Source organism: Hyperolius riggenbachi, chromosome 10, assembly GCF_040937935.1.
Source record: "Hyperolius riggenbachi isolate aHypRig1 chromosome 10, aHypRig1.pri, whole genome shotgun sequence".
Taxonomy (NCBI): Eukaryota; Metazoa; Chordata; class Amphibia; order Anura; family Hyperoliidae; genus Hyperolius; species Hyperolius riggenbachi.
Window position 1 is genome coordinate 287,313,036 of NC_090655.1, and position 144,179 is coordinate 287,457,214.

The 144,179-nt window shown below is 48.3% G+C and overlaps 2 protein-coding genes across 2 annotated transcripts; both read right to left on the bottom strand.

Annotated features, from left to right (window-relative positions):
* Positions 1 to 6,622: 6,622 nt before the first annotated feature.
* Positions 6,623 to 80,522, bottom strand: LOC137535556 (zinc finger protein 268-like). Its single transcript, XM_068257387.1, has 3 exons — positions 79,411 to 80,522; positions 66,786 to 66,788; positions 6,623 to 8,115 (listed from the first exon to the last, which is right to left on the bottom strand). The coding sequence occupies exons 1-3, from the start codon at positions 80,500 to 80,502 to the stop codon at positions 6,988 to 6,990; spliced, it is 2,223 nt and encodes a 740-aa protein (XP_068113488.1). The 5' UTR covers positions 80,503 to 80,522; the 3' UTR covers positions 6,623 to 6,987.
* A 2,421-nt stretch (positions 80,523 to 82,943) lies between these two features.
* LOC137537279 (trichohyalin-like) lies at positions 82,944 to 108,398 on the bottom strand. Its single transcript, XM_068259360.1, has 7 exons — positions 108,303 to 108,398; positions 93,836 to 93,961; positions 93,627 to 93,750; positions 93,401 to 93,498; positions 92,193 to 93,287; positions 91,263 to 91,363; positions 82,944 to 83,055 (listed from the first exon to the last, which is right to left on the bottom strand). The coding sequence occupies exons 1-7, from the start codon at positions 108,396 to 108,398 to the stop codon at positions 82,944 to 82,946; spliced, it is 1,752 nt and encodes a 583-aa protein (XP_068115461.1).
* Between the last annotated feature and the right edge of the window lie 35,781 nt (positions 108,399 to 144,179).

Here is a 144,179-nt window from a genome sequence, read left to right on the forward strand (position 1 = left end):
GCCACACTTTTTTCTTCCCACAGACTTCCCACTGAGGTGCCTTGATACAGCACTCTGGGAACAGCCTATTCGTTCAGAAATTTCTTTCTATGTCTTACCCTCTTGCTTGAGGGTGTCAATGATGGCCTTCTGGACAGCAGTCAGGTCGGCAGTCTTACCCATGATTGCGGTTAATGAACCAGGCTGGGAGTTTTTAGTTTCAAAAGTTTTATTGAAAATTGCAGTGAAAATTGACAGCATTTAGATAGACCCTTATTCAGGGCCAATGTTATGTTAAATACAAAAGTCAATTATTAGCTAACAAATAGATCAGAGTATTAACAAACCAAGAAACAGACAGGTCATATGAATATTTTTGTAGCTATACATCCACAAAGTTCTTCTATAATTACAAATAGCATGTATTGGTGCTCCTAGAAGGAGAGGGCACTGGCTCGTAGGCCTAGGGCTGGTGATGCCGAGAGCCAGGGTTGCCAAGTACGTGTAAAGGATAAAGTAGTATCGTTTATTATGGCTAGGAGCCTTTCAGCTATTAAGATCTCTGTAATTATGGCATCTGTCATTTCAAATGATAGGGTCGGCTTCAGCCATTGGCGGGCAATGTGAAGTCTAGCCGCTTTGGCTATGTGTTGTGCAAGTCTGTGTTGTGGGTATTTCCACCTTAGTGGTTTATGCCCCAGGAGTAATTGAAGTGGGTCCGGTGCGAGAGAGGTTTCAATGGCCGTGCCTATAGTAGAGGCCACTTGTGCCCAGTATTTTTGAGCTATAGGGCAGAACCACCAAATATGGGCCATGTCACCCAGTTGGCCACATTGCCTAAAGCAGCGGGGGGATTTGTCTCTGGACATGGCATGAAGTTTCTGGGGGGTGAGGTATGTGCGATGGAGGATTTTGAAGTTTGTTTCGATATGCGAGAAGTAGCTGCTTCCTTTAGCCAGAGTGAGGCAGCATTTAGACCATTGTTTGAATGTAAGGGTCGTGCCTAAATCGGTTTCCCAAGCTACCATCGCTGGGATTTTTACTGTGTCTAAGGGTTGAGATATGACTGAGTAGAGATAAGAAATGAGACCGCCCTCCAGAGGTCTCTGGTCACACCAGTGCTCATAGGTGGTGCGTGGGGGAAGGGGGAGCGTAGACTGGGTTAGTGTGGTTAGGTAATGGAAGATTTGTAGGGCCCTAAAGTATTCTTTAGGTGGGAATGACGTGTGAGTACAAAAGTTTGCCCAATTTGGGAGGCGATTGTTAACCAAAAAGTTGGAGATGGTTATAAAGTTATGGTCCTTCCACCATTGAAAGGGTCGTAGCTCCCAGCCAGGGGGAAAGCCGGGGTTCCCAATGATTGACATTTGTAGGGGGATAGGAGATTGAAGTTTTTTGGCTAATCTGAGTTTGTTCCAGATAGTAAGGGAATGAGCTGACAGAGGTGATTGTGTTTTGTATTTGTTTGGAGCAAGTTGAGGGGACCACTGGAGGGCCGCCAGGTTAAGTGGAGCAAGGAGATCATTCTCTATGTCTGCCCAGAGAGGATGGTTGTTAATAGAGTGTAGTTGTGCCAGTTGGGCTATTTGAGCAGCCCTGTAGTAGCTAAATAGGTCTGGGACACCTAGCCCTCCTCTTTCTCGATTAAGGTGCATGGTGCTCTGTCTAATCCTACTTTTCTTATTATTAGCTATGAATTTAAAGATAGAGGTCTGCAGGTCTTTGAGTGAGGCTTTAGTTAGCTGGATAGGTAGTGTTCTGAAGAGGTAAAGGAGGCGCGGTAATAGGTTCATTCGGACCGAGTGGATGCGGCCCGACCATGAGATGGAGGGAGAATTCCATTTGACCAAATCGTGTTTTAGTTCAGAAATCATTGGCTTATAGTTTAATGAAGACAGGTCAGCAGGGTTCGTGGAGATCTTGATTCCTAGGTAGGTAATATATTTTGACTGATAGGATAATCCCATCTTAGTGGCTAAAGCCTCCGCATTTCGTTTAGACATGTTTGCGAACAGTATCTCAGACTTATTAATGTTTAGGGTAAGTCCAGATAGTTGTCCAAATTGCTTGACCAGTTGAAGCAGGTTAGGAATAGAGGTGTGGGGTGAAGAGAGCGTTAGTAGGAGATCGTCCGCGAATAGGCTGGCCTTGTATTCGGAATTTCTGACCTTAATGCCTTGTATGTCAGACATGGCTCGTATTTTATTAGCTAAGGGTTCTATTGTAAGGGCGAAGATGGCAGGGGAAAGAGGACAGCCCTGTCTCGTTCCTCGTTGTATGGGGATGTTTACCGGGAGGTCAGTAGGAAGTTTAAGGTGGGCTGAAGGATTGGAGTAAAGACATTTGACAGCTTGGAGAAAAGGGCCAGTAATTCCTGCATTATGGAGTGTGTCAAGCATAAAGGGCCAATCTATCGTGTCAAATGCTTTCTCCATATCTAGTGAGAGAAGTGCAGAGGGGGTTTTGTTTGATTTAACTATATGTAGCAGGTTGATGATTTTTCGGACGTTGTCTGGGGCTTGGCGGAGCGGAACAAAGCCTACTTGGTCTTTGTGAATGAGGGATCCTAGCACTTTATTTAGTCTGGCTACTAGTATGGCAGTTAAAATTTTATAATCGAGATTGAGCAATGATATGGGCCTATAGTTTTTGATATCTAGCGGGTCTCTTTTTGGTTTGGGGATAACAGCAATAATGGATTGGAGAAATTCTGGGGGAGGGGTTTTGCCGTCCAGAATAGAATTAAATAGTCTTTTGAGGTAGGGTGTGAGGATTTTTTTAAATTTTTTATAGTATATGGCCGTAAAACCGTCGGGCCCAGGTGCTTTCCCGTTCTTTAGTTTTTTAATGGCTAAAAAAATTTCGTGGTCGGAGACTGGGATGTTGAGAGCGCTGGCTTTATCTGGTAGAAGTTTGGGATGTGCTAGGCTTTGGTAGAATGGATTGTTGGATTGGCGGGTTGTAGGGGGTGTTTTGGTGGCGTATAGCGATTTGTAGTAATCCGCAAATTCCGAGTGAATTTTAAGTGGGTCAGACGTAATTGTTCCCATTTTTGTCTTAATTTGGAGGACTTTGTTGATAGAGTGAGTGTGTCTAAGTTTACGGGCTAGCCACGTATTAGGCTTGTTGTATTGTACGTAGGCTTTTGACTTGGTCCATCTAATGGCTTTTTCTGTTCGAGCTGATAGAAGTATGTCTATTTGGTGTTGAGTGTCCTGAATTTGTTTGTATAAGTATCTGGAAGGGGAGGAGGCATGGGCCGTCTGCAAATGGAATAGTTTGTGTTCTAGATTAAGTTGTTGGTTGGTTTTGGCTTTTTTCTTTTGTGCAGCAATTTTTATTAGTTGCCCCCGGATGGTAGGTTTGTGTGCCAGCCATAAAATGTCTGGTCTAATGTGGTCTATGTCATTCAATTGAAAATAGTTTGTTAGGTGTTCTTCCATTTCAAGGACCGTCTCCCCATCTGTTAAGAGGGTCTCATTAAGCCTCCAGGGGGGTCGAGCAATAGGGGTGGTGAGGGACGTGCACGCTATCCAGACTATGTCATGATCTGACCAGGTGCTAATCATGTGCCTAGCGAAGATCAGATTGGGTATTAGGGCAGAGGATAGGAGTATGGCATCTATTCTAGAGTAGGTGTGGTGTGCAGAGGAGAAAAAGGTATAGTTGCGGGAGGTTGGGTTAAATTCTCTCCATGCATCTACCATATGTGTCTCAGTGAGCGTTTTGCGTAGGGATGTGGAGAGTTGACGCTGCCTGGAGGAGGAGGGTTGCTGTGATCTATCTATGGTTGGGTTGGGAGCGATGTTAAAATCGCCCGCCCATATGGTGTGATAGGACTGGTAGTTTTCTAGATGTTTTCGGATCGCATTGATAGGGGTCAGAGGTGCTTCAGGCGGAGCGTATAGGTTAACTATGCATATTTTACGTGATTGTATTGAGCCTATCAAGATAGTATAGCAGCCTTCTTCATCGTTAATGCAGTTTTCTAGGACAAATGGCAGGGAGTTCTTGAGAAGGGTAAGTACACCTCTATGTTTAGAGGGAGCCGAGGAGACAAAGTGTCGCTGATATTGAGTGTGGAAATATTTGGGGAATGATACTTTAGTAAAGTGCGTCTCTTGAATACAAATTATATCCGGAGAACATTTCTGATAGTCTAGAAAGGCTTTTCTCCGTTTAAATGGCGAATTTAGGCCTTTGGCGTTGTGGGATATAATATTGATTTGGGCCATATTGATTAGGGTTTAGTAAGTGCTAAAATTTGTAAGCGACAGGGAACAAGCAACAGTGTGTCTCCTCCATCAACTGGAGCATCTATTTTAGAACAGTAGATTTGCATAATATCATAGACCTGTAAATAAACATAAACATACAACAATAAAGGTGGCCAACATGGCCTAACTCTAATGGTAATGTGGTTATACGATTGATTAGAGGAGAAATTCCTCATAAGAATGAGGAGGGCTGAGAGCAATAATAATGCGCCTTCGGCCCTGCTCATTAGGTGGGGGACAGCATTGGTGTCCTCAGCAAGCACCCATGGCAGGGTGAGAAAACATTAAAGTTAATGCTTGAGTTATTTTTTATGTGTGCCAACAGCACCATCTAGTGGGTGGTAGTTATAATTGAAAATAACCTTGAAAGTCAGATAGGCAGGTTTACTCAGAGAGAGCGTAGCATAGTTTCGTGTAAGGAATGAGTAATTTTCCCTGGAGTTTTGTTACAGTTGGTCATCTGCGGCGGATGAGTTGAGTTGTTGAAGCCCATTTTCAGCTCAGCATGGGGCGTGTAGGGGTAGTGTTGAGGCTGGGTCCATGGCTGTACAGGGTGTTAATTGCCCTTAACTGTGGTCCCAAATGCTATAAGATCGGGGTAATCTCACATGTCTAATAGTGATAAGTGGATAGCGGTGGGTTCCAGCTAGTTCAGTGGCAAAATGGATCGTCCGCAAGTGACGTTGAAAGGGTATGTGGGGAGTCCAGGGTAGGCTGGAAGTCTATGTTCCCTCTTAGGACAGGGGCTATATGGGTGAGATAGGATGTAATGTACTCACATGTCCCTGTAGAGAGAGATAATTCAGTTTTTCGCTTCAGATTGATTGTAGGTCTAGACTGTTTGTAGGTAGAAAAGGCTGACCGTTATAGATATAACCTTAGGTCGAGGGGTGTGCACCCGAAGGGAGCTCACACGGGTTGGGATGAGCGCTGTCTGCTCCTTCTGGAGGACCATGTCCTGGACGGGCGCGATAACCTTTGCGGCAGTGTTGTGGGAGGCATGGGTTCCATCTGTATGCCTGTTCGTTCTAGCAGTCTGCGGCCTTCCTCGAGTGTTCGGCAGGAATATACTGTGCCGTTGTGTGTGAAAGATAGAGAGAAGGGGAAGCCCCATCTATACCTCACTGCGGCCTTTTGGAGCGAGGTGGTCACAGGGCGGAGGTTTCGGCGGCGCTGTATGGTTGATGGCGCCAGGTCTGCGTACAGCTGCACCGAGCTCGGAACGCCGGGGAGAGCGGTAAGGTTTCTGGCCGCTTCTAGTACAAGGTCACGGATTTCCTCATATTGGAACTTGAGGACCACATCTCGGGGCAGGTCAGGGTTGCGGGGCTTCGCCAGTGCCCGGTGGATCCTGACTATGCGGAAAGAGCCCTGGTCTACCTGAGGAAGGAGAGCAGTGAAAAGGTTGAGGGCCGTGGGCTTCAGATCCGTGATTGACTCTGGAAGGCCTCGTATGCGGACATTCGCTCTCCTGCTGCGATTTTCGGCGTCTTCTAGCCTGAGCTCCAACATTTCAATTTTCTCGGCTTGCTGGTCTATTTGGGATTTGTCATCCTCTTGTGCCTCAGCTATGTCGTCGACCTGTGTTTCTATTGCATCTACTCGGTAGCCCAGATCTTTAATTTGGTCTGTAATGCTCTTGACTGCCTCTTTCAGTTCAAGTCTGAATACTCGCTGGATGTGTGTGAGGAGATCCTCATGAAGCGGAGGTAGTTGTGGTGTCAGGTCTAGGTCCGGGTTGAAAGCAGGGAGCATTTCTTGTTTGTCTGGAGTGGAAGGGCCGCTCCTAGATGCCTGGCTCGTCCCGTCGGCCATCTTGGATTGGGCGGGGCGGGAGGCGGCTTGAGAAGAATGCTTTGTAGAGGGCGTAGAGGTGGGATTTTTCTGCCCGTTTTTCTCCTTTCCTTTTCCCGACATGTTCGGTAGTGATATCCCCAAGATTGAGGGCTGTGGCAGTGCTGGAAGTTGTTGCTATTGCGGGTGGTAGCTTGCCAAGGAGCGGAGCGGCGAGATCTCACATGTGGTCTCGTCGGCGCCACGCATGCGCCCTAGGCTGGGAGTTTTTAAAAGCCTCAGGAATCTTTTGCAGGTGTTTAGAGTTAATTAGTTGATTCAGATGATTAGGTTAATAGCTCGTTTGGAGAACCTTTTCATGATATGCTAATTTTTTGAGATAGGAATTTTGGGTTTTCATGAGCTGTATGCCAAAATCATCAACATTAAAACAATAAAAGGCTTGAACTACTTCAGTTGTGTGTAATGAATCTAAAATATATGAAAATCTAATGTTTATCAGTACATTACAGAAAATAATGAACTTTATTCACAATATGCTAATTTTTTTGAGAAGGACCTGTTTATATATATTAATTATAGGAGACAGGCAGAGAGGGGACCGTAGTAATAGCAGTAGTAGTTGTCACTGACTGTCGTCGTCGCACAATATATTGTAGCAGAGCGTACAACCAGCCAATGCCACAACCTAGAAAATGTCAGACGTACGCTAGGGACCAACGCTTACAAACGTCTGGAATAGCAAGCAACTGCTGGAGGAATCGGAGGAGTTTTATATAGACAGCCAAAGAGCAGCAACAATCTAATGCACTGACCAGCATGAGAGTCCTCGGGAATCAGCGTAAAATGCTGCCATGTAAAAAGAAACACAAACATTACAAAAGAACATTTATGGCCAAAACACTTCCCACACTCAGTACACACATAGGGCTTCTCATCAGTGTGACATCTCATGTCTCATAAGGCTTCGTTTCTCTCCAAAACATTTCCCACACTCAGCACATGAATAGGGCTTCTCACCAGTGTGACATCTCTCATGTCTGACAAGGCTTCCTTTCCGTCCAAAACATTTCCCACACTCAGCACATGAATAGGGCTTCTCACCAGTGTGAGATCTCTCATGTCTGACAAGGCTTCCTTTCGGTCCAAAACATTTCCCACACTCTGCACATGAATAGGGCTTCTCACCAGTGTGAGTTCTCTCATGCGTGACAAGGTGTATTTTACGTCCAAAACATTTCCCACACTCAGCACATGAATAGGGCTTTACACCAGTGTGAGATCTCTCATGTTTGACAAGGTCGGATTTCAGTCCAAAACGTTTCCCACACTCTGCACATGAATAGGGTTTGACACCAGTGTGAGATCTCTCATGTACAACAAGCTCTGATTTCTGTCCAAAACATTTCCCACACTCAGCACATGAATAGGGCTTCTCACCAGTGTGAGATCTCTCATGTATGACAAGGCGTGATTTCTGTCCAAAACTTTTCCCACACTCAGCACATGAATAGAGCGTCTCACCAGTGTGAGATCTCTCATGTATGACAAGCTGTGATTTCTGTCCAAAACATTTCCCACACTCAGCACATGAAAATGGCTTTTCACCGGTGTGAGATCTCTCATGTCTGACAAGGATTGATTTCTGTACAAAACATTTCCCACACTCAGCACATGAATAAGGCTTCTCATCAGTGTGCGATTTCTCGTGACTGACAAGATATGATTTCTGCTTAAAACATTTCCCACACTCAGCACATGAATAGGGCTTCTCACCAGTGTGAGATCTCTCATGTTTGACAAGGTTTGATTTTTGTCCAAAACATTTCCCACACTCAGCACATGAATAGAGCTTCTCACCAGTGTGAGATCTCTCATGTCTGACAAGGTTTGATTTCTGTCCAAAACATTTCCCACACTCAGCACATGAAAATGGCTTTTCACCGGTGTGAGATCTCTCATGTTTGACAAGGTTTGATTTCTGTCCAAAACATTTCCCACACTCAGCACATGAATAGGGCTTCTCACCAGTGTGAGATCTCTCATGAATGACAAGGTGTGATTTCTGTCCAAAACATTTCCCACATGTGGAACAGGAATAAGACCCTCCAGCAGGGGGAGAGCTGTGCTGGGCATGAGGCCCCTCAGGGTTAGACAGGTGAGGGGAGTCTGGGGGAAAATTTGGGGTCACTAGGATATCTGCAGGAGACTCTTGTCCAGTGACATCATCATCCGTTGTACAGTCTGTGGATACAGACAGACGAGTCTCTGAGAGGTTCCTGATGCCGGGACTCCGCGCTGCAAATAGAGAAACATCATCACTTCCTGTTAGAGAATTCTGAGGGGAGGAGCAATTATCATTAGCGAGGGTCAGTGAGCTGCTGAGAATTCCAAAATGATGCAAAGATGATGCAGATTGGAAATGGGCCAGATGCAGCATCTGCATAACTCTGCATATAATTATAATATAATTTGCACCATCTCAGAGTTATGGGCATGTCACTGACCATCGCTAGTTATCAGCCTGACAGAGAACTGCAGAAGGTTGTGCTCATTACAGGCGGCCAATCACACAACCATAATTTTACGTGCAAATTTTATGTATCTTGAAATTTGGACAATGCAATACATTTCCTGGGAAATGTGATTATCTGCATACAATTTGCATTATATTTGCATACAAGTACAGAGTTACCTACATCTCTTTGACCTTCCTACACATAAAGCATTGGCCATACATGGAAAGCAGGGAATTGTAGAGCTTGATCAGAATGCACTAGTTCTTTCAGCACCGGGGACAGTGTATTCGCCATTATTTTTGTGAAGACCTTTAGATCTTTATTTAATAGAGAAATAGGTCTGTAGCTTGAGCAGGAAGCAGAATCCTTCCCTTCCTTTATAATCACTGAGATATGGGAGGCTAGCGATTCATGTCCAAATTTACCACAAATCCACCCTCTATACGTAAGGAAGTCAATGCCCTTAACCAAAAGGGTTCTAATATATCTCAGTATTTTCTATTATAGTCTAAAGAGAAGCCATCGGGTCCAGGAGCTTTCCTCCTTGACATTTGCCCCACAGCCTCAAATAATTCCTCCGCTGTAATTAATATTTCCATACTAACCTCTAAAGGGCCAAGCCTGAGGCTTCCTCCATTCCCTCCTCCTCCCCCGCTTCTCATCCCCCACCTCTTGGGACATCTTCTTCTATTTTGCATAGTTTGCTAGAGTAGGAACCGAACATCCTAGTCAGTGATTCATTTCCATGATGTTTCTGACCATGTGTGTCGCAGAGAAAAGGAACATAGTTAGATGTCTGTTGCTGTTTCAGGGTTCTGGCCAACAGCCCCCCCCCCCCTCCTTATTGCCAAATTCATAAAAGCTCCCCTTACATCTCATGGCAGCGTATTTTGCCTTTGTACAAAGGATATTATTAAGTGTTTCCCTTTTCCTTGTAAGCTCTCCCAACACCTCCTTACTCAGTGTATTTTTATGTAAGAGTTCCAATTTCTCAATTTCTGTTACACAGGTCATTACCTCTCTTTCTCGCTCCTTCTCCAGCCAACTACCTTCTCTGATCAAAGTCCCTCTTATCACCGCTTTGTGAGCTTCCCAGACCAATAAGGGGGAGTATCCTCCTTATCATTCTCTTTCGAGTATACCTTCAATTCACTTGCTATCCTCCCTGCTATCTCTTCAGTTCTCAGGAGTGAGCGGTTTAGACTCCAACTCCATGGTCCATTCCTTATTATTTTCCGTCCTATATGTAACTTGATAGATGAATGATCCGAGATCAGGGCCGTTTCTATCTTAGTTTCATCTTCTTCCGAAAGTAAATTATGAGACATCAAAAAATAATCTATGCAGGAGGAGGAGTTACGAGGGGAGGAATAGAACATATAATCTCTCATTGAGGGGTGTTGGATACGCCGAATATCGATTAGTTGTCGTTTTATGAGAGCACGTTTAACCCTTTGTATGGCTCCCTTTGTGAGAGCGGATCTCCCTGTAGAGGAATCCATAGAGGGATCCAATACTAAATTTACATCACCCGCTATCAGTATTGATCCCTCAGAGAACTCAACCAACCTAGACAGGTAGGCATAGACTACCCCCAGCGTCATCCTACGAGAATTAATAAGTCCCTTTACCAACAAATATCTTCCTTGTGTGTCTCCACTTACCTCCGCCTCTTCAAGCCTAACATTACTGGCCAGTACTATCGCTACCCCCCTACTCCTTGTGTGTCTCCACTTACCTCCGTCTCTTCAAGCCTAATATTACTGGCCAGTACTATCGCTACACCCCTACTGCTTGTGTGTCTCCACTTACCTCCGCCACTTCAAGCCTAACATTACTGGCCAGTACTATCGCTACCCCCCTACTCCTTGTGTGTCTCCACGTATCTCCGGCTCTCCAAGCCTAACATTACTGGCCAGTACTATCGCTACCCCCCTACTCCTTGGGTGTCTCCACGTACCTCCGCCTCTCCAAGCCTAACATTACTGGCCAGTACTATCGCGACCCCCCTACTCCTTGTGTGTCTCCACTTACCTCCGCCTCTCCAAGCCTAACATTACTGGCCAGTACTATCGCTACCCCCTACTCCTTGTGTGTCTCCACTTACCTCCGCCTCTCCAAGCCTAACATTACTGGCCAGTACTATCGCTACCCCCTACTCCTTGTGTGTCTCCACTTACCTCCGCCTCTTCAAGCCTAACATTACTGGCCAGTACTATCACTACCCCCCCTACTCCTTGTGTGTCTCCAGATACCTCCGCCTCTTCAAGCCTAACATTACTGGCCAGTACTATCACTACCCCCCTACTCCTTGCGTGTCTCCACGTACCTCCGCCTCTTCAAGCCTAACATTACTGGCCAGTACTATCGCTACCCCCCTACTCCTTGTGTGTCTCCACTTACCTCCGCCTCTTCAAGCCTAACATTACTGGTCAGTACTATCACTACCCCCCTACTCCTTGTGTGTCTCCACTTACCTCCGCCTCTTCAAGCCTAACATTACTGGCCAGTACTATCGCTACCCCCCTACTCCTTGTATGTCTCCACTTACCTCCGCCTCTTCAAGCCTAACATTACTGGTCAGTACTATCACTACCCCCCTACTCCTTGTGTGTCTCCACTTACCTCCGCCTCTTCAAGCCTAACATTACTGGCCAGTACTATCGCTACCCCCCTACTCCTTGTAAGTCTCCACTTACCTCCGCCTCTCCAAGCCTAACATTACTGGCCAGTACTATCGCTACCACCCTACTCCTTGTGCGTCTCCACTTACCTCCGCCTCTTCAAGCCTAACATTACTGGCCAGTACTATCGCTACCCCCCTACTCCTTGTGTGTCTCCACTTACCTCCGCCTCTTCAAGCCTAACATTACTGGCCAGTACTATCACTACCCCCCTACTCCTTGTGTGTCTCCACTTACCTCCGCCTCTCCAAGCCTAACATTACTGGCCAGTACTATCGCTACCCCCCTACTCCTTGTGTGTCTCCACTTACCTCCGCCTCTTCAAGCCTAACATTACTGGCCAGTACTATCGCTACCCCCCTACTCCTTGTGTGTCTCCACGTACCTCCGCCTCTTCAAGCCTAACATTACTGGCCAGTACTATCGCTACCCCCCTACTCCTTGTGTGTCTCCACTTACCTCCGCCTCTTCAAGCCTAACATTACTGGCCAGTACTATAGCTACCCCCCTACTCCTTGTGTGTCTCCACTTACCTCCGCCTCTTCAAGCCTAACATTACTGGCCAGTACTATCGCTACTCCCCTACTCCTTGTGTGTCTCCACGTACCTCCGCCTCTCCAAGCCTAACATTACTGGCCAGTACTATCGCTACCCCCCTACTCCTTGTGTGTCTCCACTTACCTCCGCCTCTTCAAGCCTAACATTAGTGGCTAGTACTATCGCTACCCCCCTACTCCTTGCGTGTCTCCACGTACCTCCGCCTCTTCAAGCCTAACATTACTGGCCAGTACTATCGCTACTCCCCTACTCCTTGTGTGTCTCCACGTACCTCCGCCTCTTCAAGCCTAACATTACTGGCCAGTACCATCGCTACCCCCATACTCCTTGTGTGTCTCCACTTACCTCCGCCTCTTCAAGCCTAACATTACTGGCCAGTACTATCGCTACCCCCCTACTCCTTGTATGTCTCCGCTTACCTCCGCCTCTTCAAGCCTAATATTACTGGCCAGTACTATCGCTACCTCCTACTCCTTGTGTGTCTCCACTTACCTCCGCCTCTTCAAGCCTAACATTACTGGCCAGTACTATCGCTACCCCCCTACTCCTTGTGTGTCTCCACTTACCTCCGCCTCTTCAAGCCTAACATTACTGGCCAGTACTATCGCTACCTCCCTACTCCTTGTGTGTCTCCACTTACCTCTGCCTCTTCAAGCCTAACATTAGTGGCTAGTACTATCGCTACCCCCCTACTCCTTGTGTGTCTCCACTTACCTCCGCCTCTCCAAGCCTAACATTACTGGCCAGTACTATCGCTACCCCCCTACTCCTTGTGTGTCTCCACTTACCTCCGCCTCTCCAAGCCTAACATTACTGGCCAGTACTATCGCTACCCCCCTACTCCTTGTGTGTCTCCACTTACCTCCGCCTCTCCAAGCCTAACATTACTGGCCAGTACTATCGCTACCCCCTACTCCTTGTGTGTCTCCACTTACCTCCGCCTCTTCAAGCCTAACATTACTGGCCAGTACTATCACTACCCCCCCTACTCCTTGTGTGTCTCCAGATACCTCCGCCTCTTCAAGCCTAACATTACTGGCCAGTACTATCACTACCCCCCTACTCCTTGCGTGTCTCCACGTACCTCCGCCTCTTCAAGCCTAACATTACTGGCCAGTACTATCGCTACCCCCCTACTCCTTGTGTGTCTCCACTTACCTCCGCCTCTTCAAGCCTAACATTACTGGTCAGTACTATCACTACCCCCCTACTCCTTGTGTGTCTCCACTTACCTCCGCCTCTTCAAGCCTAACATTACTGGCCAGTACTATCGCTACCCCCCTACTCCTTGTATGTCTCCACTTACCTCCGCCTCTCCAAGCCTAACATTACTGGCCAGTACTATCGCTACCACCCTACTCCTTGTGCTTCTCCACTTACCTCCGCCTCTTCAAGCCTAACATTACTGGAAAGTACTATCACTACCCCCCTACTCCTTGTGTGTCTCCACTTACCTCCGCCTCTCCAAGCCTAACATTACTGGCCAGTACTATCGCTACCCCCCTACTCCTTGTGTGTCTCCACTTACCTCCGCCTCTTCAAGCCTAACATTACTGGCCAGTACTAACGCTACCCCCCTACTCCTTGTGTGTCTCCACGTACCTCCGCCTCTTCAAGCCTAACATTACTGGCCAGTACTATCGCTACCCCCCTACTCCTTGTGTGTCTCCACTTACCTCCGCCTCTTCAAGCCTAACATTACTGGCCAGTACTATCGCTACCCCCCTACTCCTTGTGTGTCTCCACTTACCTCCGTCTCTTCAAGCCTAACATTACTGGCCAGTACTATCGCTACCCCCCTACTCCTTGTGTGTCTCCACTTACCTCCGTCTCTTCAAGCCTAATATTACTGGCCAGTACTATCGCTACACCCCTACTGCTTGTGTGTCTCCACTTACCTCCGCCACTTCAAGCCTAACATTACTGGCCAGTACTATCGCTACCCCCCTACTCCTTGTGTGTCTCCACGTATCTCCGGCTCTCCAAGCCTAACATTACTGGCCAGTACTATCGCTACCCCCCTACTCCTTGTGTGTCTCCACGTACCTCCGCCTCTCCAAGCCTAACATTACTGGCCAGTACTATCGCTACCCCCCTACTCCTTGTGTGTCTCCACTTACCTCCGCCTCTTCAAGCCTAACATTACTGGCCAGTACTATCGCTACCCCCCTACTCCTTGTGTGTCTCCACGTACCTCCGCCTCTTCAAGCCTAACATTACTGGCCAGTACTATCGCTACCCCCCTACTCCTTGTGTGTCTCCACTTACCTCCGCCTCTTCAAGCCTAACATTACTGGCCAGTACTATAGCTACCCCCCTACTCCTTGTGTGTCTCCACTTACCTCCGCCTCTTCAAGCCTAACATTACTGGCCAGTACTATCGCTACCCCCCTACTCCTTGTGTGTCTCCACGTACCTCCGCCTCTCCAAGCCTAACATTACTGGCCAGTACTATCGCTACCCCCCTACTCCTTGTGTGTCTCCACTTACCTCCGCCTCTTCAAGCCTAACATTAGTGGCTAGTACTATCGCTACCCCCCTACTCCTTGCGTGTCTCCACGTACCTCCGCCTCTTCAAGCCTAACATTACTGGCCAGTACTATCGCTACTCCCCTACTCCTTGTGTGTCTCCACGTACCTCCGCCTCTTCAAGCCTAACATTACTGGCCAGTACCATCGCTACCCCCATACTCCTTGTGTGTCTCCACTTACCTCCGCCTCTTCAAGCCTAACATTACTGGCCAGTACTATCGCTACCCCCCTACTCCTTGTATGTCTCCGCTTACCTCCGCCTCTTCAAGCCTAATATTACTGGCCAGTACTATCGCTACCTCCTACTCCTTGTGTGTCTCCACTTACCTCCGCCTCTTCAAGCCTAACATTACTGGCCAGTACTATCGCTACCCCCCTACTCCTTGTGTGTCTCCACTTACCTCCGCCTCTTCAAGCCTAACATTACTGGCCAGTACTATCGCTACCCCCCTACTCCTTGTGTGTCTCCACTTACCTCTGCCTCTTCAAGCCTAACATTAGTGGCTAGTACTATCGCTACCCCCCTACTCCTTGTGTGTCTCCACTTACCTCCGCCTCTCCAAGCCTAACATTACTGGCCAGTACTATCGCTACCCCCCTACTCCTTGTGTGTCTCCACTTACCTCCGCCTCTCCAAGCCTAACATTACTGGCCAGTACTATCGCTACCCCCCTACTCCTTGTGTGTCTCCACTTACCTCCGCCTCTCCAAGCCTAACATTACTGGCCAGTACTATCGCTACCCCCTACTCCTTGTGTGTCTCCACTTACCTCCGCCTCTTCAAGCCTAACATTACTGGCCAGTACTATCACTACCCCCCCTACTCCTTGTGTGTCTCCAGATACCTCCGCCTCTTCAAGCCTAACATTACTGGCCAGTACTATCACTACCCCCCTACTCCTTGCGTGTCTCCACGTACCTCCGCCTCTTCAAGCCTAACATTACTGGCCAGTACTATCGCTACCCCCCTACTCCTTGTGTGTCTCCACTTACCTCCGCCTCTTCAAGCCTAACATTACTGGTCAGTACTATCACTACCCCCCTACTCCTTGTGTGTCTCCACTTACCTCCGCCTCTTCAAGCCTAACATTACTGGCCAGTACTATCGCTACCCCCCTACTCCTTGTATGTCTCCACTTACCTCCGCCTCTCCAAGCCTAACATTACTGGCCAGTACTATCGCTACCACCCTACTCCTTGTGCTTCTCCACTTACCTCCGCCTCTTCAAGCCTAACATTACTGGCCAGTACTATCGCTACCCCCCTACTCCTTGTGTGTCTCCACTTACCTCCGCCTCTTCAAGCCTAACATTACTGGAAAGTACTATCACTACCCCCCTACTCCTTGTGTGTCTCCACTTACCTCCGCCTCTCCAAGCCTAACATTACTGGCCAGTACTATCGCTACCCCCCTACTCCTTGTGTGTCTCCACTTACCTCCGCCTCTTCAAGCCTAACATTACTGGCCAGTACTATCGCTAACCCCTACTCCTTGTGTGTCTCCACGTACCTCCGCCTCTTCAAGCCTAACATTACTGGCCAGTACTATCGCTACCCCCCTACTCCTTGTGTGTCTCCACTTACCTCCGCCTCTTCAAGCCTAACATTACTGGCCAGTACTATAGCTACCCCCCTACTCCTTGTGTGTCTCCACTTACCTCCGCCTCTTCAAGCCTAACATTACTGGCCAGTACTATCGCTACCCCCCTACTCCTTGTGTGTCTCCACGTACCTCCGCCTCTCCAAGCCTAACATTACTGGCCAGTACTATCGCTACCCCCCTACTCCTTGTGTGTCTCCACTTACCTCCGCCTCTCCAAGCCTAACATTACTGGCCAGTACTATCGCTACCCCCCTACTCCTTGTGTGTCTCCACTTACCTCCGCCTCTTCAAGCCTAACATTACTGGCCAGTACTATCGCTACCCCCCTACTTCTTGTGTGTCTCCACTTACCTCCGCCTCTTCAAGCCTAACATTACTGGCCAGTACTATCGCTACCCCCCTACTCCTTGTGTGTCTCCACTTACCTCCGCCTCTTCAAGCCTAACATTAGTGGCTAGTACTATCGCTACCCCCCTACTCCTTGCGTGTCTCCACGTACCTCCGCCTCTTCAAGCCTAACATTACTGGCCAGTACTATCGCTACTCCCCTACTCCTTGTGTGTCTCCACGTACCTCCGCCTCTTCAAGCCTAACATTACTGGCCAGTACCATCGCTACCCCCATACTCCTTGTGTGTCTCCACTTACCTCCGCCTCTTCAAGCCTAACATTACTGGCCAGTACTATCGCTACCCCCCTACTCCTTGTATGTCTCCGCTTACCTCCGCCTCTTCAAGCCTAACATTACTGGCCAGTACTATCGCTACCTCCTACTCCTTGTGTGTCTCCACTTACCTCCGCCTCTTCAAGCCTAACATTACTGGCCAGTACTATCGCTACCCCCCTACTCCTTGTGTGTCTCCACTTACCTCCGCCTCTTCAAGCCTAACATTACTTGCCAGTACTATCGCTACCTCCCTACTCCTTGTGTGTCTCCACTTACCTTCGCCTCTTCAAGCCTAACATTAGTGGCTAGTACTATCGCTACCCCCCTACTCCTTGTGTGTCTCCACTTACCTCCGCCTCTCCAAGCCTAACATTACTGGCCAGTACTATCGCTACCCCCCTACTCCTTGTGTGTCTCCACTTACCTCCGCCTCTCCAAGCCTAACATTACTGGCCAGTACTATCGCTACCCCCCTACTCCTTGTGTGTCTCCACTTACCTCCGCCTCTCCAAGCCTAACATTACTGGCCAGTACTATCGCTACCCCCTACTCCTTGTGTGTCTCCACTTACCTCCGCCTCTTCAAGCCTAACATTACTGGCCAGTACTATCACTACCCCCCCTACTCCTTGTGTGTCTCCAGATACCTCCGCCTCTTCAAGCCTAACATTACTGGCCAGTACTATCACTACCCCCCTACTCCTTGTGTGTCTCCACTTACCTCCGCCTCTCCAAGCCTAACATTACTGGCCAGTACTATCGCTACCCCCCTACTCCTTGTGTGTCTCCACTTACCTCCGCCTCTTCAAGCCTAACATTACTGGCCAGTACTATCGCTACCCCCATACTCCTTGTGTGTCTCCACTTACCTCCGCCTCTTCAAGCCTAACATTACTGGTCAGTACTATCACTACCCCCCTACTCCTTGTGTGTCTCCACTTACCTCCGCCTCTTCAAGCCTAACATTACTGGCCAGTACTATCGCTACCCCCCTACTCCTTGTATGTCTCCACTTACCTCCGCCTCTCCAAGCCTAACATTACTGGCCAGTACTATCGCTACCACCCTACTTCTTGTGCGTCTCCACTTACCTCCGCCTCTTCAAGCCTAACATTACTGGCCAGTACTATCGCTACCCCCCTACTCCTTGTGTGTCTCCACTTACCTCCGCCTCTTCAAGCCTAACATTACTGGCCAGTACTATCGCTACCCCCCTACTCCTTGTGTGTCTCCACTTACCTCCGCCTCTCCAAGCCTAACATTACTGGAAAGTACTATCACTACCCCCCTACTCCTTGTGTGTCTCCACTTACCTCCGCCTCTCCAAGCCTAACATTACTGGCCAGTACTATCGCTACCCCCCTACTCCTTGTGTGTCTCCACTTACCTCCGCCTCTTCAAGCCTAACATTACTGGCCAGTACTATCGCTACCCCCCTACTCCTTGTGTGTCTCCACGTACCTCCGCCTCTTCAAGCCTAACATTACTGGCCAGTACTATAGCTACCCCCCTACTCCTTGTGTGTCTCCACTTACCTCCGCCTCTTCAAGCCTAACATTACTGGCCAGTACTATCGCTACCCCCCTACTCCTTGTGTGTCTCCACGTACCTCCGCCTCTCCAAGCCTAACATTACTGGCCAGTACTATCGCTACCCCCCTACTCCTTGTGTGTCTCCACTTACCTCCGCCTCTCCAAGCCTAACATTACTGGCCAGTACTATCGCTACCCCCCTACTCCTTGTGTGTCTCCACTTACCTCCGCCTCTTCAAGCCTAACATTACTGGCCAGTACTATCGCTACCCCCCTACTCCTTGTGTGTCTCCACTTACCTCCGCCTCTTCAAGCCTAACATTACTGGCCAGTACTATCGCTACCCCCCTACTCCTTGTGTGTCTCCACTTACCTCCGCCTCTTCAAGCCTAACATTAGTGGCTAGTACTATCGCTACCCCCCTACTCCTTGCGTGTCTCCACGTACCTCCGCCTCTTCAAGCCTAACATTACTGGCCAGTACTATCGCTACTCCCCTACTCCTTGTGTGTCTCCACGTACCTCCGCCTCTTCAAGCCTAACATTACTGGCCAGTACCATCGCTACCCCCCTACTCCTTGTGTGTCTCCACTTACCTCCGCCTCTTCAAGCCTAACATTACTGGCCAGTACTATCGCTACCCCCCTACTCCTTGTATGTCTCCGCTTACCTCCGCCTCTTCAAGCCTAACATTACTGGCCAGTACTATCGCTACCTCCTACTCCTTGTGTGTCTCCACTTACCTCCGCCTCTTCAAGCCTAACATTACTGGCCAGTACTATCGCTACCCCCCTACTCCTTGTGTGTCTCCACTTACCTCCGCCTCTTCAAGCCTAACATTACTGGCCAGTACTATCGCTACCTCCCTACTCCTTGTGTGTCTCCACTTACCTCCGCCTCTTCAAGCCTAACATTAGTGGCTAGTACTATCGCTACCCCCCTACTCCTTGTGTGTCTCCACTTACCTCCGCCTCTCCAAGCCTAACATTACTGGCCAGTACTATCGCTACCCCCCTACTCCTTGTGTGTCTCCGCTTACCTCCGCCTCTTCAAGCCTAACATTACTGGCCAGTACTATCACTACCCCCCGACTCCTTGTGTGTCTCCACTTACCTCCGCCTCTTCAAGCCTAACATTACTGGCCAGTACTATCGCTACCCCCCTACTCCTTGTGTGTCTCCACTTACCTCCGCCTCTCCAAGCCTAACATTACTGGCCAGTACTATCGCTACCCCCCTACTCCTTGTGTGTCTCCGCTTACCTCCGCCTCTTCAAGCCTAACATTACTGGCCAGTACTATCGCTACCCCCCTACTCCTTGTGTGTCTCCACTTACCTCCGCCTCTCCAAGCCTAACATTAGTGGCCAGTACTATCGCTACCCCCTACTCCTTGTGTGTCTCCACTTACCTCCGCCTCTTCAAGCCTAACATTACTGGCCAGCACTATCGCTACCCCCCTACTCCTTGTGTGTCTCCACTTACCTCCGCCTCTTCAAGCCTAACATTACTGGCCAGTACTATCGCTACCCCCCGACTCCTTGTGCGTCTCCACTTACCTCCGCCTCTTCAAGCCTAACATTACTGGCCAGTACTATCGCTACCCCCCTACTCCTTGTGTGTCTCCACTTACCTCCGCCTCTCCAAGCCTAACATTAGTGGCCAGTACTATCGCTACCCCCTACTCCTTGTGTGTCTCCACTTACCTCCGCCTCTTCAAGCCTAACATTACTGGCCAGTACTATCGCTACCCCCTACTCCTTGTGTGTCTCCACTTACCTCCGCCTCTTCAAGCCTAACATTACTGGCCAGCACTATCGCTACCCCCCTATTCCTTGTGTGTCTCCACTTACCTCCGCCTCTTCAAGCCTAACATTACTGGCCAGTACTATCGCTACCCCCTTACTCCTTGTGTGTCTCCACTTACCTCCGCCTCTTCAAGCCTAACATTAGGGGCCAGTACTATCGCTACCCCCCTACTCCTTGTGTGTCTCCACTTACCTCCGCCTCTTCAAGCCTAACATTAGTGGCCAGTACTATCGCTACCCCCCTACTCCTTGTGTGTCTCCGCTTACCTCCGCCTCTTCAAGCCTAACATTAGTGGCCAGTACTATCGCTACCCCCCTACTCCTTGTGTGTCTCCGCTTACCTCCGCCTCTTCAAGCCTAACATTAGTGGCCAGTACTATCGCTACCCCCCTACTCCTTGTGTGTCTCCGCTTACCTCCGCCTCTTCAAGCCTAACATTAGTGGCCAGTACTATCACTACCCCCCTACTGCTTGTGTGTCTCCACGTACCTCCGCCTCTTCAAGCCTAACATTACTGGCCAGTACTATCGCTACCCCCCAACTCCTTGTGTGTCTCCACTTACCTCCGCCTCTTCAAGCCTAACATTACTGGCCAGAACTATTGCTACCCCCCTACTCCTTGTGTGTCTCCACTTACCTCCGCCTCTCCAAGCCTAACATTACTGGCCAGTACTATCGCTACCCCCCTACTCCTTGTGCGTCTCCACTTGCCTCCGCCTCTCCAAGCCTAACATTACTGGCCAGTACTATCGCTACCCCCCTACTCCTTGTGTGTCTCCACTTACCTCCGCCTCTCCAAGCCTAACATTACTGGCCAGTACTATCGCTACCCCCCTACTCCTTGTGTGTCTCCGCTTACCTCCGCCTCTTCAAGCCTAACATTAGGGGCCAGTACTATCGCTACCCCCGTACTCCTTGTGTGTCTCCACTTACCTCCGCCTCTCCAAGTCTAACATTACTGGCCAGTACTATCGCTACCCCCCTACTCCTTGTGTGTCTCCACTTACCTCCGCCTCTTCAAGCCTAACATTACTGGCCAGTACTATCGCTACCCCCCTACTCCTTGTGTGTCTCCACTTACCTCCGCCTCTTCAAGCCTAACATTACTGGCCAGAACTATTGCTACCCCCCTACTCCTTGTGTGTCTCCACTTACCTCCGCCTCTCCAAGCCTAACATTAGTGGCCAGTACTATCGCTACCCCCTACTCCTTGTGTGTCTCCACTTACCTCCGCCTCTTCAAGCCTAACATTACTGGCCAGTACTATCGCTACCCCCTTACTCCTTGTGTGTCTCCACTTACCTCCGCCTCTCCAAGCCTAACATTACTGGCCAGTACCATCGCTACCCCCCTACTCCTTGTGTGCCTCCACTTACCTCCGCCTCTCCAAGCCTAACATTACTGGCCAGTACCATCGCTACCCCCCTACTCCTTGTGTGCCTCCACTTACCTCCGCCTCTCCAAGCCTAACATTACTGGCCAATACTATAACTACCCCCCTACTCCTTGTGTGTCTCCACTTACCTCCGCCTCTTCAAGCCTAACATTACTGGCCAGTACTATAGCTACCCCCCTACTCCTTGTGTGTCTCCACTTACCTCCGCCTCTTCAAGCCTAACATTACTGGCCAGTACTATCGCTACCCCCCGACTCCTTGTGCGTCTCCACTTACCACCGCCTCTTCAAGCCTAACATTACTAACCAGTACTATCGCTACCCCCCTACTCCTTGTGCGTCTCCACTTACCTCCGCCTCTCCAAGCCTAACATTACTGGCCAGTACTATCACTACCCCCCTACTCCTTGTGTGTCCCCACGTACCTCCGCCTCTTCAAGCCTAACATTACTGGCCAGTACTATCACTACCCCCCTACTCCTTGTGTGTTTCCACTTACCTCCACCTCTTCAAGCCTAACATTACTGGCCAGTACTATCGCTACCCCCCCTACTCCTTGTGTGTCTCCACGTACCTCCGCCTCTTCAAGCCTAACATTACTGGCCAGTACTATCGCTACCCCCCTACTCCTTGCGTCTGGGGTATTGCTATAAAAGGCAGAAGGGAATTTCCTGATGGTAATCATTGGCTGCTGGTCCCCCTGAAATGAGTCTCCTGGAGGAATGCTATCTGGATCTTATCTCTATATAAACACCGTAATAGTGTAGATTGTTTTCTGGGACATTAAGACCATGGACATTAAGGGAAAATACTATATAATATTCTAATCTATACTTACTTTACATTTTGATGCCATCTACTTATCCTTTCTAATTTTACGGGCATGAGAGAATCGGTCAAGGAAAAATAAAATAAGAAAAAAGAATTAGAATAAGAAACATGAAAAGGCAGAATGACCCATCCTATATGTTGTAGTGGATGTCGGCCACTTACCCCTGTACTGGGATATTGGAGCATGCTTCTCCTGTGCAGAGGGTCTATACCTCTCCATCTGAGGGCTTTCTGCCCCACTGGAGGTTGAGGTTGAGTCATCACAATGGAGTCTGCTCCGCACCCCCTCACGGGACTGGTCCTCTCTATCCTTCCTCTCCATCTTTCCTCTCTCTCTCCACTGCCTCCCCCCACAGATTATCCCTCCTTGAAGAAACAAGACAATCCTTTCTAGAATTCTCTCCTTTACTTCTTCCTGGGCCTCTGAATTACCTTCATCAGGTCCAGGGAAATGGGCCAGGCGTTTCCTCTTACAATAACACAGCAGGCACAGATATAATACCGTTTTATTCACATCAAAGCCTTTAAGGCAAATTATTTCTTTCCTCAGTTGCTATCCCCCCCCCCTATACTCACACCCTTATTATCTAACTTACCAGCAATTCCCACCCCTCCCTCCTGATCTCGGGGCAGTGATCTGCCCTCATTGTAATCCCTCACTTACCCTCCTATTCCCTGCATTCACAAACTTACTATTTACATGCTAATCTCCCCAGGGGGCAATGAAGCGCCCCACACCCACCCGCCTCCCCCCATGTCCCCCTCGTGGGTCTCTTTTCCTTTGGTTTGTAGGTCGAGGGAGGAACTAAGTGCACCCCCGAGTCATGACTAGACACCCTCCCTCCTCTACCCCCCTCACCCCCGAGTGTACATCTATTCTGAAAATCACCCGGCACTTCCTGTCTCACATTTTTGCGTCTTTCTCCACGTGAAAACCATCGACAGATTTAACCCTTTACATTTCCTCTTTTTCCCCCTCTTTACATCTCTTCCAATACTTCCAATCTCTGGTGAGTATAACAGGTGAATATTGCAATCAGTGCCGTGCTATTTAAACCCTTAGAATTTTTTATTCCAACAACCTTTATTTTCCCCTCTTTGCCCGGGCACCGGGGTGGGGGGCGCCAATCGCCCGCCCCCGATGCCCGGCCAAACCACCCCTCTCCCCCCACTCTCCCCCTGAGGAGTCAGGCAGTGGGCGCAGGGTAGTAAAGCAAGCCTGCCATACCTAGGTGATGGGAGGAGTCAGGCAGTGGGTGCAGGGTAGTAAAGCAAGCCTGTCATACTGAGGTGATGGGAGGAGACAGGCAGTGGGTGCAGGGCACTAAAGCAAGCCTGACATACTGAGGTGATGGGAGGAGTCAGGCAGTGGGTGCAGGGTAGTAAAGCAAGCCTGACATACTGAGGTGATGGGAGGAGTCAGGCAGTGGGAGCAGGGTAGTAAAGCAATCCTGACATACTGAGGTGATGGGAAGAGTCAGGCAGTGGGTGCAGGGTAGTAAAGCAAGCCTGACATACTGAGGTGATGGGAGGAGTCAGGCAGTGGGAGCAGGGTAGTAAAGCAATCCTGACATAATGAGGTGATGGGAGGAGTCAGGCAGTGGGAGCAGGGCAATAAAGCAATCCTGACATACTGAGGTGATGGGAGGAGTCAGGCAGTGGGCGGGCACTAAAGCAAGCCTGACATACTGAGGTGATGGGAGGAGTCCGGCAGTGGGTGCAGGGCAGTAAAGCAAGCCTGACATACTGAGGTGATGGTAGGAGTCAGGCAGTGGGTACAGGGTAGTAAAGCAAGCCTGACATACTGAGGTGATGGGAGGAGTCAGGCAGTGGGTGCGGGGTAGTAAAGCAAGCCTTACATACAGAGGTGATGGGAGGAGTCAGGCAGTGGGTGCAGGGTAGTAAAGCAAGCCTGACATACTGAGGTGATGGGAGGAGTCAGGCAGTGGGGGCAGGGTAGTAAAGCAAGCCTGACATACTGAGGTGATAGGAGGAGTCAGGCAGTGGGTGCAGGGTAGTAAAGCAAGCCTGACATACTGAGGTGATGGGAGGAGCCAGGCAGTGGGTGCAGGGCACAAAAGGAAGCCTGACATACTGAGGTGATGGGAGGAGTCAGGCAGTGGGGGCAGTGTAGTAAAGCAAGCCTGACATACTGAGGTGATGGGAGGAGTCAGGCAGTGGGTGCAGGGTAGTAAAGCAAGCCTGACATACTGAGGTGATGGGAGGAGTCAGGCAGCGGGGGCAGGGCACTAAAGCAAGCCTGACATACTGAGGTGATGGGAGGAGTCAGGCAGCGGGTGCAGGGTAGTAAAGCAAGCCTGACATACTGAGGTGATGGGAGGAGTCAGGCAGTGGGTGCAGGGTAGTAAAGCAAGCCTGACATACTGAGGTGATGGGAGGAGTCAGGCAGTGGGGGCAGGGTAGTAAAGCAAGCCTGACATACTGAGGTGATGGGAGGAGTCAGGCAGTGGGTGCAGGGTAGTAAAGCAAGCCTGACATACTGAGGTGGTGGGAGGAGTCAGGCAGTGGGTGCAGGGTAGTAAAGCAAGCCTGACATACTGAGGTGATGGGAGGAGTCAGGCAGTGGGTGCAGGGTAGTAAAGCAAGCCTGACATACTGAGGTGATGGGAGGAGTCAGGCAGTGGGTGGAGGGTACTAAAGCAAGCCTGATATACTTAGATGATGGGAGGAGTCAGAAATTGGGTGCAGGGTAGTAAAGCAAGCCTGACATACTGAGGTGATGGGAGGAGTCAGGCAGTGGGTGCAGGGTAGTAAAGCAAGCCTGACATACTGAGGTGATGGGAGGAGTCAGGCAGTGGGTGCAGGGTAGTAAAGTAAGCCTGACATGCTGAGGTGATGGGAGGAGTCAGGCAGGGGTGCAGGGTAGTAAAGCAAGTCTGACATACTGAGGTGATGGGAGGAGTCAGGCAGTGGGTGCAGGGCACTAAAGCAAGCCTGACATACTGAGGTGATGGGAGGAGTCAGGCAGTGGGTGCAGGGTAGTAAAGCAAGCCTGATATACTGAGGTGATGGGAGGAGACAGGCAGTGGGTGCAGGGTAGTAAAGTGAGCCTGACATACTGAGGTGATGGGAGGAGCCAGGCAGTGGGTGCAGGGTAGTAAAGTGAGCCTGACATACTGAGGTGATGGGAGGAGTCAGACAGTGGGTGCAGGGTAGTAAAACAAGCCTGACATACTGAGGTGATGGGAGGAGTCAGGCAGTGGGTGTAGGGCAGTAAAGCAAGCCTGACATACTGAGGTGATGGGAGGAGTCAGACAGTGGGTGCAGGGTAGTAAAGCAAGCCTGACATACTGAGATGATGGGAGGAGTCAGACAGTGGGTGCAGGGTAGTAAAGCAAGCCTGACATACTGAGGTGATGGGAGGAGTCAGGCAGTGGGTGCAGGGTAGTAAAGCAAGCCTGACATACTGAGGAGATGGGAGGAGTCAGACAGTGGGTGCAGGGTAGTAAAGCAAGCCTGACATACTGAGGAGATGGGAGGAGTCAGGCAGTGGGTGCAGGGTAGTAAAGCAAGCCTGACATACTGAGATGATGGGAGGAGTCAGGCAGTGGGTGCAGGGCAGAAAAGCAAGCCTGACATACTGAGATGATGGGAGGAGTAAGGCAGTGGGTGCAGGGCAGAAAAGCAAGCCTGACATACTGAGGTGATGGGAGGAGTCAGGCAGTGGGTGCAGGGTAGTAAAGCAAGCCTGACATACTGAGGTGATGGAAGGAGTCAGGCAGTGGGTGCAGGGCACTAAAGCAAGCCTGTCATACTGAGGTGATGGGAGGAGTCAGGCAGTGGGTGTAGGGCAGTAAAGCAAGCCTGGCATACTGAGGTGATGGGAGGAGTCAGGCAGTGGGTGCAGGGTAGTAAAGCAAGCCTGACATTCTGAGGTGATGGGAGGAGTTAGGCAGTGGGTGCAGGGTAGTAAAGCAAGCCTGGCATACTGAGGTGATGGGAGGAGTCAGGCAGTGGGTGTAGGGCAGTAAAGCAAGCCTGGCATACTGAGGTGATGGGAGGAGTCAGGCAGTGGGTGCAGGGCAGTAAAGCAAGCCTGTCATACTGAGGTGATAGGAGGAGTCAGGCAGTGGGTGCAGGGTAGTAAAGTGAGCCTGACATACTGAGGTGATGGGAGGAGTCAGGCAGTGGGTGCAGGGCACTAAAGCAAGCCTGACATACTGAGGTGATGGGAGGAGTCAGGCAGTGGGTGTAGGGTAGTAAACCAAGCCTGTCATACTGAGGTGATGGGAGGAGTCAGGCAGTGGGTGCAGGGTAGTAAAGCAAGTCTGACATACTGAGGTGATGGGAGGAGTCAGGCAGTGGGTGCAGGGTAGTAAAGTGAGCCTGACATACTGAGGTGATGGGAGGAGTCAGGCAGTGGGTGCAGGGCACTAAAGCAAGCCTGACATACTGAGGTGATGGGAGGAGTCAGGCAGTGGGTGTAGGGCAGTAAAGGAAGCCTGACATACTGAGGTGAAGGGAGGAGTCAGGCAGTGGGTGCAGGGTAGTAAACCAAGCCTGTCATACTGAGGTGATGGGAGGAGTCAGGCAGTGGGTGCAGGGTAGTAAAGCAAGCCTGACATACTGAGGTGATGGGAGGAGTCAGGCAGTGGGTGTAGGGTAGTAAAGCAAGCCTGACATACTGAGGTGATGGGAGGAGTCAGGCAGTGGGTGCAGGGTAGTAAAGCAAGCCTGACATACTGAGGTGATGGGAGGAGTCAGGCAGTGGGTGTAGGGCAGTACAGCAAGCCTGACATACTGAGGTGATGGAAGGAGTCAGGCAGTGGGTGCAGGGTAGTAAAGCAAGCCTGACATACTGAGATGATGGGAGGAGTCAGGCAGTGGGTGCAGGGCAGTAAAGCAAGCCTGACATACTGAGGTGATGGGAGGAGTCAGGCAGTGGGTGCAGGGTAGTAAAGCAAGCCTGACATACTGAGGTGATGGGAGGAGTCAGGCAGTGGGTGCAGGGTAGTAAAGTGAGCCTGACATACTGAGGTGATGGGAGGAGTCAGGCAGTGGGTGCAGGGCACTAAAGCAAGCCTGTCATACTGAGGTGATGGGAGGAGTCAGGCAGTGGGTGTAGGGCAGTAAAGCAAGCCTGGCATACTGAGGTGATGGGAGGAGTCAGGCAGTGGGTGCAGGGTACTAAAGCAAGCCTGGCATACTGAGGTGATGGGAGGAGTCAGGCAGTGGGTGTAGGGCAGTAAAGCAAGCCTGGCATACTGAGGTGATGGGAGGAGTCAGGCAGTGGGTGCAGGGCAGTAAAGCAAGCCTGTCATACTGAGGTGATAGGAGGAGTCAGGCAGTGGGTGCAGGGTAGTAAAGTGAGCCTGACATACTGAGGTGATGGGAGGAGTCAGGCAGTGGGTGCAGGGCACTAAAGCAAGCCTGACATACTGAGGTGATGGGAGGAGTCAGGCAGTGGGTGTAGGGTAGTAAACCAAGCCTGTCATACTGAGGTGATGGGAGGAGTCAGGCAGTGGGTGCAGGGTAGTAAAGCAAGCCTGACATACTGAGGTGATGGGAGGAGTCAGGCAGTGGGTGCAGGGTAGTAAAGTGAGCCTGACATACTGAGGTGATGGGAGGAGTCAGGCAGTGGGTGCAGGGCACTAAAGCAAGCCTGACATACTGAGGTGATGGGAGGAGTCAGGCAGTGGGTGTAGGGCAGTAAAGCAAGCCTGGCATACTGAGGTGATGGGAGGAGTCAGGCAGTGGGTGCAGGGTAGTAAAGCAAGCCTGACATACTGAGGTGATGGGAGGAGTCAGGCAGTGGGTGCAGGGCACTAAAGCAAGCCTGACATACCGAGGTGATGGAAGGAGTCAGGCAGTGAGTGCAGGGCAGTAAAGCAAGCCTGACATACCGAGGTGATGGGAGGAGTCAGGCAGTGGATGCAGGGTAGTTAAGCAATCCTGACATACTGAGGTGATGGGAGGAGTCAGCCAGTGGGTGCAGGGTAGTAAAGCAAGCCTGACATACTGAGGTGATGGGAGGAGTCAGGCAGTGGGTGCAGGGCACTAAAGCAAGCCTGACATACTGAGGTGATGGGAGGAGTCAGGCATTGGGTGCAGGGCACTAAAGCAAGCCTGACATAGTGAGGTGATGGGAGGAGTCAGGCAGTGGGTGCAGGACACTAAAGCAAGCCTGACATACTGAGGTGATGGGAGGAGTCAGGCAGTGGGGGCAGGGTAGTAAAGCAAGTCTGACCTACTGAGGTGATGGGAGGAGTCAGGCAGTGGGTGCAGGGCACTAAAGCAAGCCTGACATACTGACGTGATGGGAGGAGTCAGGCAGTGGGTGCAGGGTAGTAAAGCAAGCCTGATATACTGAGGTGATGGGAGGAGTCAGGCAGTGGGTGCAGGGCACTAAAGCAAGCCTGACATACTGAGGTGATGGGAGGAGTCAGGCATTGGGTGCAGGGTAGTAAAGCAAGCCTGACATACTGAGATGATGGGAGGAGTAAGGCAGTGGGGGCAGGGTAGTAAAGCAAGCCTGACATACTGAGGTGATGGGAGGAGTCAGGCATTGGGTGCAGGGCACTAAAGCAAGCCTGACATAGTGAGGTGATGGGAGGAGTCAGGCAGTGGGCACAGGGCAGTAAAGCAAGCCTGTCATACTGAGGTGATGGGAGGAGTCAGGCAGTGGGTGCAGGACACTAAAGCAAGCCTGACATACTAAGGTGATGGGAGGAGTCAGGCAGTGGGTGCAGGGTAGTAAAGCAAGCCTGACATACTGAGGTGATGGGAGGAGTCAGGCAGTGGGTGTGGGGTAGTAAAGCAAGCCTGACATACTGAGGTGATGGGAGGAGTCAGGCAGTGAGTGCAGGGTAGTAAAGCAAGCCTGACATACTGAGGTGATGGGAGGAGTCAGGCAGTGGGGGCAGGGCAGTAAAGCAAGCCTAACATACTGAGGTGATGGGAGGAGTCCGGCAGTGGGTGCAGGGTAGTAAAACAAGCCTGACATACTGAGGTGATGGGAGGAGTCAGGCAGTGGGTGCAGGGTAGTAAAGCAAGCCTGACATACTGAGGTGATGGGAGGAGTCAGGCAGTGGGGGCAGGGTAGTAAAGCAAGCCTGACATACTGAGGTGATGGGAGGAGTCTGACAGTGGGTGCAGGGTAGTAAAGCAAGCCTGACATACTGAGGTGATGGGAGGAGTCAGGCAGTGGGGGCAGGGTAGTAAAGCAAGCCTGACATACTGAGGTGATGGGAGGAGTCTGACAGTGGGTGCAGGGTAGTAAAGCAAGCCTGACATACTGAGGTGATGGGAGGAGTCAGGCAGTGGGTGCAGGGTAGTAAAGCAAGTCTGACATACTGAGGTGATGGGAGGAGTCAGGCAGTGGGTGCAGGGTAGTAAAGCAAGCCTGACATACTGAGGTGATGGGAGGAGTCAGGCAGTGGGTGCAGGGCACTAAAGCAAGCCTGACATACTGAGGTGATGGGAGGAGTCAGGCATTGGGTGCAGGGCACTAAAGCAAGCCTGACATAGTGAGGTGATGGGAGGAGTCAGGCAGTGGGTGCAGGACACTAAAGCAAGCCTGACATACTGAGGTGATGGGAGGAGTCAGGCAGTGGGGGCAGGGTAGTAAAGCAAGTCTGACCTACTGAGGTGATGGGAGGAGTCAGGCAGTGGGTGCAGGGCACTAAAGCAAGCCTGACATACTGACGTGATGGGAGGAGTCAGGCAGTGGGTGCAGGGTAGTAAAGCAAGCCTGATATACTGAGGTGATGGGAGGAGTCAGGCAGTGGGTGCAGGGCACTAAAGCAAGCCTGACATACTGAGGTGATGGGAGGAGTCAGGCATTGGGTGCAGGGTAGTAAAGCAAGCCTGACATACTGAGATGATGGGAGGAGTAAGGCAGTGGGGGCAGGGTAGTAAAGCAAGCCTGACATACTGAGGTGATGGGAGGAGTCAGGCATTGGGTGCAGGGCACTAAAGCAAGCCTGACATAGTGAGGTGATGGGAGGAGTCAGGCAGTGGGCACAGGGCAGTAAAGCAAGCCTGTCATACTGAGGTGATGGGAGGAGTCAGGCAGTGGGTGCAGGACACTAAAGCAAGCCTGACATACTGAGGTGATGGGAGGAGTCAGGCAGTGGGTGCAGGGTAGTAAAGCAAGCCTGACATACTGAGGTGATGGGAGGAGTCAGGCAGTGGGTGTGGGGTAGTAAAGCAAGCCTGACATACTGAGGTGATGGGAGGAGTCAGGCAGTGAGTGCAGGGTAGTAAAGCAAGCCTGACATACTGAGGTGATGGGAGGAGTCAGGCAGTGGGGGCAGGGCAGTAAAGCAAGCCTAACATACTGAGGTGATGGGAGGAGTCCGGCAGTGGGTGCAGGGTAGTAAAACAAGCCTGACATACTGAGGTGATGGGAGGAGTCAGGCAGTGGGTGCAGGGTAGTAAAGCAAGCCTGACATACTGAGGTGATGGGAGGAGTCAGGCAGTGGGGGCAGGGTAGTAAAGCAAGCCTGACATACTGAGGTGATGGGAGGAGTCTGACAGTGGGTGCAGGGTAGTAAAGCAAGCCTGACATACTGAGGTGATGGGAGGAGTCAGGCAGTGGGGGCAGGGTAGTAAAGCAAGCCTGACATACTGAGGTGATGGGAGGAGTCTGACAGTGGGTGCAGGGTAGTAAAGCAAGCCTGACATACTGAGGTGATGGGAGGAGTCAGGCAGTGGGTGCAGGGTAGTAAAGCAAGTCTGACATACTGAGGTGATGGGAGGAGTCAGGCAGTGGGTGCAGGGTAGTAAAGCAACCCTGACATACTGAGGTGATGGGAGGAGTCAGGCAGTGGGTGCAGGGTAGTAAAGCAAGCCTGACATACTGAGGTGATGGGAGGAGTCAGGCAGTGGGGGCAGGGTAGTAAAGCAACCCTGACATACTGAGGAGATGGGAGGAGTCTGACAGTGGGTGTGGGGTAGTAAAGCAAGCCTGACATACTGAGGTGATGGGAGGAGTCAGGCAGTGGGTGCAGGGCACTAAAGCAAGCCTGACATACTGAGGTGATAGGAGGAGTCAGGCAGTGGGTGCAGGGTAGTAAAGTGAGCCTGACATACTGAGGTGATGGGAGGAGTCAGGCAGTGGGTGCAGGGTAGTAAAGCAAGCCTGACATACTGAGGTGATGGGAGGAGTCAGGCAGTGGGTGCAGGGTAGTAAAGCAAGCCTGACATACTGAGGTGATGGGAGGAGTCAGGCAGTCGGTGCAGGGTAGTAAAGTGAGCCTGACATACTGAGGTGATGGGAGGAGTCAGGCAGTGGGTGCAGGGTAGTAAAGCAAGCCTGACATACTGAGGTGATGGGAGGAGTCAGGCAGTGGGGGCAGGGTAGTAAAGCAAGCCTGACATACTGAGGTGATGGGAGGAGTCTGACAGTGGGTGCAGGGTAGTAAAGCAAGCCTGACATACTGAGGTGATGGGAGGAGTCAGGCAGTGGGTGCAGGGTAGTAAAGTGAGCCTGACATACTGAGGTGATGGGAGGAGTCAGGCAGTGGGTGCAGGGTAGTAAAGCAAGCCTGACATACTGAGGTGATGGGAGGAGTCAGGCAGTGGGTGCAGGGTAGTATAGCAAGCCTGACATACTGAGGTGATGGGAGGAGTCAGGCAGTGGGTGCAGGGTAGTATAGCAAGCCTGACATACTGAGGTGATGGGAGGAGTCAGGCAGTGGGTGCAGGGTAGTAAAGCAAGCCTGACATACTGAGGTGATGGGAGGAGTCAGGCAGTGGGTGCAGGGTAGTAAAGCAAGCCTGACATACTGAGGTGATGGGAGGAGTCAGGCAGTGGGGGCAGGGTAGTAAAGGAAGCCTGGCATACTGAGGTGATGGGAGGAGTCTGGCAGTGCGTGCAGGGTAGTAAAGCAAGCCTGTCATACTGAGGTGATGGGAGGAGTCAGGCAGTGGGTGCAGGGCACTAAAGCAAGCCTGTCATACTGAGGTGATAGGAGTGTAAGAAATGGACGGTTTGAAAATCCATTCTTAGAGCACATGTTTCAGACAAAGGACGTCACTTCCTGCTTAACTGACCGAAGGCGGGGATAAAGTTTGAATCTCCTGAGGGGCATCCTTTCAGCCAATGACAGTGCGCCTCACTGAGCCGGAAGTGATGTGTGGTGAAGGGGTGGAGTCGAGCAGGATAAAGGCTTTGACCATGTGCTGTGAGGGGGGCTTTTGCTGGAATCTGCGGGGGTGAGAAGTGGCTTCTTGGATCTGCTGAGAGGCTGTGGTAAGATGTAAATGGGTCTGTGTAATGTGGGCTGTAAGGAGGAGATTTAGAGGGAAGCTGCACTAATGTTATATATTAATGTATAAATTGTGGGCATTGTTTCCTAAGCTTTATGTGTTCATATGGTTGGATTTCTCTGTACATGCTGTTTTCTGTAGTTCATCAGTATCTGTACCTGTATCGCAAATACCACTTGCAATATAAACTTTATTTATACTGTTGTTGATGTGTATTTCTTTGCCAAACGACCACCTAGAACTTACGAGAAATCGGTATTGTTGTCTTTATTAATATCCCATTGTTGAGGCAATATTTTCAGCAATATCGTATTTCTTACATAAATGGTGAGCCAGGCAGGAGGTGTGTTATGATTTGGCAGGAAGGCATATTAATAACTGTATAATGTTGCATGTTGGATTTGTGAGATAGGTCTGATGTTGAGCTTATACTGCAGAAAGGTTTTGTGAGAAATTGTGGTAAGCAGCCACATGGTTTCAGTGTAAACTCTGCCTATTGTTGTGTGCAGAGATCACAGTGTTTGCATTGAATAGACTGTCCATTGTTGTTGTTTAGGGGTAAACAAAATGGAGACCTCTGTGCAACTGACTAAATTGAAAAACCAGGAAAGTATTGTGAATATATTGCAGAGCTCTGTAGATCCGTGGAAGCATGCCCAGATGTATGTGTATGATTTGATCAATAATAAGAAGTTGAAGAAAAAGGAGGCCAAAGCTAAGCTTATCTTTGCAGCACAGTGGATAGCAGAGCGATACAGGGGTGTTGTTGAACAAAAATCAAACCTAGAACATGAGGTTCAGAGGCTGAAGGACAATGTAAAAGACTTACAAAGTGCAGTCTCCATTTTAACAATTGCTGCTGAAGAGGCCAATGTGGTTGCCATTACCCAGCAACTAATTATTGAGGAAAATAAAAGATTGCTTTGTCAGAATGCAGGTCTGACTGAGCAGTTGAAGGATGCACAATGCAAGTTGGAAACATTGTCTGTGTCCTCCAGTAGTGAAGCAGTTAATCAGTGTCCAAGTGAAAGTGATGCTGGTTATAGTAGTTCTTCTGAATGCAGTGGTTGTTCAGTTATTGAGTTGCCAGAGAGTAAGCAGGAGGCGCATTCTCTGGAAAGGCCCATTCAGGGGAACAGGACTTTAGAGAGAGAGGATTTGAAAAGGAACCCTTTCAAATCGTCAGTGCAGCACAAGAGAAATTTCAATAAGGTGTTTGCTGTGCAGCCCGTAAGGGACAGCGCTGTACATATAGTTAATAAGCCCCAGAGAAGGCATGAGACCCGGTGGTGCTTCCAATGTGGGGAGCAGGGCCACATAAAACAGTTTTGTCCATCTCTTGGAGGAGACAGGAATAATGTTATGAGAAATAATAGCTACCGTACCATGAGGAGAGAAACGGAGGTGTACTCTCCTAGGTGGGGGAACAGGCAGAGGAGCCAGGATAGGGCCTGGATTCCTTACAAAGTTCTCAGATCACAGACTGAGCAATTAAAAGCTGAGGTAAGTTGGCTTCGAGGGAAATTTGCTCAGGAGGTTAGTGAAATAAAGCAGGAGATACTGGAATATAGGAAAATTAGGAACATTCCACAACACCGTTTGTGCAGGGATCTTGTTAGAGGTTAATAATGGTTTTCCAGTTTCTGTTCCATAGGAAACCGAGGAACAAAAGAAGATCCCAGCTGTGTTTTGTTGTCTGTCTGTCTATGTATGCGTTTATGTATAAAGAGGATCCTAACATATTTTTTTAGAGTTTGGAATAAGCCTCTTTATTTAATTGATCATTTTATCTACAGTCAGAAAAGTTAAATTCTAAATTACTGTTGTAGCTTCAGGTGCTGACTGTAGCTATGTAAATCTGAATGGGTTGCCTTTGTTACTTTACTATAGTAGAGGGTTTTGTGAATGGCCTGAAGGCATGGCAGGTGAGATTGAATTTTTGTTTTCTCACCTCTTGTAAGGATCCATGCACAAAGTTGCGGGCCATTGAAATGTTTTTGAATATAGCGTTTTACAAAGGCAACAATTTATTTCGGGAAAACCAGATTTAAAATGCCTTAAAATTTGTAATGTGAGGTCATTTATGTTAATGAACAAATGGTAAGGCATTGTTCAATCTGGAGTTTTTGTTTCTGGTTATGAGCTTTGTTTCAGGTACTTTGCATATACTTGAGAATTGCAAAGCACACAACAACAGTTTTTGCTTTCAATCCTTTTACTGGGTTGGGGGTTTTATAGATAGTCAAGTGGGGGATGTTTGCTCTAGTACAGATATTTTTGTTACAGAAAGCACAATGGAAATTGTTCCTATTGTTAATGTGAATACTCAAATAATTAAATGTACAGCTACCATATGCAGACCATATCTAAGCTAAGATTTAGCCAGAATTGTTGGTCAGATAAGATTCAGCAAATGTTGAAAGCCCCATGTGTTCTCATTATGAGTGCCTTCACCATTGAGAGTTTTTTAGTAAATGCAGTCAAAGGTCCACAAGATTGTATAACTGTGTATTGGGATTGAACTGTGTATGTCTACATCTAACAGAAATTGTTTTCCAGAGTTTTGTAACAGCATTGCAATTAGAGTGTTACAGTCCAGATATCAGAGTCTGTTATGTTTTTATAATGTTTCTATGTGTTGCAAGTTTACAGAGTCACAATTGGAGATGATGCTGATGTACAGAGACATGGGAGACCCTAGTGATTGGTTCAGTTTGCAGTACTATTGTACTTAGTAGGTAATATAGTTCACGCATATGCTTTTGAAGCTATGAAATCATAATGAGGTTCCATTGCTGTGCTTTGTCTGCTAACCTGTCTGTTTCAGAATCACGGAGTGGAGAGCTCTTTGGCTAATTTCCCAGCTGTGGCATGTGAGGTGCCGTGTGCCACACGACTGAGTGTGGGAGCCTCATGAGTCCATCCTGGCTTGGTAAGTGGCATGCTTGAGTGCTGCCAGAGTGACGTGGTACTGTCAGTGCGGGCTGAGTAAGTGGAGAGGCAGGTGTAACTTGCCATGGATGTCTAAGTTCAAATCTCAGCAACCGCGCAAAACCACTGTGTACCAGTATGAGCTGGGAAAGGGACTCGGCAGTGGAAGCCACACAGAGCTGGAGTGTGACCACCCAGAGTGGTGAGTGATCAGAGAGCTGAGACTGTGAGCTGGGCAGATAATTGCAGATGTGTACATTATAGGCGTGGCCTGATCTTGGAGTAGTAGTGGGCAGAGCATGTGCTAGTCTCTAAATTGATAATCTTGGAAAATTTGTATGGGTCCCATGCAGTGTCTTGATATATCATTGTCATTTTCAATCAGAAGTCCTATCAAAGCTGCTTAAAGTAATTAATGGGGTAGGACTTGTGAGTCTGTGAACTGTGTTGTTTTGTGTTATGCTATTTTGCGCAAATGTAGGTTATCCAAGAATCCAGTGTGCTGGAACCCTGAGCCGAATGTGCTATCTGCACACGTCTTGATAACTTCTGGGACTGTGCAAGAGACTGAATGCATCGCCACTGGAGTCGTTATGAACTTTTAAATCTGCAATTTGGAAAATATTTATATAAAAGGAGAACTTTAAGGACTGTTTTTGTGGGAAACTTACATTGATGGACTCTTTATATGGACATTGGAATCCAATCTAATCCCATTCATGGATCTATGGACTGTTACATTTGGTGAAGGTTCTCTCATAAATTTCGATCACCTTCAAGTGGGGGATTGTAAGAAATGGACGGTTTGAAAATCCATTCTTAGAGCACATGTTTCAGACAAAGGACGTCACTTCCTGCTTAACTGACCGAAGGCGGGGATAAAGTTTGAATCTCCTGAGGGGCATCCTTTCAGCCAATGACAGTGCGCCTCACTGAGCCGGAAGTGATGTGTGGTGAAGGGGTGGAGTCGAGCAGGATAAAGGCTTTGACCATGTGCTGTGAGGGGGGCTTTTGCTGGAATCTGCGGGGGTGAGAAGTGGCTTCTTGGATCTGCTGAGAGGCTGTGGTAAGATGTAAATGGGTCTGTGTAATGTGGGCTGTAAGGAGGAGATTTAGAGGGAAGCTGCACTAATGTTATATATTAATGTATAAATTGTGGGCATTGTTTCCTAAGCTTTATGTGTTCATATGGTTGGATTTCTCTGTACATGCTGTTTTCTGTAGTTCATCAGTATCTGTACCTGTATCGCAAATACCACTTGCAATATAAACTTTATTTATACTGTTGTTGATGTGTATTTCTTTGCCAAACGACCACCTAGAACTTACGAGAAATCGGTATTGTTGTCTTTATTAATATCCCATTGTTGAGGCAATATTTTCAGCAATATCGTATTTCTTACAGGAGGAGACAGGCAGTGGGTGCAGGGTAGTAAAGCAAGCCTGTCATACTGAGGTGATGGGAGGAGTCAGGCAGTGGGTGCAGGGTAGTAAAGCAAGCCTGTCATACTGAGGTGATGGGAGGAGTCAGGCAGTGGGTGCAGGGTAGTAAAGTGAGCCTGTGAGCCATTTCACACTGGTGGCAGCATTGCTTTATACCCATGCTTGTGGGTGTTTAAACCCAGCGCTGCATACTCACATAGAGATGATGTCACCATACTCCGCCTCTGGGTCTAAGGCTGTACGCCTCAGCGCACATCCTGACGAAGCTCACAAGGGGGCGGGCAGAACACATCAATGGGCGGGTTCAAATCCCACAGCCAGTGTGGCGGCAGCAGAAGCAGCGTTTGTAGGTGGTAAGAGCGTCTCCCCCTTAACGAGCACGGCAGTGCAGGACGGGTAGCGCTGATACGCTGACCATCAGAAAAGCCAGCGATACCATTACACATAAGTTGATGTGTGTGATCCTGGAGGAGGCGGAATCAGGAGGTATACCAGACGGAAGCCACAGGAGTTCCACAGGATTGGTGAGACTTATACATGCCGGCATATGCTGCTTTACGCTTGCAAGCTGAAGACCTCATCATTTTTCACTGAACCTGCACTAGCTCTCTCCACCTCTCTGAAGATTGGATGAATTGGTACTACCCGAAGGGGTGTATGAGTGCAGAATGTGTGGTGGTGCACCACCATATTATGGGTGTCAGGTCCGAGCATTGCTAGATGAGCAGTTTCCTGGAAAGTGGATTGGTCGTCGTGGGCCAGAGGAATGGCCCATAAGGTCTCCCGATCTGACCCCCTCAGTCTTTTATCTTTGGGGTCATCGGAAGGCAATTGTCTATGCTGTGAAGATACCTGAAACTACGGATACTGGAAGCCTGTGCTAGCATTTCTCCTGCGGTGTTGCTGTCAGTGTGTGAGGAGTGGGAGAAGAGGGTACGGATACTGGAAGCCTGTGCTGGCATTTCTCCTGCAGTGTTGCTATCAGTGTGTGAGGAGTGGGAGAAGAGGGTACGGATACTGGAAGCCTGTGCTGGCATTTCTCCTGTGGTGTTGCTGTCAGTGTGTGAAGAGTGGGAGAAGAGGGTACGGATACTGGAAGCCTGTGCTGGCATTTCTTTCGCGGTGTTGCTATCAGTGTGTGAGGAGTGGGAGGAGAGGGTACGGATACTGGAAGCCTGTGCTGGCATTTCTCCTGTGGTGTTGCTGTCAGTGTGTGAAGAGTGGGAGAAGAGGGTACGGATACTGGAAGCCTGTGCAGGGATTTCTTCTGCGGTGTTGCTATCAGTGTGTGAAGAGTGGGAGAAGAGGGTACGGATACTGGAAGCCTGTGCTAGCATTTCTCCTGCGGTGTTGCTATCAGTGTGTGAAGAGTGGGAGAAGAGGGTACAGATACTGGAAGCCTGTGCTGGCATTTCTCCTGCGGTGTTGCTATCAGTGTGTGAGGAGTGGGAGGAGAGGGTACGGATACTGGAAGCCTGTGCTAGCATTTCTCCTGCGGTGTTGCTATCAGTGTGTGAAGAGTGGGAGAAGAGGGTACGGATACTGGAAGCCTGTGCTGGCATTTCTCCTGCGGTGCTGATATCAGTGTGTGAAGAGTGGAAGAAGAGGGTACAGATACTGGAAGCTTGTGCTAGCATTTCTCCTGCAGTGTTGCTATCAGTGTGTGAAGAGTGGGAGGAGAGGGTACGGATACTGGAAGCCTGTGCTAGCATTTCTCCTGCGGTGTTGCTATCAGTGTGTGAGGAGTGGGAGAAGAGGGTACAGATACTGGAAGCCTGTGCTAGCATTTCTCCTGCAGTGTTGCTATCAGTGTGTGACGAGTGGGAGAAGAGGGTACAGATACTGGAAGCCTGTGCAGGGATTTCTCCTGCAGTGTTGCTATCAGTGTGTGAAGAGTGGGAGGAGAGGGTACGGATACTGGAAGCCTGTGCTAGCATTTCTCCTGCGGTGCTGCTAGCAGTGTGTGACGAGTGGGAGAAGAGGGTACAGATACTGGAAGCCTGTGCAGGGATTTCTCCTGCGGTGTTGCTATCAGTGTGTGAAGAGTGGGAGAAGAGGGTACGGATACTGGAAGCCAGTGCTAGCATTTCTCCTGCGGTGTTGATATCAGTGTGTGAGGAGTGGGAGAAGAGGGTACAGATACTGGAAGCCTGTGCTAGCATTTCTACTGCAGTGTTGCTATCAGTGTGTGAAGAGTGGGAAAAGAGGGTACGGATACTGGAAGCCTGTGCTGGCATTTCTCCTGCAGTGTTGCTATCAGTGTGTGAAGAGTGGGAGAAGAGGGTACAGATACTGGAAGCCTATGCTAGCATTTCTCCTGCAGTGTTGCTATCAGTGTGTGAAGAGTGGGAGAAGAGGGTACGGATACTGGAAGCCTGTGCTAGCATTTCTCCTGCAGTGTTGCTATCAGTGTGTGAAGAGTGGGAGAAGAGGGTACGGATACTGGAAGCCTGTGCTAGCATTTCTCCTGCAGTGTTGCTATCAGTGTGTGAGGAGTGGGAGAAGAGGGTACGGATACTGGAAGCCTGTGCTAGCATTTCTCCTGCAGTGTTGCTATCAGTGGGTGAAGAGTGGGAGAAGAGGGTACGGATACTGGAAGCCTGTGCTAGCATTTCTCCTGCGGTGTTGCTATCAGTGGGTGAGGAGTGGGAGAAGAGGGTACGGATACTGGAAGCCTGTGCTAGCATTTCTCCTGCAGTGTTGCTATCAGTGTGTGAGGAGTGGGAGAAGAGGGTACGGATACTGGAAGCCTGTGCTGGCATTTCTCCTGCAGTGTTGCTATCAGTGTGTGAGGAGTAGGAGAAGAGGGTACAGATACTGGAAGCCTGTGCAGGGATTTCTCCTGCGGTGCTGCTATCAGTGTGTGAAGAGTGGGAGAAGAGGGTACGGATACTGGAAGCCTGTGCTGGCATTTCTCCTGCGGTGCTGCTATCAGTGTGTGAAGAGTGGGAGAAGAGGGTACAGATACTGGAAGCCTGTGCAGGGATTTCTCCTGCGGTGCTGCTATCAGTGTGTGAAGAGTGGGAGAAGAGGGTACGGATACTGGAAGCCTGTGCTGGCATTTCTCCTGCAGTGTTGCTATCAGTGTGTGAAGAGTGGGAGAAGAGGGTTGCATTGACAATCCAACACAATGGGCAGCACATTGAACACATTTTATAAGTGGTCAGAAACTTGTAAATAACTCATGAAAGAATAAAGTTACGGTAAAACCAAGCACACCATTGTTTTTCTTGTGAAATTCCCAATAAGTTTGATGTGTCACATGACCCTCTTCCTATTGAAAAAACAAAAGTTGGATTCAAAATAGCCGCCATGGTCACCACCCATCTTGAAAAGTTTTCCCCTCACATATACTAATGTGCCACAAACAGGAAGTTATTATCACCAACCATTCCCATTTTATTACGGTGTATCCATATAAATGGCCCATCCTGTATATATTACATATGGTCACTCCCCCTGTACTGAGGTGTGGGTATTACTAATTATTAAGGTGGTGGTGTCAGAGTCAGGCAGTATATTTAATTTTTGTATGTGCGCCTCAGCTGTGTCAGACACAGGAAGAGCTGAGACGCAGGCAATTCCCCATAGATCTAAGCAACCAGAGATCACACTAAGGTGGCTGAACAATGACATAAGGGCATCAGCGCTGGAAGTAAATTAGCAGAAATGTAACACTATTAGGTAATCAGTGCTGCTGACACCAGCAAGCGGCCCCTGCTAAAGTGTCAGAGGAAAGGAGGGCAGCCCAGTGTGAGAGAATAAAGAGACCTTTCCCTTCCCCAGGGTGTCTGTACTGCTATTGTTAGTAAGCGGTCACCCAATACTGTCATGAATGATAGTTATAGATGGCAAAAATCTAACATGAGCACATAGCATAACCCCTAATATGGCCAGGCTATGAGCAGCGACATAACAGCAATACAGATACACATTTATTCTATATACACTGCTGATTACTCACCTGTTCTGCGCTCTGTAACATTGTCCTCCTCTTTACTTGTCCTCATCATGTCACCCTTCTCCATAGACTGCTGATCACTCCTCACATACGTCTCTTCTTCTTCCTCTTTACTTGTCCTCATCATGTCACCCTCCTCCATAGACTGCTGATCACTCCTCACATATTTCTCTTCTTCCTCTTTACTTGTCCTCATAATGTCACCCTCCTCCATAGACTGCTGATCACTCCTCACATACATCTCTTCTTCTTCCTCTTTACTTGTCCTCATCATGTCACCCTCCTCCATAGACTGCTGATCACTCCTCACATACGTCTCTTCTTCTTCCTCTTTACTTGTCCTCATCATGTCACCCTCCACTATAGACTGCTGATCACTCCTCATATATGTCTCTTCTTCTTCCTCTTTACTTGTCCTCATCATATCACCCTCCTCCATAGACTGCTGATCACTCCTCACATACGTCTCTTCTTCTTCCTCTTTACTTGTTCTCATCATGTCTGCCTCCTCCAAAGACTGCTGATCACTCCTCACATATGTTTCTTCTTCTTCCTCTTTACATGTCCTCATCATGTCACCCTCCTCCATAGACTGCTGATCACTCCTCACATATGTCTCTTCTTCTTCCTCTTTACTTGTCCTCATCATGTCACCCTCCTCTATAGACTGCTGATCACTCCTCACATATGTTTCTTCTTCCTCTTTACTTGTCCTCATCATGTCACCCTCCTCTATAGACTGCTGATCACTCCTCACATGCGTCTCTTCTTCCTCTTTACTTGTCCTCATCATGTCACCCTCCTCCATAGACTGCTGATCACTCCTCACATACGTCTCTTCTTCTTCCTCTTTACTTGTCCTCATCATGTCACCCTCCTCCATAGACTGCTGATCACTCTTCACATACGTCTCTTTTTCTTCCTCTTTACTTGTCCTCATCATGTCACCCTCCTCTATAGAATGCTGATCAATCCTCATATACGTCTCTTCTTCTTCCTCTTTAATTGTCCTCATCATGTCACCCTCCTCCATAGACTGCTGCTCACTCCTTACATACGTCTCTTCTTCTTCCTCTTTACTTGTCCTCATCATGTCACCCTCCTCCATAGACTGCTGATCACTCCTCACATAAGTCTCTTCTTCCTCTTTACTTGTCCTCATCATGTCACCCTCCTCCATAGACTGCTGATCACTCCTCACATAAGTCTCTTCTTCTTCCTCTTTACTTGTCCTCATCATGTCTCTCCCCTCCATAGACTGCTGATCACTCCTCACATACGTCTCTTCTTCCTCCTCTTTACTTGTCCTCATCATGTCGCCCTCCTCCATACACTGCTGATCACTCCTCACATACGTCTCTTCTTCTTCCTCTTTACTTGTCCTCATCATGTCTCTCCTCTCCATAGACTGCTGATCACTCCTCAGATACGTCTCTTCTTCTTCCTCTTTACATGTCCTCATCATGTCACCCTCCTCCATAGACTGCTGATCACTCCTCATATACGTCTCTTCTTCTTCCTCTTTACTTGTCCTCATCATGTCACCCTCCTCCATAGACTGCTGCTCACTCCTTACATACGTCTCTTCTTCTTCCTCTTTACTTGTCCTCATCATGTCACCCTCCTCCATAGACTGCTGATCACTCCTCACATAAGTATCTTCTTCTTCCTCTTTACTTGTCCTCATCATGTCACCCTCCTCCATAGACTGCTGATCACTCCTCACATACGTCTCTTCTTCTTCCTCTTTACTTGTCCTCATCATGTCACCCTCCTCCATAGACTGCTGATCACTCTTCACATACGTCTCTTTTTCTTCCTCTTTACTTGTCCTCATCATGTCACCCTCCTCTATAGAATGCTGATCAATCCTCATATACGTCTCTTCTTCTTCCTCTTTAATTGTCCTCATCATGTCACCCTCCTCCATAGACTGCTGCTCACTCCTTACATACGTCTCTTCTTCTTCCTCTTTACTTGTCCTCATCATGTCACCCTCCTCCATAGACTGCTGATCACTCCTCACATAAGTCTCTTCTTCCTCTTTACTTGTCCTCATCATGTCACCCTCCTCCATAGACTGCTGATCACTCCTCACATAAGTCTCTTCTTCTTCCTCTTTACTTGTCCTCATCATGTCTCTCCCCTCCATAGACTGCTGATCACTCCTCACATACGTCTCTTCTTCCTCCTCTTTACTTGTCCTCATCATGTCGCCCTCCTCCATACACTGCTGATCACTCCTCACATACGTCTCTTCTTCTTCCTCTTTACTTGTCCTCATCATGTCTCTCCTCTCCATAGACTGCTGATCACTCCTCAGATACGTCTCTTCTTCTTCCTCTTTACATGTCCTCATCATGTCACCCTCCTCCATAGACTGCTGATCACTCCTCATATACGTCTCTTCTTCTTCCTCTTTACTTGTCCTCATCATGTCACCCTCCTCCATAGACTGCTGCTCACTCCTTACATACGTCTCTTCTTCTTCCTCTTTACTTGTCCTCATCATGTCACCCTCCTCCATAGACTGCTGATCACTCCTCACATAAGTATCTTCTTCTTCCTCTTTACATGTCCTCATCATGTCACCCTCCTCCATAGACTGCTGATCACTCCTCACATAGGTCTCTTCTTCCTCCTCTTTACTTGTCCTCATCATGTCACCCTCCTCCATAGACTGCTGATCACTCCTCACATATGTCTCTTCTTCTTCCTCTTTCACCACATCATTTCCTTGTATAAGTTCTCCATCCTAAGTGCACAAAGTGAGAGATAATGTAAAAAGTAAAACACAGATAACAGCATACTCAGGAGAAAAGAATGTATCATGGTTTGGAGTCTCTGGTGACCCTCAGCCCCACCTACCTGATAATGCCGGGGGATGGTGGGATCTTCCTGTAGACACTGCAGGGAACAAAGAGGACCTGTACATCTCTCTGGTGGGGTTCTGTTACTGGATACATCTGTAGGAAACACACACACTGACTGAATACATTGTCTCTATGTGTTTATCAGATGATGGGGGGGGGGGGGGGGGAAGGGTCTGCACTCTTCTTTACAAAACATGAAAGTCTCCTCTTACCGGTTGATGTGAAGGGAGGCATATTCTCCATCATGGTGTCCTTGTAGAGGTCCTGGTGTCCTTCTATATACTGGCATCCCTCCATGGAGGAACAGACAGCGACATCCTGACACCTTTCAGGAACCTGACACATACAATAATACAGTCACCACCCAGACACACCCCTTGCTGTTACTGCATAATATCCCATAATTCCCAGCACCGCTCACCTCTCCCATCAGCAGCTCCATCATCTTCCTGGTGATTTCCAGAATCTTCTCCTTATTGTGTCTCCCAGAGTGAGGTGGGGGCACAGTGATGGTCACATGATCACCAGACTTCACTGGAGGAAAACTCTGTATAGAAAGACCAACAATAACGTCACATGATCTCCCAGAATCCTCCTCACCTCACCAGTCAGCTGTGTAAGGGCCGGGAAAAGGTTTCCCAGCACTAGAGGTGGAGAGTTCAAAGTGCCCCCCTCCGGTTGTGTAGTCCCCCCTCCCCCCAGTGTAGGCAGCAGATGGAGCCCCAGTATTACAGGAAAACTCATTTATAAAAATATTTACATCAAACCTCTGAGGGATGTTCATAAATGATTTCTCCTTTATGGGTGGGGAGTGGCAGCATTAAAGTTACTTAGAGGAAGACAGCAGCGCTAAACCTGCACATTAATCAAAAAATCCAATTTAGTGGCCATGCTGTGGGTTTTCAGCAGTACCGATATATAAGGCAGCATGGTGGCGTAGTGGTTAGCTGTCTCGCCTTGCATCACTGGGTCCCCAATCACAGCCAAGGCACTATCTGCATGGAGTTTGTATGTGCTCCCCATACATAGACTACAGACATATGTCTCTGGTAGGGATTAGATAGTGAGCACTTCTGAGGGACAAGACAATATATACTCTGTACAGCGCTGCGGAACATGTCGGCGCTATATAAATACTAAATAAGAAGAAGAAGACAGAATGTAGTGGTGGGTTTAGTGAATGCAGCACCGTTCAATATCCGTGCTGTGTACCTGCAATAAACAGGCTCAAGATAGCGCATTTACATGGAACTTAATTGCCACCTCCAACCACCGTGTCTTTCAATATTACAAAACCTTGCTGAGCTCTGTGATTGTGAGCAAACCTTGCACCCCCCTTATACACAATGCTCAGCAGATATACAGCCAGTCAGGTGTTACAGCATCTACTTGTACCCAAACTGGACTGCAGGCCAGTGAAGATCAGCTCAAAAAATCAGAGACACACTCAGGAGCATCTAGAGTTTGCCAGCATGTATAAGTATGTGTGGTCATCAGACCTGGTCTCCTGCAGCGCCATACATTACTCTGCAGTATGTGTGGTCATCAGACCTAGTCTCCTATAGCGTCATACATTACCCTGCAGTATGTGTGGTCATCAGGCCTGGTCTCCTGCAGCGTCATATATTACCCTGCAATATGTGTGGTCATCAGGCCTGGTCTCCTGCAGTATGTGTGGTCTTCAGGCCTGGTCTCCTGCAGTATGTGTGGTCATCAGGCCTGGTCTCCTGCAGTGTGTGTGGTCATCAGGCCTGGTCTCCTGCAGCATCATACATTACCCTGCAGTATGTGTGGCCATCAGGCCTGGTCTCCTGCAGCGTAGTACATTCACCTGCAGCATGTGTGGTCATCAGACCTGGACTCCTGCAGTATGTGTAGTCATCAGGCCTGGTCTCCTGCAGTGTGTGTGGTCATCAGGCCTGGTCTCCTGCAGCTTCATACATTACCCTGCAGTATGTGTGGTCATCAGGCCTGGTCTCCTGCAGTGTGTGTGGTCATCAGGCCTGGTCTCCTGCAGCTTCATACATTACCCTGCAGTATGTGTGGCCATCAGGCCTGGTCTCCTGCAGCGTAGTACATTCACCTGCAGCATGTGTGGTCATCAGACCTGGACTCCTGCAGTATGTGTAGTCATCAGGCCTGGTCTCTTGCAGCGCCATACATTACCCTGCAGTATGTGTGGTTATCAGGCCTGGTCTTCTGTAGCGTCATACATTACCCTGCAGTATGTGTGGTCATCAGGCCTGGTCTCCTGCAGTATGTGTGGTCATCAGGCCTGGTCTCTTGCAGCGCCATACATTACCCTGCAGTATGTGTGGTCATCAGGCCTGGTCTCCTGCAGCATCATACATTACCCTGCAGTACGTGTGGTCATCAGGCCTGGTCTCCTGCAGTACGTGTGGTCATCAGGCCTGGTCTCTTGCAGCGCCATACATTACCCTGCAATATGTGTGGTCATCAGGCCTGGTCTCCTGCAGTATGTGTGGTCATCAGGCCTGGTCTCTGCGGCATCATATATTACCCTGCAGTATGTGTGGTCATCAGGCCTGGTCTCCTGCAGTATGTGTGGCCATCAGGCCTGGTCTCATGCAGCATCATACATTAACCTGCAGTATGTGTGGTCATCAGGCCTGGTCTCCTGCAGCGTCATACATTACCCTGCAGTATGTGTGGTCATCAGGCCTGGTCTCCTGCAGCATCATACATTACCCTGCAGTATGTAAGGTAATCAAGCCTGGTCTCCTGCATCGTCATACGTTACCCTGCAGTATGTGTGGTCATCAGGCCTGGTCTCTTGCAGCGTCATACATTACCCTGCAGTATATGTGGCCATCAGGCCTGGTCTCCTGCAGCGTCATACATTACCCGGCAGTATGTGTGGTCATCAGCTCCTCCCCCACCATGTAAAACCATGCTCTGATCTATCCAGATCAGCCCCCAGGTATCAGGCAGCCCCCTCCCCAAGTTACATAGCCAGATCAGCCCCCAGGTATCAGGCAGCCTCCTCCCCAAGTTACATAGCCAGATCTGCCCACAGGCATCAAGCAGGCTCTCCCCAAGTTACATAGCCAGATCTGACCCCAAGTATCAGGCAGCCCCTCCCCAAGTTACATAGCCAGATCTATCCCCCAAGTATCAGGCAGCCCCTCCCCAAGTTACATAGCCAAATCTGCCCCAGGTATCAGACAGCCCCTCCCCAAGTTACATAGCCAGATCAGCCCCCAAGTGTCAGGCAGCCCCTCTCCAAGTTACATAGCCAGATCAGCCCCCAAGTATCAGGCAGCCCCTCCCCAAGTTACATAGCCAGATCAGCCCCCAAGTGTCAGGCAGCCCCTCTCCAAGTTACATAGCCAGATCAGCACCAAGTATCAGACAGCCCCTTCCCCAAGTTACATAGCCAGATCTGCCCCCAAGTGTCAGGCAGCCCCTCTCCAAGTTACATAGCCAGATCAGCACCAAGTATCAGACAGCCCCTTCCCCAAGTTACATAGCCAGATCTGCCCCCAAGTATCAGGCAGCCCCTCCCCAAGTTACATAGCCAGATCTGCCCCCTCCCCAAGCTACATAGCCAGATCTATTCCCCAACTATCAGGAAGCCCCTCCCCAAGTTAAATATCCTTCCCTTTTTAGGTAGCCCCCTCTTCAAGTTAATTAAGCCAAATGAGACCTCAGTATTAGACAACCTTCCTTCTCAGTTTAGATAGCCAGATCAGCCCCAATATAAGCAATAGTGATGTCGCAAACATCAAATTTTCAGTTTGCGGACGCAGATTTACCGCAAACATTCATGAACCAGTGAACTGCGCGAACTGCCATAGACTTAAATTGGCAGGTGAATTCTAAAACCTACAGGGACTGTTTCTGACCACAAAAGTGAAGGAAAAGTTGTTTCATGGGGCCTTACACCTGGAGGGTGGCATGCCGGAGGGGGATCCATGGCAAAAGTCCCACCAAACATTACTTAGTTGACGCAGAGTCGTGCTTTAATCTCTAAAGGGCAGAAATCACATTACATTCTTAAATGTATGGAATAAAGTGCTTTAAAATGTTGGGCATGTGTACACATCGATCAGGTGGTGTAAGGGTTAGGCCCGCGTCACACTGACAGACGAAACGTTGTGTTTTCAGCACCGCAAACAACCGCAGAGAGCACTAGTGATAACCTCAGGTGAGCCAATCATGTTTTTACTAGTTGTCACCCTCAGGACATAAATGTTAGTCTTCTCTGTGGTAATATTTGTGTGGTGGTGTGTAGTGGTCGCCGTGCTTGTGCGCACGTTCATGGGAGTGCAGGCGATGGCGGTTATCCAGCCCCTATATGCAGGTCAGGTGACAGATGGGTTAATAGTATCTGCAATAACCACTTTATAGATATAGGCCCTGCCTGTGAGGCCTTATACGGGGCAGTAGTGGATACTAGATGCCAGTAGTGCTTCTGGACTCTCAGCTGTTTTATTTGTTTGGAAACTGAGTGTCACTTCATGCAGGTCAGGTGACTGATGGGTTTATACTATCTACAACTATCACGTCACAATATAGGCCCTATAGGGGAGGCAGTAGTGGATACTAGAGGATAGTGGTGGAGAAGGATTATTGGGTTATCTATTATTATTATGTATTTATATAGTGCCGACATCTTCTGCAGCGCTGTACAGAGTATATTGTCTTGTCACTAGCTGTCCCTCGGAGGAGCTCACAATCTAATCCTACCATAGGCATATGTCTATGTATGTATCATCTAGTGCATGTATCATAGCCTCAGACCATTATTTTAGGGGGAAGCCAATTCACTTATCTTTATGTTTTTGGGATGTGAGAGGAAACCGGAGTGCCTGGAGGAAACCCACACAGACACAGGGAGAACATACAAACTCCTTCAGATGTTGACCTGACTGGGATTCAACTGGGGACCCAGCGCTGCAAGGTGAGAGTGCTAACCACTACGCCATTAGTAGTCGGTGCACTACTAGGACCAGCAGGCCGGTTTCCAATGGCCAACGTGTGCACTGGACACAGGGACTGCAATATAACAATAGCAATACAAACAATAAAACAGCAATTATCAGGGCTATTATGCAAGGTACTGTACCACCAGCAGCAGTGTGCACACCTGTGCCCAACAGCTAAAGTCAGTGCACTGGACAGTCAGACACACAGAACTGCAATATAACAATAGCAAGAAAACCAATGTATCAGCCTTTATAAGGGCTGTTGGGTGTTCAGGATGCTGTACTAGCAGCAAGAAACTCCACTGGGGACACAGAACAGAGGCCTAACTAACGCTTTCCCTATTAGCAGCACAGCTCTCTCCCTACACTCCTTCACAGCAGCCAAAGACAGAGAATAAAATGGCTGCCGTGCTGGCGTTATTACAGAGGGGGTGGTCCAGGAGAGAGTGATAGCTGATTGGCTGCCATGTGCCTGCTGACTCTGGGGTGAGGGGTCAGATTGTGACTCCATGATGATGTATAGGGGGCGGGTCAAACGCGTTGTTCACCAGGAACTGTTCACAGGTGAACAGTATGGGCCATCTCTATTAGGAAGACCACTCCCCAAGTTAGACAGCCAAATGAACCCTCCCCCCAGTATATGGCAACCCCATCCTCAGTTTAGCTAGCCAAATGTCCCCCAGTATTAAGCAGCTCCCTCCCCCAAGTTAGATGATCAGATCAACCCCCAGTATTAGGTAGCCCCACTCTCCAGTATAGATAGTCAGATATGCCCCCAGTATATTTCAGCCCCACCCCAGTTTAGATAGCCAGATGTGTCCCCAGTATTAGGTAGCCCCCCTCCCCAGGATAAAAAGCCAGATAAGCCCGCAGTATTAAGCAGCCCCAACCCATGATAGATAACTAGATGAGCCCCCACTATTAAGCAGCCCCTTCCCAATGTTAGCTAGCCAGATCAGCCCCCAGTATTAGGTAGCCCCCCACCCAGCTTAGATAGCCAGCCACTTCCAGTCTCAGGGCAGAGTGCTCATCTTTGGAGACCTCAGGGCCAGAACAGGCACAGAGAAGGACTATCTGACCTCTGAGGGAAACACATACATACTTGGAGGAGAGAGCTACTACCAGGAACCAATGCAGACAGCAAGAAACAGCTATGGCAAGACAGTAAATAAAAGTGGGAAAGCTCTGTTGAGCCTGTGCCTGAGCCTCGGCCTATACATAATGAATGGGAGAACCTGGGGTGACTCTCTTGGGAGATTTACTATGAAATCCCACAAGGGAAGCAGTGTGGTGGACTATGTCATCCCAGACACACAACCCATAAACATCAATGCCCTCATAGTCACCCCTGAAACACACCTGTCAGACCACAACCCATTACTGCTGTACCTGAAATCCACCGATAAATCAACCACACAGCAGCCTTACCAGACCGGTCTCTACAAGCTGCCACCACCCTTCAAATGGCCCAAACAGTCTGCCACCGAATACACCAACATGACAAACACTGCCAAAATCCAACCTTCATACCAACCTATATGAACCAAACCAACAAGGTGTCAGCCAAGCAGTGAAGGACTTCAGTAACATCTTATATACCATGGCAGTACTCACTGGCCTCAAGCAGACCAACATCCAAGATCCACAAATAAACAGTCCCAAAAATGTTGTGACAGTGAATGCAAGACTCTATGTAACTCTCTAAGGGCAGCCTCTAACCAAAAGCACCGAGACCCCGACAACCGGGACCTAAGGGAAGCCCACAACCACCTACAGAGGCAATACAAAGACACCCTCAGAGGCAAAAATCAGAGCCACATCTCCCACAAACTCCCACAGCTGGAGGACTCCCCCCTCCAGGACAACTCATTCTGGGAGACCTGGAACCATATTGGCAAAAAGCCCCAGAATAGTCCTCTTCATATCCAAAATGGCCACATCTGGCTCCACTACTTCAGGGACCTCTACAAAGACATCCCAGGAAATGCCCAAACCCCGGAACAGAAACAAACAGCTGCAGAACTGAAGGACATGGAGGAGACAATCAGGGACTTCCAAACCCTCTGGATGCACCAATCACGGTGCAGGAAATAAGAGAAAGGATAAAGATGATAAAATGTTTGGCTGTGGTCACACTAGGGACGGTGCTGTCCGCTTTGCACAGCACATTGCTCTGTGCGCTTTGCTAGGTACAGCCTTTTCCATTGTTTCTAATGTAACAAGTTCACATCTATGCGCTTTGTTACTGTCTGAGAAACGTAGCATTGCTTGCATTTCTGTGCATTGTGCTGTAAAGCGCAGAGCGACGCAAGTGAATGGGTGCGCTATTTAAGCACATATAAGCGTATGCAGTTTCACCCCTAATTAAAAAAAAAATTGAAAAGAAAACAAATCCTTATTGACAACCGCTACATCAAATAAGCACACATGCTGAAAAAAGTAGCCCTGCACTTACTCACCTCCCCGAAATCCAGCGCTGCAATTCCCCCTCCGTCCACCGGGGTGGCGCTGAAACCAGCACTGCACACCCGCTTACCAAATTACTGATGGTTTCACCGTGCCTCACCAACCACACCACTGCTGATCTTCGCTGGCTGCTCCACTGCTGAACTCCCCACCAACTGAATCATCGCCGACCTCCAGACAAGTTACGTCGTTACCAACCAGACACCCCATCTACCAATCACACACAGCTGGATTTTTTTTTTTTTTTTTTTTTCCATCATTGATGTTCTGCCAACTTCACTGCTGATCTCCTGTGGACTGCTCCTTACCAGATTGATTATTGATGCAACTTTGCTGAACCCCTTCAGCCACATCATTGGTGACATTTATCTCATCTTGGTCTAACTGCTGTCCTTCTGTCTATGCTTCCACTCTCCACACCCCATCCTACCTTATCCCTTCAGTGCAAAAATGTACCCCTTCCCTCCTATTAACTCCCTGACCCCTCCACCATTTCCCAGCTATCTCCCTCCCCATCTTGCTATCCCCCATCACCACATGCTCTACCTCCACCTCCTTCTACACCTTGTCCCCCTTCTGTTTCCCCGCACCCTCTCCCCTTCTGTCTTTAGACTCCCTTTTGGCCCTCAACCCCCATGCGCCTCCCTTCCCTCCCCCCCACACTCTACCCACACACCCCTTCGGCATAACCTTATTCCTATCCATCCTACCCCTAGGCATTCGCTCCCTGTTTCCTGTGGCCTCTGGAATGCCAGGTCCACCCGCAATAAGCTGCTCTCTGGAACTCGCTCCCTCCAGCCACCAGACTCGCCCCCACCTTTAATACCTTCACACAAGCTCTCAAGACTCACCCTTTCATGCTCGCATACCCCCCTACACCAGCACCATAATATGTTCTTTTAGACACCCTCTCAACAGATACACCTATTGTCTCCACCCCCACCCTTTAGATTGTAAGCCTCTGGCAGGGCCCTCTCCCTTAGTGTTTCCAGCTTGATTATGCAATCTTACTGACAATCACCCCTTTTGTGGACTGGAACAATCTCTATTTTGACCTATGACACTATTATCAAATCATTTGCATGATCTTGTTTTGTTGTGAGTTTCCTGTATGTCCTATCTTGTATGTTAACCCTTTTATCTATTGTGCAGCGCTGCGTAATATGTTGGCGCTTTATAAATACAATAAATAATAATAATAATAATAACCCTGTAGTGAGATTGCCATCTGTTGTCATGACAATGACCTACGATCTCACCAGAGGGATGCAGAGCCTCCAAGGACAGGAAGGAGAGTGGCTCCCGGCATCTGGATCCCGGAGGAGGTGAGTTGAAATGCCCGCTGCATGCAATACTCTGCACAGAGCTCCCGGCAGCTACCACAAGACAGGCTCGGGGTTACCAATCTGAGCTGTGGTTTTCCACCCAAAGCCTGACTCGGGGTTACCGCTAAGGAGGTTATACCTCATCCTGAGTTCAAAGCCCTCATAACAACCATCCACAAGAATAGGGACCAATATGATCCAGCTAACTACAGAGGAATCTGTGTCAGGAGCACACTGGGGAAATTCTTCAACAGCCTCATCAATAAAAGGATCCTCTCCTTCCTCACACAGCAGGACGTACTCTGCAAAAGCCAAGCCGGGTTCATGCCAAACCACCGCACAACCGACCACATCTACACACTGCACAGCCTCATCAAGACCCATGTCCACAGCTCACGTGGCAAATACACCACACCACCGACCACATCTACACACTGGATGAGGCCCACTTCCTGCTACACTGCAGCAAATACCCACCTGTGAGGACCGCCCACTTCTAGAGACTCTCCGCTCACATCCTGATTTTACCTCCACAGATGAGGAGAGGAAACTCTATATCCTACTGGGAAAGAGGTAACAACCATGCAAATAGCTGCCCCATGTGTCACTACCTGCCACCAACTGAGAGCAATATGATACCCCAATGACTGTACACCCCTTATACTGCTCCCTATACCCTCCTCACCCCTATGGACTATATACCCCAGCCACCTATACTGTCCCTTATATTCTCCACACCCTTATGGACTGTATACCCCAATCCCCTATACCATTCCCTTAATACCACAACCACTCTCCCCCCATGGTAATGCTATTGTTTTGCTTTAGCATTGCTAAGTGTATTTGGTATTTGGTCCTACCAATAAAGCATATTTGGACTTGGAATACCAGATCAGCCCCCAGTATTAGGTACCCCCCTCCCCAAGTTAGATACCCAGATCAGCCCCCAGTATTAGGTAGCCTCCTCCTCAAGTTAGCCAGAGGAGCCCCCCCTCTTCCCAACATATGGCAGGGCCCCTCCTCAATTTAGCCGGCCTGACGAGCCCCCAGTATAAGGCAACCCCTCCCCATGTTAGATAATCAGATCACCTGATGGGAGCAGCAGCAAGGGGGGGGGCCCTTTTCTAGTGAGACATTCCTCGGGGTATCAGAGAATATTTACACATTGGAGATTAATACCTCCCATTACCCCTTTCCAGGACTTAAATGCACCCAAGCAGCATTCTAGTGTCCCCATACTGTGCCCCAGTCTCCTAATAGTGTGCCCCAGCTTCCTATTGTCCCCCATACTGTGTCCCAGCTTCCTAATAGTGTGTCCCAGCTTCATATTGTCCCCCATAGTGTGTCCCAGCTTCCCAGCACCCCTCATAGTGTGTCCCACCTTCCTAGTGTCCCCCATAGTGTGCCCCAGCTTCCCAGCACCCCTCATAGTGTGTCCCAGCTTCCTAGTGTCCCCATACTGTGCCCCAGCCTCCTAATAGTGTGCCTCCGCTTCCTATTGTCCCCCATACTGTGTCGCAGCTTCCTAGTGTCCACCATAGTGTGTCCCAGCTTCCTAGTGTCCCCCATAGTGTCCCAGCCTCCTAGTGTCCCCATAGTGTGTCCCAGCGTCCCAGCACCCCTCATAGTGTGTCCCAGCTTCCCAGCGCCCCTCATAGTGTGTCTCAGCTTCCCAGTGTCCCTCATAGTGTGTCCCAGCTTCCCAGTGTCCCCCATAGTGTGCCCCAGCTTCCCTGCACCCCTCATAGTGTGTCCCAGCTTCCCAGCACCCCTCATAGTGTGTCCCAGCTTCCCAGCACCCCTCATAGTGTGTCCCAGCATCCCAATAGTGTCTTAGCTTCACAGTGTCCTCAATCCAATCTCCCCAGCGCCCCTCACAGTATGTTCCACCTTCCAGTGCCCCTCATAGTGTGCCCCAGCTTCATATTGTCCCCCATAGTGTGTCCCAGCCCCCCAGTATCCCCCATAGTGTGTCCCAGCCCCCCAGTATCCCCCATAGTGTGTCCCAGCCCCCCAGTGTCCCCCATAGTGTGTCCCAGCTTCCCAGTGCCCCTCATAGTATCTCCAAGCTTCCCAGCCTCCTTATAGTGTGTCCCAGCTTCCCAGTGTCCCCACAGTGTGTCCCAGCTTTTTAGTGTCCCCTAAACTGTCCCCGGGGTTAGGGAACCCCCCTCTCCAGTTTAGGGAGACAGAGAGAAGTTGCTGCAAGCCTGTGACGTGGCCAAGTTCCCGATGTTATGAGGAGCAATACTACAAACTCTGCTCGCGACTCTGTATCGGCCAGGCCAGGGGGGCACTCATAGGGAGGGAGCATGGCTGCGCCCTCAGGGGCTAGTGCCTTCCCCACCTCAGCCCAGAACTGGTTGTGTACTTTATTACTAAAGATAAGAGACACCCAGAATCCTCCTCACCTCTCCAGTCAGCTGTGTTATATTACTAGAGATAAGAATGATGTCATGTGACCTCCCAGAATCCCCCTCACCTCTCCAGTCACCTGTGTGTTATATTACTAGAGATAAGAATGATGTCATGTGACCTCCCAGAATCCCCCTCACCTCTCCAGTCAGCAGGCAGATGATCTCCAGGGTGAGGTTGAATATCCTCTCAGTCATGTGACTCTGGTCCTCCTCCATCCTCAGTAAGGTGGTCATGTGATCCATACAGAATGCTGCTGCTTTTTGATAGATAAAAAAGGGAAGATAATTTAGACTGTAAAGTTGTCAGTGGTGAAACGACTAATACAGGATCCAACTCCCCATTGCTGTCACTTGTGGGTGGTGGGGCAATGAAGAGTATTGCAGGAAAGCATAATAAGCTGGTTTATAGCTACCTGTGCACTATACTCACAGCATGCTGCAGTCCTGTCCTCCCTCTGCCTCCTCTCCAGCTGGCCTTCTCTCCTCACCTCCCACCGTTACCATTCCTGTGATGTTACAGCAGTGCTGGTAGTGGTAGATGGATGAGGATACGAGGAGAGGCAGAGACTGAGGCTAATAGGAGCAGAGGACTGGAGCACACTGTGACAGCTAGCTATAAACCAATGTAAATCCTTCATCTTACTGCTCTGCATGGAGGTGGGGGGAAGGAGCAATACTGTGGGTGAGCATGGCTATACTGGGGTGGGGGGATATTACATACTGGAGGATAATGGCAATGCTGGGGGACACAGGGGGAAATGGCTATATTGGGGGAGAAATGGCATTACTGGGGTGGGGGACATTACATACTGGGGATAATGGCAATGCTGGGGGACACAGGGAGGACATGGCTATACTGGGGGAGAAATAGCATTTCTGGGGTGGGGGACATTACATACTGGAGGATAATGGCAATGCTGAGGGACACAGAGGGGACATGGCTATGCTGGGGAGAAATGGCATTACTGGGGTGGGGGACATGACATACTGGGGATAATGGCAATGCTGGGGGACACAGAGGGACATGGCTATACTGGGGGAGAAATAGCATTACTGGGGTGGGGGACATTACATACTGGAGGATAATGGCAATGCTGAGGGGCACAGAGGGGACATGTCTATACTGGGGAGAAATGGCTATACTGGGGAGGGGGGCATTACATACTGGGGATAATGGCAATGCTGGGGGAAACGGAAGACATGGCTATACTGGGGGAGAAATGGCATTACTAGGGATGGGAACATTACATACTGGAGGATAATGGCAATGCTGGAGGACACAGGGGGACATGGCTATACTGGGGGAGAAATGGCTATACTGGGGAGGGGGGCATGACATACTGGGGATAATGGCAATGCTGGGGGAAACGGAAGACATGGCTATACTGGGGGAGAAATGGCATTACTAGGGATGGGAACATTACATACTGGAGGATAATGGCAATGCTGGGGGACACAGGGGGACATGGCTATACTGGGGGAGAAATGGCTATACTGGGGAGGGGGGCATGACATACTGGGGATAATGGCAATGCTGGGGGAAACGGAAGACATGGCTATACTGGGGGAGAAATGGCATTACTAGGGATGGGAACATTACATACTGGAGGATAATGGCAATGCTGAGGGAAACAGTGGGACATGGCTATACTGGGGGAAAAATGGCATTACTGGGGATGAGAACATTACATACTGGAGGATAATGGCAATGCTGGGGGACACAGGGGGGACATGGCTATACTGGGATAGAAATGGCATTACTGGGGAGGGGAACATTACATACTGGAGGATAATGGCAATGCTGGGGGACACAGGGGAACAGTTCTTTAAGCACCCTCTACAGCATAAGCTTTGGGATTGGTGGAATAGTGTGGATGCAGCTTACTACAATCTATCTGAAATCAAGCAGTTTGAGAAGGTTCCATCCACCCAATCCTGTTAGCAGAATATCGCTATGAGGTTTCCTGCTGAGTCCTGTAAAGTAGACTAGCACTGAGATGCCAATAATCCATGGCACATGTAGGGGGACCACAGGTTACAGCAGTTACAGTGGGTTGCAAAAGTATTCGGCCCCCTTGAAGTTTTCCACATTTTGTCACATTACTGCCACAAACATGAATCAATTTTATTGGAATTCCATGTGAACGACCAATACAAAGTGGTGTACACGTGAGAAGTGGAAAGAAAATCATACATGATTCCAAACATTTTTTACAAATAAATAACTGCAAAGTGGGGTGTGTGTAATTATTCGGCCCCCTGAGTCAATCATTTGTAGAACCACCTTTTGCTGCAGTTACAGCTGCCAGTCTTTTAGGGTATGTCTCTACCAGCTTTGCACATCTAGAGACTGAACTCCTTGCCCATTCTTCTTTGTAAAACAGCTCCAGCTCAGTCAGATTAGATGGACAGCGTTTGTGAACAGCAGTTTTCAGATCTTGCCACAGATTCTCAATTGGATTTAGATCTGGACTTTGACTGGGCCATTCTAACACATAGATATGTTTTGTTTTAAACCATTCCATTGTTGCCCTGGCTTTATGTTTAGGGTCATTGTCCTTCTGGAAGGTGAACCTACGCCCCAGTCTCAAGTCTTTAGCAGACTCCAAGCGGTTTTCTTCCACGATTGCCCTGTATTTGGCTCCATCCATCTTCCCATCAACTCTGACCAGCTTCCCTGTCTCTGCTGAAGAAAAGCACCCCAGAGCATGATGCTGCCACCACCATATCTGACAGTGGGGATGGTGTGTTCAGAGTGATGTGCAGTGTTAATTTTAAGCCACACATAGCGTTTTGCATTTTGGCCAAAAAGTTCCATTTTGGTCTCATCTGACTAGAGCACCTTCTTCCACATGGTTGCTGTGTCCCCCACATGGCTTGTGGCAAACTGCAACCGGGACTTCTTATGCTTTTCTGTTAACAATGGCTTTCTTCTTGCCACACTTCCATAAAGGCCAACTTTGTGCAGTGCACGAATAATAGTTGTCCAATGGACAGATTCCCCCACCTGAGCTGTAGATCTCTGCAGCTCGTCCAGAGTCACCATGGGCCTCTTGACTGCATTTCTGATCAGCGCTCTCCTTGTTTGGCCTGTGAGTTTAGGTGGACGACCTTGTCTTGGTAAGTTTACAGTTGTGCCATACTCCTTACATTGCTGAATGATCGCTTGAACAGTGCTCCGTGGGATGTTCAAGGCTTTGGAAATCTTTTTGTAGCCTAAGCCTGCTTTAAATTTCTCAATAACTTTTTACCTGACCTGTCTGGTGCGTTCTTTGGACTTCATGGTGTTGTTGCTCCCAATATTCTCTTAGACAACCTCTGAGGCCGTCACAGAGCAGCTGTATTTGTACTGACATTAGATTACACACAGGTGCACTCTATTTAGTCATTAGCACTCATCAGGCAATGCCTATGGGCAACTGACTGCACTCAGACCAAAGGGGGCTGAATAATTACGCACACGCCACTTTGCAGTTATTTAGTTGTAAAAAATGTTTGGAATCATGTACGATTTTCGTTCCACTTCTCACGTGTACATCACTTTGTATTGGTCTTTCACGTGGAATTTCAATACAATTGATTCATGTTTGTGGCAGTAATGTGACAAAATGTGGAAAACTTCAAAGGGGCTGAATACTTTTGCAAGCCACTGTATATAAGTCTCTTGTATGGCAATTACTGCAAGGGTGATGATCAGGATAGTGACAGGTGTACTATGACCTCCTCTGTAACAAAGTATGTCCACCCCGACCTCTGCCCTGCCCAATATATAACAAGTATGTCCACCCCGACCTCTGCTCTGCCCAATATATAACAAGTATGACCACCCCGACCTCTGCTCTGCCCAATATATAAAAAGTATGACCACCCCGACCTCTGCCCTGCCCAATATATAACAAGTATGACCACCCCAACCTCTGCTCTGCCCAATATATAACAAGTATGTCCACCCCGACCTCTGCTCCGCCCAATATATAACAAGTATGTCCACCCCGACCTCTGCTCCGCCCAATATATAACAAGTATGTCCACCCCGACCTCTGCCCTGCCCAATATATAATAAGTATGACCACCCCGACCTCTGCTCTACCCAATATATAACAAGGATGTCCACCCCGACCTCTGCTCCGCCCAATATATAACAAGTATGTCCTCCCCGACCTCTGCTCCGCCCAATATATAACAAGTATGGCCACCCCGACCTCTGCTATGCCCAATACATAACAAGTATGTCCACCCCGACCTCTGCTCTGCCCAATATATAACAAGTATGTCCACCCCGACCTCTGCTCTGCCCAATATATAACAAGTATGGCCACCCCGACCTCTGCTATGCCCAATACATAACAAGTATGACCACCCCGACCTCTGCACTGCCCAATATATAACAAGTATGACCACCCCGACCTCTGCACTGCCCAATATATAACAAGTATGTACACCCCGACCTCTGCTCTGCCCAATATATAACAAGTATGCCCCCCCGACCTCTGCTCTGCCCAATATATAACAAGTATGGCCACCCCGACCTCTGCTATGCCCAATACATAACAAGTATGACCACCCCGACCTCTGCACTGCCCAATATATAACAAGTATGACCACCCCGACCTCTGCACTGCCCAATATATAACAAGTATGACCACCCCGACATCTGCTCTGCCCAATATATAACAAGTATGTCCACCCCGACCTCTGCTCTGCCCAATATATAACAAGTATGTCCACCCCGACCTCTGCTCTGTCCAATATATAACAAGTATGACCACCCCGACCTCTGCTCTGTCCAATATATAACAAGTATGTCCACCCCGACCTCTGCTCTGCCCAATATATAACAAGTATGCCCACCCCGACCTCTGCTCTGCCCAATATATAACAAGTATGACCACCCCGACCTCTGCTCTGCCCAATATATAACAAGTATGTCCACCCCGACCTCTGCTCTGCCCAATATATAACAAGTATGTCCACCCCGACCTCTGCTCTGCCCAATATATAACAAGTATGTCCACCCCGACCTCTGCTCTGCCCAATATATAACAAGTATGTCCACCCCGACCTCTGCTCTGCCCAATATATAACAAGTATGTCCACCCCGACCTCTGCTCTGCTGCCCAACATATAACAAGTATGTCCACCCCGACCTCTGCTCTGCCCAATATATAAGAAGGATGTCCACCCCGACCTCTGCTCCGCCCAATATATAACAAGTATGTCCACCCCGACCTCTGCTCTGCCCAATATATAACAAGTATGTCCACCCCGACCTCTGCTCTGCCCAATATATAACAAGTATGGCCACCCCGACCTCTGCTCTGCCCGATATATAACAAGTATGCCCACCCCGACCTCTGTTCTGCCCAATATCTAACAAGTATTTCCACCCCGACCTCTGCCCTGCCTAATATATAACAAGTATGTCCACCCCGACCTCTGCTCTGCCCAATATATAACAAGTATGTCCACCCCGACCTCTGCCCTGCCCAATATATAACAAGTATGACCACCCCAACCTCTGCCCTGCCCAATATATAACAAGTATGCCCTCCCCGACCTCTGCTCTGCCCAATATATAACAAGTATGTCCACCCCGACCTCTGCTCTGCCCAATATATAACAAGTATGTCCACCCCGACCTCTGTTCTGCCCAATATCTAACAAGTATGTCCACCCCGACCTCTGCTCTGCTCAATATATAACAAGTATGCCCACCCCGACCTCTGCACTGCCCAATATATAACAATAATCACACAATTACCTCTTACAGCCGTGTGTCTCAAACTCCTACAATTCCTCTTGCTGTTACATCACATCCTCTCTGTGGCTTCATTACTTCCTTTCTGTGCGTTCCACCTTGGAGGTGAGAGTTCGCCATCTTGTGGTGAATAGGCTAACTGCAGCCTCTTGTTGTGGAACTGCATGCACTGACTCATCTGGAAATAGCTGTACGCTTATACTACCTGAGAGATTTCATACATACAGGGTGCATTTCTCTATGATCTCCTGTCCTGTGTAAGAGTCCAGGCACACTGTAATAGGAAGCTGTGAGATGTGACTGTGCCCCTGTACCCCACACCTCACCTCCGGAGGGGAAGCCTCTGGGTCCTAAAGAGTATTCCCCGTCCTGCACTGACCGGATCCAGCACTGAGATCCGCAGGCCGCCTGCACAGTCAGTAGAACGTGCTATAACCACCACAACATGTAAAAAGTTAAACCAGGCCTCACTTGTCAGTATCAAAAATTACTTTATTGTGAACGAATAATCAAAAAGTGTGTATCAAAACACTATATAAAACCATTAGAACACCATAGGAGCCTCAAAAATGTCTCAGCATGCCCACACTCTCAAACCCACTTCATGCATCCATGCACGCCATTCATTCCATAGGAAAGCAAACTAGCGCTCTGTGGCAGTTTAAACAGAGCTCTGCATCCAAGTGCAACTATTGATTGTTTTGCTATTGCTTAAGGCATATAGAGCTTAAGTGATCAGAAAGAGAGGACACTGTCTCTGAGTTTAAGTTGATTTAGACTGATTGTGTCAGCATCTCCAGTTCATTAGGATAGCACTGTGCATACATCAAGTCCAACTTCAAAATACCAGGCCAATTCAGTCTTAAATTGCATAGCTCATTGTGCTTGGTTAGTAAGCCTTGTATGTTAGCAGTAATTAATAGCTTCAGCAAAGCATTCAATGCATCAAGTTCCACATATACAGAGCGTCAGGTCCGCTGTAGTTTCCAACCTTAGGGGATCATCGTTTCCACATTCCCTATCACTCCTCCAGGGGTGTGCGGTACCTCTGTTTTGAATGTTGCTCACAAGGGCTGCGCAGTCCTACCAGCGGCGGCTGTTGCTTATAGATCTACCCGCACGCGCTCGTGTGTCAGCGCTCCGGCGGGGATCAAGCCTGGGGCAACGTGGAGTTGAAGCAGTGGGCGAGGCCGGCCTCATGTAGCTCCTCCCACAGACATGTTTCACCCAATGGGCTTCTTCGGGGTGTGGCTTAAGGTAGGGAGGGGTGGTCATCTGCCTTTATATCTCAGCTGCGGTCACCTGACCTCTCCACAGGCGCCATCTTTTTTACTGGAAAGTTTGCCCAGACTTCACGAGATGCAGCAATATTCACAAATATCTCAAACCTTTCTGATGGAATTGTTTCAGAGTCATAGCGTTGCCACAATTAGATCACTTCTCAACTCTTAGAGGGGACCAGGGCGACAAAGTTTAATATATATATATATATATATATATATATATATATACCCTCTCCCACACATCAGCATTCATACACAGGGTCGTTTGCTGTCCCCAGTATTTACCCAGAGTCATACATAGACCCCATGGACAGTGCACAGCGATCAGGGAGCGACCTTCATATTTCACATATGTATTGTATAACAAACAGGAAAAAGTCTATACAATGCTAGACTCAAACTAAAATTTGAATTCTAAGATTTGCCTGCAGGTGTCACTCATGTCACAATGTGCACTATCCATATGGATCCAAATACACTGAAAAATCAATCTCAGAGTTGAGGCCATGTGGTGATAGTGTCCCCAATTTATAAATCCACATGGTCTCCAGCCGCAAAAGTTCTTTCTCTATATTAACCTTTCTAGCTCCCTTTGTTACTGAAGATAGGACTTTGACCAAACTACCTCTAAATTTTCCTCCATGACATTCTCGATAGTGTTCTCTCAAGGGACCTTTACAGTCCTCATTTTTATTACCCACATTAGATATGTGTTCAAGGATTCTAGTTTTAAACATCCTGGTTGTCATGCCAATATAGTGTAGGCCACAGGGGCAGGTCACCATGTACACTGCCCCCGTGGTCTCACAATTCATAAAAGCTCCAATTCTATATTCTTTCTCCTGTTTGGCGTCCCAGAATGTTTTAGTTTTATGCACAAAAGGACACACCTTGCACCTCCCACAACTGTGCATACCCTTTGGAGGTGGAGTAGCTGCCAGCCAAGTCTTTCTCTCTTCACTTTGTTTTGTGCTTTTAAGTTCAGAGGACACAAGTTGATCTTTTAAGCTCCTTGCTCTTCTAGCCATCATCATAGGGGTAGGTCCTACAATCTCTGTGATATCAGGGGATGCCATAAGGATAGGCCAAGCTTTTGATAAGGAAGTTCGAACTGCCTCCCAATGGGACCCATACTGAGTAACAATCCTCTCTCTGTTTGGAGTGTTCGATCCCTCCCTTCTACCAGATACGAGAAGGGTTTCCCGATCTCTTTCTCTAGCTTTTTTCAAGCTTTTTCTGAGCACCCTATGGGGGTATCCTCTTTCTCTTAGGCGCTAATAAAGTTCACGGGATTCTTTGTTAAATTCTTCCTCACACGAACAGTTCCTCCTTAAACGGAGGAACTGTCCGTAGGGAATATTCCTCACCAGGTGGCTGAGGTGATGGCTGGTAGCGTGGAGGATCGTATTTCCTGCAGTTGGTTTCCTATATGTTGAGCTAGTGAGAACCCCATTTCCGACCGCAATTTTCAGGTCCAGAAAGGGGATCTCATGCTCATCACACACATAGGTCAGCCTAATGTTTCTATCATTGGCATTGAGTGTTTTTACAAAAACATCCAACTCATCCCTATTACCTCTCCACACCACCAGCACATCATCAATAAATCTTATCCAAAGAGCGACGTGTCACCAGAAGGTCTCAAGCACATATACGTCTCGCCTCTCCCATAATCCTAGATGGAGACATGCGTAAGCCGGCGCACACGCCGCTCCCATCGCTGTCCCAGCCACCTGGTGATAAAACCTACCCCCAAACAAAAAATAGTTCTCAGTCAGCACCAGCCGCGACATATCCACTACAAAGCAATTATGGTCGACCATGCTCGGGTAAGTTTATTCGAGGTAAAATGATGCAGCCTCTAGCCCCACCCGGTGGGGAATTGACGTATAGAGCGATTCTACATCAATCCCCACCAGGAGTGCCCCCTGAGGCATCTGAACACCAGAGATTACCTTCAGGACAGTCAGTAGAACGTAGCTGATCAAGCTAAGGGTATTATATATTACCCAGTAACAAAGCTGGCCCTAGACTATGATGGGCATATGCCTGCGGTAGGGATTAGATTGTGAGCTCCTCTGAGGGACTATTAGTGACAAGACGATATAAATACTAAATAATATTAATAATTTAAAAAGAGGAGGATATGAACTTGTCTCCTCTCAAGTATCAAGGAAGACAATTTAGAGTGAGAGATAAAATAAAAACTCTCACAGGGGTTGAAGCAACAAAGGTCGATAATATTGCACACCACGTGGCAATGTGACCAGCCTGTACCAAACCTAGTAACGCTTGTTGTGCAGATAGCATTACCATAGCAATGCACATAAACAGTGTACACACTGCACGGCAGTAGTATAGTACGTTACCCCTGGACGACGTTCACACGGTTTACGCGCACTGCTATGGTAAAACTCTCGCGCTATCGGCACAAAGAGCATTATTATGTTCAGTACAGGTTGGTTACATTGGTGTGCAGTGTGGAATGTTATCAGCCTTTTCTGCATCAGCTCTAGAGAATGCAACACGTTTCTCAGGACTAGGTTCCAGCTTCATCAGGCAAATATCCAGAGCAAAATCTCTAAAAATGCCATAAGAAAGCCCAGCATCTCAGTGACAGCTGTTTTGTAGGACGTTTCAGTCTACCTGAGCAGAGGGAAGCTGGTTTATACAGAGGCTTCCCTTGTCCCTCTCCTCCGACAAGAGCCTTGTCAGCAGGTCACACATACGCAGTAGCGCCGTCATGGTCGGTCTCTGGCAGGAAAAGCCGAGCCTGATTGGGTCCATGCTACTGAGCAGGCGTGAGCTGTCTGCACTTGTGCAGTAGCATGGAGCCGACTATTTCTGCTACCAGGGCCCGGCATCAGGCCCGGCTATTTCTGCTACCAGGGTCAGACTTGTACCCTTCACCGCCCAAGGCCCACTGTCACCCACCACCCCCTCCAGGTCTCCTACCTGCTATATAGTGGTCCCCAAAAGTCCTACAAAAGTTTCCGGTAGCGTGTGATTTGCCTGTCCAGCTGGTGCTCTCCTCCATTAGTCCATGCCTTCCCATCTTCATCCTCGCTGGCTGCATCTTCTCAGTGACCCGGCAGCATGTATAATGTGATAACATGCACCAGATCACAGAGGAGAAGTGGGGCATGGGGAGAACAAAGTCAGCATTAATATCACTTACTAGAGGGGGTGTCAGTGGGGGGGGGGGGGGCAGGGTAATTGGCTAATTTTGCCTGGGGCCCTGTAGTGAAGGGGGGTCTCAGGGAAGTTTTGATGAGTAGTTTTTCTTACCTCCCGGCTGTCAGCAGCAGCTGCTCTCACACCACCGATCACACCAGGGCCTGCATTGCTGGGCCCCCCTGACATGTGTGGCATTACTGGAGGAGGCTTTATTACTGGTATTAGGAGATCTCGCTCTGCGCCTGCACCCTGGGGTATCTTGTCCTGTCCATCAGCCCCAGCGGCACAGCGAGACCTCCCCTTGCTTTGTCCTCCTGGCTGGCCCTGCAATGTCCCGCCCCTCTCCTCTGCTCATTGGTTGGAGGCTGTGGAGGAGGGTGCAGATGGTTGCCTCAGTCACAGTGCACACATGGATTGCCGGACACATAGGACCCGCCGGTCAGGCCAGGGAAAGGGACAGGACAGCAGGCCAGGTTAGGTAAGAGAGAAGGTCATGCAGTGCCCAGCCCATCCCTTCCTCTGTGACCACTGACAGCAGCAGCACATAGTGTCAGTGTGCAGAGCAAAGCAGGGCGGCCGGGGCTGTGGAACAGGAGAGATCTGATCCTGAGTCCTGCCAGCTGCTGCCCCTCAGCTTTTAGGCCTCGTCCTTCCCACAATTCACAATTACAATCAGTGATAGTATTGAAAAATAACAGAGCCTCAGTTCCTGTAAGACCTGCTACCTGAGCTGTGTATACAAACTCTCACCCAATCACTTCCAAGCCTGTGCTCTTATGGCAGCTGACACGCCCCCTACTGGCCAGCCTGCTTCATGCCTCAGTTCCTGTAAGACCTGCTACCTGAGCTGTGGGGTGTATACAAATTCTCACCCAATCACTTCCATGCCTGTGGTCTTGTGTCAGCTGACACACCCCCTACTGGCCAGCCTGCTTCATGCCTCAGTTCCTGTAAGACCTGCTACCTGAGCTGTGGGGTGCATACAAATTCTCACCCAATCACTTCCAAGCCTGTGCTCATATGGCAGCTGTGACACGCCCCCTACTGGCCAGCCTGCTTCAAGCCTCCCAATCTAATCGGGCACACAGACCAGCCAATCCCATGGATACAATCGATGTGTCGGAGTGCTGGAATTGGGCTTACAGACAGACCAGGAGAGGATGTGTACACACATACAACTGCTACATGCAACTAAATAGTAAAAAAACTGCCACCACCTCTTCTATTCTGGAAAGAGGGACTCACTAATCTGAGGTGGGAAAGACAGGGATAATACAACCTAATCTTTCTAAATAATACAGATCTCTGGGTAACGGTCTCTTCAGAAGCAGCTTCATCCTGTGATACTCACAACAGGTCATAGCCAAACAATGACTCTGCCATTTATTATAAAGTGTAAATAGATTATTACAGACAAATGTTCTGTGTAACAAAATGCACAATGTAGCAAACAGCATAAACATAAAAGAGGAGAACAATGAGGAGAAGGAATACATAAAGTATGAAGATGTCAGTCCTCTGTGGAAGTACAAGTGGAGGTCCATGCCTTTATTAGCCCAGCCTGAAGAGTCCTCTGCTGGCTCCAGATGTTCCTGGCTTGTTGGAAAATTGAGGCCTGATGCCGCTAGGCAGGATTCTCTTCTGAGGAATCTGCTTTGGGAGGCGGGTTTACAAGTCCCGCCCCCTGCGTTAGGCTGAACCTCCTCATGCATATCAGAGGGAAAATGTTCATATCTTAATATGTCATATTTTGTGCATCGCTCATCACACATGCACAATAGTAGCAGATTCCTGACCCACTAAACATACATCATTATCAGATCACACTTGGCTTTCCTAGCCTGTCCCCTTACAAAGAGATGAAATAATGTGGTTTCTGGCTGTGATATGTACACAATAATGATATGCACAGGTCCGGCTTGCTGCCAGCAATTCAGTGATATATTTTCAGGTGATCAGAAGCATGACGCCTCCAAAATCCACCTGATGTCTTTTAAAGTTTGGATAAGTCTGCAATAGTAGTAAAAATGTTTCTGTACCTTGTAAGCCAAACAAATTATGTAGGTAGAAAAACACAAAGTCTTGTAAATGTAATACCTTTTCATGGCTAACTGATAAAGGTAAATGATGCAAGCTTTCTGGGATCTAGTTCCTAGATCTAAAACTAGATCTAGTTTTACTTCAGCTATGATCTGGAAATATGCCTGAAGAAGGGGACTAGATCCCAGAAAGCTTGTATCATTTACCTTTATCAGTTAGCCGTGAAAAGGTATTACTTTTACAAGACTTGGTTTTTTTCTACCTACATGATAAGTCTACAATTTTGAAATTTAGAATGTGTGACAGGGAATGGACATTGTGCGGGCACAGATTAACCAGGATGGCCTTGGTGGTGATCCTTGGATTCTTTAACACCTCTCTCACTATCCTTCTGGCCAGCACAGGTTTCACTTTTATAGCGCTTTTCTCCTGTCTGACTCAAAGTGCTCAAGAGCTGCAGCCACTGGGACGTGCTCAAGAGGCCACCCTGCAGTGTTAGGGAGTCTTGCCTTGAACTCCTTACTGAATAGGTATTGACCCTACCCAGGATTCAAACCCTGGTCTCCCATGTCAAAGGCGGTGCCCTTAACCAGTACACTTTCCAGCTACTGACTTTTGGCTTCCGATCACGTCCTCTGAGATTTTCCATAGTGCGGAACAGTAGTGTGTATTTTTGAATATTACTTTGCACTGTAGCCACTAGAACTGGAAAACATTTAGAATTGCCCTTGTAGCCCTTTCCTGACTTGTGAGCAGCCACAATGCACAGCCGCAGGTCCTCACTGAGCTCCTTTGTCTTAGCCATGACTGTCCACAAACCAACTGCTGTTTTTCACCTGTTGAATTGATTAAAACAGCTGTTCCCAATTAATAAGGGTAATTAGGATGCGTTAGAACAGCTTAGACTATTTGGAAGGGTATAGTCCCACAGACTGTGTAAGTTTGTGAAGGGTATGAATAATTATGGACAGGACACTTTTTGATCAAATTTAAATAAAATCTGAGAAATGTTTTTTTTCCACGATAATGCCTTTTGTACAACATCTTATCTTTTGGGAGCCACCTATGTCATTTCCCATCTAAAAATTACTTGCTGAATAAAAGTAACTTTTACCAAAATTTGCCAGGGGTATGAATAATTATGGGCAGCACTGTGTATGTATACACGATACAATTTTTTTGCTATTCGATCGCGATTCTATTTTCGATCCGATTAAATCTGACATGTCTAATCGGGATTTGATTTGATCAGTAGTGTAATCGATTTGCCATTGTTTTGCAACAAAATCGAATCCCGATCGGACATGTCGGTTTTAATCAGATTGAAACTCGAAACGCGATTGAATTGCACAAAAATTGTATCGTGTAGATGGGGCTTTAAGGTTTAAACAAAACTTAAGATTTGTCCTAGGCTGTATAAACATCTTAGAGATTATATGATCCTGTAACGATCGGTGTAACACAGAGAGGGTCTGATTACCGGTGATCTGCAGTATCACCGAGAATGCAGATATATACCCGGTTATTGATGATCTGCAGTATCACCGATAATCAGATATATCTCTAACCTCTGGACACCTGAGTAGTAAGAGTGTTTGGTGCAACAGTAATACTTTGAGGACTGCTCCTAGAGAGCAGGTACAGAGCAGTAAGGAATACTGCACAGAAGTACGTTCCTTCCGTTAGCCTAGACTCTCCCGGGGGAGGAGTCAGGCTGAGAGTAGGAAGGACAGAATGTGAGTGACACCAATGAGGGAGTGTCACTAACAGATCTGGGAACTGCCTCTAACAGCAAGGCCAGTTCTCGAGGTCGGGCAAGCCAGGTCGTTAACACACAGACAGATAAGGTACAGATTCAGGAGACAGATGCGGAGTCCTATGGACGAGCAGAGTTCGGCAACAGAGTATTAGAATGACAAAGGTACAGAATCAGAGATCAGAAGAATGGTCAGGCAAGCAGAAGGTCATAACAGATAATAACAATTCCTAGGCTAAGGTGTGAGCTCCTTGATCATCAACACCTTTGGAAACTGATCTAGATAATAATACAGATAATAACAGAATTCCTAGACTAAGGTGTGAGCTCCTTGATCATCAACACCTTTGGAAACTGATCTAGAACACAGATACTGACAAGGTCTGAGTGCTACCACGTAGTGATCGCAACGCCAGACACCAGAGAAATGACCAGCACCCAGTATATATACCATAGCGCTTCCCAAGTGCTGGACCAATGAGAACTGGTAAAGTTGTCAGCTGACCGGCTTGGTCAGCTAACCCTCCTCTGACTGTCATATAAGCTCTGCCTCTCAGCGCGCGCGCGCGCGCGTCCTTCTGAACCTGTGTGGACTATCAGTCCCAGCCACACCAGACATGTTTTGCAATGTATCCGCTGGTTTGGGCGCGGGGCCCACCGCACCGCTTTCCGAGCAAGCGGCGGCTTCCCCGCGTCTAACCACACTGTCAGTAGCATTCTCATGCGCGCAATCTGCCGCATCCAACGCGGATTCCACCGCTCTGCCCATGCGGCGGTTTCTCCGCGTTGCGCCGCCATGTTGGACGCGGAATCAGCCGCCTCACTCTGAGTACTTGCGGCCGCTTTTCCTCACAGATCCCAAGTGTTTCCTGAGTCCAAAGTTTGGAAACAGCTTAGAGATGATCTGATCCCTGTGAGTGTTTCCTGAGCCCAGAGTGTAGAAACAGCTTAGAGATGATCTGATCCCTGTGAGTGTTTCCTGAGCCCAAAGTGTAGAAACAGCTTAGAGATGATCTGATCCCTGTAAGTGTTTCCTGAGCCCAGAGTGTAGAAACAGCTTAGAGATGATCTGATCCCTGTGAGTGTTTCCTGAGCCCAGAGTGTAGAAACAGCTTAGAGATGATCTGATCCCTGTGAGTGTTTCCTGAGCCCAGAGTGTAGAAACAGCTTAGAGATGATCTGATCCCTGTGAGTGTTTCCTGAGCCCAGAGTGTAGAAACAGCTTAGAGATGATCTGATCCCTGTGAGTGTTTCCTGAGCCCAGAGTGTAGAAACAGCTTAGAGATGATCTGATCCCTGTGAGTGTTTCCTGAGCCCAGAGTGTAGAAACAGCTTAGAGATGATCTGATCCCTGTGAGTGTTTCCTGAGCCCAGAGTGTAGAAACAGCTTAGAATGTGAATAGAGAGGATATGAGACATTTCCTGTGTGACTATTCTCATTATTAGGAATGCTATCATACATAGTGCGTCTCACATATAATGTTAGGAATAGACATTATTTCACACTTTCTTTTATATAGATGGATAGATATAAAGTGGAATTGATCCATATATACCATATATTTAAGCATAGGAAGGAGTCTGAAGCTTTCTGCGGACAGAGCCCACATTGTAAATGATGAGCTTTATTATTGCTGACCAGACACAGGTGAGGACAGCTATATTTACTCACATGACCAGTCTTGGATGGTTAATGTTGTTCACAAACACATTTTATGTACTGAAGAGTAGAAGGGATTGTAAAGCATTGTTCCAATCTGGAGAAATGTCAACAGTAATGTTTAACTAGATTCAGAAGGTTAAAGGTCATTGGGTTATATTTGAATATTTTCAGAGAGCGATACTTAAAGCAATAGAGCCATCTGCTGGGAGATATCATGATATGTAAGGCAATAGTGCCACCTGCTGGGAGATATCATGATATGTAAGGCAATAGTGCCACCTGCTGGGAGATATCATGATATGTAAGGCAATAGTGCCATCTGCTGGGAGATATCATGATATGTAAGGCAATAGTGCCACCTGCTGGGAGATATCATGATATGTAAGGCAATAGTGCCACCTGCTGGGAGATATGATATGTAAGGCAATAGTGCCACCTGCTGGGAGATATCATGATATGTAAGGCAATAGTGCCACCTGCTGGGAGATATCATGATATGTAAGGCAATAGTGCCACCTGCTGGGAGATATCATGATATGTAAGGCAATAGTGCCACCTGCTGGGAGATATCATGATATGTAAGGCAATAGTGCCACCTGCTGGGAGATATCATGATATGTAAGGCAATAGTGCCACCTGCTGGGAGATATCATGATATGTAAGGCAATAGTGCCACCTGCTGGGAGATATCATGATATGTAAGGCAATAGTGCCACCTGCTGGGAGATATCATGATATGTAAGGCAATAGTGCCACCTGCTGGGAGATATCATGATATGTAAGGCAATAGTGCCACCCACAGGTAGTGGAGAACATCCCACATCCAGATAGAAAATAATTAAAGGAATGATTTATATGAGCCAGTTATAGCAACAGAAGAAAACCCCCTCCAATACCAGCTGGATAGAAGTTAGTCCCCGGGGTTGAGTCTTAGATAGAAATAAGGGATACATTGAGAGGACACAAAACAACAAGGGACACTCAGAAACAACTAAGACACACTGTCACACCCTACAAGCATCGGCAGGACACACTCACACCTAAGAAGGCTCCACAGAGGGGCAGATCGGGGTGACACCTTAGTTTTTTCTCTCAATTTTTTATTAACCTCTTCAGGACCCAAGGCTTACACCCCCCTAGTGACCAGGCTATTTCTTACAATTCAGGTCACTGCAGCTTTCAGGACTCGCTGCAAGGCCATACACCTCAGCACACAAGTGATTCCGCTCCCTTTTCTGTCCACACACAGAGCTTTCTGTTGTTGGGCTCTGATCCCTCCTGCAATGTTTATTTTATTTGTGTTTTTTTTTTAAATAAATTACCCTATTTTTTAAAATTATTGTTCTTCCCCTGCCAGCCAATGACTGCGATCGTCTCTTATAGGCATCAGCGTATGAGAGCTGATCGTTCCTGGGCCTTTGTAGGGGACAGCCATGTGACTCGGCTGTCCCCTAGAGAGGCTCATCCCCCCCCCCCCCCCCCGCCAGCCAATGTTTTCAGCTAGGTTTTGCTTTATGGTTAAGGCCTCTTTGACATCAGGGCCATTTCTGTGCACTTTTTACAGCACATTGCCCTGTGTGTTCTGCAAGGTATTGATTTTCCCATGTAAATTATGTGCCTCATTCCCATCTATGTGCTGCGCTGAGCTGCGTTACAAAATCGTAGTGTTGCTGCATTTCTGTGCATTGAGCTATAAAGCGCACATCAATGCAAGTGAATGGGTGAGCTTTTATAGTGCATAGAAGCGCATGTATTTTTTTTCCCCAAAATAAAAAAAACAAAACATTTTCATATGAAAACAAACAAAGCTTTATTGACAACTGCTACAATATGCAAAATATGCTTAAAAAATAGCGCACTGCAATGCATTGAAACGTGCAGGGCAGGACGAGCCGTCCTTCCTGTGTCTGTGCCCCATTCACCAGCCTGGCTGTCTCCCTGAGAGGAAGGGGGCGGGGTCCCTGGGGATAGGGGCGGGACGAGCCGTCTTTCCTGTGTCTGCCCCATTCACCAGCCTGGCTGTCTACCTAATAGGGAGGGGGCGTGGTCCCCGGGGATAGGGGCGGGGCGAGCCATCCTTCCTGTGTCTGTGCCCCATTCACTGGCCTGGCTGTCTACCTAAGAGGGAGGGGGCAGGGTCCCTGGGGATAGGGGTGGGACGAGTCGTCTTTCCTGTGTCTGCCCCATTCACCTGCCTGGCTGTCTACCTGAAAGGGAGGGGGCGTGGTCCCCGGGATAGGGACGGAACTAGTCATCCTTCCTGTTACTGTGCCCCATTCACCGGCCTGGCTGTCTCCCTGAGAGGGAGGGGGCGGGGTCCCCAGGGAAAGGGGCGGGATGAGCCGTCCTTCCTGTGTCTGTGCCCCATTCACCAGCCTGACTGTCTCCCTGAGAGGGAGGGGGCGGGGTCCCCAGGGATAGGGGCGGAACGAGCCATCCTTCCTGTGTCTGTGCCCTATTCACCGGCCTGGCTGTCTCCCTGAGAGGGAGGGGGTGGGGTCCCGGGGATAGGGGCGGGATGAGCCGTCCTTCCTGTGTCTGTGCCCCATTTACCAGCCTGGCAGTCTCCCTGAGAGGGAGGAGGCGGGGTCCCCAGGGATAGGGGCGGGATGAGCCGTCCTTCCTCTGTCTGTGCCCCATTCACCAGCCTGGCTGTCACTCTGAGAGGGAGGGGGCGGGGTCCCCGGGGATAGGGGCGGGACGAGCCATCCTTCCTGTGTCTGTGCCCCATGTGAATACATTTTTGTGCTGATTAACCAGTTCCCCACGCCCGGGACGAGTAACTACGTCCCTGCAAACTGCCATAACTTTGTGCAGGGACGTAGCTACTACGTCCCTGCCGCCGCGCCCCCACGCTCGCCCCCCCGCGCTCGGTACCACCGCTCATTACCGCCGATCGCCTGCCGCTAGATCAATGAATGGGAAAACAAATCCCATTCATTGATCTAATTCCCCGTGTGAATGGCTGCAGCCGTCTATACAGACGGCTCGGCCATTCATTCATTCCGTATGCGTAGTGCTTCCGTTTCCGTACAAACAGTACGGAGCTGAAGTCACTACTGAGGACATCTTGTGGCCAAATTGTAATATTACATCCCCTTTTTTTTCAGTTTATTATTCCTAGTTACCTTTTTTATTATTATTATTAACCCCTGACCTCCCACACTCCCCTAAAGTTACCATTTTTTTTAATTTATTTTTTTTAATAAAATCCTTAGGGACTGAACTTTTTTAATATGTATACAAAAACTGTATACTACAATTACTTTATAAATTATGGGCCTGTAATTGGGGATAGACGCAAAACTTAAAAAATGCACCTTTATTTCCAAATGAAATATTGGCACCATACATTGTACTAGGGAAAAATTTTAAACGTTGCAATAACCGATACAGATGGGACAATAAAATGTGTGGGTTTTAATTATGGTAGCATGTTTTATTTTGAAAATATAATGGCTGAAAACTGAGAAATAATGTTTTTTTTTTAATTGTTTTCTTATTATTCTTATTAAAACTGAGTTAGAAGAAAATAATTCTTAGTAAAAAGTACCCCCCCAAAGAAAGCCTATACAGTGGCAAAAAAAACAAGATATAGATTGTTTCGCTGTAAGAAGTAGTAATAAAGTTATAGGTAAATGAATGGAAGGAGCGCTGACAGGTGAAAACTGCTCTGGTTTTTTGAGAGGAAAAACCGTTTGAGGTGAAGAGGTTAATCGACAGCTTTGGTGTCTGTTTGGGGATGGTGCGTCCACCACTGCCTCTCTAACGTTGTAACATTTTTAGCATATTTTATCCTTTTGGTGCCTCTGTTCTCCTATTATACACAACTGAGGAAGAGAGACCCGGGAGCAGAGCAGGTACCAGCGGCAGTGAAAACCACCACATAACTGCAGCTTTGATGATCTGAAGATCGTCCTACCCCTGATCACGATTTTCAGTTTAAAACCAAAAATCATTCAGCCTTAGATTGCAACACCCACAAATAAAATATTCCCAAAAGATGCCGCCCCAAATTTACATGTAACACCCTTGTTTTCTAAAATTAACCTCTACACCCCCCCCCCCCCCCCCCTTTTTTTTCCCCTAAACATGTTTATTTGGGATTTTAAACATACAGTAAGCATGAAAAATAGAAACCAGGAAGCATTTGAAGCTTGTCATTAGACAGAACAAAATGATTACATAATGCAGATTAAACTGAATAACCAATTCCTAGGTGTCAGGAATATATTGTGGTGCTTATGATGTAAGGATAATATTTTCATTTTCCTGTCTGCTATGTACTTCAGATGCGTATGTATGGGTAGTCATCTGGCTTTGGGGAAGCTGTACTTGTCTGTATGACAGTGTGGAATACAATTACCCTCAGTTCCTCTGGGGGCAGGGAGCTAATTAGAAGCCCCATTGTCCCATTATACAAATCCGGACAGAGTCAGGGAACTTCAAAGGCTAACAAAAAACTCTAGAATTTACATCTGGCAAGCCTGCTGGAAGGTGGAGGAAGACCTTTTTGATGGTCTGAAAACTGAGACAAGGAAGGGTTTGAAGTGGCATATCACAGGAAAGGATATGACGCGCGTTATGTATGGACTAGACCTGTGGAAATTGAATTATGTCTGAATAGTGGGCTGGAAAAGGAATTGCTTTGAAATCTGTAAGTGTCAACAGGATACTTGTTGTTCTCAAGATTATGACAAGCGTTCGGTGATGTCACAAACAGGGAAATTGCAGTAGTTCCTGGGGGCTGGACATTAAATGCCCCAGGGGACACTTCAGAGTATAAAAAGCAGAGGCAGATACCTAGTGATCATCTTCTCTCGGAGGTAGCGAATAGCTAGGGATGATCGCGACTCCTGGTCGAAACGGCGTCCTCCTGTCAAACAACGTTCTAACCTAAGCTGGTAACATTCTTTTTTCCCCCGTTTATGTTTACGCAAATATCCGTGTGTGTTATCTTTGTAACTCTTACTTTTGTAACTTTTTTTTACTTTGTTTTTTTGTAATCTTGTGTATATATTCTGTTCTGCATTGTTCCATGTTTTTCTGGAATATTAAATTATTATTTAATTAAAAAAATAAAAAAAAATAAAGAAAGAACGTTACCAGCTTAGGTTAACGTTGTTTGACGGGAGGACGCCGTTTCGACTAGGACTGCACTTTTTTGGTATGTTGTAGGGTAAGCTTTGACTTGTTCAAGGATGGTGAGTAGTTTCCTGATATTGGAAACTGCTGATCGCTCGTGTGTGAAACCAACTTGGTTGGGGTGAATGAGTTTGGGCATATATGGGGCTAGTCTGTTAGCCATTAGCTTTGTTAGGAGTTTAAGGTCCTGGTTTATAAGGGATACAGGGCGGTAGGATTCGGCTTTGGTGGGGTCCTTGTTGTTCTTGAAGATCAGTTTGATATAAGTTTCATTGGCTGAAGATAGAAATTGGCTTTCTCTTAGGATCTTCTCATATACGTCCACTAGGGTAGGGGATATGTCTTTAAGGAGGATTTTATAGCATACAGAGGATAGGCCATCAGGTCCTGGCGCTTTGTTATTTGATAAGTTGTTAATGACAGAAGTGATCTCTGAGGCTGTGACCGGGGCGGTGAGATCTTCTAGCTCATCTTGGCTAAGAGTCTTCAGTGGGACTCTTTCTAACCATGATAAACTGTTGTTTTCATCACAGGGGGTAGGAGAAGACTAAATCTCCCCGAAGAATTTAGAGAAAATGTCATTTATATCTTTGGGATGATGTAGAAGTTCCCCACGGTCATTCTGAAGCATTGAGATAGGAGGGGGGGGGGGGGGGGGTGAATCTACCTTTTGCTAGAGTAGCCAGAAGTTTCCCGGCTTTGTTACCAAATGTGAAAAATTGAAGGGCCTGATCTGGTTTGGTGAAAGCTTCTCTCATTTTCATCCACTTATCTGTGAAAGATTTAGCTTTCAGCCATTGGGATCTAAGATGAGAGGAGGGGGGTTGTTTGTATTGTGTGTAAGCCTTTCTAGTGAGTTGTAATTGCTGGTTATATTTATGAAACATTAAGCGTTCCTTAGAGCTGGTGTGGGCTAATATCTGGCCTCTGAGCACAGCCTTGCCAGTGTCCCAGAACAGATGGGGGTCTTTCTGATGTGGAGAGTTATTTTCTTTGTATTCAAACCACCATGATTGGAGTAGGGAATGAAATGCTTCATCGCTGTATAAATGAGAGGGGAATCGCCTGACATAGTCAGATCCTCTGGGTGTCTGGTCTAAAAGGTTTATGGATATAGGGGAGTGGTCGGATATGACAAGATCCAGGATTTCAGCCGACTCCAATCTGGAGCATAGTGAAGCAGTTAGAAGAAGATAGTCTATCCTAGAGAATGATTCATGTGGGGAGGAGTAGAAGAAATACTCTCTATCATAAGGATGAAGAGATCTCCAAGTGTCTTGTAAGGATAAAGAGGTAGCAAATTCAGACAAAGCAGGGGGCTTAACCGAGTCTGCAGCGATTTTGGAGGTATTAAACTTCCTATCCTCAAGTATGTGCACAACATCATTAAACTCTCCCCCTACTAACAGTTGTTGAGGATTGATAGATAGCATATGAGAAGGGATATGTTTGAAATCATTATTTTTCCCTTCATGGGGACCATATAGGTTAAATATTGTTAAAGGGTGATCAGGCAAGTTGGTTCTGATCGCCACACATCTACCCTCATTGTCATTGAAGATGTGATACACCGTAGCATTCATTTTTTTTGCTGATTAGAATGAGAACTCCAGCTTTTTTATTGATCGCTGGAGAGCCAATGCATTTAGAAAACCCATTTTTTGTTCATAAATTGCATTTCTTGAGCCCCTAGGTGTGTCTCCTGTAAAAGAGCAATATCAGCATTGATATGCTTAAGATGTCTTAAAACTTGTGCTCGTTTTACCGGAGACCTCAGACCTTTAACATTCCATGAAGCCACTTTCATAATACAGGTACTTCAAGGAAGGAGTGTATGGTGGCGAGCAGTGCCAAAACCTGAAGAAACAGAGAGATATGTATAACAAATGGCATTATTATACATGCATTGAGAACGATAGACCCCAGAGAGAGCAATCAAAAAACAAAAGTAGGAGAACCAGAAAAAACGTATGCTCCAACAGTTTGGTAGTGATCCATTCCAGAAAAGGAAGGCGCTAAGTGACGGAGATCGGTGGGGTATAGTTGGGGGGAGCAAATCCAACTTCCCAAAATAAAAAAAAAACAAACTATGAAAAAACAAAGAAGCATGGACTTCACTTCTTCCCTGTAGCTCCAAAGCATCTTTGCATCCGAAGCCAGAAAAGACACAGACCGCAGCAGGAGGATTAGACCAACATATGTGAAAAGAGTCACGCAGGATCATCTCTTGAAGATGGAGCGGGAGAGGCAGCTTTGCGGTTGGGAGAGGAGAATGGAGCCAGGAGGTAGGTATCAGCTTCCTTGGGGTTTTTGAAGATGCAAAATTTCTCATCATCCTCCATTATTTTAAGAGTGGCAGGATATAGGAAAGAAAGGCTTTAGTGAAGGCTTTAGTGAAGGCCTGGCGTCTCTGGGATACTTCATAAGAATAATCACTGAACAACCTGATAGGTTTATCTTGGTGGAGGAGTGGTTGATTCAGAGATTGGAAAGCTCTGAGGATCTTGGCTGTGTTATAGTCCAAGTAGTGCACCATGACAAGCCGTGGAGTGGCTTTGGGGGATTCCGGCTTAGGTGGGCCTGCTCTATGGGCTCTTTCCACTTTAAAGTCCCGCTCCAAAGATAATAGCTGGGGAGAGTAGACTCACAGAGCTCAGGAAGCGTGTCAGGGCGGATGTTCTCTGGCAGGCCCACTACGAGGAGATTATTACGCCTTGATCTATTCTCCAAGTCCTCAATGCGATCATGAGAAATAGCATTTTGTTTCATAGGATAGTCTATTTTATTGAATGCTTTATCCAAGTCTCCTTCGCATTGTTCAATGCGGTGACCTGCGTCATCTAGTCTAGCGGAGTGTTTCTGCAACTCTTTAGTGATGGACGTTAGAGACTTAGAGACGGACTTCCCCACCATAGCTTCTAGATCTGGGGCCAGAAGTTTCATCATTTCTTTGGCCAGGGCTTTGTAGTATAAGGGTGGTGGGGCTCTCTTACCGTCCCCCGAGGGTGTATCAGAGTCCTCTCCCCAGTCAGGTTGTGAGGCCTGGGAGTCAGAACGGGAGCCGCACTTTCCTGTACCAGGCGCCATCTTGCCTCGTGGTGTCTGCTGCGCTGTGTCACCTCGTGTGTTGGCAGAGCGGGTGAGGTAACGGTCCATGAGTGATGTCTCCGTGAGCAGGAGACTGTAGGCCACCCGGGGATATAATCCTCACATGTGTGGATGGGTTATTGCACCGCCGCGGGCTGGCTGGCTTAATGGAGCTCCACTACTTGCTTCCTCCCATACAGGCGCCAGAACCGGAAGTCCGTCCCCCATTTTTATATTTGTACCTGGTTTCTACTTCCTGTAAAACATCACTTCCTGTAATATAAGCGTCATTTCCTGTAATATAAGCGTCACTTCCTGTAATATAAGCGTCACTTCCTGGTTCCTTTGGCTTTCTGTCAAAACGTCTGTTAAACGCTGAGTAAACTCTCAACAAACGCACAATATATGGTAGCAGAGCGTATAACCAGCCAACGCCACAACCTGGAAAATGCCCGACGTACGCTAGGGACCAACGCTTACAAACGCCTGCAACTGCTGGAGGAACTGAAGGAGTTTAATATAGACAGTCAAAGTGCAGAAACTATCCAATGTACTGAGCAGCATGAAAGAGTCCTCGGATTCAGTGTAAGAATGCTGCCATATGCGATTTGCAAGAAGTAAAACAAACATTGGAAAACAACACTTATGGCCAAAACATTTCCAGCACTCAATACACAAATATGGCTTCTCACCTGTGTGACTTCTCATGTCTCATAAGGCTTCCTTTCACTCCAAAACATTTCCCACACAAAGCACATGAATATGGCTTCTCACCAGTGTGAGATCTCTCATGACTGACAAGGTCTGATTTCTGTCCAAAACATTTCCCACACTCAGCACATGAATAGGGCTTCTCACCAGTGTGATATCTCTCATGTGTGACAAGGTTTCCTTTATGTCCAAAACATTTCCCACACTCGGCACATGAATAGGGCTTCTCACCAGTGTGAGATCTCTCATGTATGACAAGATGTGATTTCCATACAAAACATTTCCCACACTCAGCACATGAATAGGGCTTCTCACCAGTGTGAGATCTCTCATGACTGACAAGGTCTGATTTCTGTCCAAAACATTTCCCACACAAAGCACATGAATAGGGCTTCTCACCAGTGTGAGATCTCTCATGTGTTCCAAGGTTTCCTTTATGTCCAAAACATTTCCCACACTCGGCACATGAATAAGGCTTCTCACCAGTGTGAGATCTCTCATGTGTGACAAGGTATGATTTCTGTCCAAAACATTTCCCACACACAGCACATGAATAGGGCTTCTCTCCAGTGTGATATCTCTCATGTCTGACAAAGTTTGATTTATGTCCAAAACATTTCCCACACTCAGCACATGAATAGGGCTTCTCACCAGTGTGAGATCTCTCATGACTGTCAAGTTTTGATTTATGTCCAAAACATTTCCCACACTCAGCACATGAATAGGGCTTCTCACCAGTGTGAGATCTCTCATGTCTGACACAGTTTGATTTATCTCCGAAACATTTCCCACACTCAGCACATGAATAGGGCTTCTCACCAGTGTGAGATCTTTCATGACTAACAAGGTTTGATTTCTGTCCAAAACATTTCCCACACTCAGCACATGAATAGCGCTTCACACCCGTGTGAGATCTCTCATGTTTGACAAGGTTTGATTTCTGTCCAAAACATTCCCCACATGTGGAACAGGAATAAGACCCTCCAGCAGGGTGAGAGCTGTGCTGGGTATGAGGCCCCTCAGGGTTAGACAGGTGAAGGGAGTCTGGGGGAATATTTGGGGTCACCAGGATATCTGCAGGAGACTCTTGTCCAGTGACATCATCATCCATTGTACAGTCTGTGGATACAGAGAGACGAGTCTCTGAGAGGTTCCTGATGCTGGGACTCCGTGCTGCAAATAGAGAAACATCATCACTTCCTGTTAGAGAATTTTGAGTGGAGGAGCAATTATCATTAGGGAGGGTCAGTGAGCTGCTGATAATTCCACGTTGATGCAAAGATGATGCAGAATGGAAATGGGCCAGATGCAGTATCTGCATAACTCTGTATATAATTATAATATAATTTGCACCATCTCAGAGTTATGGGCATGTCACTGACCATCGCTAGTTATCAGCCTGACAGAGAACTGCAGAAGGTTGTGCTCATTACAGGCGGCCAATCACATGACAATAACTTTGCGTGCACATTTTCTGTATCTTGAAATTTGAACAATAAAATACATTTCCTGAGAAATGTGATTATCTGCATACAATTTGCATTATACTTGCATACAACTACAGAGTTAAATACATCTCATTGACCTCCCTACACATAAAGCATTGGCCATACATGGAAAGCAATTTATTGCAGAGCTTGATGAGACAATGGCAGCAATGTGTTACTCCTGTGACAACAGACCTATATGTACTTATAGCAAGAGATCTGTGTTATGTTTGTAGAGCAATGTGGTGTCACTTACACATTCTTATTACCATTGTATCCTCGTGTCATTCATATGCCCCTTGTAATGTCCCTTTATCTCTCTCTTGTCCCCAATTGTGCAAATAAAGATATTGTGACGTTACACAACACTAAATTATAGGAGCTGCGAGGAATTCTCCATTTATGTCATGGAGATCCCAAACCACTAATACTTCTGTAGCTGGATATACTGTACATACATATATACTCCTATATATACAGTATTGCCGCATTCCTCCTCCCATCCTTCTGTCTAATAAGAAACCAAGCAGCTGAACACTGCAGCTCCTATTGGACAGGAGATCAAAGGAGGCGGGGAATGGGTTTGGCTAGAAATCACTGTGCCCCCCTGTAAAACCTGGGAAACCCCTCCAGCTTTTTAACAAACCGGACATGACCCAATTTTTATTTTATTAATTAATTAGTTATGTCCATGAAGTTCCTCTTCCAGCCCCTCCTCTGCCTCTCCTGTGTGTCCCTCCTCAGTGCCTCCTCTGCCTCTCCTGTGTGTCTCCCCTCACTGCCTCCTCTGCCTCTCCTGTGTGTCCCCCCTCACTGCCTCCTCTGCCTCTTCTGTGTGTCCCCCTCAGTGCCTCCTCTGCCTCTCCTGTGTGTCCCCCTCACTGCCTCCTCTGCCTCTCCTGTGTATCCCCCCCTCAGTGCCTCCTCTGCCTCTCCTGTGTGTCCCCTTCAGTGCCTCCACTGCCTCTCCTGTGTGTCCCCTTCACTGCCTCCTCTGCCTCTCCTGTGTGTCCCCTTCACTGCCTCCTCTGCCTCTCCTGTGTGTCCCCTTCACTGCCTCCTCTGCCTCTCCTGTGTGTCCCCTCACTGCCTCCTCTGCCTCTCCTGTGTGTCCCCTTCACTGCCTTCTCTGCCTCTCCTGTGTGTCCCCTTCACTGCCTCCTCTGCCTCTCCTGTGTGTCCCCTTCACTGCCTCTTCTGCCTCTCCTGTGTGTCCCCTTCACTGCCTCCTCTGCCTCTCCTGTGTGTCCCCTTCACTGCCTCCTCTGCCTCTCCTGTGTGTCCCCTTCACTGCCTTATCTGCCTCTCCTGTGTGTCCCCTTCACTGCCTCCTCTGCCTCTCCTGTGTGTCCCCTTCACTGCCTCCTCTGCCTCTCCTGTGTGTTCCCTTCACTGCCTCCTCTGCCTCGCCTGTGTGTCCCCTTCACTGCCTACTCTGCCTCTCCTGTGTGCCCCCTTCACTGCCTCCTCTGCCTCTCCTGTGTGCCCCCTTCACTGCCTCCTCTGCCTCTCCTGTGTGTCTTCTTCACTGCATCTCCTGTGTGTCCCCCTCAGTGCCTCCTCTGCCTTTCCTGTGTGTCCCCCCTCACTGCTTCCTCTGCCTCTCCTGTGTGTCCCCTTCGGTGCCTCCTCTGTCTCTCCTGTGTGTCCCCTCCAGTGCCTCCTCTGCCTCTCCTGTGTGTCCCCTTCACTGCCTCCTCTGCCTCTCCTGTGTGTCCCCTCCGGTTCCTCTGCCTCTCCTGTGTGTCCCCTCCAGTTCCTCCTCTATCTCCACCCCCCCACACACACACAGTTATTTCTGTGCCTGTGTGAGAGCCCCCTTCAGGACCTCCTGTGTGAATAGCAGGCATTCTACCCCCTGTAAGTCATTATCACCCAGGTTCTGCCATGAGAAGCTCTCAGGCTCGGTCACATTTGAGCTGGAACATAAATTTGCCTTCCCAAAACAGAAGGTATTTGTGATTATTCAGGTTGGAGTGAGCAAATGATGTCTCCCACAATGCATCACTGCAGAATATGCAAATCATCCCTTTGCTGTCCCTGAAAGCTAAAACAAGCTGACACATCATTGCATTCCAGCGGATCTGCGGGTGTGTTCAGCTTTCAGGGTCAACATACGGATGATTAGCATATTCAGCAGTGGTGCATTGTGGGACATCTCAAATGCTCTCTCCAACCTGAATAAGCACAAATACTTTCTGTGTTAAATGAACATTATCGAAGTTTACGTTTTTTCCAGACGCCCCTCAGGAGTTAGAAGGGACTTAGTAATGGTAGATAATGGTAGAAAAAAAAAAAGACATCCATCAGCTTATCAGACCTTGCATAGTGCTAGGACAGTGCAGTGGTGTCGGGTTCCCCTATACAGCTTATCAGACCTTGCATAGTGCTAGGACAGTGCAGTGGTGTCACGTTCCTCTATTCAGCTTATCAGACCTTGCATAGTGCTAGGACAGCGCAGTGGTGTCAGGTTCCTCTATTCAGCTTATCAGACCTTGCATAGTGCTAGGACAGTGCAGTGGTGACGGGTTCCTCTATTCAGCTCATCAGACCTTGTATAGTGCTAGGACAGTGCAGTGGTGACGGGTTCCTCTGTTCAGCTTATCAGACCTTGCATAGTGCTAGGACAGTGCAGTGGTGTCGGGTTCCTCTATTCAGCTTATCAGACCTTGCATAGTGCTAGGACAGTGCAGTGGTGTCGGGTTCCCCTATTCAGCTTATCAGACCTTGCATAGTGGTAGGACAGTGCAGTGGTGTCGGGTTCCTCTATTCAGCTTATCAGACCTTGCATAGTGCTAGGACAGTGCAGTGGTGTCGGGTTCCTCTATTCAGCTTATCAGACCTTGCATAGTGCTAGGACAGTGCAGTCGTGTCTGGTTCCTCTATTCAGCTTATCAGACCTTGCATAGTGCTAGGACAGTGCAGTGGTGACGGGTTCCTCTATTCAGCTTATCAGACCTCGCATAGTGCTGGGACAGTGCAGTGGTGTCGGGTTCCTCTAATCAGCTTATCAGGTGTTGCATAGTGCTAGGACTGTGCAGTGGTGTCGGGTTCCTCTATACAGCTTATCAGACCACTGCACTGTCCTAGCAATATGCAAGGTCTGATAAGCTGAATTTTCTTTTACTACCACTATCTGCCATTACTAGGTCCATTTTAACTCCTAAAGGGCTTCAGAAAAAAACGTAAACTTTGATAGTATTCCTTTAACCCTCTGGGCGATACAATTATATCGGCCAGGAGGTGGCGCAGCACTATTTTTTAAAATTTTTTATTTTTTAAATCATGTAGCGAGCCCAGGGCTCGCTACATGATAGCCACAGCGCAGCGGCATCCCCCCACCCACTCCGATCGCCTTCGGCGATCAGAGTAAGCAGGAAATCCCGTTCAGAACGGGATTTCCTGCTGGGCTTCCCCGGTCGCCATGGCGACGGGGCGGGATGACGTCACCGACGTCATGGACGACGTGACGTCGGAGGGAGTCCCGATCCACCCCTCAGCGCTGCCTGGCACTGATTGGCCAGGCTGCGCAAGGGGTCGGGGAGGGGGGGGGGGCTGCACGGCACGGCGAGCGGCGGCGGATCGGCAGCGATCAGAAGTTACACGCAGCTAGCAAAGTGCTAGCTGCGTGTAACAAAAAAAAATTATGCAAATCGGCCCACCAGGGCCTGAGAAATCCTCCTGCGCGATATACCCCGAGCTCAGCTCGGGATTATCGCTCAGGAGGTTAAGGAGCAACATTTTTGTCTTGCATAGCATTCTAGTAAGAGGGCTTGTTGGTCCTTTGTAGCCCCTTACACACTCCTGGGAGTTCTGGTTCCCCATGAGCTTGCTGGGCAATCTGTAAATGTGAGTTGGAGTAACAGGAGGACAGCGGATGTGATGTAACATGTGCTGTGACTTTCTGTCCTTGTCATGGCTATCCATGCCACGTGTGATTTCTGTCACTGCGATGGGCACAGCATACATCTCCACACTACTGATGGACGAACATCGCGAATTAATGTTCACGGACTATTCACAGACTTTTATGCAAATGTTTCCCAACAGAACGTTCGCGGAGACTCCATTGCCTTTCACACTATCCAAAAACCAGGGCAGCTGCATGGCGGAGGGGGAAAAATTGCAAAATTTACCTCCAAAATATGTATTTTACACAAAGGCTTTATTTAGAGGCAGAGGCTATAAACAGAACCAGAGACGAAGAAGAATTAGACTTATACATACCTGAGGCTTCCTCCAGCACCATAAGCCTGGATCGCTCCCACGCCGCCATCCTCCGCTGCCTCTGTCCACCGGTACCGGGTCCGTACTTTCAACCAGTCGAGCCAGACGACACAAGTGCAGTGCGCTCCCTCCGTACTGCTCAGGCGCATGCGTACAAAGCCGGAGGGAGCCCCTGCGCATGCGTACAACTGGTCACGTCCGATGGAAGTGACAGGACCCGGTACCGGCGATAGAGGCAGCGGAGGATGGTGGAGCAATCCAGGTTTATTGAGCTAGAGGAAGCCCAAAATATGTACAACACCTTTTTCCATTTTCAGGTATGCTTCGTCTCTGGTTCCCTTTAAATATTTGGCTTATACCTGCCTAATTTTTTTTAAGTACACAGCAATCACAAAATATGCTGCTTGTGCAGTGTGGGCCTAACACTGCACTACAAGCTCAACAGTGATGTGAAAGGCTTTGTGTGAGACAATGTCAGGTGACAATATTGTTACAGTACAATACGGTCACTCAACCACTATTTTTGCACAGTGACAGGCTGTAACAGCCACACACTACACTACACTATACTAAACAGGTGATGTAAATAAGCTGCACACCACAAACAACAACAAAATAACAGCAGGATCAGTCCTCAAAAGGACATTTGGGGTCCCTAGTTGGTGAACTGCAAAAAGCGGAACACCTATGGAAACGGCTACACAGCACTGAATAACACAGAACACTCTCAGCAAGCTATCTCTCTGTCCCCCAATCAGTAGCACAGCTCTCCGTACACTGACTGAAGGCACACAGCTACACAGCACTGAATAACACAGAACACTGTCAGCAAGCTATCTCTCTGTCCCTCACTCAGCAGCACAGCTCTCCCTACACTGACTGAAGGCACACAGCTACACAGCACTGAATAACACAGAACACTGTCAGCAAGCTATCTCTCTGTCCCTCAATCAGCAGCACAGCTCTCCCTACACTGACTCCAGGCACACAGCTACACAGCACTGAATAACACAGAACACTGTCAGCAAGCTATCTCTCTGTCCCTCAATCAGCAGCACAGCTCTCCCTACACTGACTGAAGGCACACAGCTACACAGCACTGGATTACACAGAACAATGTCAGCAAGCTATCTCTCTATCCCTCAATCAGCAGCACAGCTCTCCCTACACTGACTGAAGGCACACAGCTACACAGCACTGGATTACACAGAACAATGTCAGCAAGCTATCTCTCTGTCCCCCAATCAGCAGCACAGCTCTCCCTACACTGACTGAAGGCACACAGCTACACAGCACTGAATAACACAGAACACTGTCAGCAAGCTATATCTCTGTCCCTCAATCAGCAGCACAGCTCTCCCTACACTGACTGAAGGCACACAGCTACACAGCACTGAATAAAACAGAACAATGTTAGCAAGCTATCTCTCTGTCCCTCACTCAGCAGCACAGCTCTCCCTACACTGACTGAAGGCACACAGCTACACAGCACTGAATAACACAGAACACTGTCAGCAACCTATCTCTCTGTCCCTCACTCAGCAGCACAGCTCTCCCTACACTGACTCCAGGCACACAGCTACACAGCACTGAATAACACAGAGCACTGTCAGCAAGCTATCTCTCTGTCCCTCAATCAGCAGCACAGCTCTCCCTACACTGACTGAAGGCACACAGCTACACAGCACTGAATAACACAGAACACTGTCAGCAAGCTATCTCTCTGTTCCTCACTCAGCAGCACAGCTCTCCCTACACTGACTGAAGGCACACAGCTACACAGCACTGAATAACACAGAACACTGTCAGCAAGCTATCCCTCTGTCCCTCAATCAGCAGCACAGCTCTCGCTACACGGACTCCAGGCACACAGCTACACAGCACTGAATAACACAGAACACTGTCAGCAACCTATCTCTCTGTCCCTCACTCAGCAGCACAGCTCTCCCTACACTGACTCCAGGCACACAGCTACACAGCACTGAATAACACAGAGCACTGTCAGCAAGATATCTCTCTGTCCCTCAATCAGCAGCACAGCTCTCCCTACACTGACTCCAGGCACACAGCTACACTGCACTGAATAACACAGAGCACTGTCAGCAAGCTATCTCTCTGTCCCTCAATCAGCAGCACAGCTCTCCCTACACTGACTGAAGGCACACAGCTACACAGCACTGAATAAAACAGAACAATGTTAGCAAGCTATCTCTCTGTCCCTCACTCAGCAGCACAGCTCTCCCTACACTGACTGAAGGCACACAGCTACACAGCACTGAATAACACAGAACACTGTCAGCAAGCTATCCCTCTGTCCCTCAATCAGCAGCACAGCTCTCCCTACATGGACTCCAGGCACACAGCTACACAGCACTGAATAACACAGAACACTGTCAGCAACCTATCTCTCTGTCCCTCACTCAGCAGCACAGCTCTCCCTACACTGACTCCAGGCACACAGCTACACAGCACTGAATAACACAGAGCACTGTCAGCAAGCTATCTCTCTGTCCCTCAATCAGCAGCACAGCTCTCCCTACACTGACTCCAGGCACACAGCTACACTGCACTGAATAACACAGAGCACTGTCAGCAAGCTATCTCTCTGCCCCTCACTCAGCAGCACAGCTCTCCCTACACTGACTCCAGTCTGACTGTAAAATAGCTGCTGCCAGGTTCCTTTCTTTTACAGGCGTGTAGCCCATATGGTAAAAATGGTTAATTGGCTGTCCTGACTTGAAGTAGAAATAAAGGATGCAGGAGCCCTTTTGAAAAAAACAGCACTACAATTCTATCGGGCATCAAAATTTTACATTCTTGCCACTAATCAGGCTTCTTGAGGAGCAAAAATGTACCTTTTTTCTTGCTTTTCCTGGCTGTGTGGCTAAAGGGGGGAGGGAGGTTACTGATTAGGGGAAATTTAGGGTTAGGCACCACCTGGGGAGGGATCTGTGTGAGAGAAGGCCTGGTTTAGCCATAGTGAATATTACAGTACAGTAAATACTACAGATAGTTTACTATAAAAATCCAGTAGTAGAATATGGCTTATTTTAGCGATATTCTACTAGCAGCAATTCCCTGCGCCCTTTTTCCAGGCGTCTTTTTTCATGTATACAATCTCTCCCACCAGACCTGAGGTTGAAGGGTCAAAATATGGCACCATGTTAAAGTATGGGGCGAACGTGAACTTAGCATAAGGTTTGTGGTAAATACCAACGGCTAATGTTTGCTGTGAGCTGTCCACTGATGTGAACTGCAGAATATCACTAGTCAGAATATGCTTAGCACAGGATCCATTGACATGTCCATTTGCCGGTTGAAGGCTTAGTGAGAACAGAGCCTTATACACTCAGGAGATGGGAGGAGTCAGGCAGTGGGTGCAGGGTAGTAAAGCAAGCCTGACATACTGAGGTGATGGGAGGAGTCAGGCAGTGGGTGCAGGGCACTAAAGCAAGCCTGACATACTGAGGTGATGGGAGGAGTCAGGCAGTGGGTGCAGGGTAGTAAAGCAAGCCTGACATACGGAGGTGATGGGAGGAGTCGGGCAGTGAGTGCAGGGTAGTAAAGCAAGCCTGACATACTGAGGTGATGGGAGGAGTCAGGCAGTGGGTGCAGGGCACAAAAGGAAGCCTGACATACTGAGGTGATGGGAGGAGTCAGGCAGTAGGTGCAGGGCACTAAAGCAAGCCTGTCATACTGAGGTGATAGGAGGAGTCAGGCAGTGGGTGCAGGGTAGTAAAGCAAGCCTGACTTACTGAGTTGATGGGAGGAGTCAGGCAGTGGGTGCAGGGTAGTACAGCAAGCCTGACATACTGAGGTGATGGGAGGAGTCAGGCAGTGGGGGCAGGGTAGTAAAGCAAGCCTGACTTACTGAATTGATGGGAGGAGTCAGGCAGTGAGTGCAGGGTAGTAAAGCAAGCCTGACATACTGAGGTGATGGGAGGAGTCAGGCAGTGGGGGCAGGGTAGTAAAGCAAGCCTGACATACCGAGATGATGGAAGGAGTCAGGCAGTGGGGGCAGGGTAGTAAAGCAAGCCTGACTTACTGAGATGATGGGAGGAGTCAGGCAGTGGTTGCAGGGTAGTAAAGCAAGCCTGACATACTGAGGTGATGGGAGGAGTCAGGCAGTGGGGGCAGGGTAGTAAAGCAAGCCAGAAATACTGAGGTGATGGGAGGAGTCAGGCAGTGAGTGCAGGGTAGGAAAGCAAGCCTGACATACTGAGATGATGGAAGGAGTCAGGCAGTGGGTGCAGGGTAGTAAAGCAAGCCTGACTTACTGAGTTGATGGGAGGAGTCAGGGAGTGGGTGCAGGGTAGGAAAGCAAGCCTGACTTACTGAGTTGATGGGAGGAGTCAGGCAGTGAGTGCAGGGTAGGAAAGCAAGCCTGACACACTGAGGTGATGGGAGGAGTCAGGCAGTGGGTGCAGGGTAGTAAAGCAATCCTGATATACTGAGGTGATGGGAGGAGTCTGGCAGTGGGTGCAGGGTAGTAAAGCAAGCCTGATATACTGAGGTGATGGGAGGAGTCAGGCAGTGGGTGCAGGGTAGTAAAGCAAGCCTAGCATACTGAGGTGATGGGAGGAGTCAGGCAGTGGGGGCAGGGTACTAGAGCAAGCCTGACATATTGAGGTAATGGGAGGAGTCAGGCAGTGGGTGCAGGGCACTAAAGCAAGCCTGGCATACTGAGGTGATGGGAGGAGTCAGGCAGTGGGTGCAGGGTAGTAAAGCAAGCCTGACATACTGAGGTGATGGGAGGTGTCAGGCAGTGGGTGCAGGGTAGTAAAGCAAGCCTGACATACTGAGGTGATGGGAGGAGTCAGGCAGTGGGTACAGGGCAGTAAAGCAAGCCTGACATACTGAGGTGATGGGAGGAGTCAGGCAGTGGGTGCAGGGTAGTAAAGCAAGCCTGACATACTGAGGTGATGGGAGGAGTCAGGCAGTGGGTGCAGGGTAGTAAAGCAAGCCTGACATACCAAGGTGATGGGAGGAGTCAGGCAGTGGGTGCAGGGTAGTAAAGCAAGCCTAGCATACTGAGGTGATGGGAGGAGTCAGGCAGTGGGTGCAGGGTAGTAAAGCAAGCCTGACATACTGAGGTGATGGGAGGAGTCAGGCAGTGGGGGCAGGGTAGTAAAGCAAGCCTGACATACCAAGGTGATGGGAGGAGTCAGGCAGTGGGTGCAGGGTAGTAAAGCAAGCCTAGCATACTGAGGTGATGGGAGGAGTCAGGCAGTGGGTGCAGGGTAGTAAAGCAAGCCTGACATGCTGAGGTGATGGGAGAGTCAGGCAGTGGGGGCAGGGTACTAGAGCAAGCCTGACATATTGAGGTGATGGGAGGAGTCAGGCAGTGGGTGCAGGGCACTAAAGCAAGCCAGACATACTGAGATGATGGGAGGAGTCAGGCAGTGGGCGGGCACTAAAGCAAGCCTGACATACTGAGGTGATGGGAGGAGTCAGGCAGTGGGGGCAGGGTACTAGAGCAAGCCTGACATATTGAGGTAATGGGAGGAGTCAGGCAGTGGGTGCAGGGCAGTAAAGCAAGCCTGACATACCGAGGTGATGGGAGGAGTCAGGCAGTGGGGGCAGGGTAGTAAAGCAAGCCTGACATACTGAGGTGATGGGAGGAGTCAGGCAGTGGGTGCAGGGTAGTAAAGCAAGCCTGACATACAGAGGTGATGGGAGGAGTCAGGCAGTGGGTGCAGGGCAGTAAAGCAAGCCTGACATACCGAGGTGATGGGAGGAGTCAGGCAGTGGGTGCAGGGTAGTAAAGCAAGCCTGACATACTGAGGTGATGGGAGGAGTCAGGCAGTGGGGGCAGGGTAGTAAAGCAAGCCTGACATACTGAGGTGATGGGAGGAGTCAGGCAGTGGGTGCATGGTAGTAAAGCAAGCCTGACATACAGAGGTGATGGGAGGAGTCAGGCAGTGGGTGCGGGGCAGTAAAGCAAGCCTGACATACCGAGGTGATGGGAGGAGTCAGGCAGTGGGAGCAGGGCACTAAAGCAAGCCTGACATACTGAGGTGATGGGAGGAGTCAGGCAATGGGTGCAGGGTAGTAAAGCAAGCCTGTCAGCCATTTCACACTGGTGGCTGCTTCTTCCGAGGCTGCATTGCTTTATAGCCATACTTGTGGGTGTGTAAACCCAGCGCTGCATACTCACCTACAGATGATGTCAGCATACTCCGCCTCTGGGTGTAAGGCTGTGCGCCTCAGTTGTGTCAGACACAGGAAGAGCTGAGACGCAGGCAATTCTCCATAGATCTAAGCAACCAGAGATCACACTAAGGTGGCTGAACAATGACATAAGGGCATCAGCACTGGAACTAAATTAGCAGAAATGTAACATTATTAGGTTATTCAGTGCTGCTGACACCAGCAAGCGGCCCTTGCTACAGTGTCAGAGGAAAGGAGGGCAGCCCAGTGTGAGAGAATAAAGAGACCTTTCCCTTCCCCAGGGTGTCTGTACTGCTATTGTTAGTAAGCTATCACCCAACACGGTCATGTATGGTAGTTATAGATGGCAAAAATCTAACATGAGCACATAGCATAACCCCTAATATGGCCAGTCTGTGATCAGCGACATAACAGCAATACAGATACACATTTATTCTATATACACTGCTGATTACTCACCTGTTCTGCCCTCTGTAACATTGTCCTCCTCTTTACTTGTCCTCATCATGTCACCCTCCTCCATAGACTGCTGATCACTCCTCACATACGTCTCTTCTTCCTCCTCTTTACTTGTCCTCATCATGTCACCCTCCTGCATAGACTGCCGATCACTCCTCACATACGTCTCTTCTTCCTCTTTACTTGTCCTCATCATGTCACCCTCCTCCATAGACTGCTGATCACTCCTCACATACGTCTCTTCTTCTTCCTCTTTACATGTCCTCATCATGTCACCCTCCTCCATAGACTGCTGATCACTCCTCACATATGTCTCTTCTTCTTCCTCTTTACTTGTCCTCATCATGTCACCCTCCTCCATAGACTGCTGATCACTCCTCACATACGTCTCTTCTTCTTCCTCTTTACATGTCCTCATCATGTCACCCTCCTCCATAGACTGCTGATCACTCCTCACATATGTCTCTTCTTCTTCCTCTTTACTTGTCCTCATCATGTCACCCTTCTCCATAGACTGCTGATCACTCCTCACATACATCTCTTCTTCTTCCTCTTTACTTGTCCTCATCATGTCACCCGCCTCCATAGACAGCTGATCACTCCTCACATATGTCTCTTCATCTTCCTCTTTACTTGTCCTCATCATGTCACCCTCCTCCATAGACTGCTGATCACTCCTCACATATGTCTCTTCATCTTCCTCTTTACTTGTCCTCATCATGTCACCCTCCTCCACAGACTGCTGATCACTCCTCACATATGTTTCTTCTTCCTCTTTACATGTCCTCATCATGTCACCCTCCTCCATAGACTGCTGATCACTCCTCACATATGTCTCTTCTTCTTCCTCTTTACTTGTCCTCATCATGTCACCCTCCTCCATAGACTGCTGATCACTCCTCACATATGTCTCTTCTTCCTCTTTACTTGTCCTCATGTCACCCTCCACCATAGACTGCTGATCACTCCTCACATATGTTTCTTCTTCCTCTTTACATGTCCTCATCATGTCACCCTCCTCCACAGATTTCTGATCACTCCTCACATAAGTCTCTTCTTCTTCCTCTTTACTTGTCCTCATCATGTCACCCTCCTCCCTAGACTGCTGATCACTCCTCACATACATCTCTTCTTCTTCCTCTTTACATGTCCTCATCAGGTCACCCTCCTCCATAAACTGCTGATCACTCCTCACATATGTCTCTTCTTCTTCCTCTTTAATTGTCCTCATCATGTCACCCTCCTCCATAGACTGCTGATCACTCCTCACATACGTCTCCTCTTCTTCCTCTTTACTTGTCCTCATCATGTCACCCTCCTCCACAGACTGCTGATCACTCCTCACATATGTTTCTTCTTCTTCCTCTTTAATTGTCCTCATCATGTCACCCTCCTCCATAGACTGCTGATCACTTCTCACATACGTCTCCTCTTCTTCCTCTTTACTTGTCCTCATCATGTCACCCTCCTCCATAGACTGCTGATCACTCCTCACATATGTCTCTTCTTCTTCCTCTTTAATCACATCATTTCCTTGTATAAGTTCTCCATCCTAAGTGCACAAAGTGAGAGATAATGTAAAATGTAAAACACAGATAACAGCATACTCAGGAGAAAAGAATGTATCATGGTTTGGAGTCTCTGGGGAACCTCAGCCCCACCTACCTGATAATGGTGGGGGATGGTGTGATCTTCCTGTAGACAATCCTGGGAATAAAGAGGACCTGTACATCTCTCTGGTGGGTCTCTGTTACTGGATACATCTGTAGGAAACGCACACACTGACTGAATACATTGTCTCTATGTGTTTATTAGATGATATTTGTGAGTGGGGGGGGGGGGGGATCTTGGTCTGCACTCTTCTTTACAAAACATGAAAGTCTCCTCTTACCGGTTGATGTGAAGGGAGACATATTCTCCATCATGGTGTCCTTGTAGAGGTCCTTGTGTCCTTCTATATACTGGCACCCCTCAATGGAGGAACAGAAAGCGACATCCTGACACCCTTCAGGAACCTGACACATACAATGATACAGTCACCACCCAGACACACCCCTTGCTTTTACTGCATAATATCCCATAATTCCCAGCACCGCTCACCTCTCCTATCAGCAGCTCCATCATCTTCCTGGTGACTTCCAGAATCTTCTCCTTATTGCGTCTTCCAGAGTGAGGTGGGGGCACTGTGATGGTCACGTGATCACCAGACTTTACTGGAGGAAAACTCTGTATAGAAAGACCAACAATAATGTCACATGATCTCCCAGAATCCTCCTCACCTCCCCAGTCAGCTGTGTAAGGGCCGGGAAAAGGTTTCCCAGCACTAGAGGTGGAGAGTTCAAAGTGCCCCCCTCCGGTTGTGTAGTCCCCCCTCCCCCCAGTGTAGGTAGCAGATGGAGCCCCAGTATTACAGGAAAACTCATTTATAAAAATATTTAAATCAAACCTCTGAGGGATGTTCATAAATGATTTCTCCTATGTGGGTGGGGAGTGGCAGCATTAAAGTTACTTAGAAGAAGACAGCAGCGCTAAACCTGCACATTAACCTCCCCAGCGGTATGGACAGAAATGTCCATCCATAAAAACATGTTATGAACAGTATAAACGTGCATACACATCAAAACTCTCCTGCACTGTATACTAGACCCTTGCTTGACACATTTTGGCAAGTTACAGGAAAAAAAAAAAGTTTTAAAAATACATTTTATCACTTTTTGCAAAGAAATCCTGGGAAAATTGAACGCCGGGGAGGTTAATCAAAAAATCCAATTTAGTGGCCATGCTGTGGGTTTTCAGCAGTACCGATATATAAGGCAGCATGGTGGCGTAGTAGTTAGCTGTCTCGCCTTGCATCACTGGGTCCCCAATCACAGCCAAGGCACTATCTGCATGGAGTTTGTATGTGCTCCCCATGTCTGTGTGGGTTTCCTCCATGCACTCCGGTTTCCTCCCTCATGCCAAAAACAACAATTCAACTGTCTCCCCCCTAAATTGCCCCCAGACTATGATACATACATAGACTACAGACATATGTCTCTGGTAGGGATTAGATAGTAAGCACCTCTGAGGGACATGACAATATGTACTCTGTACAGCGCTGCGGAAAATGTCGGCACTATATAAATAGTAAATAATAATAAGACAGCTCAAATGTAGTGGTGGGTTTAGTAAATGCAGCACCGTTCAATATCCGTCCAGTGTACCTGCAATAAACAGGCTCAAGATAGCGCATTTACATGGAACTTAATTGCCACCTCCAACCACCGTGTCTTTCAATATTACAAAACCTTGCTGAGCTCTGTGATTGTGAGCAAACCTTGCACCCCCCTTATACACAATGCTCAGCAGATATACAGCCAGTCAGGTGTTACAGCATCTACTTGTACCCAAACTGGACTGCAGGCTGGTGAAGATCACCTCAGAAAATCAGAGACACACTCAGAAGCATCCAGAGTTTGCCAGCATGTAAAAGTATGTATGGTCATCAGGCCTGGTCTCCTGCAGTATGTGTGGTCATCAGGCATGGTCTCCAGCAGTATGTGTGGTCATCAGGCCTGGTCTCCTGCAGCATCATACATTACCCTGCAGTGTGTGTGGCCATCAGGTCTGGTCTCCTGCAGTATGTGTGGTCATCAGGCCTGGTCTCCTGCAGTATGTGTGGTCATCAAGCCTGGTCTCCTGCAGTATGTGTGGTCATCAAGCCTGGTCTCCTGCAGTGTGTGTGGTCATCAGGCCTGGTCTCCTGCAGCACCATACATTACCCTGCAGCATGTGTGGTCATCAGGCCCGGTCTCCTGCAGTATGTGTGGTCATCAGGCCTGGTCTCCTGCAGCATCATACATTGCCCTGCAGCATGTGTGGTCATCAGGCCTTGTCTCCTGCAGCATCATACATTACCCTGCAGAATGTGTGGTCATCAGTCCTGGTCTCCTGCAGCATCATACATTACCCTGCAGTATGTGTGGTCATCAGGCTCGGTCTCCTGCAGTATGTGTGGTCATCAGGCCTGGTCTCCTGCAGCATCATACCTTACCCTGCAGTATGTGTGGTCATCAGGCCTGGTCTCTTGCAGCGCCATACCTTACCCTGCAGAACGTGTGATCATCAGGCCCGGTCTCCTGCAGTATGTGTGGTCATCAGGCCTTGTCTCTGCAGCGTCATATATTACCCTGCAGTATGTGAGGTCATCAGAACTGGTCTCCTGCAGTATGTGTGGTAATCAGGCCTGGTCTCTTGCAGCATCATACATTACCCTGCAGTATGTGTGGTCATCAGGCCTGGTCTCTTGCAGCATCATACATTACCCTGCAGTATGTAAGGTCATCAGGCCTGGTCTCTTGCAGCGTCATACATTACCCAGCAGTATATGTGGCCATCAGGCCTGGTCTCTGCAGCGTCATACATTACCCAGCAGTGTATGCGGCCATTAGGCCTGGTCTCTGCAGCATCATACATTACCCTGCAGTATGTGTGGTCATCAGGCCTGGTCTCCTGCAGCATTCCACATTAACCTGCAGAATATGTGGCCATCAGGCCTGGTCTCCTGCAGTATGTGTGGTATTCAGGCCTGGTCTCCTGCAGTATGTGCGGTCATCAGGCCTGACCTCCTGCAGCATCATACATTAACCTGCAGTATGTGTGGTCATCAGGCCTGGTCTCCTGCAGCATCATACATTACCCTGCAGTATGTGTGGTCATCAGGCCTGGTCTCCTGCAGCATCATATATTACCCTGCAGTATGTGTGGTCATCAGGCCTGGTCTCCTGCAGCGTCATATATTACCCTGCAGTATGTGAGGTCATCAGGCCTGGTCTCCTGCATCGTCATACGTGGTCATCAGGCCTGGTCTCTGCGGCGTCATATATTACCCTGCAGTATGTGTGGTCATCAGGCCTGGTCTCCTGCAGTATATGTGGTCATCAGGCCTGGTCTCCTGCAGTATGTGTGGCCATCAGGCCTGGTCTCCTGCAGCATCATACATTAACCTGCAGTATGTGTGGTCATCAGGCCTGGTCTCCTGCAGCGTCATATTACCCTGCAGTATGTGAGGTCATCAGGCCTGGTCTCCCGCATCGTCATACGTTACCCAGCAGTATATATGGCCATCAGGCCTGGTCTCCTGCAGCGTCATACATTAACCTGCAGTATGTGTGGTCATCAGGCCTGGTCTCTGCAGCATCATATATTACCCTGCAGTATGTGTGGTCATCAGGCCTGGTCGTGTTTTAACCTGTAAAGGGCAGATATCACACTACATTCTTAAATGTATGGAATAAAGCACTTTAAAATGTCCGGCGTGTGTACACATCGATCAGGTAATGTAAGGGTTAGGCCCGCGTCACACTGACAGACGAAACGTTGTGTTTTCAGCACTGCAAACAACTGCAAAGAGCATTAGTAATAACCTCAGGGGAGCCAATCATTGTTTTTACTAGTTGTCACCCTCAAGACATAAATGTTAGTCTTCTCTGTGGTAATATTTGTGTGGTGGTGTGTAGTGGTCGCCGTGCTTGTGCGCACGTTCACGGGAGTGCAGGCGATGGCGGTTATCCAGCCCCTATACGCAGGTCAGGTGGCAGATGGGTTAATAGTATCTGCAATAACCACTTTATAAATATAGGCCCTGCCTGTGAGGCCTTATACGGGGCAGTAGTGGATACTAGATGCCAGTAGTGCTTCTGGACTCTCAGCTGTTTTATTTGTTTGGAAACTGAGTGTCACTTCATGCAGGTCAGGTGACTGATGGGTTTATACTATCTACAACTATCACGTCACAATATAGGCCCTATAGGGGGGGCAGTAGTGGATACTAGAGGATAGTGGTGGTGAAGGATTATTGGGTTATCTATTATTATTATTTATATAGTGCCGACATCTTCTGCAGCGCTGTACAGAGTATATTGCCTTGTCACTAACTGTCCCTCGGAGGAGCTCTCAATCTAATCCTACCATAGTCATATGTCTATGTATGTATCATCTAGTGCATGTATCATAGCCTAGGGACATTTTTTTAGGGGGAAGCCAATTAACGTATCTTTATGTTTTTGGGATGTGAGAGGAAACCGGAGTGCCTGGAGGAAACCCACACAGACACAGGGAGAACATATAAACTCCTTGCAGATGTTGACCTGACTGGGATTCAAACTAGGGACCCAGCACTGCAAGGTGAGAGTGCTAACCACTACGCCACGGTGCTGGTAGTCGGTGCACTACTAGGACCAGCAGACCGGTTTCCAATGGCCAACGTGTGCACTGGACACAGGGACTGCAATATAACAATAGCAATAAAACCAATAAAACAGCACTTATGAGGGCTATTATGCAAGGTACTGTACCACCAGCAGCAGTGTGCACACCTGTGCCCAACAGCTAAAGTCACTGCACTGGACAGTCAGACACACAGAACTGCAATATAACAATAGCAAGAAAACCAATGTATCAGCCTTTATAAGGGCTGTTGGGTGTTCAGGACGCTGTACTAGCAGCAAGAAACTCCACTGGGGACACAGAACAGAGGACTATCTGACCTCTGAGGGAAACACATGCATACTTGGAGGAGAGAGCTACTACCAGGAACCAATGCAGACAGCAAGAAACAGCTATGGCAAGACAGTAAATAAAAGTGGGAAAGCCCTGTTGAGCCTGTGCCGGAGCCTCGGCCTATACATAATGAATGAGAGAACCAGGGGTGACTCTCTTGGGAGATTTACTATGAAATCCCACACGGGAAGCATTGTGGTGGACTATGTCATCCCAGACACAGACCCCATAAACATCATAGTCACCCCTGAAACACACCTGTCAGACCACATCCCATTACTGCTGTACCTGAAATCCACCGATAAACCAACCACACAGCAGCCTCACTAGACCGGTCTCTACAAGCTGCCACCACCCTTCAAATGGCCCAAACAGTCTGCCACCGAATACACCAACATGACCAACACTGCCAAAATCCAAGAACTGCTGACAAACTTTCATACCAACCTATATGACCCAAACCAACAGGGTGTCAGCCAAGCAGTGAAGGACTTCAGTAACATCTTATATACCATGGCAGTACTCACTGGCCTCAAGCAGACCAACATCCAAGATCCACAAATAAACAGTCCCAAAAATGTTGTGACAGTGAATGCAAGACTCTCTGTAACTCTCTAAGGACAGCCTCTAACCAAAAGCACCGAGACCCCGACAACCGGGACCTAAGGGAAGCCCACAACCACCTACAGAGGCAATACAAAGACACCCTCAGAGGCAAAAATCAGAGCCACATCTCCCACAAACTCCAACAGCTGGAGGACTCCCCCCTCCAGGACAACTCATTCTGGGAGACCTGGAACCATATTGGCAAAAAGCCCCAGAATAGTCCTCTTCATATCCAAAATGGCCACATCTGGCTCCACTACTTCAGGGACCTCTACAGAGACATCCCAGGAAATGCCCAAACCCCGGAACAGAAACAGCTGCAGAACTGAAGGACATGGAGGAGACAATCAAGGACTTCCAAACCCTCTGGATGCACCAATCACGGTGCAGGAAATAAGAGAAAGGATAAAGATGATAAAATGTTTGGCTGTGGTCACACTAGGGACGGTGCTGTCCGCTTTGCACAGCACATTGCTCTGTGCGCTTTGCTAGGTACAGCCTTTTCCATTGTTTCTAATGTAACAAGTTCACATCTATGCGCTTTGCTACTGTCTGAGAAACGTAGCATTGCTTGCATTTCTGTGCATTGTGCTGTAAAGCGCAGAGCGAGGCAAGTGAATGGGTGCGCTATTTAAGCGCATATAAGCGTATGCAGTTTCACCCCTAATTAAAAAAAAAAATTGAAAAGAAAACAAATCTTTATTGACAACCGCTACATCAAATAAGCACACATGCTGAAAAAAGTAGCCCTGCACTTACTCACCTCCCCGGAATCCAGCGCTGCAATTTTCCCTCCGTTCACCAGGGTGGCGCTGAAACCCTGTAGTGAGATTGCCATCTGTCGTCATGACAATGACCTACGATCTCACCAGAGGGATGCCTCCAAGGTCAGGAAGGAGAGTGGCTCCCGGCATCTGGATCCCGGAGGAGGTGAGTTGAAATGCCTGCTGCATGCAATACTCTGCACAGAGCTCCCGGCAGCTACCACAAGACAGGCTCGGGGTTACCAATCTGAGCTGTGGTTTTCCACCCAAAGCCTGACTCAGGGTTACCGCTAAGGAGGTTATACCTCATCCTAAGTGCAAAGCCCTCATAACAACCATCCACAAGAATAGGGACCAATATGATCCAGCTAACTACAGAGGAATCCGTGTCAGGAGCACACTGGGGAAACTGTTCAACAGCCTCATCAATAAAAGGCTCCTCTCCTTCCTCACACAGCAGGACGTACTCAGCAAAAGCCAAGCCGGGTTCATGCCAAACCACCGCACCACCGACCACATCCACACACTGCCCAGCCTCATCAAGACCCATGTCCACTGCTCACACGGCAAATACACCACACCACCGACCACATCTACACACTGCCCAGCCTCATCAAGACCCATGTCCACAGCTCACACGGCAAATACACCGCACCACCGACCACCTCTACACACTGCACTGCCTCATCATACCCATGTCCACAGCTCACACGGCAAATACACCGCACCACCGACCACATCTACACACTGCCCAGCCTCATCATACCCATGTCCACTGCTCACACGGCAAATACACCACACCACCGACCACATCTACACACTGCCCAGCACCATCATACCCATGTCCACAGCTCACACGGCAAATACACCACACCACCGACCACATCTACACACTGCACAGCCCCATCAAGACCCATGTCCACTGCTCACACGGCAAATACACTGCGCCACCGACCACATCTACACACTGCACAGCCTCATCATACCCATGTCCACTGCTCACACGGCAAATACACCACACCACCGACCACATCTACACACTGCACAGCCCCATCAAGACCCATGTCCACAGCTCACACGGCAAATACACCGCACCACCGACCACATCTCCACACTGTACAGCCTCATCAAGACCCATGTCCACTGCTCACACGGCAAATACACCGCACCACCGACCACATCTCCACACTGTACAGCCTCATCAAGACCCATGTCCACTGCTCACACGGCAAATACACTGCACCACCGACCACATCTCCACACTGCACAGCCTCATCATATCCATGTCCACTGCTCACATGGCAAATACAGCGCACCACCGACCTCATCTCCACACTGTACAGCACCATCAACACCCATGTCCACAGCTTACACAGCAAAATATATGCTTGCTTTGTGGATTTAAAAATGGCATTTGACTATGTGTGGCACCCAGGCCTTTTCCTAAAACTCCTAGAGAGTGGAAAAGGAGGAAAACCTATGATGTCATTAAGAGTTTAGAAACCAGAAATCAATGCAGTGTGAAAATGGACGGGAAGAGAAGCGCGTTCTTCAAGCAGCATGAAGGAGTCAGGCAGGGCTGCAGTCTAAGCCCAACACTCATATACATTAACTGGCTGTAGATCTGGAGTCCTCCCAGCTCTAGGCCTCCTCCTGCATGACCGTGAGGTGAAGTTCCTGCTGTATGCAGATGACCTCCTGCTGCTCTCCCCAACAGAGAGGGGCCTACAGGATAGCCTGGCAGTACTGGAGAGTTTCTGCACCACATGGACACTGTCCATCAACCCGAAGAAGACAAAAGTGATGGTGTTCCAGAGGAAAAATGTAAATAAAACGTCCACCTCCTCATTTATATTAAATGGCTGCCCACTGGTGACCACCAACAGCTACACCTACCTGGGGCTGTAGATTTACCAATCAGGGAGCTTTAAACCAGCAGTAGAGGACCTGAAGGAAAAAGCCTGCAGAGCGTTTTATGCCATCAGAAGGCAACTGTACCACCTAAAACCACCGGTGAGAGTCTGGGTGAAGATATTCAACAGCCTCATTACCCCAATCCTGCTCTATAGCAGTGAGGTACCCTGACCAATCAAAATGGGACTCCAGCCCAACAGAAATCTTCCATCTAGAGTTCTGCAAGTATCTTCTCCAAGTCCATCGCAGCACTTCAAACTCAGCCCGGGCAGAGTAAGGCAGAATGCCACTATGGCTGACTATCCAGCAGAGGGGGCTCTCATACTGGCCGTGCATATACAGAGCAGCAGCTCCAGCACTTACTATCGTAAAGCCTCACTGAGCCAGGGAGCCGAGGCCATACCACTATGGCTGACTATCCAGCAGAGGGCACTCTCATACTGGGCACACCTACCACCAGCACCTTCCACCATAAAGCCTCACTGAGCCCGGGAGCCGAGGCCATACCACTATGGCTGACTATCCAGCAGAGGGCACTCTCATACTGGGCACAAATACCACCAGCACCTTCCACCATAAAGCCTCACTGAGCCAGGGAGCCGAGGCCATACCACTATGGCTGACTATCCAGCAGAGGGCGCTCTCATACTGGGCAAATATACCACCGGCACTTTCCACCATAAAGCCTCACTGAACCAGGGAGCCGAGGCCATACCACTATGGCTGACTATCCAGCAGAGGGCACTCTCATACTGGGCACAAATACCACCAGCACCTTCCACCATAAAGCCTCACTGAGCCAGGGAGCCAAGGCCATACCACTATGCTGGCTATCCAGCAGAGGGCGCTCTCATACTGGGCACACATACCACCAGCACCTTCCACCATAAAGCCTCACTGAGCCAGGGAGCCGAGGCCATACCACTATGGCTGACTATCCAGCAGAGGGCACTCTCATACTGAGCACACATACCACCAGCACCTTCCACCATAAAGCCTCACTGAGCCAGGGAGCCAAGGCCATACCACTATGGTTGAGTATCCAGCAGAGAGCACTCTCATACAGGGCACACATACCACCAGCACCTTCCACCATAAAGCCTTACTGAGCCAGGGAGCCGAGGCCATACCACTATGGCTGACTATCCAGCAGAGGGCGCTCTCATACTGGGCACACATACCACCAGCACCTTCCAACATAAAGCCTTACTGAGCCAGGGAGCCAAGGCCATACCACTATGGCTGACTATCCAGCAGAGGGCGCTCTCATACTGGGCACACATACCACCAGCACCTTCCACCATAAAGCCTCACTGAGCCAGGGAGCCGAGGCCATACCACTATGGCTGACTATCCAGCAGAGGGCACTCTCATACTGAGCACACATACCACCAGCACCTTCCACCATAAAGCCTCACTGAGCCAGGGAGCCAAGGCCATACCACTATGGTTGAGTATCCAGCAGAGAGCACTCTCATACAGGGCACACATACCACCAGCACCTTCCACCATAAAGCCTTACTGAGCCAGGGAGCCGAGGCCATACCACTATGGCTGACTATCCAGCAGAGGGCGCTCTCATACTGGGCACACATACCACCAGCACCTTCCAACATAAAGCCTTACTGAGCCAGGGAGCCAAGGCCATACCACTATGGCTGACTATCCAGCAGAGGGCGCTCTCATACTGGGCACACATACCACCAGCACCTTCCACCATAAAGCCTCACTGAGCCAGGGAGCCGAGGCCATACCACTATGGCTGACTATCCAGCAGAGGGCGCTCTCATACTGGGCACATATACCACCAGCACCTTCCACCACAAAGCTTAACTGAGCCTGGGAGCCGAGGCCATACCACTATGCTGACTATCCAACAGAGGGCACTCTCATACTGGGCACACATACCACCAGCACCTTCCACCATAAAGCCTCACTGAGCCAGGGAGCCGAGACCATACCACTATGGCTGACTATCCAACAGAGGGCACTCTCATACTGGGCACACATACCACCAGCACCTTCCACCATAAAGCCTTACTGAGCCAGGGAGCCAAGACCATACCACTATGCTGACTATCCAGCAGAGGGCACTCTCATACTGGGCACACATACCACCAGCACTTTCCACCATAAAGCCTCACTGAGCCAGGGAGCCGAGGCCATACCACTGTGCTGATTATCCAGCAGATGGCACTCTCATACTGGGCACACATACCACCAGCACCTTCCACCATAAAGCCTCGCTGAGCCAGGGAGCCAAGGCCCTACCACTATGGCTGACTATCCAGCAGAGGGCACTCTCATACTGGGCACACATACCACCAGCACCTTCCACCATAAAGCCTTACTGAGCCAGGGAGCCAAGGCCCTACCACTATGGCTGACTATCCAGCAGAGGGCACTCTCATACTGGGCACACATACCACCAGCACCTTCCACCATAAAGCCTTACTGAGCCAGGGAGCCAAGGCCATACCACTATGGCTGACTATCCAGCAGAGGGCACTCTCATACTGGGCACACCTACCACCAGCACCTTCCACCATAAAGCCTTACTGAGCCAGGGAGCCGAGGCCATACCACTATGGCTGACTATCCAACAGAGGGCACTCTCATACTGGACACACATACCACCAGCACCTTCCACTATAAAGCCTTACTGAGCCAGGGAGCCAAGGCCATACCACTATGGCTGACTATCCAGCAGAGGGCACTCTCATACTGGGCACACATACCACCAGCACCTTCCACCATAAAGCCTCACTGAGCCAGGGAGCCGAGGCCATACCACTATGGCTGACTATCCAGCAGATGGCACTCTCATACTGGGCACACATACCACCAGCACCTTCCACCATAAAGCCTCACTGAGCCAGGGAGCCGAGGCCATACCACTATGGCTGACTATCCAACAGAGGGCACTCTCATACTGGGCACACATACCACCAGCACTTTACACCATAAAGCCTCACTGAGCCAGGGAGCCGAGGCCATACCACTGTGCTGATTATCCAGCAGAGGGCGCTCTCATACTGGGCACACCTACCACCAGCACCTTCCACCATAAAGCCTTACTGAGCCAGGGAGCCGAGGCCATACCACTATGCTGACTATCCAGCAGAGGGCACTCTCATACTGGGCACACATACCACCATAAAGCCTCACTGAGCCAGGGAGCCGAGGCCATACCACTATGCTGACTATCCAGCAGAGGGCACTCTCATACTGGGCACACATACCACCAGCACCTTCCACCATAAAGCCTTACTGAGCCAGGGAGCCAAGACCATACCACTATGGCTGACTATCCAGCAGAGGGCACTCTCATACTGGGCACACCTACCACCAGCACCTTCCAACATAAAGCCTCACTGAGGCGTACATTTGAATTCGGCGCTGGTAGACTTGGGCGCAGGATCCAGCTGTTATATGGCTGGTCCTGCTTCTGCACAAGTCCGGGCCGTTTTAATTACTATTCCCCCTCCAGGCCGCCATGGATAGTGGGGGGATGAAATAATTCGGCTTCCAGCGATTGCTGGAGGCCGAATTATTGTGTTTTTTAAGCAACTTCGGCTCTGTCTTCGACCTTCCTCACTGAGCGCCGCTATAGACTGATTCCCATTATAGTCTATGGCGGCGCTGGCTGCGCCCAAAGCTAGCAGCGCTGAAACGCACTGCTCCGTCACTGAGCCAGGGAGCCGAGGCCATATCACTATGCTGACTATCCAGCAGAGGGCGCTTTCATACTGGGCACATATAATGAGCAGCAGCTCCAGCACTTACCACCATAAAGCCTCACTGAGCCAGGGGGCGAGGCCATACTATGCGCTCTGAAACAAAGCGTCAGCAGCCAGCCCAGCCAAGACCACCAACACAGCCTAACAAAAGCACAAATAAAAGGGACTATAAAAAGCTGTAAGGAACGATATATAGAGGAATGGAGAAGTGACATAAAGAACTCCCATAAACTCACCATCTACCAATTACTGCAGAGGGAGAACACAATGGCCCTGTATCAGGGAAGGCTACACCCCAAAGACAGACAGACCCCGAGTCGAGTCTGTACCGTCTGAGTGCCCACAGCCTGGAGATAGAGACAGGGCGGCACACAGACATAGAAGCCCCGGGAGGAGAGACAGTGCAGACAATGTGACCAGGGGGTCCTGGAGGATGAGGCCCACTTCCTGCTACACTGCAGCAAATATACACCTGTGAGGACCGCCCACTTCCAGAGACTCTCCGCCCACATCCTGATTTTACCTCCACAGATGAGGAGAGGAAACGCTACATCCTACTGGGAAAGAGGCAACAACCATGCAAATAGCTGCCCCACCTGCCACCAACTGAGAGCAATATGATACCCTAATAACTGTACACCCCTTATACTGCCCCCTATACCCTCCTCGCCCCTATGGACTATATACCCCAGCCACCTATACTGTCCCTTATATTCTCCACACACTTATGGACTGTATACCCCAACCCCCTATACCCTTCCCTTAATACCACAACCACTCTCCCCCCATGCTAATGCTATTGTTTTGCTTTAGCATTGCTAAGTGTATTTGGTATTTGGTCCTACCAATAAAGCATATTTGGACTTGGAATACCAGATCAGCCCCCAGTATTAGGTACCCCCCTCCCCAAGTTAGATACCCAGATCAGCCCCCAGTATTAGGTAGCCTCCTCCTCAAGTTAGCCAGAGGAGTCCCCTCCCCCCCCCTTCCCAGCATATGGCAGTGACTCTCCTCAGTTTAGCTGGCCTGATGAGCCCCCAGTATAAGGCAACCCCTCCCCATGTTAGATAATCAGATCACCTGATGGGAGCAGCAGCAAGGGGGGGGGGGGGGGCTTTTCTAGTGAGACATTCCTCGGGGTATCAGAGAACATTTACACATTGGAGATTAATACACCTCATTACCCCTTTCCAGGACTTAAATGCACCCAAGCAGCATTCTAGTGTCCCCATACTGTGCCCCCGTCTCCTAATAGTGTGCCCCAGCTTCATATTGTCTCCCATACTGTGCCCCAGCTTCCTATTGTCCCCCATACTGTGTCCCAGCTTCATATAGTCCCCCATAGTGTGTCCCAGCCTCCTAGTGTCCCCCATAGTGTGCCCCAGCTTCTCAGCACCCCTCGTAGTGTGTCCCAGCTTCCCAGCACCCCTCATAGTGTGTCCCAGCTTCCTAGTGTCCCCATACTGTGCCCCAGCCTCCTAATAGTGTGCCTCCGCTTCCTATTGTCCCCCATACTGTGTCGCAGCTTCCTAGTGTCCCCCATAGTGTGCCCCAGCCTTCTAGTGTCCACCATAGTGTGTCCCAGCTTCCTAGTGTCCCCCATAGTGTCCCAGCCTCCTAGTGTCCCCATAGTGTGTCCCAGCTTCCCAGCACCCCTCATAGTGTGTCCCAGCTTCCTAGTGTCCCCCATAGTGTGCCCCAGCTTTCCAGTGCCCCTCAGTGTGTCCCAGCTCCCCAGTGTCTCCCATAGTGTGCCCCAGCTTCCCAGCACCCCTCATAGTGGGTCCCAGCTTCCCAGCGCCCCTCATAGTGTGTCTCAGCTTCCCAGTGTCCCTCATAGTGTGTCCCAGCTTCCCAGTGTCCCCCATAGTGTGCCCCAGCTTCCCAGCACCCCTCATAGTGTGTCCCAGCTTCCCAGCACCCCTCATAGTGTGTCCCAGCTTCCCAGCACCCCTCATAGTGTGTCCCAGCTTCCCAGCACCCCTCATAGTGTGTCCCAGCATCCCAATAGTGTCTTAGCTTCACAGTGTCCCCAATCCAATCTCCCCAGTGCCCCTCACAGTATGTTCCACCTTCCAGTGCCCCTCATAGTGTGCCCCAGCTTCATATTGTCCCCCATATTGTGTCCCAGCTTCCCTGTATCCCCCATAGTGTGTCCAAGCCCCCCAGTATCCCCCATAGTGTGTCCCAGCTTCCCAGTGTCCCCCATAGCATGTCCCAGCTTCCTAGTGTCCTCCATAGTGTGTCCCAGCTTCCCAGTGTCCTCCATAGTGTGTCCCAGCTTCCCAGTGCCCCTCATAGTGTCTCCAAGCTTCCCAGCCTCCTTATAGTGTGTCCCAGCTTCCCAGTGTCCCCCAGCTTTTTAGTGTCCCCTAAACTGTCCCCAGGGTTAGGGAACACCCCTCCCCAGTTTAGGGAGACAGAGAGAAGTTGCTGCAAGCCTGTGACGTGGCCGAGTTCCCGATGTTATGAGGAGCAATACTACAAACTCTGCTCGCGACTCTGTATCGGCCAGGCCAGGGGGGAACTCATAGGGAGGGAGCATGGGTGCGCCCTCAGGGGCTAGTGCCTTCCCCACCTCAGCCCAGAACTGGTTGTGTACTTTATTACTAAAGATAAGAGACACCCAGAATCCTCCTCACCTCTCCAGTCAGCTGTGTTATATTACTAGAGATAAGAATGATGTCATGTGACCTCCCAGAATCCCCCTCACCTCTCCAGTCACCTGTGTGTTATATTACTAGAGATAAGAATGATGTCATGTGACCTCTCAGAATCCTCCTCACCTCTTCAGTCACCCGTGTGTTAAAATACTAGAGATAAGAATGATGTCATGTGACCTCCCAGAATCCCCCTCACCTCTCCAGTCACCTGTGTGTTATTATACTAGAGATAAGAGTGATGTCATGTGACCTCCCAGAATCCTCCTCACCTCTCCAGTCAGCTGTGTTATATTACTAGAGATAAGAGTGATGTCATGTGACCTCCCAGAATCCCCCTCACCTCTCCAGTCAGCAGGCAGATGATCTCCAGGGTGAGGTTGAATATCCTCTCAGTCATGTGACTCTGGCCCTCCTCCATCCTCAGTAAGGTGGTCATGTGATCCATACAGAATGCTGCTGCCTTTTGATAGATAAAAAAGGGAAGATAATTTAGGCTGTAAAGTTGTCAGCGGTGAAACGACTAATACAGGATCCAAATCCCCATTGCTGTCACTTGTGGGTGGTGGGGTAATGAAGAGTATTGCAGGAAAGCATAATAAGCTGGTTTATAGCTACCTGTGCACTATACTCACAGCGTGCTGCAGTCCTGTCCTCCCTCTGCCTCCTCTCCAGCTGGCCTTCTCTCCTCACCTCCCCCTCCCACTGTTACCATTCCTGTGATGTTACAGCAGTGCTGGTAGTGGTAGATGGATGAGGATATGAGGAGAGGCAGAGACTGAGGCTAATGGGAGCAGAGGACTGGAGCACACTGTGACAGCTAGCTATAAACCAACGTAAATCCTTCATCTTACTGCTCTGCGTGGAGGTGGGGGAAGGAGCAATACTGTGGGTGAGCATGGCTATACTGGGGTGGGGGGATATTACATACTGGAGGATAATGGCAATGCTGGGGGACACAGGAGAACATGGCTATACTGGGGGAGAAATGGCATTACTGGGGTGGGGGACATTACATACTGGGGATAATGGCAATGCTGGGGGACACAGGAGAACATGGCTATACTGGGGGAGAAATGGCATTATTGGGGTGGGGGACATTACATACTGGAGGATAATGGCAATGCTGGGGGACACAGGAGAACATGGCTATACTGGGGGAGAAATGGCATTACTGGGGTGGGGGACATTACATACTGGAGGATAATGGCAATGCTGAGGGGCACAGAGGGGACATGGCTATACTGGGGAGAAATGGCTATACTGGGGAGGGGGACATTACATACTGGAGGATAATGGCAATGCTGAGGGGCACAGAGGGGACATGGCTATACTGGGGAGAAATGGCTATACTGGGGAGGGGGACATGACATACTGGGGATAATGGCAATGCTGGGGGACAAAGGGGGGACATGTCTATACTGGGGAGAAATGGCATTACTGGGGAGGGGGACATTACATAATGGAAGATAATGGCAATGCTGGGGGACACAGGGGGGACATGGCTATACTGGGGGAGAAATGGCATTACTGGGGAGGGGAACATTACATAATGGAGGATAATGGCAATGCTGGGGGACACAGGGGGACATGGCTATACTGGGGAGAAATGGCATTACTGGGGTGGGGGACAGTACATACTGGAGGATAATGGCAATGCTGGGGGACACAGGGGGGACATAGCTATACTGGCGGAGAAATGGCATTACTGGGATAGGGGACATTACATACTGGAGGATAATGGCAATGCTGAGGGGCACAGAGGGGACATGGCTATACTGGGGAGAAATGGCATTACTGGGTAGGGGGACATTACATACTGGAGGATAATGGCAATGCTGGGGGACACAGAGGGACATGGCTATACTGGGAAAGAAATGGCATTACTGGGATAGGGGACATTACATACTGGAGGATAATGGCAATGCTGGGGGACACAGGGGAACAGTTCTTAAGCACCCTCTACAGCAGTAAGCTTTGGGATTGGCTGAATAGTGTGGGTGCAGCTTACTACAATCTATCTGAAATCTAGCAGTTGGAGAAGGTTCCGTCCACCCAATCCTGTTAGCAGAATTTCCCTATGAGGTTTCCTGCTGAGTCCTCTAAAGTAGACTAGCACTGAGATGCCAATAATCCATGGCACATGTAGGGGGACCACACGTTACAGCAGTTACAGTGGCTTGCAAAAGTATTCGGCCCCCTTGAAGTTTTCCACATTTTGTCACGTTACTGACACAAACAGGAATCAATGTTATTGGAATTCCACATGAAAGACCAATACAAAGTGGTGTACACGTGAGAAGTGGAAAGAAAATCATACATGATTCCAAACATTTTTTACAAATAAATAACTGCAAAGTGGGGTGTGCGTAATTATTCAGCCCCCTGAGTCAATACTTTGTAGAACCACCTTTTGCTGCAATTACAGCTGCCAGTCTTTTAGGGTATGTCTCTACCAGCTTTGTACATCTAGAGACTGAAATCCTTGCCCATTCTTCTTTGTAAAACAGCTCCAGCTCAGTCAGATTAGATGGACAGCGTTTGTGAACTGCAGTTTTCAGATCTTGCCACAGATTCTCGAATGGATTTTGATCTGGACTTTGACTGGGCCATTCTAACACATAGATATGTTTTGTTTTAAACCATTCCATTGTTGCCCTGGCTTTATGTTTAGGGTCGTTGTCCTGCTGGAAGGTGAACCTCCGCCCCAGTCTCAAGTCTTTTGCAGACTCCAAGAGGTTTTCTTCCAAGTTTGCCCTGTATTTGGCTCCATCCATCTTCCCATTAATTCTGACCAGTTTCCCTGTCCCTGCTGAAGAGATGCACCCCCCAGAGCATGATGCTGCCACCACCATATTGGACAGTAGGGATGGTGTGTTCAGAGTAATGTGCAGTGTCAATTTTAAGCCACACATAGCGTTTTTCATTTTGGCCAAAAAGTTCCATTTTGGTCTCATCTGACCAGAGCACCTTCTTCCACATGGTTGCTGTGTCCCCCACATAGCTTGTGGCAAACCGCAACCGGGACTTCTTATGCTTTTCTGTTAACAATGCCTTTCTTCTTGCCACACTTCCATAAAGGCCAACTTTGTACAGTGCATGACTAATAGTTGTCCTATGGACAGAGTCTCCCACCTGAGCTGTAGATCTCTGCAGCTCGTCCAGAGTCACCATGGGCCTCTTGACTGCATTTCTGATCAGCGCTCTCCTTGTTCGGCCTGTGAGTTTAGGTGGATGGCCTTGTCTTGATAGGTTTACAGTTTTGCCATACTCCTTCCATTGCTGAATGATCGCTTGAACAGTGCTCCATGGGATGTTCAAGGCTTTGGAAATCTTTTTGTAGCCTAAGCCTGCTTTAAATTTCTCAATAACTTTTACCTGACCTGTCTGGTGTCTTCTTTGGACTTCATGGTGTTGTTGCTCCCAATATTCTCTTAGACAACCTCTGAGGCCGTCACAGAGCAGCTGTATTTGTACTGACATTAGATTACACACAGGTGCACTCTATTTAGTCATTAGCACTCATCAGGCAATGCCTATGGGCAACTGACTGCACTCAGACCAAAGGGGGCTGAATAATTACGCACACGCCACTTTTCAGTTATTTAGTTGTAAAAAATGTTTGTAATCATGTACGATTTTCGTTCCACTTCTCACATGTACACCACTTTGTATTGGTCTTTCACGTGGAATTTGAATACAATTGATTCATGTTTGTGGCAGTAATGTGACAAAATGTGGAAAACTTCAAGGGGGCCGAATACTTTTGCAAGCCACTGTATATAAGTCTCTTGTATGGCAATTACTGCAAGGGTGATGATCAGGATAGTGACAGGTGTACTATGACCTCCTCTGTAACAAAGTATGTCCACCCTGACCTCCGCCCTGCCCAATATATAACAAGTATGTCCACCCCGACCTCTGCTGTGCCCAATATATAACAAGTATGTCCACCCCGACCTCTGCTCTGCCCAATTTATAACAAGTATGACCACCCCGACGTCTGCCCTGCCCAATATATAACAAGTATGTCCACCACGACCTCTGCTGTGCCCAATATATAACAAGTATGTCCACCCCGACCTCTGCTCTGCCCAATTTATAACAAGTATGACCACCCCGACGTCTGCCCTGCCCAATATATAACAAGTATGTCCACCACGACCTCTGCTCTGCCCAATATATAACAAGTATGTCCACCCCGACCTCTGCTCTGCCCAATATATAACAAGTATGTCCACCCCGACCTCTGCTCTGCCCAATATATAACAAGTATGCCCACCCCAACCTCTGCTCTGCCCAATATATAACAAGTATGTCCACCCCGACCTCTGCTCTGCCCAATATATAACAAGTATGTCCATCCCGACCTCTGCCCTGCCCAATATATAACAAGTATGTCCCCCGACCTCTGCCCTGCCCAATATATAACAAGTATGTCCACCCCGACCTCTGCCCTGCCCAATATATAACAAGTATGTCCACCCCGACCTCTGCTCTCCCCAATATATAACAAGTATGCCCACCCCGACCTCTGCTCTCCCCAATATATAACAAGTATGTCCACCCCGACCTCTGCTCTGCCCAATATATAACATGTATGTCCACCCCGACCTCTGCCCAATATATAACAAGTATGCCCACCCTGACCTCTGCTCTGCCCAATATATAACAAGTATGTCCACCCCGAACTCTGCTCTGCCCAATATATAACAAGTATGTCCACCCCGACCTCTGCTCTGCTCAATATATAACAAGTATGCCCACCCTGACCTCTGTTCTGCCCAATATATAACAAGTATGTCCACCCCGAACTCTGCTCTGCCCAATATATAACAAGTCTGTGCACCAGAGCAGACGTGTGTTGGGGAGCTCCTGTTGAGATCCAGAGAGCAGCATAACCGGCTTATACCTAGCCCAGTTCTGTGCTTGGTTTTGGGCTTGGAGACTCCTGAGGTCCCTGCTTAGGCCTTGGCCTGCAATGGAGCAGCTGGCTCATGCCCCCCCTGACCTGTCGTACCTAGGGGCAGGGGGGAATATCCGTGAAGCGGTTTACAGAGATGTTGTGGCGGATGTGGTGGCCTGGAATAAGGCAATGTGCTATCATTCACATTTGTGTGACCAACTGGAAATGCAGCTAAAGGAACGGATCAGTCGATTTGGAGTGAGATGGAGACCGGAGTTCCTTCAAACAGATCCGGTGACTGCAGAACTGCAAAGAAAGGTGAACGAACAGCAAAAAGTGGTGGTGGAGCTGGAGGAGAAAGGTGGACCCTTTCGGGAGACCTACCGAAATGCTACCCGGTTCCGTCAGCAAGCAACAAAACAGGCTATGGAGAGAGCAATCCCTGCACCTGATGTGAGAGCTGAGGCATCCCAAAAACTCCAAACCGTGAGTCCTGCGGAAAGGGTGGAGGGTAATCCCTGTGAAAACCCGTGTGGGCCGGTGGAGGAGATGGAGGTGACCCTGAAAAGTGCGGAGGGAGCTGGGGCCAGTGAAGTGCAGCAGAATGATCCAGCTGTGTCTGAAAACCCCATCGCTCAACCCCCTGGTGTGGTGCCTACTGCTGTGAAAGCTGATGGAGATGGAGGTGTTCCTGCTGTGTGCAAAGTCCAGGATGCTGATGTTACCCAAATGAAAGATGTGGGGGAGAAGCCTGTGCAGTCTGATGTGCTTACTGTGGATGGAAGGAGCGCTGACAGTGAAAGCTGTGATGTCCCTGTATGTCCAGATGTGCCCCCAGCAGCCCCTGCAGAACTACAGCCCTGTACAGATAATATGGGTGAAGTGCCTGTATGTCCAGATGTGCCCCCAGCAGCCCCTACAGAACTACAGCCCTGTACAGAGAGTATGGGGGAAGTGCCTGGCGCTGAGGAGGAAACAAAGGAGGAGATCCGTGCATCGCTCCCTAGAGCAGCAAAGAAAAGGAGATGGGGGTACAAACTTACAGTACAGAAGAAACATGGCGCCCGCAAGCAGCCCTGCGCTCCACAACCGTCTACTGTGGAGAGCACGAGGGCTGGACCAGCAGGGAAGCGCCTGGCAAAAACCGGAAGTGACGTCACCGGAAGTTGTAAAACCGGAAGTGACGTCACCGGAAGTAAGGTACTGTGCGTCCCTGCTGCCATGAATGCTGGAACTAGCAGCAGCAGCAGCAATGTCACTGGAGCTGGCAGCAGTGGGGGAGGTGATGTACTGAAGGAATCATGTGAGCCTGGCAGCGGAGGTAAGAGGCAGTGTGCTGCAGGTCACATGGATTCACCTGTAAAGGGGAATGATAGCGCTGTGCTGCCCCCTACTGGTGACAAAACTGAAATAGCTGTGCAAATTGAAAAACAGTCCATTTCCAGGGACAAAAATGTAGATAATACATGTAATGTTACTGATGTGGAAAGCGATATTCTGGTAGATAAGAATAATGAATGTGGTGATCCTCTTGTGGAGTCTGGTGGGAGTCGGGGGTCAGGATTGGCCACAGCTGCTGTCAACCTTGAATTTACCACTGTGGACACCATTTTTGGTGACGTACAGACTGTAGCTGTAAAAAGGTCGGTGCTGATTCCTGACTCTACTGGCACAGATGTTTCTCTTGTGGTACCTGATTCACCCGGCAAAGCACTATCATCTCAGCATGAAAGGAAAAATGATTTTTTGCACGAAAAAGTAATTGGTGATTTCATAGCTGGCAGCAGGCGGTATGTTTTTGAACCAGAGGTGTTGTATGTACTAGAAGCTAAAACCTGCAAAACTGTTGATTTTTTTTCTTTACCAGATAATGTTGACCTAAGCAAAATTACCTCAGTAGGACTGGGTGACTCTAGTTTAGGCATCCAGGCAGATTTCAAAACAACCGATCTCAGATTTTTAATCAGAAATGAAGTTCTTTTCTGTTATGACATCAATGGTAATGAAATCCTTATGGAGATTATTAATGGGGTAGGGGAATGTCATCCGTCTATAAAGCAAGCAGCTTCCTCTTCCATCCCTAGTGTAGCCTCCATTACGAGAGGTGGGAAAGCTACGGTACCTGTCGTGGTACCTAAGTTACCGGTCAACAAACCCGTCTCGTATGCCCGGGTGGCGGGGGGTGGGGTGGGAGGTGGTGTTGCAGGTGGTAAGAGAGTGCCCGCTCCCTTGGAACAGGGGGAGGATGCATCCGTGTTGGGGGGAAGGAGGAATGTGGTCCGTTTGAAATGGATTGGGGAGTCCCGGATCCCGGGAAAGCAGGACTTCGTCCGCCTTCTCCTTGACACGGGTGTAAAGGCCCAGGACATTTATGCGATCATTGCACCTGGTGACCCCCCTGAGTACTACGACGTTAGCTTTCTGACTTCAGGGGGGCAAGAGTTTTTCATGGAAGAGAAGGATAGAAGGAGAGCAGAGTGGAAAAATTTTGTTGCATCGTATGTGTCTCGGCAACCCCTGGAGAGGAAAGCTACCGTCGTAGTGTACAATGAGTCCATCCCAGTACAAGACGTTATCCTCTGGCTCTCTCACTATGTAGATGTGGTGTCCCGTCCCCAGAGGATCCTGGATGACCTGGGTATCTGGTGGGGCGGTTATGAGATCCCGATAAAAATGAGATATAAAAATGGAGTATATTGTCACGTGCCCAGATGTGCTCTGATCGGGAGAGACAAGATCTCAGTTTTCTACCCGGGTCAGCCTAGGGTCTGCAACCGTTGTGGGGGGAGGGGACACTACAGCTATGGCTGTAAGCAGCCCCGGTGTGGACTTTGCCAGGAGTTTGGGCATGACGCGAAGGATTGTAAAAACATTAAATGTAATTTGTGCCACAGCTTTGGCCATCCATACAGTGTGTGCCCAAACTCCTGGGAAAACCTGCCTGCCGCAGTGAAGGAGGCCTTGTTGGTAAAGATGGAAGAGGAGGGAGTACAGTCGTATGCCCTTAACCTTCCCATTGTGCAGTCCTCTCAGTCTGTCTCCCCTGTCACCCTTCCCGATGTGTCAAATCCTGTGTCTGAACCTATTGTAAACCCAACGACTGTGCTCCCCCCTGAAACGGCGTCTGCTGATGGGGCCTCCGAGGAACTGTGGCATACGGTGAAGAGGGCCAGGGGGAGAGGTCGTGCTGGGAATGTGAGGAGGGGAGCGGGCACTCTCTCCCAGAATTTGTCCGAGGCTGAAGGCCCAAAAAGGAAAGCCACTGATATCCCTCATCCTGGGTCTCACATGGGTCCCAGGGAAAAGGGACCTAAGAAAAATTCATCTCACAGAGATGGTGAGGGGCCATTGCCCCAATCAACTCCGAAACTTGGGCCTAGTTCCAAAACTTCTTCCCCTTCTTCAACTGATCCCCCTGAAACCTCTCCCTTACCTCCCCCTCCTGTTAAACCTTCCCCTCCTGTTCCACCCCCTGTCCCTCCTGATGAACTTTCCGTCCCCGGTCCTTTGTCAGATCCCCCTGGTCCAATATCACCTTCTGAAACATCTGCGGTTCCTCCCTCAACAGAGAGAGAGCCGTTGATGTCTGTCGAGTGGGAAGATTTACCAGCAGATGAACTATTATATTTGGAAAACAGACTTAAGTATGTAAAAAAGCATAAACCGAAAACCTTGAAGGAAAGACGGTTGCAAAAACAGTATGAGACCGCTGTTAAAAGACAAGGCATTCATTTGTCTAACAGATTCAATGCTTTGAATAGTGAACAAGCAGATCCGCCCTCTGAGGAGGGTATGGACACATCAGATTCTGGGCAGAAGAATACATCCTAATGTTGTCTCTGTCTTGTGTTTTTCTATTTTTTTTTGTCCTTAGTGAAGTAAGTTGGAGGGATTCTACCTTAAACACTCAAATGGCTGTTTCCCCACCATTGAAACTGGCAACCATTAATGTTTCCAGTATAAAATCAGTAAGAGCTCGTAAACTAGCCTTATTTTTTCTCAGTGAGTTTGATGCTGACATGTTGTTTTTGCAGGAGACTAGGCTCACCTCTTTGGCCGATATCCATCTGGCCAAGAGGGACTGGAGGTCCGGTCCGAGTTTTTGGTCTCTTGCGGCTGAGCCTTACAGTGGTGTGGCGGTGCTTTTTACTGGTATGGTAACTTGCCGGCGAGTGGTTGAGGTGGAGATGGGGAGATGTCTGGTCCTAGACGTCGCTGTGAGGGGGCAAGACCTCAGATTAATTAATATCTATGCACCCCAGTCGGCCTGGGAGAGGAAGTGCCTCTTTACAGCGATCAGGCCTTTCCTTTTTACGACCCAGCCGGTAGTGTTTGGTGGTGATTTCAACACCATTGTTAGGGTTATGGACAGGAGTGGTACCAACACTCAGCTGGGTTCTGACAGCAAATTTCTTAATAGGATAGTTAGTGAGGCTGGTCTGGTGGATGTTCACGTTCGACATTCACCAGGCCTCACTGGGTACACCTTTCGTAGATTAGATAGTCAGAGTAGGATAGACAGGTTTTTTGTTACAGAGCGTTTCACTGCCACGGCCCCTAGGGTACAGGCAGTGGAATTCTCGGATCACTGTATTCTATCGGTGGACCTGAATGTTTCAGATGCTGCTCCCAGAGGTAGGGGTATCTGGAGACTAAATTCGTCTATGCTACTGGAAGAGAGTGTAAGACAATCTGTTGAGGAATTTTTTCAGGCACAGATTACCATACTGGACTGCTTTGACAACAGGTCGGAGTGGTGGGAGGTAGTCAAAAGACGTGTTGTTGCTCTTTTCAAGAACCTAGCCAGGAAAAGACAAATTGGTAAATATGTTGCTTACCAACGATTGAGGAAAAGACTTGAAGTTCTTGTTTCGGAAGGCGGAGATCATGGGGAAATCTCTGAGGTCAAGGCTCAACTTAGGCAGCAACAGTATGACCGTCTGTCCTCTCTGTGTTTGGAGAGGGATTATGGCAAATACCACTCGCCTGATCCCTATCTGAATTGCAGACAAGGTGCAGCCCTTAAAACGGTCAGTGGTCTCAGGGATGGATCGGGTTCAGTGGCAAAGTCCAGGCTTGGAATCCTATCCGTCGCTAGAAGTTTTTATGTTGATCTGCTTGGGGAAAAGCCAATTGACCAAGCAAAGATGGAAAGCTTTTTGGTCTCAACTCCAGGTCTGGGTGATGCAGATGCTTCTGACATATGTCTGACAGAAGAGATCACCACTGAAGAAGTAGTGAGAGCTATTGATAGTCTCACACCCAAAAAGACACCTGGTCCAGATGGGTTGACGGCCGAGTTTTACGGGGCTTTCAAGTCATTTCTGGCACCACAATTGGCAGAGCTCTTTAATCAATGTCTTGCTGAGGGTGAGTTACCACCATCCATGAGACAGTCAGCGGTGATCCTTTTGTCAAAAGGCAAAGATCCTGAGATAATTGAGAACTGGCGCCCCATCAGTCTTCTCAACATCGACAGGAAGATTCTGGCAAAAATTTTGTTCTGGCGATTGTCTTAGGCGACATGTGTGCTTTCTCGCCACCAGCACTGCTCGATTTCAGGAAAAAGTACTTTCTCAGCACTTTTGGCTGTCCGGGAAGTCCTGGAACGTTGCAGGGCTGAGGGCTGGGGAAAGTATTTGCTGGCACTGGATCAGTCTAAAGCCTTTGATCGGGTCAACCATAAGTACCTATGGAGGCTACTTTGTGTGTACGGCCTACAGGGAGGTTTTGTTGATTGGATTCGTACTTTGTACAAAGGGGCAGAGAGTTTCATGCTTATTAATGGCTGGGTTGGTGAACCTTTTGAAGTAAGTTCTGGTGTGCGTCAGGGTTGTCCGCTGAGCTCCCTCCTGTACGTATTTGCTATCGATCCTTTCGTGAGAAGGTTGGAGGGCGGTGCGCTCAGTGGAGTTCCTGTGGGCATCCCTGGTGTCTCACCCTTCAGGGTTGTGGCCTATGCTGATGATGTGACTGTGGTGATCTCTAAGGCAGAGGAAGCAGAGGTGGTAGTCTCGGAGATTGCCGAGTACTCAGAAGCATCAGGCTCACAAGTCAATCCAGACAAGTGTGAAATTTTCTGGATGGGGAATGATGGAGAGAGCTTTGTACTTCCTGGCTCCTTTCCCGTGCCCCAGCCGAAAATCAAGATTCTTGGCATCGAATTTGGACCTGGTGACTATGGTCATCAAAATTGGGTTAGTAGGCTGAATGATGTCAGCACCAAAGTAGCACGATGGAAAGGTTGGAAATTGACCTTTAGGGAAAGGGTGGACCTGATCAAGAGCCATCTGGTTCCAATCCTCTTATATGTCAGCTATGTTGCAGTTTTGCCTCAATCTCTGTATGCAAGGATCTGTGATCTGTTTTTCCAGATGCTCTGGGGAAATAGATTAAACATCATGCGTAGAAGCATCACCTACAGAGCCAGGCGGGAGGGTGGCATAGACATGGTCAACCCAATTGTTTTCTTTACTCTGATTTTTATTAAACACAATCTTGGTAATATGTTTGCAGAGAACCCACCTGACTGGGTAGGCATCTTTCGGACCTGGTTTGGGACTTACCTCAAGAGTTGGGAAAGTGGTGGTTCAGTGAAGAGACTGGCGTCACGTCGTGACTATCTTCCGACCTATGTTGTTATGTGCTTGAGAAAATTAAGGCAGTGGGGATTGACTGTGGAGGATATCAAATCGGTCGAGAGGCGTGTCCTTACGATCCGGGTGGTAGACTCATACTTTCATGAGCCACTGTACCTGAGAGATTGCCCAAGCGTAAAATTGGAGGAGGGTTTGCGACTTCTTAATTCACCGCGGATTCCAAATAAATTGTGGGATATTGCTTGGCTCTCTTTTCATGGCAAGCTTTACGTTAGAAGTAATGTTAAGTGCTTGAAGGTGGAAGCACGTGGATGTCCTCGTGAGGAGTGTGGTGGTGTTGAGGAATCCATGGACCACTTTCTACTTCATTGTCCTTTTAACGTTGAAGTGTATAAACAGGTGGGAGGAAGCCTAGGTATTCCCTTTCTGGAGCGTCTAAGTTACGCAGAGTGGGCGTATGGAGCATTCAGACACCACCAGGGTTTTGATTTATGCACCTTATACTTAGTCAGCTTAGTTGTTAGGCAGCACACATGGTTGGCACGGTGTCAGGTACCACTTAGGCATAAAACCATTCCTGTTCAGGTGGTGGTAGGCAATATTCTGGGTGAGGTATCTAGGATCCGGGACTTGGAGAGGCGTAGTTTGGGCAGAGGTGCCTGGGTCCTTGCGTGGCAGAACATCAGGCCTCCTTAGCCTATCTCCGTCTCTTATGGGTGAGCTTTCTGTTTCTTATCACCCTTTTCAGTTTTTTGGGGGTTTTTTTTCATACATTTTTTGATGATTGGCCGCAGACATAATTAGTGGAGTTATCCCTCCAACTAACTTATGGGTGTCTTTGTTTGTCCTGTGTTGATTTTGATATGTTTGTCTTTGTTTACCCCTCCTGCATAAATGGCAGAATGAGTGGTTGTTGTTTCTGGTGATTGTCACTTGTTGGGTGTAGGTGATGGATTCATGTTTCCTGTTGTCCTGCCTGGTTTTGAATGTAGATTGAATGAGTATTCTTCTGCTCAGGGAGTTTGTGATGTGGATAATTCATCAGCTTGTGTAAATAGTATTGTTGCTAATACATTATGTATAGGATATACAATGTATATATCGATTATGTATGTTTTGCTTTTGTGATCCTTGATCACGAATATCATTATTATTTATTGTATTGTATATTTTGTATATATTTTTTCAATAAAAATCAATATATAACAAGTATGTCCGCCCCGACCTCTGCTCTGCCCAATATATAACATGTATGTCCACCCCGACCTCTGCTCTGCCCGATATATAACAAGTATGTCCACCCCGACCTCTGCTCTGCCCAATATATAGCAAGTATGTCCACCCCGACCTCTGCTCTGCCCAATATATAACAAGTATGACCACCCCGACCTCTGCTCTGCCCAATATATAACAAGTATGTCCACCCCGACCTCTGCTCTGCCCAATATATAACAAGTATGTCCACCCCGACCTCTGCTCTGCCCAATATATAACAAGTATGTCCACCCCAACCTCTGCTCTGCCCAATATATAACAAGTATGTCCACCCCGACCTCTGCTCTGCCCAATATATAACAAGTATGACCACCCCGACCTCTGCTCTGCCCAATATATAACAAGTATGTCCACCCCGACCTCTGCTCTGCCCAATATATAACAAGTATGACCACCCCGACCTCTGCTCTGCCCAATATATAACAAGTATATCCACCCCGACCTCTGCTCTGCCCAATATATAACAAGTATGTCCACCCCGACCTCTGATCTGCCCAATATATAACAAGTATGTCCACCCCGACCTCTGCACTGCCCAATATATAACAAGTATGTCCACCCCGACCTCTGCACTGCCCAATATATAACAAGTATGTCCACCCCGACCTCTGCACTGCCCAATATATAACAAGTATGTCCACCCCGACCTCTGCTCTGCCCAATATATAACAAGTATGCCCACCCCGACCTCTGCTCTGCCCAATATATAACAAGTATGTCCACCCCGACCTCTGCTCTGTCCAATATATAACAAGTATGTCCACCCCGACCTCTGATCTGCCCAATATATAACAAGTATGTCCACCCCGACCTCTGCTCTGCCCAATATATAACAAGTATTTCCACCCCGACCTCTGCTCTGCCCAATATATAACAAGTATGTCCACCCCGACCTCTGCTCTGACCAATATATAACAAGTATGTCACCCCGACCTCTGCTCTGCCCAATATATAACAAGTATATCCACCCCGACCTCTGCTCTGCCCAATATATAACAAGTATGACCACCCCGACCTCTGCTCTGCACAATATATAACAAGTATGTCCACCCTGACCTCTGCCCTGCCCAATATATAACAAGTATGGCCACCCCGACCTCTGCTCTGCCCAATATATAACAAGTATGGCCACCCTGACCTCTGCTCTGCCCAATATATAACAAGTATGTCCACCCCGACCTCTGATCTGCCCAATATATAACAAGTATGTCCACCCCGACCTCTGCACTGCCCAATATATAACAAGTATGTCCACCCCGACCTCTGCACTGCCCAATATATAACAAGTATGTCCACCCCGACCTCTGCTCTGCCCAATATATAACAAGTATGTCCACCCCGACCTCTGCACTGCCCAATATATAACAAGTATGTCCACCCCGACCTCTGCACTGCCCAATATATAACAAGTATGTCCACCCCGACCTCTGCTCTGCCCAATATATAACAAGTATGTCCACCCCGACCTCTGCACTGCCCAATATATAACAAGTATGTCCACCCCGACCTCTGCACTGCCCAATATATAACAAGTATGTCCACCCCGACCTCTGCACTGCCCAATATATAACAAGTATGTCCACCCCGACCTCTGCACTGCCCAATATATAACAAGTATGTCCACCCTGACCTCTGCTCTGCCCAATATATAACAAGTATGTCCACCCTGACCTCTGCTCTGCCCGATATATAACAAGTATGTCCACCCCGACCTCTGCACTGCCCAATATATAACAAGTATGTCCACCCCAACCTCTGCTCTGCCCAATATATAACAAGTATGTCCACCCCGACCTCTGCACTGCCCAATATATAACAAGTATGTCCACCCCGACCTCTGCTCTGCCCAATATATAACAAGTATGTCCACCCCGACCTCTGCCCTGCCCAATATATAACAAGTATGTCCATCCTGACCTCTACCCTGCCCAATATATAACAAGTATGTCCACCCCGACCTCTGTTCTGCCCAATATATAACAAGTATGTCCATCCTGACCTCTACCCTGCCCAATATATAACAAGTATGTCCACCCTGACCTCTGCTCTGCCCAATATATAACAAGTATGTCCACCCCGACCTCTGCTCTGCCCAATATATAACAAGTATGACCACCCCGACCTCTGCTCTGCCCGATATATAACAAGTATGTCCACCCCGACCTCTGCTCTGCCCAATATATAACAAGTATGCCCACCCCGACCTCTGCTCTGCCCAATATATAACAAGTATGTCCACCCCGACCTCTGCTCTGCCCAATATATAACAAGTATGTCCACCCCGACCTCTGATCTGCCCAATATATAACAAGTATGTCCACCCCGACCTCTGATCTGCCCAATATATAACAAGTATGTCCACCCCGACCTCTGCTCTGCCCAATATATAACAAGTATGTCCACCCCGACCTCTGCTCTGCCCAATATATAACAAGTATGTCCACCCCAACCTCTGCTCTGCCCAATATATAACAAGTATGTCCACCCCGACCTCTGCTCTGCCCAATATATAACAAGTATGACCACCCCGACCTCTGCTCTGCCCAATATATAACAAGTATGTCCACCCTGACCTCTGCTCTGCCCAATATATAACAAGTATGACCACCCCGACCTCTGCTCTGCCCAATATATAACAAGTATATCCACCCCGACCTCTGCTCTGCCCAATATATAACAAGTATGTCCACCCCGACCTCTGATCTGCCCAATATATAACAAGTATGTCCACCCCGACCTCTGCACTGCCCAATATATAACAAGTATGTCCACCCCGACCTCTGCACTGCCCAATATATAACAAGTATGTCCACCCCGACCTCTGCTCTGCCCAATATATAACAAGTATGCCCACCCCGACCTCTGCTCTGCCCAATATATAACAAGTATGTCCACCCCGACCTCTGCTCTGTCCAATATATAACAAGTATGTCCACCCCGACCTCTGATCTGCCCAATATATAACAAGTATGTCCACCCCGACCTCTGCTCTGCCCAATATATAACAAGTATTTCCACCCCGACCTCTGCTCTGCCCAATATATAACAAGTATGTCCACCCCGACCTCTGCTCTGCCCAATATATAACAAGTATGTCACCCCGACCTCTGCTCTGCCCAATATATAACAAGTATATCCACCCCGACCTCTGCTCTGCCCAATATATAACAAGTATGTCCACCCCGACCTCTGATCTGCCCAATATATAACAAGTATGTCCACCCCGACCTCTGCACTGCCCAATATATAACAAGTATGTCCACCCCGACCTCTGCACTGCCCAATATATAACAAGTATGTCCACCCCGACCTCTGCTCTGCCCAATATATAACAAGTATGTCCACCCCGACCTCTGCACTGCCCAATATATAACAAGTATGTCCACCCCGACCTCTGCACTGCCCAATATATAACAAGTATGTTCACCCCGACCTCTGCTCTGCCCAATATATAACAAGTATGTCCACCCCGACCTCTGCATTGCCCAATATATAACAAGTATGTCCACCCCGACCTCTGCACTGCCCAATATATAACAAGTATGTCCACCCCGACCTCTGCACTGCCCAATATATAACAAGTATGTCCACCCCGACCTCTGCACTGCCCAATATATAACAAGTATGTCCACCCTGACCTCTGCTCTGCCCAATATATAACAAGTATGTCCACCCTGACCTCTGCTCTGCCCGATATATAACAAGTATGTCCACCCCGACCTCTGCACTGCCCAATATATAACAAGTATGTCCACCCCAACCTCTGCTCTGCCCAATATATAACAAGTATGTCCACCCCGACCTCTGCACTGCCCAATATATAACAAGTATGTCCACCCCGACCTCTGCTCTGCCCAATATATAACAAGTATGTCCACCCCGACCTCTGCCCTGCCCAATATATAACAAGTATGTCCATCCTGACCTCTACCCTGCCCAATATATAACAAGTATGTCCACCCCGACCTCTGTTCTGCCCAATATATAACAAGTATGTCCATCCTGACCTCTACCCTGCCCAATATATAACAAGTATGTCCACCCTGACCTCTGCTCTGCCCAATATATAACAAGTATGTCCACCCCGACCTCTGCTCTGCCCAATATATAACAAGTATGTCCACCCCGACCTCTGCCCTGCCCAATATATAACAAGTATGACCACCCCGACCTCTGCTCCTCCCAATATATAACAAGTGTGTCCACCACAACCTCTGCTCTGCCCAATATAAAACAAGTATGTCCACCCCGACCTCTGCTCTGCCCAATATATAACACGTATGTCCACCCCGACCTCTGCTCTGCCCAATATATAACAAGTATGTCCACCCCGACCTCTGCTCTGCCCAATATATAACAAGTGTGTCCACCACAACCTCTGCTCTGCCCAATATAAAACAAGTATGCCCACCACGACCTCTGCTCTGCCCAATATATAACAAGTATGACCACCCCGACCTCTGCTCTGCCCAATATATAACAAGTATGTCTACCCCGACCTCTGCTCTGCCCAATATATAACAAGTATGTCCACCCCGACCTCTGCTCTGCCCAATATATAACAAGTATGTCCACCCCGACCTCTGCTCCGCCCAATATATAACAAGTATGACCACCCCGACCTTTGCTCTGCCCAATATATAACAAGTATGTCCACCCCGACCTCTGGGCTGCCCAATATATAACAAGTATGTTCACCCCGACCTCTGCTCTGCCCAATATATAACAAGGATGTTCACCCCGACCTCTGCTCTGCCCAATATATAACAAGTATGTCCACCCCGACCCCTGCTCTTCTCAATATATAACAAGTATGTCCACCTCGACCTCTGCTCTGCCCAATATATAACAAGTATGTCCACCCCGACCTCTGCTCTGCCCAACATATAACAAGTATGTCCACCCCGACCTCTGCTCTGCCCGATATATAACAAGTATGTCCACCCCGACCTCTGCCCTGCCCAATATATAACAAGTATGTCCACCCCGACCTCTGCTCTGCCCAATATATAACAAGTATGTCCACCCGACCTCTGCTCTGCCCAATATATAACAAGTATGTCCACCCCGACCTCTGCCCTGCCCAATATATAACAAGTATGTCCACCCGACCTCTGCTCTGCCCAACATATAACAAGTATGTCCACCCCGACCTCTGCTCTGCCCGATATATAACAAGTATGACCACCCCGACCTCTGCTCGATATATAACAAGTATGTCCACCCCGACCTCTGCCCTGCCCAATATATAACAAGTATGTCCACCCCGACCTCTGCCCTGCCCAATATATAACAAGTATGTCCACCCCGACCTCTGCTCTGCCCAATATATAACAAGTATGTCCACCCCGACCTCTGCTCTGCCCAATATATAACAAGTATAACCACCCCGACCTCTGCTCTGCCCAATATATAACAAGTATGTCCACCCCGACCTCTGCTCTCCCCAATATATAACAAGTATGACCACCCCGACCTCTGCTCTGCCCAATATATAACAAGTATGTCCACCCCGACCTCTGCTCTGCCCAATATATAACAAGTATGTCCCCACCCCGACCTCTGCTCTGCCCAATATATAACAAGTATGTCCACCCCGACCTCTGCTCTGCCCAATATATAACAAGTATGTCCACCCCGACCTCTGCTCTGCCCAATATATAACAAGTATGTCCCCACCCCGACCTCTGCTCTGCCCAATATATAACAAGTATGTCCCCACCCCGACCTCTGCTCTGCCCAATATATAACAAGTATGTCCACCCGACCTTTGCTCTGCCCAATATATAACAAGTATGTCCACCCCGACCTCTGCTCTGCCCAATATATAACAAGTATGTCCCCACCCCGACCTCTGCTCTGCCTAATATATAACAAGTATGTCCACCCCGACCTCTGCTCTGCCCAATATATAACAAGTATGTCCACCCCGACCTCTGCTCTGCCCAATATATAACAAGTATGCCCACCCCGACCTCTGCTCCGCCCAATATATAACAAGTATGTCCACCTGGACCTCTGCTCTGCCCAATATATAACAAGTATGACCACCCCGACCTCTGCTCTGCCCAATATATAACAAGTATGACCACCCCGACCTCTGCTCTGCCCAATATATAACATGTATGCCCACCCCGACCTCTGCTCCGCCCAATATATAACAAGTATGACCACCCCGACCTCTGCTCTGCCCAATATATAACAAGTATGTCCACCCCGACCTCTGCTCTGCCCAATATATAACAAGTATGTCCACCCCGACCTCTGCTCTGCCCAATATATAACAAGTATGACCACCCCGACCTCTGCTCTGCCCAATATATAACAAGTATGTCCACCCCGACCTCTGCTCTGCCCAATATATAACAAGTATGTCCACCCCGACCTCTGCTCTGCACAATATATAACATGTATGCCCACCCCGACCTCTGCTCCGCCCAATATATAACAAGTATGACCACCCCGACCTCTGCTCTGCCCAATATAAAACAAGTATGACCACCCCATCCTCTGCTCTGCCCAATATATAACAAGTATGTCCACCCCGACCTCTGCTCTGCCCAATATATAACAAGTATGTCCACCCCGACCTCTGCTCTGCACAATATATAACAAGTATGTCCGCCCCGACATCTGCTCTGCTCAATATATAACAAGTATGTCCACCCCGACCTCTGCTCTGCCCAGTATATAACAAGTATGTCCACCCCGACCTCTGCTCTGCCCAATATATAACAAGTATGACCACCCCGACCTCTGCTCTGCCCAACATATAACAAGTATGACCACCCCGGCCTCTGCTCCGCCCAATATATAACAAGTATGACCACCCCGACCTCTGCTCTGCCCAATATATAACAAGTATGTCCACCCGACCTCTGCTCTGCCCAATATATAGCAAGTATGACCACCCCGACCTCTGCTCTGCCCAATATATAACAAGTATGGCCACCCCAACCTCTGCTCTGCCCAATATATAACAAGTATGTCCACCCCGACCTCTGCTCTGCCCAATATATAACAATAATCACACAATTACCTCTTACAGCCGTGTGTCTCAAACTCCTACAATTCCTCTTGCTGTTACATCACATCCTCTCGGTGGCTTCATTACTTCCTGTCTGTGGCTTCCACCTGGGAGGTGAGAGTTCGCCATCTTGTGGTGAATAGGCTAACTGCAGCCTCTGGTTGTGGAACTGCATGCACTGACTCAGCCATCTGAAAATTTTAAATAGCTGTACGCTTATACTACCTGTGAGATTTCATACATACAGGGTGCATTTCTCTATGATCTTCTGTCCTGTGTAAGAGTCCAGGCACACTGTAATAGGAAGCTGTGAGATGTGACTGTGCCCCTGTACCCCACACCTCACCTCCGGAGGGGAAGCCTCTGGGTAAAGAGTGTTCCCTGTCCTGCACTGACCGGATCCAGCGCTGAGATCCGCAGGCCACCTGCACAGTCAGCAGAACGTAGCTGATGAAGCTAAGGATATTATATATTACCCAGTAACAAAGCTGGCCCTAGACTATGATGTGCATATGCCTGCGGTAGGGATTAGATTGTGAGCTCCTCTGAGGGACTGTTAGTGACAAGACTATATATAAATACTAAATAATATTCATAATTTAAAAAGAGGAGGATATGAATTTCTCTCTTCTAAAGTGTTAAGGAAGACAATTTAGAGTGAGAGATAAAATAAAAACTCTCACAGAGGTTGAAGCAACAAAGGCTGATAATATTGCACACCACGTGGCAATGTGGCCAGTCTGTACCAAACCTAGTAACGCTTGTTGTGCTGATAGTGTTACCATAGCAATGCACATAAACAGTGTACACACTGCACGGCAGTAGTGTAGCACGTGCTACGCTACCCCCATACCACACGTACAAGGTTTACATGCACTGCTATGGTAAAACTCTTGCGTTATCGGCACAAATAGCATTATTATGTTCAGTACAGGCTGGTTACATTGGTGTGCAGTGTGGAATGTTATCTGCCTTTTCTGCACCAGCTCTAGAGAATGCAACGCGTTTCTCAGGACTAGGTTCCAGCTTCATCAGGCAAATATCCAGAGCAAAATCTCTAAAAGTGCCATAAGAAAGCCCAACATCTCAGTGACAGCTGTTTTGTAGGACATTTCAGTCTACCTGAGCAGAGGGAAGCTGGTTTATACAGAGGCTTCCCTCGTCCCTCTCCTCCGATAAGAGCCTTGTCAGCAGGTCACACATACGCCATGGTCGGTCTCTGGTAGGAAAAGCCGAGCCTGATTGGGTCCATGCTGCTGAGCAGGCGTGAGCTGTCTGCACTTGTGCAGTAGCATGGACCCGATCAGGCCCGGCTATTTCTGCTACCAGAGGGCTACCAGGGTCAGACTTGTACCCTTCACCGCCCATGGCCCACTGTCACCCACCACCCCCCTCCATGTCTCCTACCTGCTATATAGTGGTCCCCAAAATTCCTACAAAAGTTTCCAGCAGGGTGTGATTTGCCTGTCCAGCTGGTGCTCTCCTCCATTAGTCCATGCCTTCCCATCTTCATCCTCGCTGGCTGCATCTTCTCAGTGACCCGGCAGCATGTATAATGTGATAACACGCACCAGATCATGGAGGAGAAGTGGGGCATGGGGGGATCAAACTCAGCATTAATATCACTTACTAGAGGGGGTGTCAGTGGAGGGGGGGCAGGGTAATTGGTTAATTTTGCCTGGGGCCCTGTAGTGAAGGGGGTCTCAGGGAAGTTTTGATGAGTAGTTTTTCTTACCTCCCGGCTGTCAGCAGCAGCTGCTCTCACACCACCGATCACACCAGGGCCTGCATTGCTGGGTCCCCCTGTCATGTGTGGCATCACTGGAGGAGGCTTTATTACTGGTATTAGGAGATCTCGCTCTGCGCCTGCACCCTGGGGTATCTTGTCCTGTCCATCAGCCCCAGCGGCACAGCGAGACCTCCCCTTGCTTTGTCCTCCTGGCTGGTCCTGTAATGTCTGCCCCTTTCCTCTGCTCATTGGTTGGAGGCTGTGGAGGATATAGCAAATATGAAATGTACCTTTATGTGTTACAAGTCCAGGCACCATATGGATCTGCCATGATGTCTGCAGGAAACTCTTCTCTTAGGCCGGCCCCATGCTGAGATTATGCTTCTGTCACTGAGAGGGCAGGAATGAAGCCTAATGAAGCTCTTCACACCTATTTGTTAGGGAAGCCTTTTCCTTTGACAGAGGAAACCTCAAAGCGTTCCTACATGGTCCAATCTCGTTTTGGATTGCAATCATGATTACTTGTGGTTCTGCCATGACAGCAGCCAATAACTATTGCACAAATAGTCATGGCTGCCATGTTGGGGTTAAAGTCTCACACATATGATGTCACATCTCACACATGCCCAGTGTATACCAACCAAACAAATATACATTTCACTTCAACCAACTTTATTTACAGCAGACAGTAAAACACATACAGAGACGTGTGACCATGCTGCTCCATTTCACACACATTGTCACAGTGCGGCAGGGATCACACTGGAGAACATGCTGCTCCATTTCACACACATTGTTACCATGCGGCAGGGATCACACTGGAGAACACGCTGCTCCATTTCACACACATTGTTACAGTGCGGCAGGGATCACATTGGAGAACATGCTGCTCCATTCCACACACATTGTTACAGTGCGGCAGGGATCACACTGGAGAACATGCTGCTCCATGTCACACACATTGTTACAGTGCGGCAGGGATCACACTGGAGAACATGCTGCTCCATGTCACACACATTGTTACAGTGTGGCAGGGATCACACTGGAGAACATGCTGCTGCATTTCACACACATTGTCACAGTGCGGCAGGGATCACACTGGAGAACATGCTGCTCCATTTCACACACATTGTTACAGTGTGGCAGGGATCACACTGGAGAACATGCTGCTCCATGTCACACACATTGTTACAGTGTGGCAGGGATCACACTGGAGAACACGCTGCTCCATTTCACACACATTGTTACAGTGTGGCAGGGATCACACTGGAGAACATGCCGCTCCATTTCACACACATTGTTACAGTGCGGCAGGGATCACACTGGAGAACATGCCGCTCCATTTCACACACAGTGTTACAGTGCGGCAGGGATCACACTGGAGAACATGCCGATCCATTTCACACACATTGTTACAGTGCGGCCGGGATCACACTGGAGAACATGCTGCTCCATTTCACACACAGTGTTGCAGTGCGGCAGGGATCACACTGGAGAACATGCTGCTCCATTTCACACACATTGTTACAGCGCGGCAGGGATCACACTGGAGAACACAAGGCTCCATTTCACACACATTGTTACAGTGCGGCAGCGATCACACTGGAGAACATGCTGCTCCATTTCACACACATTGTTACAGTGCGGCAGGGATAACACTGGAGAACATGCTGCTCCATTTCACACACATTGTTACAGTGCGGCAGGGATCACACTGGAGTCACCGCGGTGTTCTACAAATCTTTTGCATGCAGTCAGCTGACATCACATTGGAGTCTGCGGAGTATCCATATAGTTTCTGCACACGTCAGCCGGCTGACAGCAGCAATAGGAATTGCATGCGGTGTGAGAAAAAAGCAACAGAAGTGTGAGGTTTCCCAAATGTGGAGGGAAAAATACCATTGTACCCACATGGCCCCAAATGTCCATAGAAAAGCATTACATGCGTTCCATGCATTCTGCATACCATTCCACATTGCAGCAAAACACGCGTGTGTCCCCAAATGTGATCCCAGCCTAGCCGTCAGCTTTGTTGCTTTTTCCCGCATACAGCATGCGATTCGTATTGCCATTTCTGTTCCCACGCGCATAATTATTATTGCTTTATAAAGCACCAACATATTCCGTGGCGCTGTACATAGTGGGATAACAAACACGGGATACATAATGATACAGACAATGATATACATCACATATGGACACTGGTACAAAATACAGCACTGGTGATTACACTGACAGATGTAACATGATGCATAAAGTGCACAACACAGTGCAAGCTATGACATGAGGGGAAAAAGAAACAGTGTAACAGGTGTCTGGCAATGTCCATAGGAACTTCCAATGTAATCCTCAGTGCTACATCCACAATTCCAACAATCAGCTGGAGGTACTCAAAGCTGCAGTCACCCAGTGCTCAGACAAGAAGTGACCATCACCGGATAAATAGATCATACATCCATCAGCTACATTTCCAAGGTTGCAAACATTTATTCAAAGCAAAAATACAAATGCAAACAGAAACTCGCACGGAGTGCCCTTGTGACAGGGACCCTTTTGTGGTAAAATCGCATCAAGTGCACAACCCGTGCACACAAGGTAAACAAGATGTTGGCGTAATAGCCCAGTCTCCACAGCTCTACCGGTCGTCAGGAGCGAGTCGTCCATAGGAGAACATTATCTGTGTTTTCTCCAAGCCCGGCCTAATGTGTGGGGCGCTACAACACAGGACTATCACAATATCTACACAAAGCACAAAGCATTGGAGGCCTTTTCTCTCAAGGGGTTGACATGCTAAGTGCATTGTGGGATCTTGTAGGGAAAGGAAGTGAGAGCGCTGCAGTGAGAAATGGGCGTGGCCATGACAGCCCACACACATCATAAGGCAGCATTTCCCCCCATGATGTGGTGGGAGGGGACATCATGGATGTGCAGAGGATAAATGTGTGTGCTGCTACCATGATATACCCCTCCAGGCCACAGCTATCCTAACAGGCGGGGTCACATTTACATATCCCAGATTTGTGGAAAAGTATTCTGAAATGAAGACCGCATTGCCTGACAATCTGATGCTGCAATGTGAAGGACGTGATACCTGAAATTGCTCTGTGGGGACAGGATGTCGGGACTTGTAGTGTGGGTGGCATAATACCTGCTGTGTATATATGAGGTGCATGGTGACAGCATGTATTATATGGCACATGGTTATATCATATGGGATGTCTTCTATAGTGTCATGTTTTTGTTTGTTTGTTTTTCTGGGGGGTATTGCCCGGGGTGAGAAAAGGCTAGAAACGGCCCTGATTGCACCAATGTCTCTACCTCTATGCTAGCAAGACTTTACATTTTGTAAGCCTGCAAGTTTGCACTTTTGTGTGTAATGATTGTGTTTGTAATATATTAATTTATGTAACACAGTATTGGGTGCTGTAATTGAAGCAGTCCTGTTTCACAACAATGTAACTCAAACCCAAACAGGATGAAAGCAGTATTTATATACGGTGACCATACGTCCCGCCTTACCCGGGACGCGTCCCGCATTCAGGGTCCGCTGTCCCAGGCTGCATCAGGTCCCGGGAAACGTCCCGCTTTTATCCACGGGACATCCCGGCCTCGGGACTCTAGCCACCGTATCTGCATGAACTGTCTGCGGCATCTATAGACGCTGTGACAGTTCATTGCCCGCAGCCCCGCTCCAGCCTGCATAGTCTTCCGTTCCGGCAGGCGAGCAGGGCTACGGTAAGATGGTTGCCGAAGCCCTGTACTGGAGACTATTTGTGTCTCCAGTACAGGGCTTTGGGCACCATCTTGCCTGTCAGCGCGGGAGACTGCAGTGCAGGAGCAAGATGGAGCAGCGCGCCAGAGGCCGGAGACTTCTGTCAGGTGAGTAAATGCTTTTTTTTTACAGGTGAAATGTTGCTCACATTGCGTTTATTTTGTGCTGACATGTTGCTCACATTGCGTTTATTTCGTGCTGACATGTTGCTCACATTGCGTTTTATTTTGTGCTGACATGTTGCTCGCATTGCATTTATTTTGTGCTGATGTTGCTCACATTGCGTTTATTTTGTGCTGAAATGTTGCTCACATTGCATTTATTTTGTGCTGACATGTTGCTCACATTGCGTTTATTTTGTACTGATATGTTGCTCACATTACGTTTATTTTGTGCTGACATGTTGCACACATTGCGTTTATTTTGTACTGACATGTTGCTCACATTACGTTTATTTTGTGCTGACATGTTGCTCACATTGCATTTATTTTGTGCTGACATGTTGCTCACATTGCGTTTATTTTGTACTGATATGTTGCTCACATTACGTTTATTTTGTGCTGACATGTTGCTCACATTGCATTTATTTTGTGCTGACATGTTGCTCACATTGCATTTATTTTGTACTGATATGTTGCTCACATTGCGTTTATTTTGTGCTGAAATGTTACATAGTTACATAGTTATTTTGGTTGAAAACAGACATCCGTCCATCGAGTTCAACCAGTACAAAGTACAACTCCAGCCTGCTCCTTCACATATCCCTGTTGATCCAGAGGAAGGCGAAAAAACCCTTACAAGGCATGGTCCAATTAGCCCCAAAGGGAAAAATTCCTTCCCGACTCCAGATGGCAATCAGATAAAATCCCTGGATCAACATCATTAGACATTACCTAGTAATTGTAGCCATGGATGCCTTTCAACGCAAGGAAAGCATCTAAGCCCCCTTTAAATGCATATATAGATAATATATGTATAGAGTTCACCATAACTACTTCCGGTGGCAATGCATTCCACATCTTAATCACTCTTACTGTAAAGAACCCTTTCCTAAATAAATGGCTAAAACGTTTTTCCTCCATGCGCAGATCATGTCCTCTAGTCCTTTGAGAAGGCCTAGGGACAAAAAGCTCATCCGCCAAGCTATTATATTGCCCTCTGATGTATTTATACATGTTAATTAGATCTCCTCTAAGGCGTCTTTTCTCTAGACTAAATAAACCCAGTTTATCTAACCTTTCTTGGTAAGCGAGACCTTCCATCCCACGTATCAATTTTGTTGCTCGTCTCTGCACCTGCTCTAAAACTGCAATATCTTTTTTGTAATGTGGTGCCCAGAACTGAATTCCATATTCCAGATGTGGCCTTACTAGAGAGTTAAACAGGGGCAATATTATGCTAGCATCTCGAGTTTTTATTTCCCTTTTAATGCATCCCAAAATTTTGTTAGCTTTAGCTGCAGCGGCTTGGCCTTGAGTACGATTATTTAACTTGTTGTCGATGAGTACTCCTAAGTCCTTCTCCAAGTTTGATGTCCCCAACTGTATCCCATTTATTTTGTATGGTGCTAGACCATTGGTACGACCAAAATGCATGACTTTACATTTTTCAACATTGAATTTCATCTGCCATTTATGTGCCCATATAGCCATCCTATCCAGATCCTGTTGCAATATGTCCCTATCTTCCTGAGAGTTGATGATTCTGCACAATTTTGTATCATCTGCAAAAATAGCAACATTGCTCACTACTGCATCCACTAGGTCATTAATAAATAAATTGAAGAGCACTGGACCCAGTACAGACCCCTGTGGGACCCCACTGCTAACAGTCTCCCATTTTGAGTATGATCCATTGACCACAACTCTTTGTTTTCTGTCCATTAGCCAGTTCCCTATCCATGCACACAGACTCTTCCCCAGTCCTTGCATCCTCAACTTTTGCACCAGACTTTTGTGGGGAACAGTGTCGAAGGCCTTTGCAAAGTCCAAGTATATCACATCTACAGCATTCCCAATATCCATATTAGCATTCACTACCTCATAAATGCTGAGCATGTTAGTCAAACAGGACCTGTCTTTAGTAAACCCATGTTGATGCTGAAAAATAAGATTATTTTCTACTATGAAGTCATGTATAGTATCTCTTAGTAACCCCTCAAATAGTTTGCATACAACTGATGTTAAGCTTACAGGTCTATAATTTCCTGGATCAGATTTTTTGCCCTTCTTAAATAATTGGAAAACGTGGGCTGTACGCCAATCCACTGGGACTCTGCCAGTTAAAAGAGAGTCACAAAAGATAAGATAAAGGGGTTTATCTGTAACTGAACTTAATTCCCTTAGGACCAGAGGATGCATGCCATCCGGGCCAGGTGCCTTGTCTATTTTTAATTTATTTAGTCTTGCCTTCACTTCTTCCTGCGTTAAGTATTTAACCACTTCAGCCTATCTGGACGGATCTATTCGTCCAGATAGGCGCATTGCAGGCTAAATGGACGCACAAGTACGTCCAGCGTTATTTCCGCGGGTGCGCGCTCATGCGCGCGCACCCGCCGCTCGTTCACAGCCCAGCCGACGGAGCGCTAATTGGTTCAAGGGACCAGCAGGTCCCTTAACCAATCAGATGAGTTTACAGGCAGAATGCACATTGTTACAGCCAGTAACAATGTACATTCTGCTAAATGTTTATAAACAAAGTTTCCCTCTCTCTCTCTCACAGCTCTCTGTCATCACAGATTCTGTGAGTGATCTGTGCTGACAGGAGCTGAGAGAGAGACTGCAGCAGTGTGGTAGGACTTATATTATTAAAATTTTGCCCCCCATTCCTTGATTTTAACCCCATATCTACCCTCTTATCTCCTGATCCTCCCTCTCCTTGCCATTTATTCTTTCTAACCTCCCTTCCTAACTTTTGGGTATTTTCACCCTCTCTACTCTTTCTATATACTCTTTCTATCTACTCTTTATCTATTTTATCTATCTATTTCAATTAAAAAACTGTCACTTTAAAAAAAAAAAAAACACAATCTATTTCTTTCTTTTTCTTCTTACTTTTTATTTCTATCTCTTCTTTTTAGTATGGCGAGGAGGCGCTTTTCTTTGCAGGAGGCAGTCGCCTTCTGCGAGCAGAGCAGCAGTGAGGAATCTGGGGATGACTCAGGCAGCGAGTGGTCCCCTCCGAGCGACTCTGATTCAGGTACTGAAAGCTCAGAGTCCGGAGGGCTGCCATCTCACCAATTGTGTTGGGATGATCCTGATTCCCCTGATGAGGAACCGTCAGGACAGTCAGAGGCCATAGCTGGGGTCTCAGCGGGCAACACCACAGCAGCCAGCAGCAGCAGTGGGCAGACAGGAGCCAGCAGACAGGAACCAACTGGACAGTCAGATGCCATAGCTGGGGTCTCAGCGGGCAACACCCCAGCAGCCAGCAGCAGCAGTGGGCAGACAGGAGCCAGCAGACAGGAACCGTCAGGACAGTCAGAGGCCATAGCTGGGGTCTCAGCGGGCAACACCACAGCAGCCAGCAGCAGCAGTGGGCAGACAGGAGCCAGCAGACAGGAACCAACTGGACAGTCAGAAGCCATAGCTGGGGTCTCAGCGGGCAACACCCCAGCAGCCAGCAGCAGCACTGGGCAGAGGGGAGCCAGCAGACGGGGTGAGCGGCCATCGGTACCTCGCAGGCAGCCGGTACCAGAGCATATCCTTAATGGCACTTGGTCACCCCCTAATTTTGAGGTGCCCAATATACCACACTTTACAGCCACTCCTGGTGTGTCAGTGCCTATTGACAATCTGTCAGCCATTGAGCTGTACCAGCTCTTTATTACGGTGGACTTTTGGCAGCATATGGTTGAGCAGACTAATCTCTATGCTGAACAATTTTTAGCTGAAAACCCCACCCACTGGACTGTGACAAAATGGAAACCCACCAACGTGCCCGAATTTAAAATTTTCATTGGCTTGAATCTCAGCATGGGTGTCACAACAAAGCCACAACTGAGAATATATTGGTCCAAGGACCTCTATCATAGCGCGCCCCTCTACCCAGCAACAATGAAAAGGCAGCGATTTGACTTGCTATCTAAATTTTTTCATTTGAATGATAATACCAACCATGTTTCACGGACTGACCCTGCCCATGATAGGTTATTCAAGTTAAGGCCCATGCTGACCCACCTTACTGCAGTATTTCGAGATCTCTACACCGTGACCGTGACATTGCAGTGGACGAGTCCCTTGTACCATTTCATGGAAGACTTGCCATTAAGCAGTACATACCTAGCAAGAGGGCAAGATATGGGGTAAAAATGTACAAGGCATGTGAGAGTGGCACTGGCTACACCTTCGCCTTTACAGTATACGAAGGCAAGGACTCCGCTTTACAGCCAGCTGGGTGCCCACAGTACATTGGCACCAGTGGGAACATTGTTATTGATCTTTTAACCCCTTATCTCCACCAGGGGTACCACCTCTATGTAGATAATTTTTATTCAAGTGTACCTTTGTTTAAGTTCCTGTACTCAGCCAAGACTGGAGCATGTGGGACAGTTAGATCCAACCGTGTAGGCCTCCCACTAAAGGTACTGAACAAAAAAACTACATAGAGGACAGTCCTACAGCCTCAGATGTGGCGAACTCCTCGCACTAAAATACTTTGACAAGAGGGATGTGTTGATCCTAACAACGATCCACAGTGAGGCCACCGTTCCTGCCTCGTCAAGAGGGGAGGGAACTGTAAAACCACAGGCTGTAGTGGAGTACACCAAGAAAATGCGAGCAGTGGACTTGGCAGACCAAAAACTGGCTCCTTATATGCTAAGAAGAAGGCGGAGGGCATGGTATAAGAAGATAGCCTATTACTTGCTGGAGGTGTCAATGCAGAACGCATTTGTCTTGTATGCAAAAGCAGGCGGAAGGGACACCTTTGTGCAGTTCCAGGAGAAAGTCCACAAGTCTCTAATTTTTGGCCCTACCCAAATCGCTCAGCAAAACGATCCGATTTATTTGGAGAATACCCTCAGACTTAAAGACACTTTCCTGCCCTGATCCCCCCAAATGAAGTGAAAGCCACCCCTACGAGAAGATGCAGAGTGTGTGTGAAACACAAGATGAGGAGGGAGTCCAGATATTTTTGCCCGGATTGCCACTCAGCCCCAGCACTATGCGTTGCCACTTGCTTCAGGACATACCACACTCTTCCACATTATTAATTTCATCTTCTTCCTTTATATTTGGGGGGGGGGGGGGTGTCTATATTTTTTTTAAACCTGGACATATTTTACTGGCCTTTTACCATTTCCTGTGTACTCATGTCACTTACTGTCCCTTAAGAAGCTCACATTTGGCCTACCAATGTGTTTCTGAGGTGTTGGAGGAAACTGGATGCTTGGGAGAAGCCCAGAAACATAATCAAGCTGCCAAATTGAACTTTGGACCCTGTTCCAAATTGAACTTTAGCCACATGCTTGGAATGAACTATGCTGACCCCTCCCTTCTTCTGACCCACCAATTTGCTTTGGCTTCTGACACCTGACTTCTGACTTTTCTCCAATCCTGCTAGACGTCCAATGGTAAGTTCCATTGTATTTGTCATCATTGTCATTTGGTTTTCTTTTAACCGTGACAAGCTGTAGAATAGATTTTGGTGTGTTTTAGGATTGAGGCCTATGTCATGTGAATTCTTCATACTGCCAAACTGGAAAAAACTGTTCAAAAATGCAATTTTCAGAGTTATGGTGCAACTTCAGCAAAACCGCATACGTCCCAATGTTACCAAATATGTATATCTGAGTAGGCCTGGGTCTCTAATTTTCAGAATGGTAACATTTATGACATGTATTGAATGTTCTGACACTCCATGGGCTTTGCTAAGAAAGAATGACATTGCTGCATTTGTTGAAAAAAATGGCTTTGAAAAATCCATTGGCGCTACTTGCGGTTAATAGTGTGCTGTGAGCCCAAAACACTATGCAATTATGTATATAGGGTATCTTTTTAACCGTGACAAGCTGTAGAATAGATTTTGGTGTGTTTTAGGATTGAGGCCTGTGTCATGTGAATTCTTCATACTGCCAAACTGAAAAAAACTGTTCAAAAATGCAATTTTCAGAGTTATGGTGCAACTTCAGCAAAACCGCATACGTCCCAATGTTACCAAATATGTATATCTGAGTAGGCCTGGGTCTCTAATTTTCAGAATGGTAACATTTATGACATGTATTGAATGTTCTGACACTCCATGGGCGTTGCTAAGAAAGAATGACATTGCTGCATTTGTTGAAAAAAATGGCTTTGAAAAATCAATTGGCACTACTTGCGGTTAATAGTGTGCTGTGAGCCCAAAATGCTATGTGATTATGTATATAGGGTATCATTTTAACCGTGACAAGCAAGAGAATACAATTTGGGTAGTAAGAAAGTTGAGGCGTATTTCATGTTAATTTTTCTAACTGCCAAAGTGAATGAAAAGCAATAATATTGGTGTTTTCATAAACTCTGTACCAAAATAAAACACTTGTAAAACCCACAAAAAGTGACAGATTTGAAAAAAGAATACATAAATCTTTACCTTAGGGACTCAGCTTTGTAAATATGTATGCCATGAGGGCGTATTCCTGTTAGTTATGCAAATAAGGACTTTTAATCCTTGGTAGTGTACAATGAGAAAACAAAAAACACAACATAGAAAAAATACACCTTTATTTCCAAGCAATATACTGTCACTATACTTTGTACTAGGGACATAATTTATATGTTGTGACAACCAAGACAAATGGGCAAATAAAATGTGTGTATTTTATCTATAGTAATATTGTTTTTTTTAAAACTATAGGGGATGGAATTTGAGAAATAGTGTATTTTTTTCATTTTTTCCTTGGTTTTTCACTATAAAATGCATAGAAAATAAAGTATTTACTGAAAACAAGTATCGCTCACAAAAAGCTTGATTTGTGGCGAAAAAAACAAGATATAAATCATTTATGTGTGATGAGTAGTGAAAAAGTTATTGGGGAATGAATGGGAGGAGTGCTGAAAGGGGAAAAGTGTCTGCGTGCTGAAGGTGAAACACCTGTAGGCTGAAGTGGTTAATATTACAGTTAGAAGATTGAGACTCTTCTACCTCTGTAATTTGCAACTGCTGTTTCCTTTGTGAAGACAGAAGCAAAGAAAGCATTTAATAACTCTGCCTTACCTTGGTCATCCACCATTGAGTTCCCACCCTCATCCTTTAGGATTCCTATACAGTCAACCTTTCTTTTTTTAGAGTTGATGTACTTGTAAAACTTTTTTGGGTTAGATTTGATATCCCTAGCGATTTGATTTTCAGCTTCGATCTTTGCCAGCCTAATTTCTTTTTTTTTCAATTTTTATTGCACTCCTTATAATTGCTTAGTGCAGCCTCGGTCCCCTCCTGTTTTAGGACCTTATAGGCATTCCTTTTCCTCTTCATTTTATCCCTAACCTTCCTATTCATCCATAGAGGCCTTTTTTTATTCCTAGACATTTTGTTTCCATATGGGATATACATACTACAATATTGATTGAGAATACGTTTAAAAGCTTGCCATTTCCCTTCAGTGTCCTCCCCTTGTAGTACATTATCCCAGTTCACCAAACTTAGTGCCTGCCTAATTTGATTGAACTTTGCTTTTCTAAAATTCATAGTTTTAGTGGTCCCGCTGCCCCGTGGCCTATCAGTCACCAGATCAAACGTTATCATGTTGTGATCACTATTTCCCAAATGTTCTTGAACCTGCACATTTGATACATTATCTGATCTATTAGAAATGATCAGATCCAGTAACGCATTTCCCCTAGTTGGTTCCGTTACCATTTGAGTCAAGTAATTGTCCTGTAGTGCTGCCAGAAATCTGCTGCTTTTACCAGAATGGGTAGCCTCAATACCCCAGTCAATGTCTGGAAAGTTGAAGTCGCCCATAACTATGACCTCATTTTTACTTGCAGCTTTTTCAATTTGCTGTAGTAATCACAGTTCTGCAGCTTCATTAATATGAGGTGGCCTGTAGCATACCCCAATAAGCAATTGGCAACTTTTATTTCCACCATGAATATTTACCCAAACGGACTCCACATCTTCGCAATCTTCCTCCATCTCATCGTTGGGGACAGCTGTAAAAGAATTCTTAACAAAGAGACAAACCCCTCCACCTTTTTTCCCTGTTCTATCCCTCCTAAACACATTGTATCCTTTTAAATTAGCTATCCAGTCATGGCTTTCATCCATCCATGTCTCGGTTATACCCACAATGTCATAGCCTTTGTCATTCAGAATGAACTCTAGTTCGTCTATTTTATTTGCAAGGCTCCGAGCATTGGTTACCATGCACTTTATATTTTTACCACCACATTTACCAATTTTGTTTACCTGAAATGGGCTACTTGAAGTTTTAGCAACCTCCTTAATCTTTACACTGTCCCCACCCCCCTCTCCACCCCCCATAATGTTAGGCTCCCACTGTCTTTTTACCTTATCTTGTCTACATATTGAGACTTTATCTTCCCCTCTCCCCCCAGATCCTAGTTTAAAATCTCCTCCAACCGATTAGCCATCTTCTCCCCCAATGCAGCTGCACCCTCCCCATTAAGGTGCAGCCCATCCCTGCTGTAGAACCTGTAGCCGACTGCAAAGTCTGCCCAGTTCTCCAGGAACCAAAACACTTCCTTCCTACACCAATTTCTCAGCCACTTATTTAACTCCCTAAGCTCCCTCTGTCTCTCAGATGTAGCACGTGGCACTGGCAGTATTTCAGAGAACACCACCTTGGAGGTCCTTGCTTTAAGTTTATCTCCAAGTACCTGAAAATCATTTTTGAGGACCTTCCATCTCCTACTAACTTTGTCATTGGTGCCAATGTGTACCATGACAGCCGGGTCTTCCCCAGCCCCACCCAATAATTTGTCAATTCTTTCCGCTACATGCCGAACCCGAGCAGCCGGGAGGCAACAGACTGTTGCTCACATTGCGTTTATTTTGTGCTGAAATGTTGCTCACATTGCGTTTATTTTGTGCTGAAATGTTGCTCACATTGCGTTTATTTTGTGCTGACATGTTGCTCACATTGCGTTTATTTTGTGCTGACATGTTGCTCACATTGCGTTTATTTTGTGCTGAAATGTTGCTCACATTGCGTTTATTTTGTGCTGACATGTTGCCCCCATTGCGTTTATTTTGTGCTGACATGTTGCTCACATTATGTTTATTTTATTTTGTGCTGAAATGTTGCTACTATACTAGCTTCCTACACTGGGTGCAGCTATACTGGGGGGAACAATACTAGCTACCTATACTGGGGGCACCTATACCTATACTGGGGGCAACTATACATATACTGGCAGAACTATACTAGCTATCTATACTGGAGGCACCTATACCTATACTGGGGGAACTATACTAGCTATCTATACTGGAGACACCTATACCTATACTGGGGAACTATACTAGCTATCTATACTTGGGACACCTATACCTATACTGGGGAACTATACTAGCTACTGTATCTATACTGGCAGGCACCTGTACCTATACTCTGGGAACTATACTAGCTCCCTACACTGGAGGCACCTATACCTATACTGGGGGAACTATACTAGCTATCTATACTGGAGGCACCTATACTTATACTGGGGGAATTATACTAGCTACCTACACTTGTGACACCTATACCTATACTGGGGGAAATATACTAGCTATCTATACTGGAGACACCAGTCCCTATACTGGGGGCAACTATACTAGCTACCTACACTGGAGGCTCCTATACCTATACTGGGGAACTTTACTAGCTACCTACACTGGGGGCACCTATACCTAACACTGGAGGCACCTATACTGGGGGAACTATACTAGCTATCTACACTGGAGACACCTATATTGATACTGGGGGAACTCTACTAGCTATCTATACTGGCAGGCACCTGTACCTGTACCTATACTAGGGGAACTATACTAGCAACCTACACTGGAGGCACCTATACCTATACTGGGGGAACTATACTAGCTATCTACATTGGAGACACCTATATCGATACTGGGGGAACTCTACTAGCTATGTATACTGGAGGCACCTATACTGGGGGGAACTATACTAGCTTCCTACACTGGAGGCACCTGTACCTATACTGGGGGAACTATACTAGCTACCTACACTGGAGGCACCTATACTAGGGGAACTATATATACTAGCTACATACACTAGAGGCACCTATACCTATACTGGGGGAACTATATATACTAGCTACCTACACTGGAGGCACCTGTACCTATACTGGGGGAACTATACTAGCTACCTACACTGGAGGCACCAATACTAGGGGAACTATATATACTAGTTACGTACACTGGAGGCACCTATACTTATACTGGGGGAACTATACTAGCTACCTATACTGAGGGCAGCTATACTGGGAGCAACTATACTAGCTTCCTACACTGGAGGCACCTATACCTATACTAGGGGCAACTATTCTAGCTACCTACACTGGAGGCACCTATACTGGGGGCTACTATACTCGCTACATACACTGGAGGCACCTATAATAGGGGCAACTATACTAGCTACCTACACTGGAGGCACCTATACTGGGGGAACTATATATACTAGCTGCCTACACTGGAGGCACCTATATCTATACTGGGGGAACTATATATACTAGCTGCCTACACTGGAGGCACCTATACCTATACTGGGGGAACTACAGTGGCTTGCAAAAGTATTCAGCCCCCTTGAAGTTTTCCACATTTTGTCACATTAATGCCACAAACATGAATCAATTTTATTGGAATTCCATGTGAAAGACCAATACAAAGTGGTGTACACGTGAGAAGTGGAACGAAACTCATTCATGATTCCAAACATTTTTTACAAATAAATAACTGCAAAGTGGGGTGT

Excerpts from the sequence above, each read along its gene's own strand:
- LOC137537279 (XM_068259360.1), bottom strand. The coding sequence starts at position 108,398 with ATGACCACCTTACTGAGGATGGAGGAGGGCCAGAGTCACATGACTGAG. Across the intron at positions 93,962-108,302 it reads TCTGCCTGCTGACTGGAGAG|AGTTTTCCTCCAGTAAAGTC; the intron begins GTGAGGGGGATT and ends CTTTCTATACAG. Across the intron at positions 93,751-93,835 it reads TGGAGCTGCTGATAGGAGAG|GTTCCTGAAGGGTGTCAGGA; the intron begins GTGAGCGGTGCT and ends TGTATGTGTCAG.
- LOC137535556 (XM_068257387.1), bottom strand. The coding sequence starts at position 80,502 with ATGGATGATGATGTCACTGGACAAGAGTCTCCTGCAGATATCCTGGTG.